This window comes from Siphateles boraxobius, unplaced genomic scaffold, assembly GCF_051911475.1.
Source record: "Siphateles boraxobius isolate OS27281-9 unplaced genomic scaffold, OSU_SipBor_1 8, whole genome shotgun sequence".
In the NCBI taxonomy this organism is placed as follows: Eukaryota; Metazoa; Chordata; class Actinopteri; order Cypriniformes; family Leuciscidae; genus Siphateles; species Siphateles boraxobius.
This window is the reverse complement of record NW_027509208.1, coordinates 10,003,249-10,147,427: the sequence shown is the minus strand read 5'-3', so window position 1 is coordinate 10,147,427 and position 144,179 is coordinate 10,003,249. Positions and strand designations below refer to the sequence as shown.

Sequence of the window (144,179 nt, the reverse complement as noted above, 5' to 3'; positions counted from 1 at the left end):
CTGCGTGACATTAGCAGGCACCAGCTCACCACGCAACTTGCCTACAGAGAGACAAGGGTCTCAGGAGCACGATGCGTCATTTTTGCGAATTTGCGTCAAAATCTGTTGCCTTGAAAGACACTTAGGGTGTATTCACACCTGCCTTGTTTGGTTCGATTGAATCGACCTCTAGTTCGTTTACCCCCTTGGTGCGGACGTTTTGGGCAGGTGTGAATACAGCAATCGAACTCGGGTGCGGACCAAACAACCGAACCGAGACCCAGCTGAAGAGGTGGTCTCGGTACGTTTCCAAACGAAGTCTGGTACGGTTTGTTTACGGTGTGAACTTGAACCGACCCAATTGCAAGAAAGCACTGCGCCTTTGAGTTAACAGGCTTCCGTAGTCGGAGTTGCATTATGGGAAAGTGATCTGTTGTAGCCTACTACATTCCATTCCGGCGCGCTGTCTGGCCACACGATACTGTTGCGCGTATTTCTGTGCGTCGTGTGTGCATCATTGGAATGGAATGAATGAATGAATGAGTGACAGGGCTCTCAAGTGTCACGCATTGAGCGTGACAGTCACTAATTTTGGTCTTTTGTCACGCTCTCCCGCCACACATTGTATTTCTCACGCTGAAAAACTATTTTTAATATATTTAATATGCCGCGGCGCCCAAAACTCTGGCCGCGCCGCTCTCACTGTGGAACCGGCAGGAATCAAGCGCGTCTCCTCTGGTGTTGTTAGCCAATCAGAAAATAGCGCTATTGTATCTGGGTAAGATTTAACGCAACAACCAATGACACCGCGTCGGCACGACACATGTGTGGTTTTGTTTACAAATTTTGGTTCACTTGAAAAAAGAGCAGTGTGAAAGCGAACCGTACCAAAAAAAAAAAACTAAAAAATTTTTTATTTGGTCCGGACCAAAGCAAGTGAACTATCAGACTTTCCTGGTGGTAATACACCCTTAATAAATGCGCTTTCTTTTACCCTATAAAAGTCAGTCTACAGTCATCTTTTCTGAGAATATTCCCAATGGATGCAAATGGGCTGCAAGATCATTCACAACACTGGACAAGAGGGAATATCCTCTAGTCTAGTAGCAAGAACGAAATGGTCAATTGGGACATAAGTACCACCTAATTAGGATTAATATCTCACTCCATGCGAGCTCACAATAAAAATATCAGCTCTCAGGGGATGTGAACCAAATCCAAAAGGACCAGAAGGCATTCCAGCTCTTCCATGTTGACCCAGAAGTATCAAGACAATTGCAGGGTTGTCATTTTTGCCCTACTGCATCACATCGAACTGCCGCTGGAGGTATAAGAAAGGACAGCTGCGCACACTATTAACTAACCTAATGAGTGATCTCAATGACCTCTTTGACAAACATCCATGCTTTATCTGCCTAGATCTTCACACACATGGGATGCGGCAGAAGTTTAGCACCAGCCCATCTCAATATGCCTTGTTTGAGCAGCCCATTCCCAGGGACTTTGCCATGAGCACTTGGCATGTTGTGCGAGGAGCTGGCAGGGACTCGACTGAGGGCAAATAGCACAGATGAGACAGGTTAGTCTTTATCGTCTGGCTAGATCTTCACACACATTTCCCTTACCATTTATACAGCTGGGTATTGACCTGGGGGCTTGTTGCTTCAGTGGTTGGTCCACAACCACAGGGAAAAGTGCCAGGGCTTGGAGACCAAGACCCACTGTTCTCATTTGACCCACTGGTGTGTCCCACACTTGTTCCTCATTGCCTTTTTGAGAAGCCCCAATAGCACAATAATTGAGTAGACGTAGTCAGACAGAGCTTTAAATCTTTCCTCTATTTCTTTAGCTGCCTATGCCACTTGCTTTGAAGGTGAGCTGTCACAAATGGAGCAAGGTTTCATTTTGACAAAGACAAACTGCCAAGAAAGGAGATGTGGGGACCATCATGCTGAGAAGGTCTAAAAAAACAGGAGGGAGGAACACCCGAAAAAAGTCTGTTAGATAAAAGCCCAAAGTTCTCCCCATAGGTTCTACCATGAGCAGTGTGTGAATGTTAGCGGAACTGTCATAAACACCATAGAGCATTAATTGCGAACCCATCACCAAGAAAATTAATTACAAGCACTCGGGACGAGTTGGTAGTTGAGCACACCCCTTTTCTCTAACTCTGAAGTGTCACCTCTCATTTCACTCTCCCAAACATTTAAATAGCACACCGCACTTGTTGTCTTTGCAGCTCTGCTTCAATGTCAACACGGTACGGCACAAACATTACAAGTGCTCGGCTTTCCCCCAACATTCAGCCCAGATCTGGCTGTGCATCACATCGCCGCAAATATAATTATGGTCTGTAATTACAAGGATCTAAGGGAGTTTGACTGAAAGTCAAATTACAAAGGCAATAAAACACAGGCTGAATTGCGGGAGTACTTGACAAGGGTCATTAAACCGCATTCACATTCAAATGTCTGAAGCGTTTCGATGTCGTTCTTTGGGTTTCGGCACTTCGTCTTCTTCTTGGGATGTTTGCTCAAGGCTTTTGTGCTGGGCATAAACAAATGCTTTGTGGCCTTTCTTTACAGGTCATGAGAAAAACAGAAGTTAGGCCAGATTTTCCCAACTCCTCCACCCACCTGCGAGGGCAATTGTCATATTGTTTTATTTGTGTAAGAGAACTGCATTTTAAATAGTATCAAACACGTTTTGGGAGGGTTGGCATAGACAGAACTAGCAAGATCCTTTCAAGAAAAAGACTGAAATGGTGCATTGATATACATCACAGGGCTCAACAATTAATTAAAGTCACCATGAAATCAAAACTAAATTGACCATTCTTATTTTTTACAGAAGGTTTTTTTTTTTTCTTTTTTAATTATTATTTTCTCTTTTTTATTACAAACTGGCATTCACATCTGCCACTGTTTAGTTGGCAACTTCCTACAATCAATTCCCGAAGGACAAAATCAAAACAAAAAAAATTCTGCCATTTCACGTGGATATATGCCGACTTTAAGGATGGGCAACTGTCATCTGGACCAGTGTGAGAGTATCAGACCAGGATCACTTGTTTTGTTTGTTTTTTCCCGACAGTTCTGCATTACCTCTTCAAAAATTTGCATTCATTGGTTGTATACATCCATTTTATAAATGCCTTGCAATGCTGGTTTTCTGCGGTTACAGTTGGTTAATACAGTTGTTCTGCTCATTATGTTATTTACTATAACTGGCTGACATAATTGAAAAATTGTGTTTGTTAAATTAACAGAAATTACTTGTGAAAATCTTGAAAGCATCTGTAAGACTGTTGAAAATTACGAACCAATCAGTAATGTTTTGCATCAATTTTCAGAGAAAAGTTTGTTTGAGTTTATGGGTTCATTGGACAAACTCATTTGAGTTAATTGATTTGGCCCAACTCAATATGGGTCACTTTGGTTCAATTGCATTGGCAATTACATTAATGGAACCAACTTAATATAATTGAGTTGGTCCAACTCAATTTAATTCACCAAAATTGAGTTGAGCCAACTTAAAACATTGCCCCAAATTGAGTATGATCAACTCAATAAACCAACTTAATCAAACTGAGATTGACCAACCTAATCAAATTGAGTTGGACCAACTCAATTTAATTGGCCTAAATTGAGTAGGATCAACTCAATACAATTGCCAATTTTATAAACAATTGAGTTAATTACATTGACCCAAATTGAGTTAGACCAACTAAAAAAAGGCAATATAATTGAGTTTGACCAACTTAATAAAATTAAGTTGGAAAAACGTAATTGAATTGAGCTGGACCTAGACTTTTACAACTCAATTTGTTCTCAGCTCTGCTCAACTCAACTAAAAATTGTATTGGACAACCTTAATTACATTGGCCCAAATTGCGTTGGACCAACTTAATGAAATTGGCCCAAATTGAGTTAAGTTGGACCAACTCGATTAAATTGCCCCATACTGAGTTAAACCTACTTAATAAAATGAGTTGGTCCAACTCAATTTCATTACGTTGGCCTAACTGAATTTTATTGAGTTCTAACTCAATTGTATTAGCTTGGTCCAACTCAATAAAATTTGGACTCAATAAAATGGAGTTGGATGAACTCAATTTGGGCCAATTTAATTTATCCAACTCAACTCAATTTGGGACAATTTAATTGAGATGATCCAACTCAATTTGGGCCAATGTAATAGTTGAGACCAAATTTAATTAATTAGTCCAACTCAGTTTAATTGAGTTGGGTTAAGTCATTCCAACTCAATTTAATTGCCAATGTGATTGAGTTGGTTGGTAATTGAGTTGGTCCAACTTAATTTTATTAGTTTGGTCCAACTCAATTTGGGACAGAGTAATTGATTTGTTCTTAATTTGTTCTTAATTTGTTCATCAAATATATATATATATATATATATATATATATATATATATATATATATATATATATCTTTCAATTATTTTCATGCTTAATTAAGCCTGCTAAAATGCATTGTATGAGCTTCTGTTACTGTACATACTATTGCTCTATCGTATTTTATCTTTCATTGAATAGCACAGCACATATTTAGACTAAAGCAGCTCCAGAAGGGTCAGTGCTGAGGATTGGGTCAGTGGTACAAATGTTTAGACACCAGTGAAATATCAATTATTTAATCCAATTTTGATACTACAACCAAAACTGCCAGCCTAATTAATGTGAATTTAAAACATTATTAAAGGTAAGCAGTCAGCAACAAAATAAGAATGAATAATCAACTTACAAATGAAATAAAGTGTTTTTAGAGTTTTTCGGGTATCTAACAGGTACAGAAATTTGATTAATACACACGCTGCCTGGTAGGCCTATCGGTTGTTGGTATCGGAGCATTTTTACGAGTACATGAGCTCGGTATCGGTCCCTCCCTATTTTTAATAATTCAAGCACTTTTCAAGTACCTCTTCAAAAATATGGCTGCTTTCAAGGGTTTTCCAGGACTTAAATAGTAAATAAACACTAAAACAACTTTTTTTAGATAATGATCTGTAAGAATGGAACTTCATAAATGCTGTTCATTGATTCAAGTTTTGACAATTGGGTTTAGAGTGTTTTAGTTCTATAATATATGGTGTAAAAACATCTGAGTGCTGCCCTCTTCAGGTTGAACGGTGGCAACTGCAGTTGAATTTTCCTATTGGAAGTTGTGGTACCCTCTGACGTCACGCTAACCACGGCCTTGCCTACAGAGAGATGCGTCTCAGGTGCACGCCCCCCCTCCGCTGGGCTCTGCCCACTTTTCCAGCATATTTCAAATTTTGCCAGTGGGTGGAGTCAGGCTCTGACCACGGGTTTAGTCACCCTTTAAATTTCAAAAAGTCAAATTCAAGTACTTCAAGCACTTTAAGCACCTTGTATGGACCCTGATTGAGAGTAGTTTTGACGGGTTAAATCAATATAACTGCTTATTGTTAATATCTTAAAACATATTGTAAATGAGTACCTTTATTATTAAGGTTGTTTCCCATTGTTTGTTTCTCAACTCTTTAGGCATTTTAACAGATACATCAAGCTTCAGCTGAACTGCATCTTGGGCAAGGGAGGACCAGCTTTGTGATGATTCAGCCTTTATGTCTTAATTGCAGGAATATTAATGTTGAAGAAACTCTAATTGCCTATAGGGACAAACTCTCAGAGGAATATCAGAAGATGTTCTGTTTTTTTTTTCCACACAGCAAAATTTTTGTTAGAAAATCTCAATCAATCCAACAATTTCGTTCCTGGGTTTATTACATCTCTCCCAATATTTGTGGCTTCCATTTATTTATTTAAAAAAAAAACTATAAGTCAAGATTTAAAAGAGCAGAGACATGCACATCTCTAAACAACTTGCATTTTAGTTACTGTGTTTAGGCATGTATCATTCTTAACAGTATTATTTTATAATCAATGTTAGGCTTTGCTAATTTATTTACTCAAAATAAAAGTACTGTTTTTACGGCAGAGAACAGAAATGCATAGCATAAAATCATCATCCATGTTTATTTTTTGTAATAATTGGCGCTAGAATTTATTTATACTATGAGTGTCATGGTGGGCTGACAGGCTGACGACTCTGGTCAAAGAAACATAAACCATGCAGAGTTTAGTAGTTTGGCATCTCTTGGATGTGGAGTGCAGCATTCCTCCAGAGGAACTGCACCCTTACACTTCAGTCTGTTCTTAAACTAACTAACAGCCCCACTTTGGGCTTTACAGCACACCACATCCTTCCCACTGCCAACCAGACAGAGGAATTTTGAGAAGCAGGGCTTGTGGTTAATTCATTATTTTTTTCGAAATATCTCTTAAATGGGAAAGAAAAAGTAAGTTTTTTTTTCTTGCCAGGTGCCACATTAAAAAATGACTGTAATCTTGGGAACCTATCAGATGTTTCTATCTGCACAGCTGTTGCTGCTCACTTGTAGTCCACCAGGGACCAGACGACTTATCACCTTGTGTTTTTTTACATATAATTTAGCTCTTTTCTGTGATAACAGCTTTTAATAAGAACACCTACAGGTGTTCCCTGGGGAGCGAAGTAAACCGATTTATATGCAGCTCACTGGGTCATTACCACATAACTAATTCCGCAGAACTTGACAGGAAGGGAGTTTCAGTGCATTGAGACATAACATGCAAAAATCTATCGATCTCTTTGCAGCCTGTCGACCATTTGTAAGAACTACTGCTGCTGCTGTTGCTGCTGCAGCAGTTTTTCTGCATCCTTTTTCAAAATACAGCAGTGTGGCAGTGGCGGCAGCTGGCTGACCTAGTTTTTCGACTCCGGCAGAGATTTGAAGTTTTCGCTCAGCACTTCTCAGGTGGCCGAGGGGCAGGGGAAGAATCCGAAGTCCTATGAGACTCATTCTTCTCTCCCTGATTCTGTGTCTTCCCTGCAATGTTATAGGAATTAAGGTATGGTCCTCATGACCAGAGCAGGAAATAAGTTTTGCATGGTGGTAGTCCTGCAGGGGCACTAGGCCTTGAGCACCATTGTTGCTCTGTGATTTTGTCATTTCCCTTTATAGTATGCAGTGTCCATTCCTCTGCTGTTATGTGCTTTGATTAATGAGAGTGAAATGAGTGTGAGGTGGATCTTTATGAATTTTATTTATTTTATATATTATTTTTTTAAGGGGCTTTCTTTATTTACTTATTAACACAAGTGCTTAATTGTGATTAATATAATTAATAGGCCTATCAGGCAATTACTTCAGCTGAGACCTAGTCGTTATTTTTATTTTTATTTTATTTTTAAAGCTATAGGGGATATTAATTATATTCCTTAATAGCGAAGTCAAGTTGTATCATTTATCTTAAGTTGTTTGCTTAGTTCCTTTAGTTCTTAGATGCAAAGAACTTATCTGGCTTTCTTGGCTCTTGAAAAATCCCCAGATGCTCCATTTTGAGCTTTCGGAGCCGAGCTAAATTGTGATTGAATAATGTCAGAGAAATAATCAAATGAAGTCATCTCAAGAATTACACAGGGGCATGTCTTTAAAACGAACCCTCCTCCCTCTCAAATCTATTGTAAAGTGGGGGGCCTCCACAGGGAAAAACAAGGCTGTGTAATTATGTCTCCTGCAGGCATGGCGAGTGTGCCTTTGACAAAGGGCCGATTCTCTAGGAGAGATGTGAGGAACTTTGGGGATCAGAGAAATCCTGGGCTAATTATCTCAGTTCTGCCTGGGCGTGGGGGCTTTGAAACGCCCTCTCTCATTGGTCAGCTCCATAGGCGTAGCTGAGGATTAGAGCGAGGTGAGAGTCACCCCTCTCACACCCTGCGGTGGGGAAGATCATAATTGAGGACATTCCAAAATTTCCAAGGAATCAGCGCCACACTGCCGGACAAAAGTTTAGGTGTTGACAATAAAGCTCTCGGTTTGGCTCCACGTACAGGTCCGGAATCTTCTGCGGCATTGTTACCCTTGCTTGAATTTAATTTCCCTGCTGTCCCTTTTAGGTCACAGTGTCTAAGTCTCTAGATGTGAGTCTGAAAAGGCTTTTGTGAGAGGTCCATGCTGGGAGTAGGGTCTTTGGGTCTTGTCTATGGTCAGCTATTATCCTCCCTTTTGTTGACAGCTTTAGCAAAGGAGGCAGTTTCGGAGTGGGCAGCGGTGGATTTTATATTTTAATATTCTTGGATATGGTTAATTTGAAATGGGCTTGGAATTTGTCAGTGTGCTTGATATCTTTATTCAAGTTCCTCAGCCAGACTTCCATCTCCAGCAGCCGACAGCAGCAGCCCTGGTGCTAACTTGCCGGCCTCGCTGACCCTGACCTGCTAAGCTCCGTAGCTGTAATGAGCAGGGAGCTCATGCTAGCAGGTTAATGTGCTTTTATTGTCATGGTGCACCTATTAGAGCTGTGATGTCTTACAACCTACCTCCCTCCATTTCTCTTCTAAATGGAGGAAGGGATGGAGGGAGAAAAGTCACAGTGAAATCTCCCAGAGGGGATGGAGGCTGTCTTTGGTCTAGAGTGCACCTGATGGATAAAACATTTTGACAAAGATGTATAGCTCTGGGACACCTATACAAATGATGAGAAGTTTAAAGTGAAATCTCTCTCTTTTCCTTTCCCATCAATCCAGTGTTGCTGATTTTGGGTTATTGGTGAATTTGACATCGCTCAAGGAGAGAATGGAAAAAATGACACCTCTATACATCCCCAGTCCCATTCCAAAACTCATATATTTATTGATTTTAGCCCAGTCTCGAGCTTGGAGACCAAACTGCCACTTATACAAGCACACTGAACTTTTGCTCTAATGCACTATTGATTTATCATAATGATTTGCATTAGCTGAATCACAAATATATGCTTCTCTCATGCCAGTTAATGGGATGTACGGGACAAACTGCAATAACTGATCAAATAAACAACTTTTAAAACGTTCCAGAGGCACATTTATTGGTTTAAATACAGTGACACTGATTTATGTTAGTTAGGATTTTGCTAAATAGCAGTTATAGAGTTACAACATAGTGTATGTAGGTTATTATGGAAATGCTGGATATTCAACCTATAGTCAAAATACAGGATTATTCAAGGTAGTAAATATAACATAACATTAGGCTATATATAAGCATAACCAGGGGTGCAGCAAATATAAAAATTATCTCAGATATGATAAGCTGATCATTATTTTGGTGTCATAGCTGATATCAATAAAGGGCGTATATAAAAAGTCTATACTATTTTGTGAAAAGAATGAATTAAAATAAATAAATTCTATAAGTAAAATACAAATATATGATGAATTGCTGATGTCATAATCAATAAATTAAATTAAATAAACATGTTTTTTAACGGACAATTTTCATAAAGTTAATTGTTAATCACCTGGTAAATAATTATGATTTTTGTAAATAAGAGACAAACTAAAATTTTCTTTTAAATAGAAAATAGTTGGGTTTGCGCTGAGACTACTTCAGACTTCAGACTTTTGACTATTTCAGGGCAGGTAGAGGCTAGTTCAACTGACTAAGATGCAGGAATTTGTGCTGCAATAGTTCCACAAAACGTCCTGGTTGCGTATGCAACCCACCGTTCCCTGAAGGAGGGAACGGAGGACGTAGTCGACGGTCGACTAAATTGGGATCACGCTAGGGAGCCTATCATCTTCGATTACTGTTGAACGATCAAATGGAATTTGGGGTGCGTGATTTGCATCACCCACGGCGCGAGGAATAAATACGGAAGTGGATGCACGCACTAGTTGCTTTTCGCTGTGGAGCCGAGAGTAACCCGGGGTCAGCGGTGGTCCAGCGGTAGTGGCAAGGGGACTACGTCCTCCGTTCCCTCCTTCAGGGAACGGTGGGTTGCATACGCAACCAGGACGTTCCCTTTCAGTCGATAACGTCAGACGTAGTCGACGGTCGACTGAATTGGGATCACCCTTTGAACACGCCACTAACGCTGCCACCTTCCAGTGCCTAAACCAAAGCCTCCTGATGCCCCCGCAAATTTAAGGCGGGGAAGGACAGGGCTTAGGCCAGGGAAGTCACTGCTGTTCCTACAGGACCACTGGGAAATCGTTCCCCGTACATTGGAAGGAAGGGACGCTGCGGAAGCCACATCCAACCCAGAGGGAGGTAACGTGGAAAATACACATATGAACTGGGCGGAAACCGGGCAGTCTAACATATGGAATGTCACTGGGGTGGCTCCATCCTAAGACGGGGGAGACACACCGGACAGTGACGGCAGAGAGACTCTGCCGAGGGAAGACACGGGCTCGCCACAGGGAGCCGTATCGTGGAAGAATACACATATGGGGTCGCCGTAGGGACCGCAACATATGGACCCAGCCTAACACAGGTTCCACACTGCTTACGAGTGGTAGGCCTAACACCAGACGTTCCGCACGTCCGACGTCGGAGGGGTGTGGAGGAACTCAACAGGGTTCAATTTTAAGGGAACTCAACTGGAGTAGAAAGGCGCACGTATCCAGTCCATAGGAGGGGAATGGCGCAGCAAGCCGACACTTGAACCGGGCTCACGGTGAAACTGGCTTCATGAGAAGGGAGCCCACGGGAAGCAGCGGTTCAACTAGGTGTCGTCCAGCCCCCAACTCTAGAATCTGTTTAGCAAAGAATATCGTCAACGCCCAGGCGGAGCACTTTACACTCATCATAGAGGAGCTCAACACCTAAGTGGACATGTTGCATCTCGGATTTTTACCGAAATGAAGGCAAGCACTAAGTGCAACTTTGCATGGAAACAGCCTTCCCTCTCTGCTGAATTCCAACAGATATTTGTAGAGCTGGTCTTAGGCCTATGGCTTGCGTTCTGTACACGTCCAAGCGAACGGACAGAGAAGCCAGGGCTGGATCTGGCTCCTCCAGGGCAGCGCTTACAGGCTCACCACCTGCTCCTATTACGGGAGAGGTAGGAACCTTGGGCACAATCCGAGCCGGGGTCTCAGCTTGTGAGAGTTAGCCGGCCCAGACTCCAGGCACAATACGTTGACCGAAAGCGAGCAAGTCCCTACCCTCTAGTAGAGACCACGCGAGCAGGAGAACTGATATAACAGAATTTTTAACTCACTGCCTGCAGTGGCTCAGGGGCGGTCTCTGCAGTGCAGTCGCACCAGGACAAGGCCCAAGAGGATAAAGAGGGACGCAAGGATTTACAAGACCTTGCTCCTCAGGAACCTGACGATCAGAACGTGCTTCTGCACACTTCTGCAACACGATGAGCGTCGTTTAAACATCGAGGCAACATCATTTTGAGGGTGAAGGAAAACAGCCTACTCCAACCCATTTTGCAGGAAAGAGAGCACTGAAGTGATCGAAAGCTTTCAGGATCTCCTCTGGAGAGAAGACGCACTCAACGACTAGGTTCCACTTCTAAAGGCGTAAGCACGCTACCCATTTCTAGGGGGTGCTCGCAGAAGTGATGGTAACCATCACATGCCCTGTGATAGCCACCTGAACCTCCGCGTTCAGATGTAAGACCGCCCGGAATCTCCGGGGGAAGAAGGCGGGTGCCCTCGTGCCCCGTCCCTGAAAGAGTTTTCAGGGGAAGTCAGGAAGGCTGTCGATGGGAACCAGGTCTAGTTGGGCCAATAAGGGGCAACTATGAAGACCTGTTCCTCCTGACTTAGCACGTAGGTGCAAGCGATGGGTGCAAAAAAAGACAGGAGCGTTGCTCAACACAACATGTGAAGATCAGTGGGCTTCAGGAGCATCTTCTGCTCAGCACTTGAGTGTGACAAGTTCACTGAGCTTCAGGAGCATTCCTGCTCAACACCTGAGTGTGATAAACTCACTGAGCTTCAGGAGCATTTCTGCTCAACACTTGAGTGCGAAGAACTTCACTGAGCACCAGGAGCATTTCTGCTCAGCACTTGGGTGTGACAAGTTCACTGAGCTTCAGGAGCATTCCTGCTCAACACCTGAGTGTGATGAACTCACTGAGCTTCAGGAGCATTTCTGCTCAACACCTGAGTGTGCGAAGAACTTCACTGAGCATCAGGAGCATTTCTGCTCAGCACTGCGTGTGACGAATTCACTGAGCTACAGGAGCATTTCTGCTCAACACCTGAGTGTGATGAACTCACTGAGCTACAGGAGCATTGCTGCTCAACACCTGAGTGCGATGAACTTCACTGAGTTTTAGGAGCAATTCTGCTCAACATGAAGTGATGATTTCACTGACTTGAGCAGGCGCAAGGCGACCATGAGTCGCAGTCACTTTTAGAAGGCTCACTGGGGTTAAACACATTTCTGCGGCCCCTGGGGCAGCTGAGACCCAGTGTTTGTCCAAGGGTAGTCCGCTCGGTTTACACAAACACTGGCGGAAAGATGGAACCGGGGGGGCAACTGAGCGGCCCCGGAATGGTCATGACCCAGCTGGACCCAGGGGATGGAGTCTCCAATTGCCCTGGCTATAACTGTCGTGAGGCTGGATGGCGGCACGATTGAGTAAAGCGGGAGGAGTGGAACAAAGCGCCCTCAGAAGCGTCTGACTCCAAGGAGGAGGTGACGGGTGAGTTGTGACATGCAGGGGAAGCTTGCGCAACGGTCGCAATGTCTAACAACTCGAGGCATGAATGCCCGTGTAGTCGGGGGTCGCCCAGGCCCCCGTTAAAACACGCCCTTTGTACATGGCCCCTCTGTTGAAGAGGGTTTGGCAGCAGACCGGGATGAACTATAGTCACACAGGGTGAGCTGCTCTGCCACGGTCACCTCGGGACTCGATCATGAAGCTAGCGCTGAAGCGGTCACATATGGGGGAAGCCAAAGGCTGCGACTACCATATACCCCAGGAGCCTCTGAAAGCTCTTTCAGTGGGACCCTTTCTCACTTCAACACCAGCTGAACACATTCTCATTGGAGAGACGTGTTAGACCGAGTCCCTCTCCAAAACTGAAAAAGAAATACTCAGCCCGTGGGCGAGATTACTCTCTTCCAGTTGACCTGAAGACCCAACGGGCTCTGGAGCACTCGAGGGGAAGGACACTGTACTGATACTGCACCCTTAGACGCAACAGACAGGATGGCCTGCGGTGCGGAAGGTAGAGATCTGAAGCACATGTCTTTCAGGTCGGAGCTGCAGACCAATCTTGGGCCAAGATGGTCACGACTCACCACCTAGTAGCACGAAGAACGAGTTTGCAAATGGCCTTCGTACCGGCTGGAGGAGCGGCTATATCAAATCCTTCGCCAGCAGGATAAGATAAGCACGCACAAGTCAGGAGCACTGCTCCACACTCGGTGTGATGAACATCACTGAATTTTCAGGAGCACGTCTGCTCAACACCTAATGTGATGATTATCACTGACTTGAGCGGGGTAGCCGAGCCTAAGGTGGGGCAGCAAAGTAGAGATAGTGGTGTTAATGTGCAGTGCAACACTTACCTGTCTCCACTAGCGGCAGGGGGACGTGAGAAGGCGGATGACCGGGTCCTCGAACGCCCCAAGCTGCCTGCTGGCGACCAAGGGAAGCTGGGGGATGTAAGGCTATTACAGGGTCACACCCGCCAGACTGGTCCACTTGGAACTCAGGAACAGAAAATTTGCTCTTTTTCTGAATATGTGGGTACCGCTGACCCGTTTTTATAGGGGCCAGCGGCGGAACAGACACACACATAACAAAAAACTCCAGCCGACCCTCCAACCAGCCAGAGGGAGTGGATCGGCGACCACTCCACGAGTAACTCCTCCATCCCTGAGAGCCCGTCCAGGTTCAGCGTTTTCTTTTGCGCTGATGCTTACCACCTGGCTTGGCAGCGCCTGGAGCAGGCTGGGCGCCCCTTCCGCGGTCGGCTCCACGCCGGAACCTGGGTGAAGGCTGCTGCGATGGTCCGGCGGGAGCTGAGGCGGCTGCAGGCGGACGCCCTCGGTGACGAACAGGCAGAGGATCTGACCTCGGCGGGCGAGTGAAGGCAGCAGCGTCCCTCCGAGGCAGGATGTGCCGGATGGCCTCCGTCTGTTTCTGAGCTGTAGAGAACGTCGCCGAATAACCCAACCTGGGAAATGGGAGAGTCCAGGAACCGAACCATGTCCGCTTCTCTCATATAGGCCAGGTTGAGCCAGAGATGGCGCTCCTGGACCACAAGTGTGGACATCGCCGAACCGACCGCGCGAGCTGCAACCTTCGCCGCCCGGAGGGCGAGGTCAGTTGCAGTGCGGAGCTCACCCATGAGCTCACGGTCCGAACTACCCTCGTGCATGTTCATGAGTGCCTGGGCCTGGTGCACCTGGAGCAACGCCATGGCATGCAAGGAGGAAGCGGCTTGCCCACAAGCTTTGTAAGCCTTGCCCGTAAGAGCGGACGAGAACTTACAGGCCTTAGAGGGGTGACGAGGATCACCTCTCCAGGAAGCGGCCGCCGTTGGGCATAACTGCATCGCAACGGCCCGCTCCACCGGAGGGATAGCCTCGTAACCCTTAACCGCTCCCCCATCAAGGGAAGTGAGGGGGGAGGAGCTACTCAGGCGGTTTCTGGCAGAGAAAGGTGCCATCCATGCCCTCGTAAGCTCCTCATGCACTTCAGGAAAGAAAGGAACCGGGGCGGCGTACTGAGAACCAGTACGGCCCGCCCCGATATACCAATCATCCAACCGAGACGGCTCGGGACACGGTGGAGGGTTCCACACGAGCCCTACCGCCTCGGCGGCCTTTTTCAGCATAGCTGACATTTCTGGATCTGGCTCGGGCAACACTGGTCTCCCGGAGGGAGGCAGTGCAGCCGAATCGTCATCTCCAGAGTTCAGCTCCCCCTCCGATGCTGGGATTGACATCGTATCCCCTGGAGGGGCCCCAAATGACACGGCTGGCCTGTCCATTACAGAGGGATCAGCGGGATCAATGGGGAGCTCCACCGGTTGCGGTGTGAAAGAGGAGTGAGGGACCCACGGGGCCTGGTCGGGCGGATTACCCCTCACTGTGATCCTCAGATCACCCAGCTTGGACGGCACCCCAGTCTTTCTCTGGGAAGGTAACCCAGAGGAAGAACAAGGGCGGGGCCCAGAGGTGGGGACTGCACCAACGCTTTTGACGAAGGCGAGTCTAGATCTCAACACCGAGATGGTCATGTTCCCGCAGTGAGAACATGACTCATCCACGAAAGCTGCCTCGGCATGCTGTAAGCCCAAACATGCGACACAGCTTTCGTGACCGTCAGAGGGGGATAGTGCCAGACCGCACCCAGAAACGCACGGATGGAATGGCATCTTGAAAAAGACGCACTCACACCCGTGTTGCTCTTTCAGGAAATGGGACCGTCACCAGTGCCGGAGCACACAGGGAATGACCGCGGCAAACACTGAATAGTCTTTCAACCAACAGTGAAGCACTCACTTCTCGCCCTATAACCAACCGTCAACACACAAACAAACAATAGAAATTTGATGCTGTTAAAACAGCAGTTGAGAGCTGAGAAGCTCGCGATCACCGCTGCACCACGCTGTAGAACACCAACACAGGAGAGGTCTTCCCGTAAGAACACCGACACACTCGCTCGTTGAATACAACAGCACTCTTCAGAGACATCAAAGACGAACGGCTCCGAAGCGAAAGGCAACTAGTGCGTGCATCCACTTCCGTATTTATACCCGCGCCGCGGGGGCGGAGTGTGTGATGCAAATCACGCACGCCAAATTCCATTTGCTCGTTCAATAGTAATCGAAGATGATAGGCTCCCTAGCGTGATCCCAATTCAGTCGACCGTCGACTACGTCTGACGTTATCGACTGAAAGGGAACTAGCTGTTGTGACTAGTGTAACTAGTGACTCATTATGTTCCACTTATCTTTACTTTTGGAACCCTTTAAGATGTCATTCTGAGGAAACACTTTGATCTGCTGTAGCTTAAGGTGTTATCTGAAAATTAACCTCTAACAAAACCATCTATTTTTAATCTGAGAAAAATGTGTGCATAGATTTTGAAGTAGTTAAGTCACCTTCATTTATATAGCACTTTTTACAAAACAGATTGTTTCAAACTTGAAAAACGTAAATCTGTGAAAACGGTGACGGCATGCACGTGCATATTACGTGTTAGTCTATAGGCATACGTGTTTGAATGCTTATGTGTAGTCTTTCTTTACAAAGTGACATTACCAATTACTTGTCTGGCATGCATAATACGGCGGTTTTAGTCATTTCCTTGGATCCGTGTGAACGGGAATCATTTTAATAATGTTTTCATCTGTACAGAGGAAAAACCTTTTTTCATGACAAAAACTTTTGTTGTGTCGATGAAGCCTTCGCAGGGGATAGTCTAGTTGATAAAATATTTCCTTAGCCAGTGTTTTTGTTGTTATTTTAATCAGATTGGAATGTATTTAATTTTGAGGCTCACAGGATGTTATAATTAAAGCAGCTCCTGCCGAGCAGGGCAGTGTTGTGCATTCCTCATCCAGCTGTCTTTCAATGTGTGTCCATAAAACCATGATTCTTTTGCACACTCATCTGCCCTAGAAATGCATGGAATATTTAATAGACATCGGTATTCCAAGCCATTCACCCACAGCAGAGTCTGAGCCCAGGAACATCCTATCCAAATCTAGCTATCAAAATCCCAAATCATATGATTTGTGTCCACACCAAGAGTAGTACGATTTTTTTTTCCTGTAGACTACTCAGATGATGTCGGCTAAGTCGGGGTGTTTTGACATTCAGACTGTGTACATAGAGAAGTGTTTACCCTGTCTGATGTAAGCCGTGTGAATGTTTAAGTCGAACAGACATTCTTGACTGTTTGTACTGTAACAATATTCTCCTAAAAGTAGGTCTACACGATACTGAAGAAAAAATGCGATAACTTGTTAAATAATGTGATGCGATTCAATCTTAAAGTGTGTAAAATCAATTTATATTATATTTAAATTAGGGCTGTCAATCGATTAAATTTTTTAATCTAATTAATTACATACTCTGTAATTAATTAATCTAAATTAATCGCATACACAATCTTACAATGTTTACATGGTACAATTTCTGGTAAGCTACGTTTTTATTATTATTGCTTGACACAAATTTCACAATTTCAATTTAATTTAATTATTGTGATTTGATGCAATATTGACTCATTTGGATAAATATTAGGAAGGCTACTACACAAGATAGGCAATCATTTTTCTCAAGAAAAAAAAATCTCACCCAATGCTGTAAAAATACAGAGAGCCATATCAGCCGGTAGTATTTAAGGTTAAAAATAGCTCAAATTAAATATAATGCGTGTTTATTACAAATAACAACTTTGATATAAGTAAAAATATAATCCATACGTAATATACTAGTAGGCTACATAAATTTTGAAAAATACTCTCTATAGCTCTTTTTTTATAGCCAACTATAACATGCTATGGTCATGAAATGGCTTTCCTGAGGTAACTTAGGGCTAAATGTTATGTGACATAATTGTTCTCCAGCTGTTTTATTGACCTCTTTTCGCGGTTGAAAAACACTGATTGATCGAGGAATATACATTTCGGTAAGTTTTAGGCTGCCCTACTGTATCTTTCAACATTGGTCATTCGTGTTTATTTACTATTAGCTAGAGATGATCGGTTCACGTGCCGCTATAGGGATCCGTCATTTCACATTTACAAGCGCCAAAACGGTATTGTTTGATTTTCGTAATAAAATTAACAGAATCTGAGAGCTGAGATTTTTTTAATATCATAAATAGCTTAACGTGCTCTGTCTTGTCTGTTTCCGTGTCCTCTCTTTGGTGCGCGATTTTTCTGTGCCTGAGAAAATGGTTGTGTGACGTGAGAGCGCGTGAAAAGTTACAACACACACACACAAGTGCGCTTTCTCTCAGACACACTCACCGACTCACGCACACACTCCTGGATGCTTTGGATTGATGTGGTACTTTAGAGTTTGACGAACTCCGTTTGTTATAAGTAAATGTTCCAAACAATGATCCAAGCAGCGCGTTCTTGTCTCCCTCTTTCTTTTTACACGAATTCTAGAACGGCTCCGCAAAGGTCAAAACGGAATGGATTAATCTGCGTTATTTTTTTTAACGCGTTATTTCTTCTCAGATTAATTAATCGAAATTAACGCGTTATTTTGACAGCCCTAATTTAAATATATTTAAAAACTGAAGATAATAACCAACATAAATGTTTCACATTCTTTCTGGGAAAAGCACCACAACTTCTGAAAGATGATCGCCTCGCATATGTCCACCCCAAGTAACAGTCGCATGCTCAGTTTATTCCCTGCTAGCTGTGCTGTCCTAAAACTTTCGCTTTTGTATCAAAGTATTAAAATCATGCAGTTATCGCAAGGATTTGCTATGTGCATGTCACCATTTTTACATTTGCGATATTTGAGTTATTTCAATGTATAACGCGGCCATACCCAGAAAGGACAAAACAATGTTTTTCAAAATGTCTTTTTTTAAGAAGAATGTAAGGTTTGAAATGACATGAGGGTGAGTATTATGTCAATTATGTCATAATTTTCATCTTGGCATGAACTATCTCTTTAAATTCATTTCTTAATGCTGTTTTTATTTTATGTCTCAAACCGGGTTTTATATCCACTTCGCATTCTGACACGTCGGCCTCTCTCTGCAGTGCCAGGGCTTCAGTCTACTGAGGAATTCTTCTGAACTGAAGTGCCACTGTGAGTAGTAATTGTAGAAAAAAAAGGATAAGAAAAACAATGTCTGCTTCCCTCATGTTTGCCAAGAGTCTCCGGCTCCCCTCCACGCACTCCTGTCCAGAAAAGTAGGATTACGTCTCCACCGAGGCCAGTAAATCTCTAAACCCCAATTACTGTGCTATTTGGTGATTTATGGGTTTATTTTAATGACACATTAAAATGCAATTAGTATTAGTATCCAGAACAAACTGTGTGCATCCAATGAAATTCCAGCACTGTAAATGACAGCCTCTCTTTCTTTACACATCACTGAGTGGCTGCTTGGCAGGGTGGATGGTGCTGTGTTTTGCCCGTTGGCTGCAATCAAACAACACTTAATGGCTGATCTTTTAAACCTACTGGGTAGTACTTCCATGGTGTTCCATGTAGGAAAATTTTGGTCTCTCTCTCCCTTTTTTTAGTAACTATTATTATTATTATTATTATTTTCATCATCATCATTATAATTACCATCATTATCGTAATTGTTTTTATAATTATTATTATTAATCTTGGATAAAGAAAAAATTAATTCCCCCCAAAATTATAATTCTGTCTTGATTTACTACTCTCATGTTGTTCCAAAAACCGTATAACATGTTTTCTTCTATGGAACACAAAAGGGAATATTTTTTTAAATAGTTACACCCATTAACAAGGACACAAACATATATATGTGGCGAGCAGGACGAGGCCGAGGGACGTGAGAGAACGGCGCGAGGCCAGTGGCATGAGTTATAATGAATGACATCTGTGAGACGCACCGGTCTCGCATAGCGGAAGCATAAAAGGAGGAGCGACGCCTGTGAAGATCGAGACCGTGCGCCTCAGGTGTCATTCATTATCACTCACGCCACAGGCCACGCGCCGTTCTCTCACGTCCCTCAGCCTCGTCCTGCTCGCCACAATACATGTAGAAATTGTATCATTCAGTTTCCAAGCCTAATTCTGATTTAGTTCTTTAGTTCAATTCACTGACTCGTTCTGGTCGTTGTGGTTAACAGCTCATTGGATAGGAACATTTTCAGTGAATAACAACATCTGGGCCATTTTTATAATACGTTCACAATGCTTTTATGTCCTTTTCGAAGCTTAACCCATTCACACGTAAGTTTAAAATATTCTAACTGACCCCCTAGTGTGAGTTTTTCAAGGCGACCGTTGTTTAGAACTTGTCACTTTAATGTTTCCATGGTGACGCATCATTGCTTGTCACGTGACACAGCGCAACCACAACACAGCGCTGAATGAATGATGATCTGCTTTTATGTAATAATGAACCGAGAGAAGAATAGGGTAAAATGTAAAGCTACTTACACAATGTGTATCTGATATGAATAAAACGTGTTGTCTTATTATAATGTAAAGGATTATTATTGCCACTTCCATAGACATCAGTGTGTATGTTACAAACTCAAAATCATTGTTTTGCTAGTACTTGTGTGTATTTAAATGTCTGAAACCTAAAATAAACATTATGTGGTTGAAAAATCGTACGTGTGAAAGGGTTAAAAACTTATGTGTTCCATTACAGGAAAAACTCATACAGGTTTGAAACAACATGAAGGTGAGTAAATCATGACAGGATTTTCATTTTTGGGGTGTACTATTCCTTTAAATGGGAAAGCTGGATAAATCAAAAGAAAACCCATTTCAAACTCCAACTGACACATTACTATTTGGTAGCTATACGCAGAGACGTCCTCCGGCATTGACCTCTGAAATGAAGGAATTAGCTCTGGTTATGTGTGAGGAAACATTTTCTGACAATATCTCCTGTGACCTACAGATGCCAAACCAAAGGATGTCTCCCCGCAGAATGATTGTCATCTTTACATGCGGCAACATACAGAAATAGCTCAGAGATCAGCCGATTGCATTGTGAGATGCCCCACAGCATACTGATTGCTATTCCCAAGATCCTCTCTGAGAAATGAGTTCCCTCAGTGTAAACACAAGGCTGCAAAATTAAAGCACTGTATGTCATGCAGAATGGCTGCTATAATATCTTTTCATCTCAGTCATCTCACGATGCGAGACACGCACGCACAAAAAGCATGTAAAAAGAGGCGGGAGGGACTCATGAACGTCACAATAAAATACTTCACTGAGATGCAACAATTGGTAAATACAAATTTAATCTAAAACACAGTGCACTTTCCTGTCATATTTGTAGTATACTTCTCTTGTCCTTGTTTTTTATTATAATTGTATAATAATTTTATATTATTTATAATAATATTTTTTAATTTATATACATATATATATATACAAGTCCTCAAAAAATTAGCACATTGTGATAAAGTTCATTATTTTCCATAATGTAATGATAAAAATTAAACTTTCATATATTTTAGATTAATTGCACACCAATGTAAATATTTCAGGTCTTTTATTGTTTTAATACTGATGATTTTGACATACAGCTCATGAAAATTAGCATATTTCATCCGACCAATAAAATAAGTGTTTTTAATACAAAAAAAGTCAACCTTCAAATAATTATGTTCAGTTATGCAATCAATACTTGGTCGGGAATCCTTTTGCAGAAATGACTGCTTCAATGCGGCGTGGCATGGAGGCAATCAGCCTGTGGCACTGCTGAGGTGTTATGGAGGCCCAGGATGCTTCGATAGCGGCCTTAAGCTCATCCAGAGTGTTGGGTCTTGCGTCTCTCAACTTTCTCTTCACAATATCCCACAGATTCTCTATGGGGTTCAGGTCAGGAGAGTTGGCAGGCCAAATGAGCACAGTAATACCATGGTCAGGAAACCATTTACCAGTGGTTTTGGCACTGTGAGCAGGTGCCAGGTCGTGCTGAAAAATGAAATCTTCATCTCCATAAAGCTTTTCAGCAGATGGAAGCATGAAGTGCTCCAAAATCTCCTGATAGCTAGCTGCATTGACCCTGCCCTTGATAAAACACAGTGGACCAACACCAGCAGCTGACATGGCACCCCAGACCATCACTGACTGTGGGTACTTGACACTGGACTTCAGGCATTTTGGTATTTCCTTCTCCTCAGTCTTCCTCCAGACTCTGGCACCTTGATTTACGAATGACATGCAAAATTTGCTTTCATCCGAAAAAAGTACTTTGGACCACTGAGCAACAGTCCAGTGCTGCTTCTCTGTAGCCCAGGTCAGGCGCTTCTGCCGCTGTTTCTGGTTCAAAAGTGGCTTGACCTGGGGAATGCGGCACCTGTAGCCAATTTCCTGCACATGTCTGTGCACGGTGGCTCTGGATGTTTCTACTTCAGACTCAGTCCACTGCTTCCGCAGGTCCCCCAAGGTCTGGAATCGGTCCTTCTCCACAATCTTCCTCAGGGTCCGGTCACCTCTTCTTGTTGTGCAGCGTTTTTTGCAACACTTTTTCCTTCCCACAGACTTCCCACTGAGGTGCCTTGATACAGCAGTCTGGGAACAGCCTATTTGTTCAGAAATTTCTTTCTGTGTCTTACCCTCTTGCTTGAGGGTGTCAATGATGGCCTTCTGGACGGCAGTCAGGTCGGCAGTCTTACCCATGATTGCGGCTTTGAGTGATGAAACATGCTGGGAGTTTTTAAAAGCCTCAGGAATCTTTTGCAGGTGTTTAGAGTTAATTAGTTGATTCAGATGATTAGGTTAATAGCTCGTTTAGAGACCCTTTTCATGATATGCTAATTTTTTGAGAGAGGAATTTTGGGTTTTCATGAGCTGTATGCCAAAATCATCAGTATTAAAACAATAAAAGACCTGAAATATTTAAGTTGGTGTGCAATGAATCTAAAATATATGAAAGTTAAATTTTTATCATTACCTTATGGAAAATAATGAACTTTATCACAATATGCTAATTTTTTGAGAAGGACTTGTATATATATATATATATATATATATATATATATATATATATATATACAACACAGATTATTTTTTTACAGCCATTTTTGATCATATTTACAGGAGTGCCATTAATTCTGACCAAAACTGTATATATATACTTTTGATCTTTCATTCAAAAAAAATAGCAAAAATCTAACCATTTCATTGAAGTAAAATAATTGAAAGTGGGGGGGAAATCACTTTATGATTTAAATGTTTTTCTCCAAAACATGTTGGACACAATTATTGGCACCCTTTTATTAAATACTTTTTACAATCTCCTTTTGCCAAGAAAACAGCTCTGAGTTTTCTCCTATAATGCCTGATGAGTTTGGAGAATAACTGACAAGAGATAAGAGACCATTCCTCCATACAGAATCTCTCCAGATCCTTCAGATTCCCAGATCCATGTTAGTGCCTCTTCTCTTCAGTTCACTCCACTCTTTTTCTATACGGTTCAGGTGAGGGGATTGGGACGGTCATGGCAGAATCTTCATTTTGTCCTCCGTAACACATTTTTGTGTTGATTTTGATGTTTGTTTTGGATTGTTGTCCTGATGGAAGATCAAACCATGGCCCATTATAAGATTTCTAGCAGAAGCCGTCAGGTTTTGATTTTTTATCTGTTGACATTTGATGGAATCCACGATGCCATATATCTGAACAAGATGTCCAGGACCTCCAGCGGAAAAATATCCCCACAACATTAAAGATCCAATTGGCCTATATTTAATTGTAGACATGGGGATTTTTTATCCTTGTGTGCACCAAACCCATCTAGCATGTTTGGTGCCAAAAAGCTTTTTTTGTTTGTTTCATCTGACCAAAGAACCCAGTCCCGTTTGAAGTTCCAGTCGTGTCTGACAACTGAATTTGCTGGAGTTGGTTTTTGGAGGAGCGAGGAGGATTTTTCTTGAAACCCTCCCAAATAATATTTGGGGTTGTTTGAATTTGGGTTGGTAGGCTTCTGACCCCAAGTCTCAACTAATCTCTGCAATTCTCAATATGTGATCCTTGAAGAGTCTTTGGCCACTCAAACTCTCCTCCTCACCATGCATTAAGACAATATATACAATATAGACACACGTCCTCTTCCAGGCAGATTCGCAACATCTTTAGTTGATTGGAACTTCTTAATTATTGCCCTGATGGTCAAAATTCAATTCTTCAGCTATTTTCTTACAGCCACTTTCTATTTTGTGATGCTCAATAATCTTTTGATGCACATCAAAACTGCGGATGGTTGATTAAGGGAATTTGGCCTTTGTGTGTTTCCTCATATTTAAACTTGTTTCTGTGAAACAAGAAGTCATAGCCAGACAATTTCATGTTCCTAGTCAGCCTGGTGTGCTAAAAAAAAAGGTAAATGGGAATATACCTCAGAGATATTTTACGCGTAAAAAATTCTAGGGGTGCCAATAATTGTAGCCTACGTGTTTTGAGTAAAAACATTTATTTTTTCATAATCATAATGTGATGCAACCCAACCGCAAACCCCCCCCCCCCCCCCCATCATGTGACACTGAAGAGCAGAGATATGGCTTTTCACAAATTTGATCTTGCTTCAAAATGTTTGTACTTTCTTCAGTCATTTCAGGGCTGCGTTTCCCAAAAGCATTGTAAGCTTAAGTTAATCGTAGAACAATTGCCAACAATGGTCTCTACGATCAAATTAGGCTTACCATGCTTTTGGGAATCGCAGCCCAGGTCAGTAATTCATGCAGTATGCCATTTGGCACAGCAGTCAGTGTGCCAGCCTGATTTGAAAAGTTGCTTAACCGAGGGTTAAACCGGTGGTTTAAAAATACATTAACACAGACTTAAGCATGCAGTGTGGAATGAATTCTGGTTCACACTGCCCTAACAGACACCAACACACACCAGCAGTTGTTGGGTCAAAATGTGTCGACAATGTTTGCATTTGTCAGGGCAGCGTGAAAATCACAGTTGTGTTCAAAAATTAAATGAGTATGCCAAATATCACTGGCTAGAAAAGCAAAGTTTCTACGGAACTGGTTATGGTTATGGCATACTAAATGCAGTCATGTCAAGGGTTTCTTTAGAGAAAGGTGAAATCAGAACAGATAATCATAGGACAACAGAGAGTCAACTACTCAGGGTGAAGGAAGCATCAGACACTGAGCACAAAGGTTCAGCTGAACTACAAAAAACAGTCTGGATGTGAGAAATGACCAGCAGCCAACAGCCCTGTCAGCACAACTGACCAGTCCAGGGGTAGAGTCTGAAAAATGGTCTCAATTCCATTAATAAAACCCCATACCTGCATGTTTATATCAGGATGGCTTCCTGGACAGCAAATGGCTCCCTTGTAACAATTCTCTCCCACTGTCTCTCTCTCTCTCTCATAAACTAATTAACGCACCTAGAACATATGGCTGCAAGCACAGGGAAGTAATCATATGCAAATCTCAGAGATGTATTTTAGGGTTTTCATTTTGCCTGGGACACATGCCATGAAGCCTGTCAGGACAATGCGACGAGGAAATATCCGACTCTGCGGTATTTGTGTCCATGGAGACTGCAAAAAATATCAAATTATGCTTCTCTCTTACATGGACGGTAAGTCTAGGCCATATTCTTTATTTATTGAGAATAGAATACTCCAACAGCAGCTGCACTTCAGCATCATTATATATAGTCTTGTGGAATAAAAAGTGCTTGGTTTATTTCAGAGAATAATGAATGTGACAGTAAGCGCGACGTTCGCGACTGTTCAATGATCTCACTGGTTTCTTTGATAGATGTGTGAGTTCTTGATAAATCTCTGCTATAAGTGCTGTGGATATGTCAAACTAACATTCCTCCCTTAAGAGCCGTCACTAAACCATTTGCATCATTTTCCAGAACATTCTTCCTTGCCATAACTCTGATGCACTTACCCAGCCTCGACAGATGTACAACACAGCTGACAGCTGCATTACTCACCAGAACAGAATTAACAGTCATAACCCAAATCAGGATTTCTCCTGAACAATTACTTCTGAATGGAGGCCAAGAGGTTAATTTACTAATCATGAAATCTGCATAAATGGGAGCTGTAATGAATTATGTTAACTGTTGCAGTTGCTCGCCACTCTGAGGGAGAAAAAAAACCCAGAATGTGTTTCAAGAGGGAATATTTATAGTTGTTGGCCCATAGGCATATACAGGCATAAATATGTCACCAAAAAAGATTAAATGAGGTAGAGTTGAGTTCCTTTAAACAGCGCCTGTTATGCTTTGTTTGATTTTACTTTTCCTTTTGTGTGTAATATAGCTTTTTGTTCATCTAAATGTCTGTAAAGTTATGATGCACAAAGTCAACACCAAAGGGAGTTAATGTCATGAGGGTGAAGGAGAGAACCCAAACGCAGACGATATGCGGACACACAGGATTTATTGAGGCACAAAACGGTCAACAAAAACCCAAAAGGGGGCAAAACAGGACAGAAGGGCAGTACACCTAGACTATGACAGGAAATAAACTAGGACTAGAAACTGACTGATAATGATGAATAAGATAAATAAAGATGAAGAAAACAAACAGCTACACAAACTCACAATTCTTAATACGGGATTCAGACAAAGTACTCACAGGACTCTCACAAAGAGTAACCCGCATTGGTTGACAATGTACCGACACTGGACAGCAAACACAAGGGGATTAAATAGGGAGAAACTAATGAGGGGAAAAGTTGACACAGACTAGGTAATGACAAGACGAGGATAACAAGGGGGTGGGGTATCTAACGAGACAACACAAGCACATGGCCCAAACAACAGGCCATGCGCTAGTACACAATACATGGTTCTGTCATGATCCTGCCACAAGACTAGGAAAATCAAGAACATGAAGGCAGAATCATTACAGAACCCCCACCTTAAGGAGCGGCTTCCAAACGCTCCCCAAAGGGACACTAAGCACAAGACAGGACAGAACGAGAGATCGACAAAAACCAACAAAACATAGCGAACATCAAAAATGGCATACATGAATAAACTATAACAGGGTTCGGGTGAAACATAAAAAAAATATACAAGGCAGAGGGGGTGGAGGAAACACAAAGTCCATAGAGGGTCTGCCAGAGTTCGTGAGGGGAAGTTCCGGGAGGGTCGACAGGCAAGGGATCCTGGGTCCATGGGAGGAGAACTGGGGACGAGGACTCTGGGCTGGCTTGGACGGAGACACACAAGGAGAAGACTTAGAAGTCCGGGGTCTTGCGGAGACAGGGACAAACGGGGAAACAGTCCGGGGCTTAGTAATGACAGGGGTGGCCGAGGAAACACACTGGGATGCTGCATTAGTAGCAGCAGCAACAGTCTCAGACAAAGAGGAGACAGGGGAAGACAATATGGGACTCCTGACGGGGAATAAGGCAGGTGAAGGCATAGGACACAAGACAGGGGGTGAAACAAACGGTTGAGGAGCAGGAACAGGCGCCAGGCTCATAGCATCAGACCCGGAAACTGAGCACCCTGAAGGAGAATTGGACTCGAAACTCTTCATTTCCAACTCAGTAGTGGCGCCGACTGTAGCAGACTCCGAAACAGAGCTCTCGGTTGCTGGCCTGGCATCAGCCCTACCCTTAGCAGGGGTGGGATCAGTATTCTCTGCTGTTGACCTAGAAACTGTGCTCTCTGACGTAGACAGGGGAACAGCGCTAACTGACGGAGTGGAGTCGGGACAAAACATTGCTCGGAAATTGCGCAGACCGGGACAGGCATGGGTGCTGCGCCCACAGGGACAGGCTCGGGAGCTGAGGACAAGGCAGGACAGACAGGGTGTTCAAGGATCGCGACAAGGCGAGACAGATAGTCCGAAAGGGTCTTGGCCGCAATGACGGGCATCTCCTGACGACCCGAAACCGCTTGCAGAACCTCCTTAGCGGCTAGATCGCCCGCAACTCTCTCAGCAGATACTGGGACAGCGCTTGCAGTAGAGGGATCTGGGACAGAGCTTGCAGTAGAGGGCTCTGGGACAGCGCTTGCAGTAGAGGGCTCTGGGACAGCGCTTGCAGTAGAGGGCTCTGGGACAGCGCTTGCAGTAGAGGGCTCTGGGACAGCGCTTGCAGTGGCGGGCTTTGGGACAGCGCCTGCAGTGGCGGGCTCTGGGACAGGCAGAGACGAAGAACGAGAAGATCCCCTCCTTCTCTTTCTCCTAGGTCGTGGGGCAGAAGTCCTAGCTGGACTAGCTTCCGGTTGGAGAAGCTCCGCGGGAACTGTAACTGCTGCTGGAAGGGCAGTCTCAGGCAGCGTTGACTCCGTAGAGGATGATTCCGATGGAGAATCCCATGAAATCCGTCTCCCTCGTTTGCCACGGAGATCTGCGGGTGAGGAAGAAACCTCAGGAGAAGGACGGAGGAAGTCTGAGTGACAGTAGCTACGACTCGACCCTCAGGGACCACTGGAAGCGAAGGAGATGAAAACCTTGTGGGACCCATTGGCTCTCTCCGAGATAAGCAGTCCACCACAGCTTGAAATGGGCAAAGAATAAGCTCCTCCCGTTCCGACAGAGGAGGTGGAGAGTTGAGACCAGCGATGAAGTAACGAGAAACCAGGACCTCAGGCAGGAATAATCTCCTCTCTTCTAATCGACGATGGCCGACTGCCACCATAGTTCTTGGTCAGTCGGTTGTGGTCTAGCGGGGGAAGACATACAGTCTGCTGGGTTCTTCTTTGGTCGGTACATTCTGTCATGAGGGTACAGACACAAACATGGTTCTGTCATGATCCTGCCACAAGACTAGGAAAATCAAGAACATGATGGCAGAATCATGACAGTTAATTTCTTCAACAGAAAATGCTTGCCTGAAACGCCTTGTTTGTAGTCCCGCCATTATTTCTGTGACATGATCATTATTTCTGGTACAATCTAACCACAAAAGGACGATAACCACACCAAGAATGATAACTATGTCCACACCAACAGAAGATTACATTGTGCTTATTATACACTGAACAAAATTATAAACGCAACACTTTTGTTTTTGCCCCCATTTTTCATGAGCTGAACTCAAAGTTCTAAGACCTTTTCTATGTACACAAAAGGCCTATTTCTCTCCAATATTGTTCACAAATCTGTCTAAATCTGTGTTAGTGAGCACTTCTCCTTTGCCGAGATAATCCATCCACCTCACAGGTGTGGCATATTAAGATGTTAATTAGAGAGCATGATTATTGCACAGGTGTGCCTTAGGCTGGCCACAATAAAAGGCCACTCTAAAATGTGCAGTTTTATCACACAGCACAATGCCACAGATATCGCAAGTTTTGAGGGAGCGTGCAATTGGCATGCTGACTGCAGGAATGTCCGCTCTAGTGGCCATGAATTGAATGTTCATTTCTCTAACATAAGCCGTCTCCAAAGGCGTTTCAGAGAATTTGGCAGTACATCCGACCGGCCTCACAACCGCAGACCACGTGTAGCCACACCAGCCCAGGACCTCCACATCCAGCATCTTCACCTCCAAGATCGTCTGAGACCAGCCACCTGGACAGCTGCTGCAACAATCAGTTTGTATAACCAAAGAATGTCTGCACAAACTGTCAGAAACCATCGTAACATTCGCCGTCGTAACCGACTTGAGTGGGCAAATGCTCACATTCAATGGCGTCTGACACTTTGGAGAGGTGTTCTCTTCACAGATGAATCCTGGTTTTCACTGTTCAGGGCAGATGGCAGACAGTGTGTATGGCGTTGTGTGGGTGAGCGGTTTGCTGATGTCTAAGTTGTGGATCGAGTGGCCCATGCTGGCGGTGGGGTTATGGTATGGGCAGGCGTATGTTATGGACAAAGATCACAGGTGCATTTTATTGATAACATTTCGAATGCACAGAGATACCGTGATGAGATTATGAGGCCCATTGTTGTGCCATTCATCCACAGCCATCACCTCATTTTGCAGCATGATAATGCAAGGCCCCATGTTGCAAGGATCTGTACACAATTCCTGGAGGCTGAAAACATCCCAGTTCTTGCCGGACATGTCACCCATTGAGCATGTTTGGGACGCTCTGGATCGGCGTAAACGACAGCGTGTTCCAGGTCCTACCAATATCCAGCAACTTCGCACAGCCATCGAAGACGAGTGGACCAACATTCCACAGGCCACAATCAACAACCTGATCAACTCAGAGATGTGTTGCACTGCGTGAGGCAAATGGTGGTCACACCAGATATTGGTGACTACCTGATTAAAACATTCTGAAAGTGATTCCAACGACTTTATTGTTATAACTATACTGTAGTTATTGTCCTTGGTGTGAATGGGCCTTGCGAGTTTGGGAGTGTGTACTGCATTGCTTGAGAATTTATTATCTCGCATAGGTACGAGTAGTTGGTGTATTCTCTGATCTGTTGTAACTGTGTTGCTTAGGTTTTAATGCTAGACCCAGAACATCGTGAGCTCTGGTCAAGGGGGACGTGGTTTCCCATGATCCTTATTACGATGCACAATGCTCCACAGGTAAAGGTGGCAGTAAGCTAACCCAGTTTACAATAAACACACTACATGAGGTCAGGAGGAGACATGTACCCCATAAATCATCAAGGCAGTTTTTCAAACGAGGACAATACACCTGAGGTCGACTGAGCACAATAGAGGAATACAAGCTTTTATGTTGTTGTGGAAGTGTATAAACATTTCAAGGCAAAAGGATTATATTTTAATTCAATTCACATTTATTTGTATAGTGCTTTTCACAATACATATTGTTTCAAAGCGGCTTTACAGAAAATGCATGTGCACATTACAATTTAGAGTGATCTGTTATAGAATGATCTGTTATTTCATCTGCTATTTTAGTTTTCTCAGTCGATAATTTGCAGCATCCTTAATTTGCAGCATCCTTTTGAAAACAAACCCAAGAAATGTCATAGCCTAACTGCAATGCTTGCAGTAACAGAAATAATGCACACTCACATTGTCATTAGTTTGGATTTCAATCATTGAGCATAAAATGTTTTATTTGCACCTACTGCTGCTGCTTATCAATTAGCCGAAGCGCTTACATACTGTATCTATTAATCATGAAAACATTCATCATTGATAACAATGAGAGCTGAATTTGTAGAATGATACGCCAGCGGTGAAAGTCATAATAGTCCTCCTTGATCTTGAAGATAGCTCAATTTAGAAGAATTTTCTGGCAAATTCCCTGTTGCTGTGGTGGGATTACACTGCCTCATACCCCTGGGAGTAATCAATACTGAATGTCTGTTGTTGCCTCTCAGAACTCCGCTTCCCTTCTTAAAGTTCAGCTGTTTTCCCATTTAAACACATCAGTAACACACTGGGACCCAATCAATGGCGTCAGTATCACCACCCCCTACAGAGGAATCAGGGCATCGACCCACTCCGCTCACCATGGTGCACGGCTCCAGTCGCATGTTCTTTTTTCTTTTCTTTTTCCTTTCCTTTTGTTGTCTTTTATTAGATGGATGGATGGATGGCAGATCGTGAGCTTCAGCATCCAAGGATTTTAAAGGAATTGTGAACACACAGTTAAAGGGTTAGTTCACCCAAAAATGAAATTTATGTCATTAATGACTCACCACCATGTCGTTCCAAGCCCGTAAGACCTCCGTTCATCTTCGGGACACAGTTTAAGATATTTTAGATTCAGTCCGAGAGCTTTTTGTCCCTCCATTGAAAATCTATGTACGGTATACTGTCCTTGTCCAGAAAGGCAATAAAGACATCATCAAAGTAGTCCATGTGACCTCAGTGGGTTGGTTAGAATTTTTTGAAGCATCGAAAATACATCTGGTGCGCGGGAGCTTGATTTACAGTCTGAGGGATACGCGCGCTGTAAACAAAACAATCTTTGCAAGCATGTCTAAGGATTTCGACACAGGGGAAGACTTGCATTTTTTTTTAACCAGACATATTTATTTGAACCCGAATACACGGACGCACCAGATAACACGTCAGCAGCGTCTTACGTCAGCAGCGTCACTGGTCTCGTGAACGCGGATTGACAACTGAACCGGAAGAGAATACAATGCTGAATAAAGTCATCGTTTTTGTTATTTTTGGAACAAAATGTATTTTCGATGCTTCAAAAAATTCTAACTAACCCACTGAGGTCACGTGGACTACTTTGATGATGTCTTTATTGCCTTTCTGGACAAGGACAGTATACCGTACATAGATTTTCAATGGAGGGACAGAAAACTCTCGGACTAAATCTAAAATATCTTAAACTGTGTTCCGAAGTCGAACGGAGGTGTTACGGGCTTGGAACGACATGAGGGTGAGTCATTAATGACATAATTTTCATTTTTGGGTGAACTAACCCTTTAATAATGTAATCGGTATTATCACATCAATTCCAGCCAAAGTCAGATTCTGAAAATACAGATGATCAAGCCAATCAATCGGAGCCAATTTAGTAACTCTACAATTCACTGAAGCCTTGTCTTCTTTCTTTGCGTATGCTTTTAGGCAGCCATTTTGCTAATGTCACATTGTGACGCAGATGTTTGATGAAGTAATATCTGGACTTTGATCAAGTGTTCAGAATAAATTGCTTTGTGGGAGGCCTTGAGCTTTGCAACTTTGTAGATGTTATACATGTACAAACAGATAAATTCACAAAAAAGGGAAAACATTAAAAAGCATCATACGACTCCAAATGTGTTTTTTAATAAATGTGATGCGATCTGGGAAAACCCATCACATGGTCAAATTTTACCTATAACAGATTTTCTATACCATATTAAAGCTGAGTTCAAGCCCTTTCCAAATCGGTTTTTATTTCTTTCATCGTTTGTCGGTAACAAAAGTTATGGTTATCTGAATTCGGCTGATCGCATGATTTTCAGAAACGGAATTTTGAGAAAAACAGGTTTAATTAACTGTCACGTCCTGCTAGCGGGATGATTGACGCTCTTTTTTATTGCCTTTTTTTCATATCACATACTTTAGTAGTTATCATAGATTAGGTATCATTTGAATGCTCAAAAACTCAAAATTCATCCTGTGAAAGCCGTTTTGAAATTGGACGATTGAGAGGCAAGCAAGATCTTTTAAGCGAGCAGCTACTTCAGACTCCGTTGTTCTCTTGAGCCCCGCTCCACATCTCACGATGATGTTCTGGATACATTTTTTTTTTTAAACTTGCGTGCCGTTGTAGTTTACACAGTACTGGCGGGAAATGTGCATTGATATATCTTTATTCTAGATGTTATGTGGTTTATTTTGATAGGTGAACTGTCTTTGAAGTGTTAAGAGAAGGAGAGCTTTGGGCGATTCTTTCTTTTTTTTGCACCTCCGCCGTGCGTGTTCTTAAAGAGAAAGACACAGTCTTTTCAGCTTGCCACTATAAATCGCTATTTTTCTGCACTTAAACTAGTGAATTTTGCCAAGATATATTCAGAGATGATAGACAAGATGTTATAGAATAATCATTTAATGAAAACCCAATTTTGACCAAAAAAACTGACATTCGACTTATTTTTAGACCTTACTGAAAACCTGCCAGCGTGACATCTGAAGGGTTTTCCCAGATCGCATCACAAATATTTAGATTTATTCATTGATAAGACAAACATTATTCTTCCTTTCTTCCTTAATTTCTGTCCAAGCACTTTCCAATCATCTCGTTTTAATGTGTAGCTCTTCTTTATATGAGTGGGTGACTGTAATGTTGGTCTGTGATTATTTGCTGCAGTTGAGTTGTTATCAGCTTGTTTTTTCTCCGAACCTGCCATACTAAAAGAGCATCAGCCAAACATCTGTTACCACCTCTGCTATGCTACTGCCGTGCAGATAAATCATTACACATTCACGACTTCCAACTTATGTCTGTCTTATTTCCTCCATGTTACTCACTCAGGCTGATTGTGGTGTGGTTTTTCAAGCAATGTGTAATTACTGAGATGAATTAAACAAGGCAAATTGCATAGGGATAGGAATAGCAATACGAAATAGTCAAACAGTTCAGCGTCGGTGTACCAGATGTCTTTCTTAGCGCTATTCAGAGAATTGAAGCTCATCAATTTGGGCTTTTGTCCATAGCTGAACTTTGTTAAATTCAAGAAGTTTGCCAAGCCAACTATTAGATCAAAGAATTTATTCCAAGGAAATGTGCTTTGTGCATAATTGGCATCGTGACTCGTGATTGGTCAAGTTGTTGGGGTCAAGTACTGAATATGTTAACCATTACAGCTTAAATGCATCAGAATGCAGGATTACTTGACAGTTATGTTCTTTGGTTATAGTAATTTTTTATTTATTGTTTGTTTGTCTGTCTTAATTTCTCGGTCTGTCTGTCTACCTTCATCAAGGTATCAACTGCATCCTGCAGTCATTTATTTCAATGGTGTTCTTCTGTGATCAGAATGGCGGATATTCTTTATTCATCTAGTATCCCAGATCATCAAAGCCTCTGGGATTCTCTGTTCTACCCATTATAATGAATAATATCCCACATCTTTTGCGAGATGAACTGATAATGGTGTCACAATGCTGTCACACATCTCTCCCTGAGCTTCATCCACAATGGGCTATTCTCCCATCTGTTGAGTATTTCGTGCTTTGCATGACTGTCTGGTGTCGTCTGAGGCTGAGCAGACACTCTCATGGCCTCTATCTCTGACCCTAATTAAACATTTATTACAATGTAATGAAACATTTTTCACAATGTAATAATATGTTTATTACAGTATAATTATACATTGTTACAGTGTAATATACATTCGCTACAGTGTAGTTATAATTTTTTTGATTATAAAATTTTATTGTAATAATACATTTGTTACAGTGTAATATAGTTGTTGCAGTGTAATTATACATTTTAATGTAATTATAAATTTATTAGTGTTATTATACATTTGTATTTATACATTTGTTAGAGTGTAATAATATGCTCATTACACTATAATAAAACATTTGTTAAAGTGTAATTATACATTTTATTGTGCGTATACATTTGTTAGTTTAATTATGTTTTATTGTAATTATACATTTTTATTGTAATAATACATTTGTTATAGTGTAATTTTACATTTATAATAGTGTAATAGTACCTTTGTCACAGTGTTTTCGTTCGTTTATTACAGTGTAATATAAAATAAATTAAGGCATGATTATACATTTATTTATCTGTAATAATACATTTGATAGTTTAATTATACGTTTATTACAGTGTAATACATTTACTGTATGTGGTGTTTAATTTTAACTAATTAAATTAAATTTAAATTCCATAAATTGTTATTTCAAAATAGTATAGAAAACATATTTAACATTATTAATACTAATACATTTTATTTATTTATATATGTATTTATTTGTGAAAAGCTTTTATTCTTTTATATATTTTTATGTATTTTTTCTTCTTTTTGCAAAACGTCATCTCAGGAGTGTGGTGCCTACTGTATATGATTTCCACCTCTGCAGCTCATTTATAATTGCTTAAACTGATGGAGTGACTGCCTCCCTTACTCTAGTTTTCTATCACAATGTGGTACAATTTGAAGGAGAGGGTGAAAATGCAATATTTTCAAATTAAAAGCAGTCTAAAATTCATAAGGGTCTGTTTTGTCCCTTGGTTCTGGAAATACAATGCTAATTCATTTATCTCGCTGACCTTTGAAATCTCTTCTGGCCTCAGATAATGTAAACGCCGTGGCAGCTCCATCCACACCTGCAGTCATTTCACCATCATAAATGAAATCTCTGTCCTTCCAAATATGAGATGTCCGTGCCACAGGCCGGCTAATGGCGGCACCCCTATTACTCATCCCAGTCCCGTGTGCCTTTGAGGAAACCATCATATCTGCCAGATCCATCAGAGGAGGCATCAGCCAGCCTGTGAAATTGATCATCTGCTCAGGAGATGGGAGAGGATGGCAGAGAGGGGACACATATTTTACTGGCTCCTTTAAATACTTAATGCCATAAGGTGCCACGAGCCCGGCCGTAAAAAAGAAAAAAGAAAAAAAAAAGGAAATGTGCAGATCCATGGCAGTGAAAGCGCTCGGACTGAAATTGCCTTTAGGTGTAGCAGCGATTCGATAAGAGCATTTAAAAGGCTTTTAATAAACAATACAATATCCCTGAGTCCAGTCACGCTATCGCTCTCCATTCACCACTAAACGTGATATATAAAAGAGCAAAAGCCATAATATTGACTTTGAATTCCACAACACATTTGCATCGGAAATGGAGATGCCTGTGATCTTGAGCCGTGTGGCAACGGTCATCGAGTGACCGAGAGGAAAAGATGTCTCCTTTTCACCATGTTGATATGAATGGCTGATTATTAATGTTATTATAACAGGCACGCTGGATCCCCTGGCAAAGAAAGCACTCGGCTATCATTATTGCATCACAGTGCATGGGGATCGTAATTACTACCCAGAAACTTTTCTGCACCTTTCCAATTATACAGTACATCACGTTCTCATGGGTATTGTATAACCAGCAAGGAATGAGTATATTAAAAAGGGAAAAAATAATAAAAGGAAGAACAGACAAAACACACACACATATGCACAATACATACACACATATATCAGACTGTATGAGTGTAGCTGGATGTGGTTACACTAGCATTGCATTAAAATAATATTCTAAGTTCAATACAAGTTAAGATCAATTGAAATAATCAATTGGATTATACTATTGATTATAATATTGATTGATTTTGTGACTATATCAATGTAATTGAAGTATCATTGACATACAGTATCTCACAAAAGTGAGTACACCCCTCACATTTCAGCAAACATTTTAGTATATCTTCTCAAGGGACAATACTATAGAAATGAAACTTGGATAGATTTTAGAGTAGTCAATGTGCTGCTTGTATAGCAGTATATATTTTCTGTCCTCTGAAAATAACTCAAAATACAGCAGTTGTCAAAATAGCTGGCAAACAAAAGTGAGCATATATATATATATATATATATATATATATAAAAATTATTTATTTATTTATTTTAATTAAACTTTAGTTTTTATGGTTTTAGTTAACCATGGGCTATACTATTGAAACAGTGAGTATTTTAACTAGTGCGGTCAAATCGATTCATCTGACATTAAAGTTTATGTGTCATAGTTCACCCAAAAATGAAAATTAGCCCATGATTTACTCACCCTCAAGTCAGCCTAGGTGTACATGACATTCTTCTTTCAGCCGAATACAATCAGAGTTATATTAAAAAATGTCCTGGCTCTTCCAAGCTTTATAATGGCAGTGAATAGCCATTTATGTTTTAAAGTCCATTAAAGTACCCATCATAAAAGTGCTCCACGCCGCTCCGGGGGGTTAATAAAGGCCTTCTGAAGCGAAGCGATGGGTTTGTGTAAGAAAAAAATATCAATTTTTAAAACTTAAAAGTAAAATAACTAGCTTCTGTCTAAAGAAGAAGTCTAAAGCACTACTTATGCGAGTAATGCGACTGTTACGTACTGCTCTGAGACACTCATAGACAAATTTGAATATTTTTCTTACACAAACTCATCGCTTTGCTTCAGAAGGCATTTATTAACCCCCCGGAGCCGTGTGGAGTACGTTTATGATGGATAGATGCACTTTTATGGACTGCAAACCAGTATAAAGCTTGGAAGAGCCAGGACATTTTTAATATAATTCCAATTCCGAAATTATAATTTAATATTAATAGTATTCGCCTGAAAGAAGAATGTCATATACACCAAGGATGACTTGAGGGTGAGTAAATTATGGGCTAATGTTTATTTTTGGGTGAACTATCCCTTTAAAATACCGGCTATGTCTATGACTGGATCATTGCTGTGTTTCTAGCATGTTATATGTTTGGCTACAGTTCTTCTAACCCTAATTTATGGAGTGTGTAGCTTTTAATTTCTTAAACAAGCATGTAGGAAGATATATCAAGGCCATATTCCAGGATGACAATGTCAAGATTCTTCAGGCTCAAATTGTGAAAGAATGATTGGAAGGGAGCATGAAGAATCATTTTCACACATGAATTGGCCAGACCCTAAATTCATTGAAAGTATTTGGGATGTGCTGGAGGACACTTTATAGAGTGTTTGACTCTTGCATTGTCAATACAAGATCTTGACCAAAAATGTATGCACCTCTTGATGGAAATAACATCACAATATTTATTTCCATCAAAAGGTACATTACCGTTAATCAGCTGCCTTGCAGTATATCCTAACTTTCAATGTCTTAGTGTAGTGTTGTAGAGAGAGTTGGATTGAATCTCTTGGGAAACTTTGAGCAGGTTTCACGCTGAGCTGTTTTCATTAGTGAAAGGTGACACCTGAATGCGTTCAAGTCATGTAGCGCTTGTACACCTGTCAGAATGAACGCTTTACGACAGCTCCCTCGTTCATTAATGTCAAACACACACATGTCTGCGCTCCAACACAGTAAGCAGTGTCTAATGTTTCTCCTCTTTTTCTCACCGTTAGATGCCAGGCCACTTAAATATTGCATATAGACAGAAACCCACAGAACAATCCGTGGAAGGCACAGACTGTGGTGTTCGATGTTTGTGAGGGAATATGGCACGGATGAGTGTTCAGTCCCTGGTAAAGTGCATCAGTTAGGCACCTGGGAAATTTTTCCATCATCCTGAAAAAGGCAGGAGCAAAAGAATACAGGAACTAAACTCATAGGTCCAAAATTCACGCATTGAAAACTAGTGCTGGAAAAATGTGGACGGGGTTATTTCTGCGGCTGACCTTATTGCGTATGCATTTGTCTGAGTTTTCCTTTCAGACGCTACATTTATGGGAGGAGAGTATTTAAATGAATCATGCAAGCTGTTTTAGGGTTTGTGCTAGTCAATTTACTCTCACTTGAGCCATTATTTACTACCCCCAAAAGGCATGTCTTAAACCAGACGCTGATTTGTGCTTCTTTTGGTAGATTGTGTTGGTCTGTGTTCTTTAATTTGTGCATTGTCAGAAGATCACACATAGAACTTTTTTGGAATTGCGTTCTCACGCTAATTTGCCCTGTTTAGTCAATCTGGCCCTTATAAATATTAAGGAAAAAGGTAAATTCAATTATTCAGTTAGTATATGTATTTAGAAGTCAAATCTAATTCTATATATATCATTATATATAATTTATTATATGAAGACCTCAGATGCAAAAGCCTCTAAAAGCCACCTCTTAAAGTTTTGAGTTGGTAAGATTATTTGGAAGAAGTCTCACATGCTCCCCAGAGCTGCATTTATTTGATGAAAAATACAGTAAAAACTGTAATATTGTGGAATTTTATATTTTCAGCAGCCATTACACCAGTCTCAAACATATGATCAATGTTGAAAACGTCACGGTTACGTGTGTAACCCTCGTTCCCTGAGTACAGGGAAACGGAGACGTGTCGTCGACACGTCGGAGTTCCTAGGACGAAAGGGAACAGTGGTACTACTTAATATTTTTGATTAAAAAAAAAAGATACAGGATTCTTTGATTAATAGAAAGTTTAAAATAACAGCTTTTACTTAAAAAATAAATATTTTGTAACAATATACATATCTTTACTGTCAATTTTAAACATTTTAATGTGTCTGCAGAATAAAGTTATTAATTGCTTTAAAAAAAACAAAAAAAAACGTTCTTTTCATTATTTCAAATTCTGGCTGACTTTACAGAGCTTCATTAATTAAAAAACAAACAAAAAACAAACAGTGCAAGCATAGTCGATTAGTGTACAGGACAAATAAACTTGAGACAAACTATAGTGCACTGAGAACGTGAAATTAGACAGAACACACAAACAACATCCGGCTTAAAACAACAGCTGGGCAACATCTTGATTTGGCTCTCACTCAACTTGCTATCAAAAATATTCTATCACGTCTCTCTCTTGGGGCAAATGCATTTTTTCATTATGTGAAGATTTATAGAGTTCCTGGAATAACCTAATAAACAGAGTGATGTCAACATTAGTTATCTAAATTAGCGGGTCATAATCAGTCAGAGAGAGAAAAGGATGGATAACTTTTTTACCAGGCTATTCTATCTTGTGGAATTATACTGTATGATAATCAAGGGTTTTAATGTAAATTGCAAGATAATGATTCAATTATTGAAGCTTGAGTTTATCGTGCAACTGTTTTTCCAATTTTTCCTTAATGTTCTGCTGTGTTACTCGCGAAAAGCTTGTCATTCGCTGAATCTTGATCCCTTTTCATTTTGTTCTTTGAAAGCAGAATCTCAAATGAACTCTAAAACGTCTCAGGTTACGACTGTAACCTATGTTCCCTGAGAACAGGGAACGAGACAATACGTCAACGACGTTATGGGGAACGCCTCAGGCGTGACAGGTGTCTGAAATCACTATCAAATCACGTCAATCATATTGACCGGCAACAGCCCGTGAATCATTAGCGTGAATGATTAACGTGCGACCTGGAAGTATAAAAGGGCGCCTTGCAAACATGACAAATCACCTTATCGTCTGAAGGGACTGTACGGTAGGCAAGCCCCGAGGCATGGCAGGGAGACGTATTGTCTCGTTCCCTGTTCTCAGGGAACATAGGTTACAGTCGTAACCTGAGACGTTCCCTTTCGAAGGGAACTCAACAATACGTCAACGACGTTATGGGGAACGATATACCAACGCCGCCATGCTAAGGGGAGTGCATGCCAAGTGGCAGTGACAACTGTCAGAACCAGCAACTTCAAATGAAACGCTAGAACCACTCACCCTCAGGTCACACTGGGCTGTCAGTGACAGCATTCCCTACGGTCATAGCCCAAGCTACAGCCTCACAGAAAAACCTTCATAAACATGGTTAAATGAAAGGTCTACCAGGGCCGGCTCCGGGCCTGAAACCTCAGCTTCCAATTAGAAGGGATCCCTTCTAGGGAATGTGGCTAGGGAACCCAAGGGAACCCCAGCCAGTCACTATTCAGGGGAACGTACTCACCCCGAAATGCCACCAGGACGGCCTGACCTGGCGCCAGTACATAGACACTTAGTCTGGCCAAATCCTGTCTGTCTGAAGACAGACCCTCTGGACAAATGCCTTAAGTAAGGCATCCAACCCGAGGGACTGCGAAGCTGGCAGAGAACCACTCGGCCCGGATCTCAGAGACGGGATATCCCGGAGAGTATGACTCAGCATAGTGCTTTTCAACCCTTGCTAGCGAGGGGAGTTCTCTACTCGATCCATGGATCAACCCAGTGTCTGTGTTTCAAAACACTGAGGAGGCCTGTGAAGGCCTAAGGGCTGATCTAACTGGGAGGCCTCACGAGAGGCCTACGACCGTCTGACCAGACTCAGGAAGCCGCATGCTCATAGAGACCCTCGGTGAGGGGAGCACAAGGTCTGCCTGGTAGGCAAACCAGGCTGTAGGCAGAAAAGGTTCCGGGAGGGAACCAATAGCAGAGAATGAACACTTTAGCGAGCCAGGGCGCAAGCTCGCCTTCAGCAGCTGCCTATTAAGGCTAGCTGAAACTGATAGCAAGTGACCACTAGCTTCATAAACCCAGCACCACTAGGGAACGTTACAGGGAGGCCCGGAGAGGCCTACTACCTGATAGCCAACGTAAGTGGGAATTCACCTTCAGGGAGGCCCGTGAGGCCTACTACCTGATAACCACAGTATGTGGGGTGCTCACCTTCAGGGAGGCCCAGAGAGGCCTACTACCTGATAACCACAGTATGTGAGATGCTCACCTTCAGAGAGGCCAAGAGAGGCCTACTACCTGATAACCACAGTACGTCGGAACTCACCTTCAGGGAGGCCCGGTGAGGCCTGCTACCTTACAACCACAGTATGTGGGGAGCTCACCTTCAGGGAGGCCTGGTGAGGCCTACTACCTGGTAACCACTATCTGTGGGAACTCACCTTCAGGGAGGCCTGGTGAGGCCTACTACCTGACCGTTCTCATTCAAGGAGGCCTGGAGGAGCCTACTACCTGATAATCACAGCATGTGGGAACTCACCTTCAGGGAGGCCTGGTGAGGCCTACTACCTGACAGCCACAATATTTGGGAGCTCACATTCAGGGAGGCCCAGAGAGGCCTACTACCTGATAACCACAGTATGTGAGATGCTCACCTTCAGAGAGGCCAAGAGAGGCCTACTACCTGATAACCACAGTACATGGGAACTCACCTTAAGGGAGGCCCGGTGAGGCCTGCTACCCTACAACCACAGTATGTGGGGAGCTCACCTTCAGGGAGGCCTGGTGAGGCCTACTACCTGGTAACCACTATCTGTGGGAACTCGCCTTCAGGGAGGCCTGGTGAGGCCTACTACCTGACCGTTCTCATTCAAGGAGGCCTGGAGGAGCCTACTACCTGATAATCACAGCATGTGGGAACTCACCTTCAGGGAGGCCTGGTGAGGCCTACTACCTGACAGCCACAATATGTGGGAGCTCACATTCAGGGAGGCCCAGAGAGGCCTACTACCTGATAGCCAACGTAAGTGGGAATTCGCCTTCAGGGTGGCCGGGTGAGGCCTACTAACTGATAACCATCTTAAGTGGGAATTCACCTTCAGGGAGGCCTGAGTGGCCTACTACCTGATAACCACTGGTAGCTCTGAGCCCTGAGTCAGGGTGATAGTATAAGGTGGCCTGCTAAGGCCAGTCAGCTGGGGACTCGCCTATCAGGGAGGCCTGGTCGGGCCTACTAGCTAATAGCAAGTCATATTCTGCCATAAAGTACACTGTTGGAAACCATACTACACAGCATAATTTACTAATGGGCTTCCAGTAGCGCTATAAGGTATGTCCCATAATGTTGGGACTCACCTCCGAGGAGGCCTGTTTAAGGCCTACTACCCATCAGTGAGTCAACTGCCCGAACCACCAAGGCCAACCACGTAAAGTGAGCTGGCCTACAGTGCCCTCTGGGGGGCTGTTCAATCAAGGAGGCCTGCTGAGGCCTACTACCTAATGGCGCAGCCTTCGTTGGCAGAAAAACTGTTTACACAGCGCCTACAGCATCCTGGTGCCTAATCACATTGCCTATGGCAGTGTACTCCGCAAGAAAGCTAGCACCCTTAAAACAAGGGGAGTACAACATACGCCACTCTGCCTCAACGGAGGCCCCAGTTAGTCAGGGGCCTACCATCTATGCATGGGCGTCAGCTCAGGGCAATGCTCTGGCTTCAGGGGAGCGTACTTCGACCAAAGAAGAAGTGAAGCTTACTTCATACTCGACCCGAGCCATAGTGGTGCGTGGTAGGATAAAACAGAACTGGGAGTGAAGTGCTCAGACCTACCCTGTATCACAGGGGAATACTCACACCTCACCCTGAGGTTACCAGGGTGCGGGCCTGCCAGCGGCTCTAGGGGTGACAGAAATGTATCTGTGCCCAACCTAGGGGAGTGGGGCTTGAATGAAAGCCAACCACCTACAACCTAGCGCTCGAGCAGTAGCTCAGCGAGGTGAGTGAAGCCTAAACTGGCGGCCTAAATCCGTAGGCCAGTTCTGCATGGCAGGGTCGGGCAGGAAACCCAGTCTTCCTCGTGAAGCGAAAGACGGCCTAACCCTGCTCAATAAAGACATATATACCACGGAGGCCTATTTGAGGCCTACCATGTCCTAACAAACCATCCTCTGCACCACGCTGCATTACTCTAGTCACCCCAGAATGCAGAGAAGGGGGCGGGCCTTGGCCTAACGACTCCCACGGGAGGAGGCTGTTTATACAGGGATGCTAGAAACCAACATTCACAAAGTGAAGGGTCAGAGGAAGAAATGCTAAATTTTTTAGCAGAGCGCCTCTATTATCCCTGGCACAGCCTAGGCCAGCTACAGAGGTGGCCCTGGTGAGGGCCAGCCTGCAAGCATCGATCAATCTGAGGGCTCGGAGGAGCCACAGCCTTACTAAAGAATATAGTCTGTATTATTCCATACAAAGGGCTGCAGAATCGCTCAGCCTAATGAAACCCAAACAGAGCTCAAGGGGCGAAATACTCAGGAAGAAGTCAACGGACCCGTGGGCCGGACATAAGATCTATCTGAAGCTCTAGCGTCAGTCAACACTCTAAGTAAAAAATTCTAAGAGAGAGACCAACTACTCTACCCTGAGGTGGCTAACAGCCCGAAGGCTAACATAGTTATCGTTCTGGCCACCTAACGGGGAACTTCAGGGCCCTAATGATCCAAGAAACTTCTCTTACCTTATTACCTTGACATGACCCCATAGCTCTATACAGGGAACGAGGTCTGTAGAGAGATACATCTCGGAATTTTAATTCACAAAAAATTACTCTTAAAAGACCAGTCAGCTCACCTGCGGCGTGCGGAGTGAAGACTCGCCAGATAGTTCTTTATGACCCTGGGGTCCACCACTTTACATGCCTGAAAGAGGCGTTTCTACCAGCCAAGCCTAGGCGGGCCATTGGAACATCGTTCTTATCATAGGCCCAGCCCCAGGCCTGATGTAATGAACGTCTGGGGAGTCAGAAGAGAGGAGAGGGCTGGATTTCTTTTTAATGAAGCCCTCCGGGGAGATTATCCATCAGCGACACTGTGTGCGCTTGTGCTGGATAACCTCCCTCAGATCCCTCTTCTTGCGGGAGTCACGCCTCTTCTGCGCCCTGTTCCTCCACGGAGGGGGCGCACGAGAGGCGACACTGGCTCTCTGGCCCTGTCTACGGTCCTCGGACCGTGAAGGGCCAGGCCCTCCCGCCTGCCTGGGTGTGGAACCGGATCTCAGCGGTATGCAGGATCCTGCAGCAGGTCGGCCTGGTATGCCTGCAGCACCGCCATAGTGTGCAGGGAAGCACCAGCCTGAACCGCTGTTGTGTATGCTCTGCCATTCAAACGTGCTGTTGACTTTAGCGGTTTGGATGGCAGGGTTGGAGCTCTCAGTGTCGACGCCTGCCCAGACACGAGATAGTTCGCAAACGACTCGTCAAATGGGCGGCATCGACACATACCCATGCTCTGCGATCCCCTCAACATCAGCGAAATTAACCCGCTGATGTCGGTGAGTATGGGCTCTTCCATGCCCTCTCGATGTCCATGTGAAGATCAGGAAGGAATGGAAGGCTCACCTGAGCTGGTGGTGTATGGCAGGGGAGAAACCGATCGCCAAGCCTACCGCGAGCGGTCTCTCCTCTAGCGCGTCGCCATGGCAGCTACAGCCTGTTGGCGGCGCGCTCCACAACATCCACCAGGTCTGCATACACGGGGCAGGGTGGCTGAGAGGGTTCAGGATCTACCTGATTATAAACCTCCTCAGCCATCTCCTGCTCGTCCTGAAGAGCAGCAACTGCAGGAAACCATTGGTGCCTGCAGTTCGCCCTCGTCAGCCGTCGAATCATTTGAGAGGTTTACAGGACTCTCAAGATGATCGATGAGCTCTATCTGGAACCCATGATGCAAGTCGCCGCTCTGCCTCGGCACGAGCGGGCCCACGCGGACCAGACGTTGAACCCCCTTCACTCGAGAAGAGGGCCAGACGAGAGCGGAGCGTTTTAAGAGAAAAACGCTCACAGTTCACACAGAGGATTCCCTCGAGAACCTCTCGTGCGCGCTCTTCTCCCAGGCAGGAAAAAACACACTCGTGTGCTGTACATTTCATTTTCTTACCGTTTCATTGAGTATCGTTTTCAAACAGACAGTCCCTGAAGACGATGAGATGATTTGTCATGTTTGCAAGGCGCCCTTTTATACTTCCAGGTCGCACGTTAATCATTCACGCTAATGATTCACGGGCTGTCGCCGGTCAATAGGATTGACGTGATTTGATAGTGATTTCAGACACCTGTCACGCCTGAGGCGTTCCCCATAACGTCGTTGACGTGTTGTTGAGTTCCCTTCGAAAGGGAACTGGAAATGTCATGGAATCAGTTGCACTTGTTGTGTTTACATCAAAAGACCAACACAGCCTGGTAATTCTTGATGGAAGCAAGATTAGCAGGGATTAGGAATGTGTTGTCATCAGAGAAACAGCTCCGTTCGTCCTCCCTCTGCTGAGAGCCTATGAACTTCTGCCAGAGTCTTTTAGTAATCATTTATACATCTTTAGAGACACAATTAAGGTTAAGATCCCCCCTGAGTTAATAAAATAAATATCAGAGTATATGCAGAGATATAATCTTTATAAATCCATTAGGGCCTCTTTGTTTAACTCCCAAAGGGGCTGTGGCTTAATTTTCCCATGTCGGAGGCTTTGGGTAATGTCTTTTTAATGACACTATCCAGGATCCTGTCATGAGCAGGGTCATCAAACAAATCTCCCACCCTCTCTTCCTCTCGCTCTTTGTCTTGTCAATAGCTACATAATGTTAATATTCAAGTCAAAGAGCTTTAGCAGGGAACCATACAACTCCCAAGGGTCATAGCTCATGTACTTCCCGTGTGTACGCTGAATCACAAAAGTAGCCGGTTGGAAAGCAAAAGTTACAGAATCACCCGGGCTGTGCCAAAATCTCCATTTCAAGTGTGAATTTGACTTTGAATTGGCCATTTTATTTTTAAAATAAAAATTCAAATTAAACATTTCAAATCACATTCAAATTCAAATTGCAATTAGGTATCTGGTTTGCTAACTTAATCAAAGATTGTATGTACAGTATACCAAGATGGTTTACTCATAGTGCTATGAATGGGAGAAAGTGCAAGGTGCATTACGGATGAATAAGTCCCGCCTTCCAAATATAAGAGCCAATCGGCAATTGGTAAAGTTTTCACATCATTGCAGCTGCTGTTAAAAGCTCCGGTTCTCATAGAAACAATCAGTGTCCTAAGATGCTTGGAACTACACAGGTAAGAAATGTATGTGTCATTTCATGCTGATTTAAAATGTTTGTATGTTATTCAAATAATAATAATAATAATAATGTGGAAATATGTTAAATAAATTTGAGTTTGGCATTTCCCCATTCAAGTAGATAGGAACCGGTCTTGCATGCCTGAAATAGTTGCCAAATATTGTCGCTGACAGTACGTATTTTCCTTGAAAGGTACTTTGCTTCAATTCAAGTTGAATTAATGTATTTAAAGGCAAAGGCATTCTCAATTCAATTCAGAATGGCGCATAATTGAGAAAAACAGAAATCGAAGGCACAGACACCAGTAAAGAGATTGCATTATATTTCCAAAAATATATGTACAGTCTATTACAAAGATTACAAAGCAAAAAAAAAAAAAAAAAAAAAAAAAAAAGACATAAATGGTCTATAACAAGAAAATGTCTAGGTTAATTACCATACAGTTTTTCAGCTAGGGAAAATACTTATTTTTTTGACCAATGAATACTCCATACTCTTGTCACAAAAAATAAATAATAAATCAACAATTCATTTGTACTATACATTTTTCCAACCTAGAAGAGAAAAGAAAAAAATATCTTTCAAAATGGAAACCTATTAGCTCTCTTTGGTCCTAAATGAGAAATGATGTACAACTAAAAGAGTGAGGGTGAGGATAATCAGCTGCATGTGAGATAGAAAAATATAGTGCATTTTCAATGAGCTCACTACAGAGTACGTAAGTGAAAAATGGAAAAAGGAAACAGAAAAACAATTATAAATAAAATATACAAGTTTTACAGCTGGAACATATGCAAATTGCTCTCTGGCTTGTGATTACTCTGACACAATCAACAGTGCTGAACTCTTTGGAATATTCCACTTCACTTTTGTCTAGATGGGCTCTTGACCGTCTTTTTAGAAGTCTTTAATACCCTGCTGCACCGTGAACTCAATCAATCCACAGCACAAACTGTCTTGACCGAAAACTCCGCTACTATCAAACCAGAAAAGTTAGAAATGGCACAAAGCAGAAAAATTGACAGATTTGTCATTGACCCGTACGGTGGCCTCAATGTGGGATTGATTGAATCCAGGCGTTAATCTCAAATTGGCTCAAATTGCTGTCTCTACAGGGGCCCCGGATCCGAACGGAGAGGGTAAGGGACTGCGAGGGGCCCCGGGAGGCCGGAGTGTGAGATCAGAGTGCTCGGGGAGGCTGATCTGAGTGACTGCAGCTACTGCCGAAGCTCAGGAGGTTTGTGCTGACCGAGAGCCTTTCCGCTCGCATTCAATTCAAAGGCCTGGCGTGGGCTCAATGCTGAGGTTAGCGAGATGGAAGGATAGCGGATCGGAGTTGGGCCTCAAACCAGGGCACAATATGATCCATGAGAGATGCACACACAAACCATCTGGGTTCACAATGGAGACGCACAGTTGATGCCTTTTTTGAAGCGTCAAACGTTAGGCTAAATCCTCCAGTGATGCTGCGCTCCAACGGCTCCGTCTTCGCTTTCTTTCTAATCAAGAAAAATGCCACATGTTGGCACGGCTTTTGTGGTTAAAATGGCATTGGCTTCCGAAAATAATGTTTTTTTTTATGTTTGAAATGTGTCACATTAAGGTTTTACAGCAAAAAAAAAACATACTTCAGCTCAGCTGAATAAAATGGTAGAATTCTAAGGCAGCCCAACAAATCAAGCCTAAAAATTTACAAAGTACTCCTTAAAGTATTTAACACTATTACGCGTAACATTTAATTGTCAACGAAACATTCAGTTGAGAGTGGAAGGCTGTTTATGGCACGAAAACTTTACCGTAAGCATCAACTTTGAGCACAGAATAACAAAAGAGTGGAAGAAACAAACCGAAACTTGCAGTCTAGGTGATGAGATCCTAGTATATAAATTCAACAACTCTCTTTGATCAAATTTTACAGAACTGCTTCTGATTTCCAAGCAGTATATGAGTAAAAGTCTATACAGCACCTCAAATTATTGCTCATATTTGTCAGTCTCTCCCCAACACAACTGTGATCTCACCAATAATCTAAAAACCTAAAATTAAGAGCAATAGTTGACTTGTTTTAAGGCAGTATTACTCCTTTACACCACAACATTGTATGATTTTAAACTCAGTCACCTGCTAGGAAACTGACCCTAAACACAAATGAAACTGTTGCTGAAAATTAAAAAAGCCTCATTTTGTTTTTTCTTCATTTTTGTGTTTCTTTATGGAAACATGTATTTATGGTAAATAATATCAATATTAAAAAGGACACATTCAACAACAGCACTGATAAATCCATTCATGTGGTAAATATAAACTTATAAAGAATATTGCCACCGAAGTAGTTGTTCTTACATTAAAAAACTCCATCACCAATTCTCTTTGTACTAATTCACATCTGAATTGTCACGTAGGATCATAAAATATACCTAACTGTCTGTTCGGGCTGGTATAAAACACAACCAGCCATCCTCAGGAGCTTCATGTATCCAAGTGGTGGGATATTTCTGCTTGATATAAAAGGGCAGGTCGGCCCGAGTCTCTGCCAATGCTTCAGTCTGCTGAGAGCTTCATGTAATAGTGCTGGCTGGAGAAGACAAACCTCCTCTTGTCTACTTTCAGCCTCTGAATCGGTCTCTTTCCCTCCAGATGAGACGTTTTACCCTGTTGTCAGTTCTGTAACACAATCCGAGAAAACAAGCTAACACAAATCAATTGAGTAGAAGAGTAACGTACCACATTGTCTTAATGTGGATATTACAAACCAAAGAAAAATAAATCTCTCCAAATTCACTCCTTATGAGCTGGATTTGCTTATTTTTATATTCACCCTTGATTTAAAAAAAAAGAAAGCAGTGAAATCTATAGCAACTATGAGCAAATCAACCTTTTGTGACGATAAAGTCCGTACAAAGCATAAAGAGCCTCTCAAACGATCCAACTCAATGACGTGAGGAGTTCTTTAGAGCATCCAGAGGAGCGTCCATGTAGCGTCCTCTCTCTCTCTCTCTCTCTCTCTCTCTCACATGTTTGCTTTTTCATTGTCTCTCCGTCTCTTGGTTTCCAGCACCTGCACCAAAATCCTTCGCCAATAACAAAGGAATGATTCTGTTCTGCCAGTTCTGGAAGGTTAATCTCACCGGAAGGGTGTGGAACGTTTTTTTTTTTATTTGTTGTTGATTTATTTTTTCATATTTTTTGCCGTGTCACACACTTTACGGTGATTCCTGGAGAGTTCTGGTTCATCCGACCGGGAAGGACTTTGGACCTCCATCACACTTGAATACCCGTCCCGTGAAGATGCAGCATCTGGGCTCTCATAGTCTGTATACTGCTCATGATCTTCTTCTGATGGCCCACCAAGGAGATTCCCAAACTCATTACATCCCTAAAGCAGAAACACAACGTTCATAAATCACAGCAATGGAGCATGAATTGCCTGAGAGGTATTTCATTACCAAAGCAAAAGGAAACTGAGAAAAGGCCATATTAACTACAACACGATGTGTCAGAGTATGAGTCAAAGAGGTCTGATTAAAATTCAGTGCAATGTCAGGATCGTATTGTGAATGAGAGCTGAGGGTTGAAATTACTCCTAGAAAGATCATGCATTTCTATAGAGCGTGACAGTGTGTAGGAAAGATCACAGCAAAGCGCTCTTACTCGATAGTCATTCTAGCGACAGATTCGAGCGAACTGTAGCCGGCAGCTGTGAAGTTGTCCACGTATCTCTCCATCTTGATAGCTTCCAACCACTCACTGACCAATCGGAAAGAGGTGAAATCTGGAGTGTTCTGGTCAAGCAGTGGGCTTATGGGTCTGAGGAAAAGGAAGAGATATATATGAGTGTTATAATGGCACAGTAACATTATTTCTTAGTACTGGTATATCCTACTGTTGAGAGAAAGAGAGAGAGGGGGTTGGGGGGAAATTGGATATTTGACTGTACATGAAGTTTCCGACTATTTGTACATTTAGATTGCAATTGCTGTAATCTAACATCCGCAACAAGAAATTGATTGTAAGTAGTATTTTTTTTTTTGGTATTGAGAATAATGAAATCTCAATGATATTCAGCCGTCAGCTCTCATTCACAATAAAATATTGTGCCAATCCTAACTAACATGGATTTTTGTATTCACATTGTACTGATTTAGAGAACTTGCTTTGCATTGCTTTGTAACAGGAATGATAAAGGACAGTTACGTGGGTTTCTTCCCAAAGTTTTAAAGGTCATATCTTCAATGTGAGACACAGATCCTGTTGTGATTGTAAACACACTTCCTCAGACTAATACCACACTGAAGGCTGGAGTTCCCACAAGGCTTTAAAGTTTCAAACACTCATTATGACAATTGATTTAAAGTCCTTGTTATCGAACATAAAAACATGGAGGCTGTTTTGCTTTATTGATTCCCCGGGATTTATCTTTCATCAGTAAGCCCTAGCGGATAAATCAAATGCTGGACAGATGGAATTGTTCGCAAATTTACTCGCAAACCTATAAAAGGGATGAAAGACATTGCAGTGAGGTGCAGGAGTATAAAACATAACAAGCAACTTCCACGCATCGTAAAAACAAAGCTGGTCTGTGAATGGCATCACTTTCTTTGAGCAGAGATAGATAAAGCCGGGCAGTAAGGAAAAAAGAAAATTTGAATGGGCGTCCTCACCGCGTACACGTTCCCATCGGCGTTTTTAAGGTGTTAGGGTTGCGGATCATTTTGTCCAAGATGCCGACGATCTGGTCGAATTTGGGTCGGTCTGCTCGGTCTTTCTGCCAGCAGTCCAACATGAGCTGATGGAGGCCAGGAGGGCAGTCCATGGGGGCGGGAAGACGATAACCCTCCTCTATAGCCTTTATGACCTGCAAGATCAAAATGAGGGATGGAAGATTAGAAAAGGTGAAAGAAAACCAAGCGGTTGAGAGACAGAGGTCAAAACGAGTAGCTTAGCCATTAGCATCCAGAACAGAAAGTACACAACGCCCTGCCTGCACCTCCAGCTCTCTACTTGTATCCCTCTCTCCACTTGCTCATCCTTTAATCAGGACTCTGTAAACAGCTGCTTTGCTGGATAAATCTGTTGTGGTTTACCTCCAGCATTACAAACTACAACAGAGGAAAAGCAGGCTAACCAGATGTGATTATTCTTGCACTGGTTATTGGAGGGTGCCTGAACGCAAAGAAAGGGTACCACAAGACCTGGATGTGAATGAAGCAAGCGCACTGAAAGCTGTTTGTCCAACAGCTGCTTGTGGCAATCATACTATCATACTATCACATGGTTACAGTTTAAACCAAGGATGAACACATTGTTGCCTGGGTGTCTGTGCACGTCATGGTGTATGAATGCTAAGAAATTATAATAATAAGACATTTTTCTTGAGCACCAAATCAGCAATGATTTCAGACGGATCAAGTGATACTGAAAACTGGCTGCTGAAAGTTTAGCTTTGCCATCACGGGAATAAATGGCATTTTAAAATATATTATTACAATTTAAAATAACTCTTCTTATATTTGAATATATCACAATATTATTGTTTTTACTTTTTGCTGTAAATTAGGCTTCTTTCAAAAACATTTAAATAATAGTACCAACCCTACACTTTTGAACATTAGTGTGTCTGTATGTTTCAGTAAAAAAATGTGGAAATACGATTATTGTACAGAACATGGGCTCACAACTAGCACCTAAATTGATAGAATTATTTAAATCGAGTCGACTAAACTAAACATAGATTTGGCTTGTCCAGATCTATGTTTTTCCTCCTTGTCTACTCCCAAGGAATAGTAAAAGCAGACTGTATATTTTCCCCAAATCCTCATCTGCCATCTCGTCGTGTCTCTCCAAACCAGGCTTGAGCTACGGAAAGAAAAGTGTCAAAACAGAAAGAGTTGAAGAAATGTAAATATTTCCTTCTTTTTTAGCAGCCCTCAAGGAGTTGTTCGCCTCCTTCTCAAAAGGGTATAAAAACATCTGACGTTGAGGCCTGACAAGTATCAAGACTCCACTGAGGCGAATGTTTGAATGCACAAAATAATAACATTAAAGACTGATACTAGCTATTCACTTCCATGAAGAGCTAACGTTTGCTAGGGAGCAGAGAATTTTAAGTCATCATTAGTTTCACTGATACAGAGCATTGTACACACGACAAGTGCCTACATACAGTGTCGGATTAACAAAACTTTCCCTCACACATATCATTAGCCGTGACCATATCTGAATTTCCATCCGGTTCAACTTGAAAACCCTGCACGAATGTGATCAGAATGATGAACGGCACTTTGCTGTCCCAATTTCTTTGAGACAAAAGCTCAGCACGCAGATCGTTCTGAAGGTTTTGCATGGCTAAGCAGATATCTTTGAATTGATTGAACTCTACTAATGATGAATTTGGCACGCATTATCATTTCTCATTATAAAGGTTGAAAGTGTAGCAGAATACAAAAAGGAATTCTACAAGCAAAACACTCCATTCCTTTCCGCAGATCCATTAAACCTTTTTATCCTCAAAATGTATCATTAAAACAAGGTCACTCCTGACACCTGTGTTGATATCCAGCTAGAAAATTCAAAGTGTCAGGCGTGCTTAACTGTCCTGATACTTGAATACCTTTAGATTATGTTCACGTTGTAACTAAGGACTTTTAATGCAAGCCGTGGTTTTACAAGACCATAAAGTAAGCTTACACTAACAAGAGACTTCTATTTTCTGCTAAAAAGTGCCTTGATGAAGTACAAAGGACATTGAAAAACTTGTAGTTTTCCAACAGCATGAAAGACGCTTGAAGGTTATCAAATGTGTATAATGGTGGCATTTAGGGATGTGATGGTGCAGAAATTTTCTCACCGGTGTGACAACACCTGTAATATCGGTATCACCAAGGTGTGGGGGAGTTTTCTCTCTTTACCACCTCACTTTTAAAATCGCTTATGAACGCCTGTGCGGAAGTGCGCATTTTACTTTCGCCTTCGATTTAGGGCCTATTCAGAGGCAGCATTTGCATGAATGGTGGGTTCATTATTTTTCTTAATGAAAAACACAACAACTACAAAATCACAACTAACCCTATGCAGGGTCCCTATTAGCATTGGGTTTAAATCCAAAATACATTTGTTTTACATTGCTTTTACATTTCGCGTTGAAACCAAATCTTCCACCATCGCCTTGTCAGTCAACTCGCCTCACTTTCGTCACATGATAAATTAAATCTGACTCCTGTTGCTTATCTGTGCTGTGACTCTCATTTGGCTAGTTTAACCTATAGTGTCCATTCTCTAACTGAGCTAAATTATTTTTATTACTATAAAAAATCGAAACGACGGTGGGGTGCGTGCCATGGTGAGCAAGTGATGTAACCGCTGTGTGGTTGAACTAGGGGTTGCACGACACTGATTTCTGCTAGTCGGTTTCTTATCAAAACAATACTCGAGTTACTCGACTACCAGTGGTTCATGCTACTGTAAATGAAAAGACATGAAATAGTTCTTATCAATAAACATTTATTAATTCATTGCCTAATGCAACAATTAGACAGGGAAACTCTCAAAACATAATAAGGACATTACATATTTTAATTTTCATGTAACCGAGTAAAGCCAAATAAATAGTCGTTCTTGCCTTTCATTTCAGACGCAGTGTCCGCTTTTAGGGGCCGTTTACATGCGCCTCAAGTTTGTTATTTCAAATGTAGGCTCGCGGCAAGGGTGCTCATGATGGAGGCGACGCGCATGTGGTGCGGTGCGCTTGTTTTTCCAGACGCACCGATGCATCGGCGAAATGAAAACATCTCAACTTTTCAGAATGCCGCAAGCGCACCGCAGGTTATGTGACAAAAACCAGCCGATCACCTTCGGCCTTTCCGTAACATCATCCACAGCTCAGCTTATGCAAGGGCTAGAAATCAGTAAATCCTTTGCTGATACAACTTCGTCATCATGGAGAGCGCAGTTCATGGTTGCATAGCAACAAAAGACGCCATGGGAGCGCACACACTTGTGGAAAGAATGAGACAGCGCGCTTTCCACGCATTTATAGACGCAATATGTGAACAGCCCCTTACAGAGAACGGCCCCTTACAAATTATACGATATTTTTGTCATCCTTAATGAAATACTTCCACACATCTGATCTGTGGTGTCTGTTGGTGATGTTCGCCATTTTTCATTTATGGTAAACGCACGCTTGAGTAGTCGATTGTTTCCGACAGCGCCGACTAGTGGTTGAAGTAGGTCGATCTCTCGACTACTCGACTAGTCTATGAAAGGCCTAGGTTGAACACTGTGTAACGCCGGTAAAACCGACTGTTGCGGCATTAATAAATACGAATCATTGTAGCAGGAATTTAAATCATGATGATGACAGAACCTACATATGCCTTCAGTGCAGTGATGACTCGTGAATTGATATTGTGATGATGACTGGCTAATTGACTGATCATCTGTTCAACTTATATAGGCATGATTTGAATGAATAAAACTAAACAGGTTTAGCATGAATAAGTAAACTTTTGTACAGTATATAATACAGTTTATTATTGCAGTATATTGTTATATAAAATATAATACAAATTGTATATAATACTATAATAAAAGTTGTACTCATTTTATCATTTTGTGTGTAATCATTTTATATGTATTTTTTATTATATTATATTATATTATAGTATACTGTATTATGTTACATTATATTCCCATTTCCAGAACCATTTGGTTTAATGTATCTGTACAAAAACTGTAACTTACATCTTGATTGGACATGTCCCAGTAAGGTCGTTCCCCGTAGGACATGACCTCCCACATGACAATCCCGTAGCTCCACACATCACTAGCTGATGTGAATTTACGGTACTGGATGGCTTCCATTGCTGTCCACCGAACTGGGATCTTGCCACCCTGTTTAGTAATGTGTAGATTTTTAAGAATAAAAATAAAAATCACTTTCAGTACACTCTGCATCAACCAGACAAGAGTTAGAAAATATTGTATTGATGTTCTGTAAGATTCAACCATCACAATGCACCACAAACAGTATCTATATTTATACAGCAAGGATTGATTTGTTTATTCTGAGAGCGCCTTGGGCTTCCAAGGCAGGTACAATGAGACAGCAGCTTAATTGACTCACCGTTGTTGTGTAGACAGCTTCGGGATCGTCGTCAATCACTCTGGACAGGCCGAAGTCGGACACTTTACATACTAGATTGCTGTTGACAAGAATGTTTCGCGCCGCCAGATCGCGATGGACGTAGCCCATGTCTGAGAGGTATCTCATCCCGGCTGCGATACCACGCAGCATTCCCACCAACTGAATCACAGTGAACTGCCCATCATGTTTCTGTGCAAACACAAACAGAGAAACGTTGTCTATCCATCACCACCACACAACAGACACATGCTCCATCCACCACGTGGTGTGGGGGGGGGGGGGTCCTGACAGTAACACGGCCTGAGAATGAGCAATGGAATGGTAAATCGCAGTGGGTGTAATGAACAGAACAGAAAAGATATTGTATTCACTGACCAGATTGTCTAGGGTTGGTTTATACGTACCCTGAGGAATGCATCTAATGAGCCATTTTCCATGTATTCAATTACTATCATGACTGGTTTTCCTGAAAGAGCAAAGAACAGACTCCATTAAAGTGAAGTGCGGCCAACGCACACTGTACAAAAGCAGTAATGAGAAACAATTCGCAGACAATTCTACAACACCGGATTCACTTTAGTCTGACGACAGAGCTTTTCATAAACACTTTTGGAATGTACACCCGCCAAAAATAATAATAAACGACCCTGAGCCACAAATAATTTTATCCAAAATTACAAGATCAAATCATAACAATATGACTTCACAACTGAGCTTACGGTAAGTCATAACTCTTCAGAATTTAGAAGATTAATAGTGCACCATTAAAGTTCAATTTCTGTCAGACCAAGCAATACTTTGTCTTGTTTAAATGTCATGTAACTGCTTTAGTCTAACTGATTTTGCAAAGTCGGACTAACAGACCTACATAATGGGATTGTAGCTTTGCTTCATCGGACTACAATTGGCCTTGTCATTTTGTTTGATGTGTATTTACGATTTAAAAATATATAAAATGTCAAATATATCGAATAACATGCACTACAGTTCAAATTATGATCAAATACTTTGCATGCACTTCAGTATGTTAGTCAGCACATCAAAATAAGGGCTTCTTTAAAAAAAAATTCAAATCATTATGATTTAATAATCTTGTCATGCTTTAAAGTGAAACTTTTAATTTGATATTACTACAAAGTGCACTTTTTAAAAGTGTATTTAAGGATATTTAGAAACAGTCATGAAAGTGTACTCTCTTTAAGTACACTTCTTTTTTACAAGGTAAGGACGTCTTGCTAGTTAAGAAACCACATCCAGTATTCAAAGCATATGCACGTGATGAACTTCCCACCTCTTGTGACGACACCCTCCAGATGGACCACATTCGGGTGATCAAACTGGCCCATTATGCTGGCCTCGCACAGGAAATCCCGCCTTTGTTTTTCAGTGTAGCCTACTTTCAGCGTTTTTATGGCCACCGACACGTCCCTCTTTCCCGGCAGCTTCAGTCGTCCACTGCACACCTCTCCAAACTCTCCTGTGAAACACGCAACCACCCGCAAGCTGAGTTCAAGAGATCCGGGTCAAATTTAACACCGTTACCTGTTCCGATGGTGCTTAATACATATCAGTCATGCAGGCAGCAGGATTCAACATTATATGATGCTATGCATCGGTACACAGAGGAGTGCAACCAAGAGAGCAGATAATTGGATATGCTATATAGAGGACACGCTAACACACTTATACGGTTTGTAAGTAAAAGGGATGCGGCAGCAATTCATCAATGGTGATGCATTTATGTGCATCCTGGCCTTAAGAGAAGACATATTAATTATAAACCAATCCTACAGCAGCGCTATCAATAACATGAGGCCAGAGAGATGCTCTGGCCGCTATCGAGAGTGTAAATATTTGGTTGTCATTGTGATAAATGAGAGAGGTGAGTGACTAAAGCGAGGCAGCGGAGAAGACAAGAGAAGAGCTCACCTGCGCCGATAACCCTCTCAATCTTAATGCAAGAGGCATCCAGCTCCTTCGCAAACTGATGGACAGCCCTGTTCGGGTCCTCATAGGTTTCAGGGTCAATGTATGTTTTGGTGCCTGGAAATTTAACTGTAGAAGGGTAAGAGGATTACTGTTACGATTAAATATGCATGCCACACACACACACACACAGAACCCTTGATGGACGGATGCGATTACTGGAGGGTAGAGACACGGGGCTGTGGGCTAAACAGCACACTGTGATGGAAGATAGCATGTCAAAAGGTCTCTTTCATCAAATAATAAAACCTATGCTTTTATTTTTCCACACATATTTAATAAAAAACGCTATTACATTTTCTTGTTAACCTTCTCACAATGGAGCCGAAAGGGTATTAGCCATATAGCATGGCAGCAGCATACATAGCTGTCACTCATTGGATAATGGGTTTCATAAGACCGAGCTATTGTTGGAATTTCGAGAAAGAATGTTCCACTGCATTATGAAACAAACATTAGAGATTTATTATTATTATTATTATTATTAATAATAAATATTTAAATATATATATAAAAGATAATATCTAAAAAACACATATAATAATTATGTTTTATTGATAATATTAATAATAAAACAATATTAATATTAATTCGTTTATTAATACCATGGATGGAATTAATTATTAATTGTAACAATTATTAAAACATTATATGTTAATAATATTTTGTATAAAGCACTAATTATATAAAAAAATTATAATGCCCAATTGGCAATATTTGACTTTATTTTATCCATATGCAACACTTTTTATTTAAAGGCCAATTAATGTGTTCGCCCAGTCTTACTATCAAATCAAATGCTATAATTACATTGCTACCTGTCAACTTCAACATTAAGCTCCACTTAATGAGATGCAAAAACTAATAGGCTACATCATGCTGGGATGAAAACGACTAAACTGGACTGTTGTTAACGAGTAATTAAATTACTAATTTGCAACAAAAGCAATGCTGAGGAACAGGGAGAGAGCTTTTTCCTGATATCCCCCAGTTCCTTCAAGGCAGTGTCGGCCTACACGTAACATAAGCAAACGGCATTGTGCTCCAGTCATATGCAACGGCAGCAGATATTTCACATCTTGTCGCCTGCTATAATTGCTTCGTCCATCTAAGTTGTCAGTAAATCTGATAGAATGTGTTTATCACTGCTGCCCGCACAACACAAGCAACAAATTGGGCGTACGAGTACAATGCTTGCCTTATCTGCCTTTTGTCAAACCAGCTAGCATCTTGTGGTTTTGCGTAGCTGAGCAGGTTCTCTTTATAAGCAGATGTTGTCTGTAGTGTCTGGTGCTGTTTTTGGTAGGGTTGCACGACGGCGAGAATATGGCAAGCTGTAAACCTCAGCGTGTGGGCAAGAACGCTAGTGAGATTGAGCTGTCCCTGAACAAGCAAGCTGTGCCACCTTGAACCTTTGTTTCCAAATCAGCAGTTTGCCTACAGCACTGATCATTAGCAGAGCAAGTCTAGGGAGGCCGTTGCCAGCGTTATCTCCAGGGGCTTCATTAGGGACTGCTGAGAGAAAACATCTCATTGGCCGAGAGGCCTGGGCGCAGGGGTTCAGAATCCAGAAGTCAAACACCTAGAGGAACATCTTAATGCTAAGAGGTCTTAAAGTTCTCTTTAGATGAAGATCTGGTGATGTTGTGATCATGTGATCATGTTTCTGTAGGGTTATGGCCTAGCTTTACACCATAGGCAATGCTAGACATGTAATCTGTGATCATAGAGCATTGACTGTAGCTCTATACAGTTATTGGCAGAATTTGATTTTGCACACATTTGAATTCTGTGGAATAGTTTTAAACATGGCAATGTGCATAATAATCTGATCATATCTGGATGTTAAACTGTTTAAACATCTCAAAAGCCCATAATATTCTCTCCCATTCTGATTAATGAAACTTGTTCATGCATTTTTTTTTTTACATCTGGACTTGACTACTGCAATAGCGTTTTTTGCTGGGCTACCAAAGAGCTCTATTAAACACTATACAAAGAGTTCAGAATGCAGCTTAAACACTCAGACCCCTTCCTTGCCTGTAAGATTCAGAATTGAATTCAAGATCCTCTAATTAGTTTTTTAAATGGTAATGCCTCAATATACCTTTCTAATTGGTTGAATAAAAATACTCCTGTAAGATTGCTCCGAACATCCAATGGTAATTTTCTGGTTGTACTAAAACACAGCTAAAAATTGGTGAGTCAGCCTTTAGTCATTTTGGTCCCAAGCTATGAAACTAACTTCCTGACAACCTACGCGCAATTGACTCACTATGCCCTTTTTAAAAGTATCTCATAACACATTTGTTCACTAGGGCCTTCCTTGATTTTTCTGCAATACATTTTTGTTGCAGTTTTATTATCTTATTTCTATTATGTGAGTACATGTGTTTTTCTCTTCTGTGAATGCACACATGCATTTATCTTCTGTAAAGCACTTTGTAAACACTGTTTTTAAAAAGTTCTAAAATAAATAAAGCTTTACTTACATTTAGTTGTTTAGATCATCAACTAGCATTAATTTAAAGAGATGGCCACAGATTAGTATTACAAAGTTAGTACTACAAAGTAGCATAGATCAGGGTTATTATCACTAAAGAAGTAATTCATCACTGGATAGTTGGGCTTTTAATAAAACCTATTCAATAAAAAGTCATTAATTAGTAAATGACTAGAGAAAACAGAAAAGGAGCTGTGGCGTTTCTGATTGCCAAAAACTTCAACACAAAATGCACTTTTGATTTTGGCATTGATCTGACTCTCCATAATTGGAAATTTGATCTGTAGTTTTAATGTAAGCCCTAGAGCTGTCAAAATTTAGCCGTATGACACGAAACATGTAATTTTTTGCCATCCAGCAAACGTTTGACTACTCTAAAAGAATACTCTAAAACTACTATAAAACTACTATAAAACTAAAATAATATAAAACAACTATACAAATGGTTTACCATCATTTTAATTTCTCTTTTTGCTAGCTAAAAGCATTAAACTAAAATTATCTCTGTATTTGAGTATTTAAAGGAAAAGTTCTAGATATTTCATAAAAACTGGAGCATATGAGAGGGTACAGCTGTTATGGTTGACCAGAACATGATCAATGATGTACAGCATGGCTCAGTCTTGCTCCTCTCCTCCTGCAAAGTTTAGTTCCCATCCTGCTTTAACACACCTGCCTATAATTTTCAAGCATGAGCCCAAAGACCTTGATTAGCTGGTTCAGGTGTTTGATGAGAGTTGGAACGAAACTCTGCAGGATGGTTCTCCAGGAGCGCGGCTGAGCACCACTGATGAGCATGTGTATAATGAGCTGGTGAAAGCCGCCACTCACATTGAAAGTAGAGCTCCTCGTCCCCTTCCTGATCGGCCTTACTGTAGCCACAGTGTCTATACAGGGGAAAAAAGAAACTAATTAATGGCCTGCAGTCACCAGACATATAATTTCAAACATAACAGGGCTATGGAATGTTAATCGAAATGTTTTTCTGGACACAGCATGGAACAGGAATAAATGGCATTTCTATTCCATGAGCTTCGACTTTAAAATTTAAAAAATATATATATACAAATAAATTATCTGCAATTTCTAGAAATTATATTTCCAGTTGATGATTGAGAATAACTAATGCATTTTTAATTGAATACCAAATCATTCAGAGCATTCAGTAACGATGGACATGCAGGAGAGCAATGCGTGTTTGTGAAGGGTTGGGAGGACATGGGTATCAGTGACAAACATCATGAGTGAAGTTTTCAGATGGAAAAATACTGGCATTCTTGGTTCAACAATGACAAACAGGTACAAAAGTGAGAAGGGAGGATTCGCAGCTGTGAATCCCATCCTGGGTGTATGCTAACAGCATGAGCTAGTGAGGGGGAAATGCATCAGAGGTCACATTTCCACAGTGTACAACATGATGGTGGGTGGGTGGGTGTGATCACACGCTAGTGGGCGAGGGTGTGAACTCCACAGCTATGGTGGCCTTTGAGGGAAAGAAAGGCAAACTGAGAGAGCTTACGAGACTCACAGTAGCGGAGAGTCAATGGGGGCCGCGAGAGCGTACCTTCTCCCTATGATGAAACCAAACACCATGAAGACCAGGATGATGGTACCGGCTACTGCCACCACCGCAATGATTATGACTGGATTCTGCTCACTCGATATGACTGTAGCTGCAATTGAAACACAAACAATAAAAGATTTTAACTGCAGTGCTATAAGCTTAGTTTATAAAATATAGGGATTCAAAATATATCTGTACCATATTACAATTTGTTTTTAACATTTATTTATTGAATTAATTGTTTATGCTCATTTCTCCTATTTTTACACTCAGGTTACATTTTCTATCATCTAACTCACACTTAACAACACTGTTAAATGAAATCTTTATCAAATCTCAAAATGAGTATCCATTTTCATTCTGTACATTATTATGTTGTAATGCCTACATTTACTTGTAGCATTTAAAATTACTGGTTTTAGTGTTTCATTTTAAATTTATTTGAACACAATTGTTTAAAATTTTAAATATAAGTAATTTACAGCTTATTGGAATTGGCCAGAATTTTAATTTTGGCAAAAGGAGAAAGCAGGATAGCTTAAAGCAAAGCTTCATTGAAAAATCATGGGACGGTTGTAACCCCCTTTCCGTCCTCTCTCTGCTGCAGGGAGGGGCTGGCTCTATTTTAGGGTCTCGCTGAGTGCACGGTTCTACTGTTTCTGAAAGTGGGCTTAATAGTCCCAGATGGTAATACAGTGGCCTGCATTTGAAACAATGACACATTCAGGTTGGATTGTTTCACGTTAGGTTTGTTTCTCCGAATCGAAAACACTGTGCTCATTGACAAACTGCAGAGGGAACCGAAACATCTTATCGAAAATACACAATGTCTTAGGAACAGTCTGGGTCAGAGATTTTATCTGGAAGAAGCTGGACCTTGCTTTCAGGTGTAATCGGATAGATCATAATGCCAAACCTTGGTAAACTAGAGCTAAACTAGGAGGCCAATTAGCAAAGGTAGATAACAATCACATACTGTTTTGCTCACCAGATCCAGTGGATTCTTCCTTGGTGGTGACCTCTAGTCTTGGTCCGAAGGTGCCGTATCCCGCAGCGGTGAATGCTCGAATCTGAAAGACGTACGCTGTGCTTGGCTTCAGATTATTGACTGTAGCTGAAGTGGACTTTGACTTCACGGTGGAGTAAATGCGATCCTTCTGGTCCTTCAGGTTCAAAAGAAGAAAACAAAATAACAATCTTGTCACAGGGTATCAAAAGCACAAAATTGTACAAATTCTTTATAGAGGGGGGTTACGCTGAAGTGTTTGGCAGCGAATACTGGAGCATTTGGCCCTTTTCACATGTAAAGAGTTCAAGCAGAAGCAATATCACAGTTTTTCATCCGTAACCTAGGTAACCAGAAGCAAGCTGTTTGCGAGGAGCTGGTGCTTCATTTACAATTGGAATGTCAAAGAGAGCTTGAGGAAACACACCCACACAGACTACAGCTATATCCCAATTGACATGCTATCTGTACTTCTATGTAGTAGGCTAGTTTAAGATTAGAGTGTCACAGTGTGTTGACAATGGTATGCAAAAGATGTATGAAGGTGTTCTATTTTTAGTATATATATAAAAAAAGAAAATTCACTTTTTTTTATTGTCAACTTGTACAACAAAAATGAAGCAGTTTGTACTGGTTCTACTACCACAGTAATATTCAAATGTTTGAAATTAATTCTAACGAAATTAATTTAGCTATATGCTTTCATAATAATCATCTACCTGCATGTCCAATTCAACTTCATAATAAAACAGATAAAATAAAAATACATTTAGAGTTAAATAAAGTTGGAATTGTGGCAGTTAATATTGTGAGATAAATACACAATTACAAGATAATGTCACATTGAGATAAAGTCACAATAGTGATATGTATATGACAAAAAAAGGAATTACAAGACAAAAGTTGCATTTACATGAAGTACAGTCACAATTATGAGATATAAACTCACAATCACAAGGAAAAAAGTCACTAGTGTTAAAAATGTTGGGGTCAGCAAGGTTTTTTTTTAAAGAAAGAAAGAAAAGAAAGAAAGAAAGAAAGAAAGAAAGAAAGAAAGAAAGAAAGAAAGAAAGAAAGAAAGAAAGAAAGAAAGAGGTATTTTAAATTGTAATATTACACAATGTTTTTACTGTATTTTTAAAAAAATAGTCGGGAGCATAATAGACACAAAAAACATATATATATTTTTAAATCTATATATATATATATATTTTTTTTTTTAAATATCTCTATAAAAAGTATATATTTATGTTAAGGTGGAAATGTTTTTCAATACATGAAACTGATTCAAACCTGCATCACCTGTGTGAACGCCATTATGGAAGCTTATGTGTAGCAATATTCAATTTGAAATGTAATATGCAAAATTATTATGAAATATGTAAAATGACAATGCAATATGTAAAATGGCAATATATTTCTGTATTTAAATTAACATTTTCCATTACATTTGTGCAACGTTTGGTGCAAAATGAAAATGATAATTCAATTATATAATTTACATTTGCCATTTCATACATATGTTTTAATATGTAAATTGAATACATATTTTAACGCTTTCTAAGTTGCAAAATTAAAATGAAAATGTATTAAAGGAATTTTTAGATCTGTTTAAAATGTTCAGGCAAAAACTGTAGCAAAATGATCATTTAAATTTTATTTTTCTTAATTGCATTTACACTCACAGTTAAGACACTTGCGATTGCATTTTCATTAAATGTCCCGCAATGAATGTAGCAAAATTCAATGTGCAAATTGAAAATGCATTCCGAGCCGATCACGCCCCTGCCCCGCTCCGCCCCGCCCCCTCCCGCTCTTGTCAATCACTGCATCAAGGCGGGGCTCGGCAACATTTTGAGGTGTTGGAAGGAAACATGGCGGCGGCAGAGCTGATACCTTTCTTTTACTGTCTATGGCTGATACGAGCGTAAATTTACTGGCAGATGAAGGGAAGCGTGAACAGAGAATTTGTAGTGTTTCCGAGGATTATTACACGTTTGCAGGTGATAGAACGTCTCAGGTTACTACTGTAACCATAGTTCCCTGAGAAAGGGAACGAGACGATGCGTCACTTGACGCTTTGGGAACGCCCCCAGCGTGCATGCGTCTGAGCATCAATGTCAACTAGTCCAATGGAAAGAATGAGCGTCACGGGCGGGTGACGTCATGACCAGGAAGGGATAAAGGCTCACCCGGTGAAACGCGGCATTAGCTTCAAAAAGTCGAAGCAAGCCGATCACAGGGAAGCAGGAAGTATGGCAGGGTGACGCATCGTCTCGTTCCCTTTCTCAGGGAACTATGGTTACAGTAGTAACCTGAGACGTTCCCTTTCGAGGGAACTCGCGATGCGTCACTTGACGCTTTGGGAACGAGAATACCCAAAACGCCAGAATTCCAAGTACCTGAGTGTCAGTCTGTTGGAACTAAGCACTAAGCACCTGAGAACCTGGGGCAGCATCCAGGTCCAAACTGTAAAACCTGACGAATGTGAGCGGTGAGGACCAGCCTGCCGCATCACAAACGTCTTGGAGGGAAACCCCAAATAACAAGGCTTTAGAGGCCGCCATACCCCTCGTTGAGTGAGCTCTGACCACCAAGGGACACGGATGGTCAGAGTACTCGTATGCAAGTGAAATAGCCTCGACTATCCACTTGCTAACCGTCTGTTTAGAAGCAGGAAGACCCTTCTTAGGTGATCCAAAGCAAATAAATAACTGGTCGGACTTCCTCATAGAAGATGTCCGATGAACATAAGTATCCAGTGCTCGCACTGGACACAAGAGGTTCAGCCTTTCCTGGTCCGCAGATGTAAAAGGAGGAGGACAGAAAGCCTGCAGCACGATAGGCCTCGGAATCAAGGTCGGCACCTTAGGGACGTATCCCTGTTTTGGATATAAGAATGCCTTGACCATCCCCGGTGCAAACTCAAGGCAAGTGGGGGAAACCGAAAGGGCCTGAAGGTCTCCAACTCTCTTAAGGGACGAAATAGCTAGCAGAAAGATAGTCTTAAGGGTAAGAAATTTCTCTGAAACCGAATCTAAGGGCTCGAATGGAGCCCTAGACAGGCCTTCTAGTACTAATGCCAAATCCCAAGCTGGCACCCTAGTGCGAGTTGCAGGCCTCAGCCTCAGTGTGCCACGAAGGAAACGTGTAATCAGGGGGTCTCGACCCAACGATGTACCCCCAACCAGGGCGTGGTAAGCCGCAATGGCCGCCACGTAAACCTTAAGTGTGGAAGGACATAAACCTGACGTAAAGCGCTCCTGCAAGAACTCGAGTACTGTGTTCACAGAACAGTTAACCGGATCCCACTGATGTCGGTGACACCATACAGAAAAAACTTTCCATTTCAGCGCATATAGTTTCCTAGTAGCTGGAGCTCTGGAGCTTAGGATGGTCTCAGCAGCCTCAGCTGAGAGACCACTCTCTATGAGTTGGGCCCCCTCAGAGGCCAAACCCACAGGTTCCAAATCTCTGGCCGAGGGTGAAATATTGTGCCCCCGGCCTGAGACAGAAGGTCTCTCCTGATCGGGATCTCCAAGGGAGGACCGTCTAAGAGATGGATCAGGTCCGCAAACCAGATCCGACTCGGCCAGCGTGGTGCTACAAGCAGTAGGCTTATTCCGTACTGGCGGACTCGTTCCAGAACTCCTGGGAGCAGAGCAACAGGGGGAAATGCGTACAGACGTAGCCTCGGCCACGTCTGCACCATAGCATCCAGCCCCAGGGGGGCTGGGTGAGTAAGGGAGAACCAAAGTGGACAGTGCGTCGTGTGCTGAGACGCAAACAGATCCACCTCTGCTTGGCCGTAAAACTCCCAAATTTTCTCCACCGCCTCGGGGTGGAGTCTCCAGTCCCCTGGCCTCAGCTCCTGCCTCGACAGGATGTCTGCCCCCACATTCTGGTCCCCAGGAATATACACTGCCCTCAGGGAGAGTACCTTCCCCAGAGACCACAGGAGGATCTGGTGCGCCAGTTTGCAGAGCGGACGCGACCGCAGACCCCCCTGACGGTTCAGATAAGAGACCACTGATGTGTTGTCTGTTCGTACAAGCACATGATGGCCCCTCAGGTCTGGGAGAAACTGTCTCAACGCATTGAAGACAGCCATCATCTCCAGGCAATTGATGTGCCACGAAAGATGATGACTTTTCCACAGACCCTGAACCGAGCGGCCTTCCATTACCGCTCCCCAGCCGGTGAGGGAAGCATCTGTCGAGATCGTAACACGATGGCAAAGAGCTCCCAATACCGGACCCTGGGTTAAGAACCAATGTTTCCTCCATATAATTAAGGCACGAAGGCACCGCCGCGTGACCTTGATCATACGAAGTGGGTTTCCCCTCGGGGAGAACCCTCTGGTCCTTAGCCACCACTGTAAAGGTCTCATGTACAGCAGGCCAAAAGGAATCACGTTGGACGCTGCCGCCAAGAGACCCAACAGTCTCTCGAACTGTTTCACAGTGCGTGACTGGCCTAGCTTTAGCTCTTTGGTGGCTGTCAGGATAGCAGCTACACGAACGGGCGATAGAGTGGCCCGCATCGTCACTGAATCCCATACCACACCAAGGAAAGTGGTTCTCTGTACTGGAGAAAGAACACTCTTCTTGGCGTTGAGCCTCAACCCCAACATCTGCATATGAGCGAGAACGACACCTCGGTGCCGAACCGCCGACTGCTCTGATTCCGCCAGAACCAGCCAGTCGTCGATGTAGTTCAGAATACGTATGCCCTGAAGCCTGAGAGGGGCTAGAGCTGCATCCACGCATTTCGTGAACGTGCGGGGTGATAAAGCTAGACCGAAAGGAAGAACCCGATATTGGTATTCTTTGCCCCCGAAAGAAAACCTTAGGAACTTCCTGTGCTGAGGGAGGATGGAGATATGGAAGTAGGCGTCCTTCAGATCTATCGTGACAAACCAGTCCTCGGATCTGATTTGAGTCGCGATCTGTTTGAGTGTCAGCATCTTGAACTTGAGTTTCTGTACTGAACGATTCAACAGACGAAGATCTAAAATGGGACGCAACCCCCCATCCTTTTTTGGAACAATGAAATAACGGCTGTAAAAACCCGACTCTCTGTCGGGTGAGTACACCTGTTCTATAGCTTCCTTTGCTAACAGGGCCTTTACCTCTTGCTCCATTACCAGAGCCTGCTCGGGATGCACCACTGTGGGCAGCACCCCGTTGTAACGAGGAGGACGAGAACCAAACTGGATTCTGTATCCTTTCTCTACAATCTGCAGGACCCAATGAGAAATATTCGGCAGAAGCTTCCACGCTGCCAGAAAATTTACTAAGGGAACCAGCCTCTCGAGGCTGGTCTCTGGTGTTATCGAGACAGCCAATTCCGGAGCCTGAAACATAATGGCAGGAACTACCTGAACTGGCCGCTCTAAGGCCCCCCTCAGAGGGCGCGAAACCGATGCTGTGCCGCAGCATAGCATCAGCGACTCGCTGGAGACCGCTGCGCCCTGAAGCACCGAGGGTGGCAGGGTTGGCAGAACGGTCTCGTGAGGACCCCGAAATGGAACGGGCACCGTAAAATGAGGTGTACACCGCTCCACTTCGGTCGGGGCTGTCCTCACAGGCCTGATGCGTGAACATCAGGACCTTTTTTTTTTTTTGAACCGAAGTCTTCTTCGCCTGAAGAACGGTCCTCAGATCCGGCTTCGACTTAGAAGACTTCGGTTGAGAGGGTTGCGTCTGTCTCCAGTCTCTACGTGGAGGTGCACGAGACGCAACACTCTCTTTCTGATGCACACGATATGATGAGCTTGACGGCTGGGGCTGCTCACGCCCAGCAGCCCCAGGGGGCTGGACCCGGCGAGGGATAAACTTTTTAAAAACGTCCGCTTGTTTTTTTGACTCCTGAAATCTCTCGACGACCGCGTGGACTGCGTCGCCGAAGAGACCAGAAGGTTCAAGCGGAGCATCTAATAAAAAAGCTCGATCTTTTTCTTTGATTTCAGACAGATTCAACCATAAATGTCTCTCAGTAGCTACCAAGGCTGCCATAGACCGCCCAATTGCTCTGGCGGTCTCCTTAGTAGCCCTGAGAGAAAGATCGGTAGCCCGACGAAGTTCACGAATCTCGTCATGACTGACTCCCTCACTACTATCCAGATCCCCCAGCAGGTCAGCTTGATAAGCCTGGAGCACTGCCATAGTATGCAGACATGCTCCAGCTTGACCTGCTGCCGTATAAGCTTTGCCCACTAACACCGAAGTGGCTTTAAGCGGTCTAGTGGGCAAAGCCGAGGCTTTCAGAGACGATGCGGGACCAGGGGAAAGATAACTGGCTAAATTCTCTTCCGCCTGGGGCATCGCCTCATAACCATACTCTTTCAGCCCTCTTATTCTCGAATAAGTGTTAACATGAGGGCTGAAAAGACGTGATGAGTATGGTTTATTCCACGATTTTGAAATCTCATTGTGTAAATCGGGAAAAAATGGAAGCCCTCGTGGTGGAGATAATGTGGTTGAAGATAAAAAGCGCTCATCTAATTTGCTTTTAGGACGAGCGCCCTTATTCTCAGATGGCCATTCAATATTTAATTTCTCTACAGCCCGCGACATAACATCCACCAGCTCATCATATGCTGGGGAAATAAATTGTGAATCCCTTTCCCCCATGTGTGTGCTTACACTCTCCACACTCATCACATCAACCTCCTCGGAGGAAGAGCAACAAAGTAGTGGAGGGCTCTCTCCCCGGGCGAAAGAAACCGCAGAGCGTGCTTCCGACACCGGGGAGAGAGCACTGGATCTCTCGGGTAAGGAAGGAGAAAGAGCCCTCGGACCCGTCTCCAACCCCTCCGAAAGATCCTTTTGCGATCCCCAGGAATGCATTCTCCGCGCCGCCTCAGCAGACGCGGGTCCTGATCCCTGTGGATCGCGAGCCTGCCCACTCACTTTATCAAAGAGTGACAGGCGAGAGCGGAGCATGCGAAGCGGTAACATCTCACAGTGCTGGCACTCAGCCCCCTCGAAGGCTGAGACCGCATGCTCCACTCCCAAACAAACGACACAAAGCTCGTGTGTGTCCCCACCCGTTAAATAACGCGGGCAGGGAGAAACACACAGTTTGTACACTTGCTTAGTTTCCATCCTTTTCCGCAACAGACAACAGTAAATAGACAGAGACAAAATGACACAGATCGCTTGCTGAGACACAGAAGCTAATGCCGCGTTTCACCGGGTGAGCCTTTATCCCTTCCTGGTCATGACGTCACCCGCCCGTGACGCTCATTCTTTCCATTGGACTAGTTGACATTGATGCTCAGACGCATGCACGCTGGGGGCGTTCCCAAAGCGTCAAGTGACGCATCGCGAGTTCCCTCGAAAGGGAACCAGTGCGTTGTTAGACCGTCTGGGAGAATGTTCTGCTTTATCACCCGTTTGATGTCAACATTATGCTGCGCTGTTGTTGTCTGATGCAGGACTGTGTTAATGATTGTTTCGTTTTGTATTAAATATGTCATTGTCTGATACACATATGCTTAACTTTATTCTTATTACTATTAACTATAATTACCCAATAATGTTGGAGATCCTACAGGTTTTCTTTACAAATGCACCTACTCTGAGATCACAGAATATGATGGGTCAAATTCATAGCTACCAAAAAATTTGACCGCTCTTTATTTCTTCATAACTGACTGTAATGTTCAATAAAGTGACTCATGTGATGTTTAACCATCTCCCTTTTCTATTTTATAAAGCATATTGATCAGATATTTATAAATATATAGGGTCATCACGGAATCTGACGGGTTTTGATACTATCGTCTATAATTGGTCTAATATTTTAAAAACCGAAGCCGCACAAACAAAACGTCTCAGGTTACTATTGTAACCATAGTTCCCTGAGAACAGGGAACGAGACGATGCGTCCATCGACGCCATGGGAACGCCCCCAGCGTGACTGCGTCTGAAGCATCTATGTCAACTAGTCCAATGGAAAGAATGAGCGTCACGGGCGGGTGACGTCATGACCAGGAATTGATAAAAGCACATCCGGTGCAAACCGGCATTAGCTTCGAAAATTGCCGAAGCAAGCCGATCACAGGGATGCAGGAAGTATGGCAGGGTGACGCATCGTCTCGTTCCCTGTTCTCAGGGAACTATGGTTACAATAGTAACCTGAGACGTTCCCTTACGAAGGGAACTCAACGATGCGTCCATCGACGCCATGGGAACGAGAATACCCAAAGCGCCAGAATTCCAAGTACCTGAGTGTCAGTCTGTTGTAACTAAGCACTAAGCACCTGAGAACCTGGGGCAGCATCCAGGTCCAAACTGTAAAACCTGACGAATGTGAGCGGTGAGGACCAGCCTGCCGCATCACAAACGTCTTGGAGGGAAACCCCAAATAACAAGGCTTTAGAGGCCGCCATACCCCTCGTTGAGTGAGCTCTGACCACCAAGGGACACGGATGGTCAGAGTACTCGTATGCAAGTGAAATAGCCTCGACTATCCACTTGCTAACCGTCTGTTTAGAAGCAGGAAGACCCTTCTTAGGTGATCCAAAGCAAATAAATAACTGGTCGGACTTCCTCATAGAAGATGTCCGATGAACATAAGTATCCAGTGCTCGCACTGGACACAAGAGGTTCAGCCTTTCCTGGTCCGCCGATGTAAAAGGAAGAGGACAGAAAGCCTGCAGCACGATAGGCCTCGGAATCAAGGTCGGCACCTTAGGGACGTATCCCTGTTTTGGATATAAGAATGCCTTGACCATCCCCGGTGCAAACTCAAGGCAAGTGGGGGAAACCGAAAGGGCCTGAAGGTCTCCAACTCTCTTAAGGGACGAAATAGCTAGCAGAAAGATAGTCTTAAGGGTAAGAAATTTCTCTGAAACCGAATCTAAGGGCTCGAATGGAGCCCTAGACAGGCCTTCTAGTACTAATGCCAAATCCCAAGCTGGCACCCTAGTGCGAGTTGCAGGCCTCAGCCTCAGTGTGCCACGAAGGAAACGTGTAATCAGGGGGTCTCGACCCAACGATGTACCCCCAACCAGGGCGTGGTAAGCCGCAATGGACGCCACGTAAACCTTAAGTGTGGAAGGACATAAACCTGACGTAAAGCGCTCCTGCAAGAACTCGAGTACTGTGCTCACAGAACAGTTAACCGGATCCCACTGATGTCGGTGACACCATACAGAAAAAACTTTCCATTTCAGCGCATATAGTTTCCTAGTAGCTGGAGCTCTGGAGCTTAGGATGGTCTCAGCAGCCTCAGCTGAGAGACCACTCTCTATGAGTTGGGCCCCCTCAGAGGCCAAACCCACAGGTTCCAAATCTCTGGCCGAGGGTGAAATATTGTGCCCCCGGCCTGAGACAGAAGGTCTCTCCTGATCGGGATCTCCAAGGGAGGACCGTCTAAGAGATGGATCAGGTCCGCAAACCAGATCCGACTCGGCCAGCGTGGTGCTACAAGCAGTAGGCTTATTCCGTACTGGCGGACTCGTTCCAGAACTCCTGGGAGCAGAGCAACAGGGAGAAATGCGTACAGACGTAGCCTCGGCCACGTCTGCACCATAGCATCCAGCCCCAGGGGGGCTGGGTGAGTAAGGGAGAACCAAAGTGGACAGTGCGTCGTGTGCTGAGACGCAAACAGATCCACCTCTGCTTGGCCGTAAAACTCCCAAATTTTCTCCACCGCCTCGGGGTGGAGTCTCCAATCCCCTGGCCTCAGCTCCTGCCTCGACAGGATGTCTGCCCCCACATTCTGGTCCCCAGGAATATACACTGCCCTCAGGGAGAGTACCTTCCCCAGAGACCACAGGAGGATCTGGTGCGCCAGTTTGCAGAGCGGACGCGACCGCAGACCCCCCTGACGGTTCAGATAAGAGACCACTGATGTGTTGTCTGTTCGTACAAGCACATGATGGCCCCTCAGGTCTGGGAGAAACTGTCTCAACGCATTGAAGACAGCCATCATCTCCAGGCAATTGATGTGCCACGAAAGATGATGACTTTTCCACAGACCCTGAACCGAGCGGCCTTCCATTACCGCTCCCCAGCCGGTGAGGGAAGCATCTGTCGAGATCGTAACACGATGGCAAAGAGCTCCCAATACCGGACCCTGGGTTAAGAACCAATGTTTCCTCCATATAATTAAGGCACGAAGGCACCGCCGCGTGACCTTGATCATACGAAGTGGGTTTCCCCTCGGGGAGAACCCTCTGGTCCTTAGCCACCACTGTAAAGGTCTCATGTACAGCAGGCCAAAAGGAATCAACGTTGGACGCTGCCACCAAGAGACCCAACAGTCTCTCGAACTGTTTCACAGTGCGTGACTGGCCTAGCTTTAGCTCTTTGGTGGCTGTCAGGATAGCAGCTACACGAACGGGCGATAGAGTGGCCCGCATCGTCACTGAATCCCATACCACACCAAGGAAAGTGGTTCTCTGTACTGGAGAAAGAACACTCTTCTTGGCGTTGAGCCTCAACCCCAACATCTGCATATGAGCGAGAACGACACCTCGGTGCCGAACCGCCGACTGCTCTGATTCCGCCAGAACCAGCCAGTCGTCGATGTAGTTCAGAATACGTATGCCCTGAAGCCTGAGAGGGGCTAGAGCTGCATCCACGCATTTCGTGAACGTGCGGGGTGATAAAGCTAGACCGAAAGGAAGAACCCGATATTGGTATTCTTTGCCCCCGAAAGAAAACCTTAGGAACTTCCTGTGCTGAGGGAGGATGGAGATATGGAAGTAGGCGTCCTTCAGATCTATCGTGACAAACCAGTCCTCGGATCTGATTTGAGTCGCGATCTGTTTGAGTGTCAGCATCTTGAACTTGAGTTTCTGTACTGAACGATTCAACAGACGAAGATCTAAAATGGGACGCAACCCCCCATCCTTTTTTGGAACAATGAAATAACGGCTGTAAAAACCCGACTCTCTGTCGGGTGAGTACACCTGTTCTATAGCTTCCTTTGCTAACAGGGCCTTTACCTCTTGCTCCATTACCAGAGCCTGCTCGGTATGCACCACTGTGGGCAGCACCCCGTTGTAACGAGGAGGACGAGAACCAAACTGGATTCTGTATCCTTTCTCTACAATCTGCAGGTCCCAATGAGAAATATTCGGCAGAAGCTTCCACGCTGCCAGAAAATTTACTAAGGGAACCAGCCTCTCGAGGCTGGTCTCTGGTGTTATCGAGACAGCCAATTCCGGAGCCTGAAACATAATGGCAGGAACTACCTGAACTGGCCGCTCTAAGGCCCCCCTCAGAGGGCGCGAAACCGATGCTGTGCCGCAGCATAGCATCAGCGACTCGCTGGAGACCGCTGCACCCTGAAGCACCGAGGGTGGCAGGGTTGGCAGAACGGTCTCGTGAGGACCCCGAAATGGAACGGGCACCGTAAAATGAGGTGTACACCGCTCCACTTCGGTCGGGGCTGTCCTCACAGGCCTGATGCGTGAACATCAGGACCTTTTTTTTTTAACCGAAGTCTTCTTCGCCTGAAGAACGGTCCTCAGATCCGGCTTCGACTTAGAAGACTTCGGTTGAGAGGGTTGCGTCTGTCTCCAGTCTCTACGTGGAGGTGCACGAGATGCAACACTCTCTTTCTGATGCACACGATATGATGAGCTCGACGGCTGGGGCTGCTCACGCCCAGCAGCCCCAGGGGGCTGGACACGGCGAGGGATAAACTTTTTAAAAGCGTCAGCTTGTTTTTTAGACTCCTGAAATCTCTCGACGACCGCGTGGACTGCGTCGCCGAAGAGACCAGAAGGTTCAAGCGGAGCATCTAATAAAAAAGCTCGATCTTTTTCTTTAATCTCTGACAGATTTAACCATAAATGTCTCTCAGTAGCTACCAAGGCTGCCATAGACCGCCCAATTGCTCTGGCGGTCTCCTTAGTAGCCCTGAGAGAAAGATCGGTAGCCCGACAAAGTTCTCGAATATCGTCATGAGAAATTCCCTCACTACTATCCAGATCCCCCAGCAGGTCAGCTTGATAAGCCTGAAGCACTGTCATTGTGTGCAGACATGCTCCAGCTTGACCTGCTGCCGTATAAGCTTTGCCGACTAAAACCGAGGTGGCTTTAAGCGGTCTAGTGGGCAAAGCCGAGGCTTTCAGGGACGATGCGGGACCAGGCGAAAGATAGCTGGCTAAATTCTGTTCCGCCTGGGGCATCGCCTCATAACCATACTCTTTTAGGCCTCTTATTCTCGAATAAGTGTTAACTTGAGGGCTAAAAAGTCGTGAAGAGTAAGGTTTATTCCACGATTTCGATATTTCATTATGAAGATCGGGAAAAAAGGGAAGCCCTCGTGGTGGAGATAATGTCGTGGAAGATAAAAAGCGCTCATCTAATTTACTTTTAGGACGAGCGCCTTTATTCTCAGATGGCCATTCAATATTTAATTTCTCTACAGCCCGTGACATAACATCCACCAGCTCATCATATGCTGGGGAAATAAATTGTGAATCTCTTTCCCCCATGTGTGTGCTTTCACTCTCCATACTCATAACATCGACCTCCTCGGAGGAAGAGCATTGAAGTAATGGAGGGCTCTCTCCCCGGGCGGAAGAAACCGCAGTGCGTGCTTCCGACACCGGGGGGAGAGCGCTGGATCTTCCGGGTAAGGAAGGAGAAAAGGCCCGCGGACCCGTCTCCAACCCCTCCGAAAGATCCTTTTGCGATCCCCAGGAATGCATTCTCCGCGCCGCCTCGGCAGACGCGGGTCCTGATCCCTGAGGATCACGAGCCTGCCCACTCTTTACATCAAAGAGTGACAGGCGAGAGCGGAGCATGCGGAGCGGTAGCATTTCACAGTGTTGACACTCAGCCCCCTCGAAGGCTGAGACCGCCTGCTCCACTCCCAAATAAATGACACAAAGCTCGTGTGTGTCCCCACCCGTTAAATAACGCGGGCAGGGAGGAACACACTGCTTGTACACTTGTTTCGCCATAACGTTTCCGAATAAATTGCAACAGACAACAATAAATAGACAGAGACAGTATAACACAGATCGCTTGCTGAGGCAACAGAAGCTAATGCCGGTTTGCACCGGATGTGCTTTTATCAATTCCTGGTCATGACGTCACCCGCCCGTGACGCTCATTCTTTCCATTGGACTAGTTGACATAGATGCTTCAGACGCAGTCACGCTGGGGGCGTTCCCATGGCGTCGATGGACGCATCGTTGAGTTCCCTTCGTAAGGGAACTTTAACGGCACAAACGAACGAGACTATTTTATTTGGAGGATGTGGGGGGCTGGGTGACGTCAGAATGACCTATAAATATTCTTTGAATATCTAAAAAATCGAAGCAGCACAAACAATAAAGCAAAGTAACAGCACAAATGAAGTAAAAGTGATTGAGCCTATTTTGCCGACGTTTTGCATTGGGTGGGGGCGGGGCCAACTTCACGCAGTGATTGACAAGAGCGGGAGGGAGGGGGCGGGGCAGGGGCGTGATCGGCTTGGAATGCATTTTCAATTTGCACATTGAATTTTGCTACATTCATTGCGGGACATTTAATGAAAATGCAATCGCAAGTGTCTTAACTGTGAATGTAAATGCAATTAAGAAAAATAACATTTAAATGATCATTTTGCTACAGTTTTTGCTTGAACATTTTAAACAGATCTAATAATTTCTTTAATACATTTTCATTTTAATTTTGCAACTTATAAAGCGTTAAAATATGTATTCAATTTACATATTAAAATATATGTATGAAATGGAAAATGTAAATTATATAATTGAATTATCATTTTCATTTTGCACCAAACGTTGCACAAATGTAATGGAAAATGTTAATTTAAATACAGAAATGCATTGTCATTTTACATATTGTATTGTCTATTTACATATTGCATTATCATTTTGCATATTACATTTCAAATTGAATATTGCTACACACAAGCTTCCATACGCCATAGCTGCAACATATGAAAAGCATGTGCACTAGTGCTATACATAGTATTTTCTGCTGATCTTTAACCTCTCTCCTGGACTTCAGCAGACCAAAAAAAAAAAAAAAAAGGGGGGAAAAACCTTACATGGAATGCCACAGGCTGTTAGGAGTGAAGTCAAGCTTGCTTCTAATTTTCAAACCGAACGGACAACAGCCAGAGAGCGCTGCTCAGGAGGCTGGCTCTGCTTTCACATTGCCTAAGGGACCGGAACCCTACAGGCTGAGCACCGAGCGAACGTGCTGGAACTTTCTGCTAATGCTTGACTAGCTTACATATGAGTTTGATGGTAGACACTATGAAGCATTGCTTTATAATGGATGTTAGGAGGGATTGAGCAGAAGAGTGAGCTGAGGTGAAAGAAATTAAGTGTGGTATGTGTTTGTGTTCATGTTTTTTGGGACAACAGTACTGATTAATGTTTTAGTGGCAGCCTGAGCAAACCTGCAAGGAGTTGTGGGTTGTTTTTCATAGAACAGATGCTCAGGTACAATTCCAGACATCACGAGGTATGTGTGCTGCTCTTGTGTGTGCATTTCTGAAGTGGTCTTAGAAGTGCACGAGAGTGGCTGTGGTAAACTGAGATGGTCTCGTGTATGTTTGTGTGGGATTGGTGAAGGACCTTGGTTTAATTAAAATCTTATGAGTGTCTCATTCATTATAGCAATTAGATGGGAAGGATCCGAGCATTTGACTACGAGCTAAGTACACAGAGAATTCAAATCATGAAAAAAATGAAAATATGCAGGATAGGACAGGTTGCATGGCAATTGGGATGCTGACGGACAGGTAGACACACAGTCATTGTCTCTCTCTGTCTGTTATTTTCTGAAACAAATACATATATTCATTAATAGCTTGGTGGTGTGGACTCACTTTCTCATAGTACTTGATCTCGTATTCGGTGATGACGCCATTGGGCTGCTCTGGTTCCTGCCAGGAGAGCTGAACGCTGTGCTGCTGAACTCGCTCCTTTATCACCTCACTCACCTGAGATGGGGCTGAAAGAAAGAAAAAAAAAATGGAAAGATTTTTGAGTTTTAGTAATTCAGTACATGTTAAAATGTTACAGTAAAACATATACATGCCTTATGACAAAATGAACAAAACACAGTAGTTTAATCTAAAGTTGTTTGATTGACATATCACACAATTCATGTTTTTGTATCTCTGTAAAGCTTTACAATTATTTGCAAAATTTTTATTTTAATGTAACGTACATAAACAATTCCAAGATATAAAGTACAGACAGACAGACAGATAGATTGATCATGTATTGTTTCCTGTGTAGACAGATTTGTTAACAAAAACATAAATAATAGGGAAACATATGGCTTATTATTTGAGATATGTTTGCACGAAAGAACATACTGAGACAACAGCACCTTAATATATTCACATACGCATTAAAAAAACTATTCCCTTGCTTTAATGCAAATTCAGTCCCTGGTTGGCACAAATACACAGAGACAGAATCTTGTGTCACTACTGCTGCTCTGATGAATATTCACTTGGTGGCTGCTAAATGTTTACACCTCATAATGGAAATTTCAATTACTGAGCAAACAGCAGAAGACAGCCTTATCCCAGTCAGAGTAAAACTGCAACGTTTGGCTTATGAATGTCAATTAAGTCAAATTAATTCTGCCGACAAATGCGGAAGTGCCCTTAAGAGAAATGCACCCAACCCCGTTGGGCATCTCATTTATTCCCTCCCTTTAGCGCCACTTCCAGACCCGTGTGTGCCTCCTATACTCTTTCTTCGCCAGTGTGCTATAATTGTCTTTAAATTACAAAGTTATTGCACACTTTGTACGTCGACTCAGTATACTATTCCCGAATGCTGTGTGAATTTAAAACGAGAAGCTTGTGGGTAACCCAAATGAAATTCCTTGTTTTTAATAACCTCAGAAGTAAGATCCGTTCAAATCTCAAAAGGTAACCTTAGGATGAGGACGTTCTGGAAGAAATGCATGGAAAAATAGCACTCATGCACACAGCATTAATGAGTGTCCACTCTCAACGGACATCTGTTAAAGTAAGAAAAGACAGAATTACCTCAAGTAGAGGGGAAGGAAAAAGAGAATTAGGCTTCGAGAGGAATTGAACTGATCTGTGTGTGCAGTGAGACAGAGTGAGAGAAGTAGTGACATCTCCATATCGGTGCTCGGTGATCCGTCGAGGGCAAGGATCCAGGGTCACGACCTCATTTGACCCGGGATTTTTTTTTCTTGCTGATCTCGTGGTAATGAGCGATTTAGGATTAAAACCTCATTACGGTCTATCTGGTACCACGGATAGCAGCGCAGATATAAAACCGCAGCAGTCAGATTGTGTTTTGACATATGTAGTATAATCCAACTAAAACAATCTAATTTCCCATCCAGATCTGAAGGTTGGCCAGACTAACTCACACAGACAGACACTCACACTACGTTGTGCCAGCCTGAATGGTAGTTCGTAACACCAGCCAAATGCCTTGTTCTCCTTAAGAGGCTATTCAGTCTAAACCAAAGAGCTTTCATTTAACACCACAGCAATCGTACTGATGCATTTAGGGATGTAGTTACATACTCAAGGTGTTTTTAACTCCCTCAGTTGGAAACAGTGCTGATGAAGAGGACTTAAACAAGACTGATTTCCTACTTTTTTTTTAGCTTAGTCAAAGCAGTCCGAGCATCTCAGAATCTGTGTTTGTTTTTCGCCTCTGTCCACACTCATTGTATGCAGAGAGTGTCAATTACCCATGAGGAGTGGGGCGATGGCAGGCAGGACACGCCAATTTAAAGAGCACACTTGTACAGCACAGAACCAGTTGTACTGGAGTAATTGGATCTTTTGCCCCTTTCAACTGACTGCTCCTTCAGTGGTGTTTCGTATGAGGTGCTCGACTGTCTTTCGGAGTAATAGCATTAGTCCTTTTAACCTGATCTGGGAAATAAAAGTTGTTACTATTTCTCTGGAGTTACTTCTCCCACATGAAGTGTTTTATTTTTATTCTTGTATATGAATTTCCATATCCAGCACACCCTCTGACTTCTGAATCTAGTTACACTATGCAAACATGTGTACGCTGCTCTTGGGATCTCTGAGGACAATTTTCCATTGACAGGTCAATCTGTTAGACTTCTATTTACTTGTAAAAGCACTAAACTTTGGCCCTAAGGCAACACATGTTTGCTAGTTTTGACAAGCCACTTATCAAGATAGTAATACAACCAAAAAATATTAAGTAAATGTAACCTAAAATGTGTTAAAGTGTAAACGGATGTCTAAGTTTTTTTTTTTAAAGTGAAAAAGAGTTTTGAGAATTTTAGTTCAAGTCTGTTAGATTCGAGACCATATATACAGTTATGCTGTATAGGGATGCACTGATATTAAAATTCTGGCCAATAATGATAATAATATTAATGTTATGTCTGATAACCGCCCTCGTAAAGCCATTTCACTGGGTCTGAAACATCTACAATAAGAACTTCCATAAGAAACCTTTCCACTACCTTCAAAAACTTAAATGTGGAAAAACCTATTTGATATACCCACAGATATATTTATTTGCTCCACAACTTTCACTACGTTATGAATGCTAAAACACAACTATCTAACTCCTGTTCAAACTTTTTTATATATATTTGGCATCATTTAAGGCAGGGCTCAAACTTTCATCATAAACAGCAGCCTCCTGTTCCAGTAATGCAGGACAGGCCGCCATCCCCTCTCCGCTGAGAACCAGCCGGGTAATTGAGAATCGAGCGTGATGACAGCCCTCATATCGACTCAAATCTGTGAGCTGGAAGAGAGACCCTGAGTTCAGTGTTAATATGGAGGAAATGTGTCCCTCACTCCCTCTCCGTGGCACTTTCCCCATGGTATGTTTAACCACTGCCCTATAACAACCATTAATGACATGCTTACCTCAGAGCGAGTCAACCCACTCCCACTTTTATCACACGTAAGGGGCCTAGCGCAGTAGAAAATCGGATAATTGTTCTGTCTGTCCTAAAGAGGCAGTGCGAGGGGGGGACGTTTTGTGTGCAGTGGCTGGGTGACATAAAAGCAGATATTAGTGACCTTCTCAAGCCTCCTAATGCATAAGTTAATTCAAGCAGAAGCAAGCGTCTATCATGCTCTGCATTAGAATACATTAGGGATACATTATGCATGGATGTTTTTATATACTCTCAGCTTCTTCCTCTCTCTCCCTCTGTTGTGGAGAAGCACTAGAATGCCATTATTTTACAGAAATAATTTTCTCTTTCTGCTTTGTTTGTGCAGTATTACATTTTAAGTATTTTAATTATCCAGCCACTTAAGTCAAGGCTGACACTCTCACTTCTATGAATTCTTTTCATCCACCTAAAAACTATTGAATAACTCTGAGCGCTTACCAAGAGATGCCAAATGAAACGGCACCAACAAACACATTCTTAAGTGCTGCATTGCAGCTCCTATTCTTTGACAAAGGCCAGGAGTCGGAAGAATAGAGGTTTTGCTTTAACCAAGGGCGTAGGAATGATCTGAGAAGCATGTTAAAAAACCTTATCAGCCTGGCTGATAAGTAAATAGTAATGAGGCAATGTCAATGTCCGCCCAGTAGTTCTAACAGGTTTGCTGAAAAGCAGGTGGGTTTGTTTGATCGACTGTTGATACTATCATCCGGCAGAGGTTTCTTCTTGGTTGTAAGCTGTTGTTTTATGGGGCCAGCTACATTATTTCCTGTAAAAACACTAAATAAAATTACTACTGCAAAAAAAAAAAAAAAGTGTTACAAGAGTCAATACAGCTTTAAGTGTGGGGCAGTTTGATGCATCACTAAATAAATCCTGCATACACGGCTGGGGGGGGGGGGGGGGGGTTAGGCGGGTACGTGGGATGTCCTCTCTACAGATTTCTGTCATTTGCTGGATATTATTTATATTTATGGTCGTCCCTCGGCTGGAGCACAGGACTTTAATAGAGCTGGGCCTCACACAGACGGCTTTTCCAGAGCCCTATGAAAACATCGAGATCGGCGACAGCGCTCTCGTCGGACGGACACTAACGAGGGCTGACGCAATCAACATTACTTAGCTTGACATTTTGACTCTAAGCAGGAAAAGAAAAAAGTCCCGTGAAAGAGACGGAGCAACATAACAAAAAAAAAAAAACTCAAGGAGAGGCTGCACCGGTGTGTGAGAGTGTGTAAATGAATATGAGACCGGAGAAAGCGTGGGTGTTAGATCTGCCTCATTATTGCCCCTGGCTACCGCAAAATGTGTGTGAGTGTGCGAAGGAGCATGTCCTCTTGTTCCTCCAGTGTGCCGCTGCTTCACAAGCCCAGGGAGATGGCGTGTGTATGTGTGAGTGTGTGAATACTTATTTAGACTAACCTGCATAATGAGTTGAGACATGAGATTTTGTATGTGTGATTAATGGTGCTTCATGACCCAAAAATGATGAACAACAAAGGGAAAAAAACAATGCTCAATGTACAGTAAATAATAAAATGCTACTAATAAATGTATAAATTAAATAGGATCAACAACTTTTTTTAAATGTTTCCTATTCAGAATATTGTTGGGCCTATGCATTTTGTAGTCATAATCAAATCAAGTTTATTTATTTAGCACATTTTAAAGTCACAGAAGTTGACCCAAAGTGCAGCACAATTTTAAATAAATAAGCAAAAATATGATATGTTTATTCTTATAAAACTATTAAATTATATTATACTATAATATAATAAATCAAAACAAATAATACATTATAATACTTCATTTTCTTTGTGCTCACTTTTGTAAAAACTGAGAACAGCTAATGTACATCATCATCATTCGCTCCTGGCTGTGTATGCTTGGACCGGTCTCACAGCGAAGGTTATTCACTCAGGCAGTTGATAGTGCACATAGTTGAGTGCAAACATTAGAAAGACTGAGTGAGAAAAAGAAAGAGAGGACAAAACCCAGAGAAATAAATAGACAGAAGCCAGAAAGGTAGAGAAAGCAAGGAGAGGAGAATTCACTCAGGCTCAGTGATTCAGAAAATAAAGTAGGTAGAAGATGATGGCCCCCCGTTTTGATGAATGTTGAGGGAACCGGCAGAATTGCAGTGACAAGGTTTTCTCTTTTGCTGTCTTGTGCTGTCTCTCCCTCTCTCGCTTGGTGTCTGTCCCTCGACCCCCAGCCCCGGCGTCCTCCCGCTGCACACTACCAAACAGAAATGTGCTTTCCCAACCTTTCCCAACCAAGAGCTTTGTCACTTTCAGTTAGAGCGGGGCCAGGGGGACGCTCCGATTTGGCGCTGCACACAGGAACCGCTCAAGCTGCTAAGTAACGCTTTCATTTCTCTCAGGGATCAAAGCCCGAGCTTTTCGGCAAACCGTGAGACGCTTTAGAAGTGAAAAGGCCATTGAAACTCACACTTGCAGCTGAATCTGAAAGTAAAAAAGTACAGTTATGGTCTAGTCACGTCTAGTTTGCTTGGTGTTTCTTTAAATGATGTAAATGTAAGTAAGCTAAACGAAACATATCACAACCTGTACTATTTTGCCTTAATATTTGAGAAGCTAAAAGCTTTTTCCCACGTCTCCATCCTCACTATCAGTCTTTTTTGAATAGTAATGGTAAGAATTTGATATGAGAGTTCTTGATGACACACCCTGTGCTTTAGAGGGGTGCTATTACGATAGCGGTCTCTCACAATTCGGAACTATCCTATTAGGCTGTAGAGAGAAGTGGAATCCAATTCAAAAGCAGATCCAGGCAGCAAAGGCTGTTCTTTCCTGAGTCTGTCATTGGTAGAGCTAATTGAAAAAGATGACTATTTGAAAACACAGATTTGGAAAAGCTTTTAAACATACAAATTACAGCTTCACACTGTGAAAAATAATGTTTATCCAGAACCAAACAAATGTTATGTAAAAAAAAAATAAAAAAAATATTGGAGGTTGTATCTGCCTCAGAGGAAAAAGGTAGGAAGGAAGGAAGAAAGGAAGGAAAGAAGGAAGGAAGTCTTAAGGTGCTTCTCATTTATTATTTGTGGTTTCTCGCTTCCTTTCCTCGCATCTTAGCTCCACCCCCTTAGGATGCGAGGGAAGGAGACACCCTGTGTATCCTCGCTCATTACTCTAAAGAAAGTTTCCTCGCTCCTCGTTCCTCACCTTCTAGCGGTGCAATTAGAGAATTGAGATGTCCTTCAAGATGGCTGAATTCAATCAGTTTCTGGGCCACAGGCTGGAGGAGGTAGGAGGAAATGAGGAAGCATCAATTTGAGTATTGAGAAGCACCCATAATCACGCAGTCATTTTGTTTTTGTTACATAACATTTCTTTGAAGGAAGGAAGGAAGGAAGGAAGGAAGGAAGGAAGGAAGGAAGGAAGGAAGGAAGGAAGGAAGGAATTGAAATTATGAAATTATGAGAAAAAAGACCAAATGAAACAGCAAAAAAACAAAACGGCAACAAAACAAAACAGCAACAAATCAGAGCCACTAATATTTCTGAAGAATGTTTGATCTGAAAATCTATCTTCCTTCAATATTATGAGCCCCTTGATCACACGTCACCAGCCATGGATTCTAGCTCTTACTCTAACAGCCCAGCTGTATGCGACGAGCATGCCATGAGTTTGGAATGGCATTTAATCGTGTAGCGGACGCCGGAATGCCTGATACCTAAAGCGGAGCTGGTGAAGTTCGTCCCCACACTTCCTCTCACAAAAGTCCAGCGGTGGCAGCCTATTATCAGCCATCACTAACCCACTGCACCATCTGACCCCCAGACAGAGTCACCTTACCTGCATTAGAAACTCATTTACAGACGTATAATTATACAGTAATCATGTAATCTCAGTGACCCAAGGTTGCCACTGTCCACATACTGTCAGGTTCAATCAATGCTTCTATCATGCATTATAGTATTATGAGCATAGCAATTTGACTGAAGAGTTTAGGCTAATTGAAAAATGAAAATATATTTCAAAATACCCTAGTATTAAGTTTGTCCTCCTTTTGTTTTAATTACAGCAGCACACAATGTGTGTCGAATCTGATCACCATATTCTCCAGCATGATTTAGGTGATCCAAAGAGCATTTTGTGCCTCAGTGGAAACAACAACACCCGAAAGTCCTTACAAAGTGTCACATGATAAATGTCCCAAATTATTTCTTTGGTTAGTCACCTAGAAATAGAGCAGAATCTGAAATATTTCTTATTCGTTTTAAATGATGTTTTGTTTCCAAAATGTTGAATGTCAGATTTTAAAAGTATTCTAAAAGTTTTGGGCCTAAATGTATCATTAAAATGGTTTCGTACAGCACAGCAAAAAAAAAAAAAAAAAACATTCATCTAGTTTTAAATTTTGGTCTTTGTGATGCATTTCTGTTATTTCTTATTTCCATAACACCCATATATCGGACCAATAAGACCTAATAAGAAAGCAAAAAAGATTTGAAAGGTAACATACATAAACAAAATGAGAAATCTTTATCAACACAGCACAGAGACGTTACTAAACAAGCAATAGGAGAATTATGTTGTAATTTCCAAAGATGAGTAATAGTTAAGGGAGAGAATGAGAGACATCCATGTGCATCTCTGAGTCTCTGCTGTGGGTGAAGAGAGAAGAATTAGAAATCATGTGATTATGACTTGACTCCCATGTGCTAGAAAAGACAGCACTCTGGATTTTATCAGGGTACCCAGCATCCCCTCCACTCAAGCGTGATGGACTCAGCCATAAGCACCTCATCATCTCCGCAATACACACATCAGCACTCCATGTTCAATTCCCAACTCCACCACAGCTTCCGTAGGAGAAACCGTCTGACCGCTCCTGACATTACACACTCCATCTGCTGCCACGAGCCGCCCATGTGAATTAGCAGCAAATCACCAAATCATAATCAAACGGCTGAGGTTGCATAAATTAGCTCTAGATTTTATCTTGAATTCTGTGGAAATGACAAATTTGAAAATATGCAATTGAGTTTGGAAGATTTTCTTTTTCTTTTTCATATACTTCTTTTTGCCTTCACTGGAAGTTCACTCATGCTGAGACTGGCCTCTGGTTTAAGTGTGCACACACACACACACACACACACCAACACACAGTAACAAACAAACAAACATGCTTCAATCTAATTACAGACTTTTTAGGAACACAGACTGCAGGGTTGGGGTGAAAGGTTGCCATGTATTCATAAAAATATGCCACAGACCCTTCTCTCACTGGGCGTTTAAAACAGTGATCTTGACCACACAGACCATCTGAGCAAATACCCGATCCTGAAAGCGCCGCAATTCAAATGAGGGATGAACGTCCTGGGACAGAGGCCAATTTTGGCCCACTCTTCCAGTTTATCTGCTGCCAGCCTGACCTTTGGCTATACAAGCAGCTACACGACTACAAGACATTTCAGAGTGTTAACACGCGTCATACTTTTTATAGTTTGTCTTAATAAAACAGAGGCTGCATAACGATTCGCATTTGAAGGGCTCACTAAACAGACAGAAGGACCTCAACCTTCTCATCTCAGCGAAATGTCAAAGTAATGCCTCAGGCTTGCGCAACACATTCACACAAGCACGCACACGCACACACACTGATTGCATATCTGAGCTCCGGCGGAACCGAAAAGCTAAGATTATTCACCAAACAAGCTGTGCTTTAAACTGATGGGTTTTTCAGGGTCAGAGGCACATAGCAAAAGCTATTATTTTAGATTTTGCATGCATTCAAGGCCACTTATCTTAGTTTTACCATCAGTTCAGTACCTCTGACTATCTTTTAAAGGAACAGTTCACCCATAAATGAAAATCTTTTCATTTACCTACTCACTCTTGTGTCATTTCAAATCTGTATGAATTTCTTTCTTCACATATGGAGGCTTTGGATGAGAAACAGACCACTTTTATGAGACTTTTATGGTGCTTGCGTCCTTTATGAAGCTTGGAAGCTTTCCACATTAATTGATATTGAATGGAAAAGAGGGACCAGGACCATACTGTTTGGAATCTAGGGCTGGAACGACGTCGATTACGTAAAATAGTCGGCACGCTGAAAATCAGCCGTTATTAGAAAAATATTGAGCCCGATCTAAAGTGTGGAAATATTTTTAACAGAGACTGAATAAAATGGTGCTCTGCACACTCTATGCAAACCACAGCAGGGCAACTTCTATACAGGACCATAGAAAGTTTTACACAGCTCTAGAATATGGTTGTCGGTCTCATATTGCATGCTTAATACGGCTGCATTCATACAGTATTCTATTTTTTTTTTACCCTGGGTGCGAGGCTTAGAGACGTACTGCTCAAACATACTCTCTGCAACCAGTTACAAAGCATTTAACGCTATTGTTGGTTATTTAAATTTTTCATGGGTGTACTCACGCCTTGATCGGACTCATTTATTTAATAACTCACTGTCAATAGTGGTAAAACTTCATGGTTTTATGGACACCGTCATGTTTGATACTCTCGCTATTACCACTATGGTTGGTTAGTTAGTTACCACTGTAGAATGTTTTTTCCATACAACTGAATGAATATATTCAAGCAGCTATTTTAATCTCCTGAATGAACAAAACATTTCAGGATTCACACTTGTAAGCAGCTGCTGCTGTAAATCCCCAAAACACTTACAAAACCTAATTAGGCCTACACTGCATAAACCTTATCTTTTGTGATAACCCCCTCTGTCGCCAGACCCCTGACAGAACAGGCCCCCGTGGAACGCTGGTCCTTCCCTGGCATCCTCTGTCAGGGTGCGGTTTTGACCTTGCCCCCACACCGGGCCGCTATGCCGTCCACGTCTGGGCCGGTCATTCCGCTTCGCTGCACCACCGGGGGGACGTCTGTGGTTCTTGACGCCGCTGGCACAGTTGGGAGCCTGCCTAGAGCTTCCCTATCTGTTCCGCACGGCCTCCTCCCCGCTTCAGGGGAGTCCGCTCCACTTTGGTCGATGGCTACGCCCCTATCATGAAAGCGGAGGTTGCTACCCTACTGGCGAAGGGTGCGATTGAGACTGTCCCTCCAGCCGAAATGAGGTCCGGGTTTACAGCCCCTACCTCATTGTCCCGGAGAAGTCTGGTGGGTTACGACCAATCCTGGACCTACGCATCTGAACCGCTCCCTTCACAGGCTGCCGTTCAAGATGCTCCTGGCCAAACGCATTTCTGGATGTGTGCGGCCACAGGATTGGTTTGCAGTGATCGACCTGAAGGACGCCTACTTTTATGTCTCCGTTCTCCTTCGACTCAGACCATACCTACGGTTTGCTGTCAGGGCGCGCGCATATCAGTACGCTGTTCTCCCATTCGGGCTAGCCCTGTCTCCTCGCGTCTTCACAAGGTTGTTGAGGCAGCCCTTGTTCCTCCATGGGAACACATCGGTGACTGGGTGTCTTAAGCTCACTCCTGAGACCAGGTTTGCGAATACAGGGACCCAGTGTTCTGGCACCTAGCTCGTCTGGGCCTTCGGGTCAACTGGGAAAGGAGTAAACTTTGCCCCGTGCAGAGGAGCTCTTTTCTTGGTATGGACTTGGTCGCCTTCTCCAGCCATTGCTGACTTGCCTGAGACTATCAAGCGCAAGAGTGCGGTTCCACTGAAGTTTTTTCACAGGCTCCTGGGGAATTTGGCATCTGCAGCCGCGGTACGCCGCTCAGATTGCTTCATATGAGACCGCTTCAGCTTTTGCTTCGCAACCGAATCCCGAGGTGGGCATGGCAACACGGCACCCTCCGAGTACCAGTTACTCCGACCTGCCGTCAGTACTCACCCCGTGGTCGAACCTCAGTTTTCAACGGGTCCGAGTGCCCCTGGAACGAGCTTCCCGGCATGTTGTTGTCTCAACAGATGCCTCCACGGGCTGGGGCGCCATGCGCAATGGACATGCTGTCACACTCTCATGTGAGCAGAAATGCTCCTGAAAAATTCAGTGAGATTTATCACACCAGGTGTTGAGCAGAAATGCTCCTGAAGTTCAGTGAATTTCTTCACACTTAGGTGTTGAGCAAGGTTGCTCCTGAAGCTCAGTGATTCTCGCATGTAGTGTTGAGCAGTATGGCATGTCTATTGCCTCGAGTTGCTGGCAGTACGCCTTGCCCTGCACCGCTTCCGGGCGTTGCTCAGGGGTCAACACGTACTAGTCCGATCAGACAATACCGCCACAGTAGCGTACATCAACCGTCAAGGTGGTCTACGCTCACGCCGTATGTCGCAACTCGCCCGCCACCTCCTCTTATGGAGTCAGAAGCATCTGAGGTCGCTTCGAGCCATTTTCATTCCCTGAGTCCTGAACTGTGCAGCAGACGAGCTCTCTCGGCTTCAGCCCCTCCCTGGAGAACGGCGACTCCATCCCCAGTCGGTTCAGCTGATTTGGGACCAGTTCGGGGACGCACAGATAGATCTGTTTGCCTCTCACGACTCGACCCATTGCGCCCAGTTTTATTCCCTGACCGAGGGCACGCTCGACACGGATGCTCTGGCGCACAGCTGGCCTCAGGGCCGCAAGTATGCGTTTCCCCCAGTGAGCCTTCTTGCGCAGACCTTGCGCAAGGTCAGGGAGGACGAGGAGCAGGTCATTCTGGTTGCCCCTTACTGGCCCAACCGGACCTGGTTCCCCGAACTAGTACTCCTCGCGACAGCACTTCCCTGGCCGATCCCTCTGAGGAAGAACCTTCTTTCTCAGGGACGGGGCACCCTATGGCACCCTCGTCCCGATCTCTGGAACCTCCACGTGTGGCTCCTGGATATGACGAGGCAGGTTTGAGTACCCTACCACGAGCGGTGGTGGCTACCATCACTTCCGCTAGGGCGTCGTCCACGAGACACGTCTATGCGTTGAAGTGGAATCTCTTCGTCAGCTGGTGCTCTTCTCACCGAGAAGACCCCCGGAGATGCTTGATCAGCGTTGTGCTTTCCTTCCTTCAACAGGGGTTGGAGCGAAGGCTGTCTCCCTCCACCCCGAAGGTCTATGTTGCCGCTATTGCCGCACACCATGACCTCATCGAAGGTAAGTCGGTGGGGAAGCACGACCTGGTCATCAGGTTCCTGAGAGGAGCGAGGAGACTAAATCCGCCTCGCCCTCCTCTCGTTCCCTCTTGGAACCTCTCAGTGGTTCTAACTGCCCTGAAGAGTGCTCCATTTGAGCCCCTGAAATCAGTCGAGCTTAAATTCCTGTCTATGAAGACAGCGCTCCTGGTTGCACTGGCCTCCATCAAGAGGGTAGGGGACCTGCACGCATTCTCTGTCGACGAAGCGTGCCTGGAATTCGGGCCGGCTTACTCTCACGTGATTCTGAGACCCCGGCCTGGATATGTGCCCAAGGTTCCTACCACTCCCTTTCGGGACCAGGTGGTGAACCTGCAAGCGCTGCCCCTGGAGGAGGAAGACCCAGCCTTGGCACTGCTCTGTCCAGTACGTGCTCTCCGCGCCTATGTAGACAGGACGCAGTGTTTCAGGACCTCAGACGAGCTCTTTGTCTGTTATGGTGGGAAGCTGAAGGGAAAGGCTCTCTCCAAGCAAAGGTTGTCTCACTGGATAGTGGACGCCATTGCTTTGGCATACCAGCAGCAAGGTCGACCGTGCCCCCTTGGTGTGACTGCCCACTCCACCCGGAGTGTGGCGTCCTCTTGGGCTCTAGCGCATGGCGCCTCGCTAACAGACATCTGCAGAGCTGCAGGCTGGGCGACACATAACACATTCGCCAGATTCTACAATCTCCGAGTGGAGCCGAGTGGAGCCGAGTGGAGCCGAGTGGTGCTCCCCCCCCCCCCCCCCCCCCCCCCCCTGGGTTGGCAATAATTGCATATTTCCTCTAAGCTATGGGATATGCTCCCCAGTGTACCTTGGTATTCCTGTGCTAATTAGGAGTCCTTCGTCCGTGCCAGTCTCACGACAAGGATCTCAGATTTACGCAGGGCACTGGAAGACAGCCGAGAAGGTGGCGTGATTAGACTGGTAACCCCATTCGTCGTCATCCGACGTAACTCGGAGTGACAACGAAAGGGAATGTCTCGGTTACGTATGTAACCCTCGTTCCCTGAGTAGGGAACGGAGACGTTACGTCTGCCTGCCACTTTCCGCTGTACCGCGGGGATCGCCTGAGCTCAGTCTTGGCTCCTCAGCGAAGAAACATATGCGTAACTGAGACGTTATTGTTCATTGGTAAAATTAACCAAAGGATTAATCAACTATTCGGAAAATAATCAATAGATTAACAGGGAGGGGAAAAATCATTAGATTGATCGATTAATTGAAAAAATAAAATAATCGATAGATTAATCCATTGCAAAAATAATAGTTATTTCCACCTCAAGACACAAGTAAATGATTTTTAGGTGAACTCTTCCTTTTTTCTTTACTGAATAAATCTTTCATTTAGCACCTGATTGATGAATTTTAAAATCTCAAATTAAATTAAAATTGCACGAGCGCTTTGAAAAATGATGCCATCGTAAATATCCATTTATTATCCCAAAGCCTCTGTCATCAGCAATATTATTGTATTAATCAGACCTCATATGCTATTTAATCACAGGTTTGGATGCAGTCCACATGGGTGGAACCAAATCCAGTACCGCTCCGTTTTTCCTATTTTCACTGGTTAAATGCATGGCTCTGATTAAAGCTTGTGTGAGTGCCAAAAGGCTTAGTCCTTCACCAAGAGCTGGCTAAACTGAAAATCAGAGTCATTGATCTTTCTTAAAAGAACATACAGAAAGACATGAGTCACATGAGAAAAGCTCTAAATCACACCCACCCATATGATCATGTTAGACCCACATACATAGATGCTCAAACCCTAAAAAAAAAACTATATATATATATATACAGTATATAGCGTATGTATTCAGTGTTGCATTTTAAGAGAGAGAGAGAGAGAGAGAGAGAGAGAGAGAGAGAGAGAGAGAGAGAGAGAGAGAGAGAGAGAGAGAGAGAGAGAGAGAGAGAGTGTGAGAGAGAGAGAGAGAGAGGCATGTATGTGATGTTTTATTTGGCCTGAACGCTGCAATCAGAGGCAGGGAGAGGGACACATCTGCAAAAGCCTGGACATGCTCCGCTCCAGCTAAATTGGCATCAAAGCGAGAGAGAGAGGTAGAGAAAATGAGAGAGAAACAGATGAGAGATTGAAGGGTAAGAGAGAACTGCTCTTGTTCAACAAACACTCCAATTCCGCTTGTAGCCAGAGAAAATATGAAATGAAAAACAGAGGAGGCTGCCTGGGCCTAAAAACCAAACAAAGAAAATATTTTTTCCTTTTACAAAGAAGCCAAATTTATTTTCCAGCCTAGAGTGTCGACCCACACTTGCCCCTCTCTCTCTCTTTTTAATGACCTCTTGTTATACTGCTAGTGATGGAGAGAACATTTGCTCAGGTTGTTGTCAACGTTACTCCACAGATATGCGGTGACACCCGCTCATGTTTCGTGTTTAACATATCTGCACACTGACATGCCATATAGGCACTCGTTCAGCCAAACGCACCTGGCAACAAACAGATAAATAACATACAATGTGTACGCACATGTGCATGCTTCCGCTTAGTGTGGGTGTGTGCTCAGCTGGATTCGAACAAATCTGCAATAGCCATAAATAAACCTTGTTAATATTATTTAACCCTTTAAAGAGAGGGGTACATCTTCAACAAAGTCTACCTGGTGTTTTTTTTTTTCTTTGTCACAGAAACATATTTAACATACTAACATTTAAATTACAGAAACATTAAAAGAATTTGATAGCAAAATAGGATTTTTATTTTAAGCGGATGGCATGAAGAAAGAGACATTAGATAACAAATGCATCAAATTCCACAGGGAAAGCCATAAAAAGCATCCTGTCTGGTGTGTGTTCTTCAGTTGTGTGAGACAGATCAAAAAGCGAGAAGAGAACTGTTCTGATCGGCTATGTTTTGTGATTGACGGTGTAGTGGCACGCCTACTTTCATGTTCGGTGTGAACAGACAAATTGCTTGCGACTGCAATCCTTGTTATTACAGTCGGACAAAACGAATGACTCAACGTTACAATTGGCCTGTTTTGAGATGCGTCTGGTTTGGTTCATCTGCGCTGCAGTGAACAGACTTTGATGGAGGTCATCTTAACTAACACTAAACTAATTCCAGACACGCTCGCACACCAGCACCAGCTGTTCGTCTGCCACTGCAGCGAACGTTGCGCAAGACTTCTGAGTCATGCCATTGCAGATCGTGTTTGTTTGCATGTATCTGTCATCACAGGTGAGCAGCCCTATCATTTTAATGTCTCATCTGGACTTGACGTCTTCTTTACAGACGTACAGAACCCTAGCGTGAAGGAATCCCTTCTATGGCACGCAGATGCGTATGAATAGCCGCAACATCTTTCTTTTTTAGCATGTTTAGACAAAGCCCTTGTCGCTATTTACAGATGTACTGCCTCACAAAATTTATTTCAAGTGGTCTTGCTTCTGTTGGCCTGCAATATTACTGTGCGGTGACGTCCATCGGATTACAAATAATGAGGCCCAGAAAGACCCACTGCTCTGTTCTCTTAGCGAACAGAAACTTGTGTTGATTGTGATTAATGTCGAGTTGAAATGGAACCAGAAACAAACATATTTGTTAATGAGACTTTTGTATTAGAAAAAAATGACTGTGAGTTTCCAGTGGTTGGTCAGTAGATTTGTTTTGATCACATTTGTAATGATGATTTTTTTTTTTTTCAATTACCAGGATGTTTACATTAGTCTCAATGAGATGATTCATTGCCCAATTAACTCTGGCTCTGGGAAACAGACGTTTGGTTTGAGGGAACCGGACTATGCAACAGGGGCTGAAAGTTCAAGCTGATTTCAGTGCTTTTATTCTTCTCTTTGGTTTTGTTCTCTCGGGCCTGAGAATAGGGTGATCAGAGTGAGAAAGAGCTGATTATTCTCTCTGTCTAAAGAGAAGAGGATTCTAGTATCATCTGGCTCGCTTTAGTGTGAGAACCTGAGCGCTGCTGACGGATCCTCTACAAGCTACAACAAAGCTCTCTCTTACTCAGCCCTGGTTTACCAAAGCTCTCCTCTTACACACTTTCCCACTAAATGAGTCAAATCGAAAATACATGAGAGCCAAACGTTTTTGTTTTTAACTCACATGCAACCTTAAAAATACAAAGAGTACAAAAGTCTAAGATCACTAGTGCAAATAATTTTTCATTTATATTTATATGTTAAGTACAATATTATAAGAATAGACATGTTAGCGCAGTAAAGCTTATTTATATCCAATATTCAATTTGAACAACTATTCATTTAAAAAAAAACAGGCCATCTTGAATGTAAAATTGATTGATGAATGCAGTCCAAAAGTCTATGACTATTAGTGAAAATGATTTTACTTTTTTTATTTGATTCTACTCTTATTTAATAAAGAAAGTAAAAATAAGATAAATAAATAGCACACACATAGGATTATAATATATATTAATAAATTAAATATAATAATATAATTAATTAAATAATTAATACTTGGTCAATATAATATTCTAATTATAGTTTTGATCCTATTTAATTAATGACAAAAAAAGCGTACAAAAGCTTAAATATTTCTTATTTAATCTCCAAATGTTGTTTTAAAATACACTTTGAATGTCATCTTTTCAATTTATTGTCAGACTTTTTCGACCCCATTATATAAACCTAGGTCTTTTATCCCTCTGTCTTTATTCTTGGCTTTCTAGGCCAAAACGTTACGCTAGGAAACTCAAACATGGCTTTTAGGTGACAGACGGCAAAGCATATTCCCCTGTCTCTTCCCTGTGTCCCTTCATATCTCCATATCTCGCTCTGTGCATTGCAGATTCAGCCGACTTAATCGCTCAAATTGAAAGTGCCTGTGAGCAGTCCAAGCTCCCAACGCACAGTGCAGAGATAAAAGAGAGGGCCAGTTGACTCTCATCCCCCAGGATAGCTGGCCCCTAATCCTATTTTCTGTACTTTTATGAAATGAGAATAACAATATTCTGATGGATAAAGCGGTGGCGACATTCATCTCGTTGCTGGAAGCGGTCTCTTTTAAGCCTGGGCCCGTCCGGGTGGGTTGAACTTTGACCTGTGTGTGGAAGAAAGCTATTCCTGAGGAAAACATGTCGGCTATCACTGCTATACATTATTACATTGTGTGCATGTTATCGCTATCGTTTCTGGTTACACAACATTTTGATATGATGCTTCCAGGAGTTTGCAAATGAAAGCCTTATCTTTACACCCATCTTCAACTCGCAAATCTGTATTTTCCCCATGCTGATGTTTTTAGCACAGTCGTCGTACCAGTTTTTCGTAAAGCAGTGGCACGCATTCAACAGTTTTAATAGGTCTAGGACGTGAAAGCCTTTAGTGTCAAATTTCAATAGCGTCATTATTCCATGATATCTCAGCGTCATATTAGCATAGTAGTCAGAGTCAGTGAAGACAATACAAGTGAGCTTTTAAAGCCTGTCACCCCTAATGGACTAGATACTGACTCCACGTTTTAAGTACATTTATGTTATTCATTATTTTTAGTAGTAGTTTTTATGAGAAACACAGCAATAAGCTTCTATTAAACAGATTTCACAAGACACATACAATGACGTATAATCAACTGCAGTATCAATATATATTTAGGCCTGTATTTTAAGATTTTTGAATTTAAACTACATACTGTATACAATTTCCATCCATTTGGATTAAACAGTTTTAACATAAATTTATAAACTTAATGTGATGCATACTAATAATACAAAATAGTTAAGAAACAGGTTAATATTCTGTAATAGTGCTAATAAACCGAATGTGTCTCAAATGCACGCTAACCAGGTTAATACATTTATCACCAATATATTTCAGTACACTTCAGTCTCATACATTTTAACTAGGCCTAACTGAATATTGCTTGTCCCACAGCTAGTAATATATGAACCCTTTCTGTACTTTGTAAATGTAATTGTTTTACAAATAAACAGATTTATGCAGATTCTAAGCAATTTCATAAAAAAATGTTCATAATAAACTAGGCCTAAATATTATTATTATTTATTTTATTTTATTTTGTAATGTACTGTGAAAAACAACAACAATAGAAAGCCGTTAAAAAGTTAGCAAAAATATCAGATCAGGAAAATACTTCCATCTTATGCACAAAGTGCAGCTCAGGTCGGCTTAGAGCTACTTCACTTTAAGAACTCCACAAATAGTCCTATAAATATGATGGTCTCTAGATAACAGACCTTTTGTCATTGAGTAATTATTGAGGGTACTTGCTGAAATTGCTCCATTAAACGGATAATGTTTTCTAATTCAGGATCAAAGCCAGACTCTTTTACCAACCGACAGAGGACGTTATTGCGGGTTCCTTAAAATGACAAAACTGTAGAAGATTCAAATAAAATGCTGCTCACCGTGCAAGATAAAACACTACCCCTCTCGCTCTGTTGTTTCCCTCTGTAGATCTATAAGTTGGAAAGAACAGCAAATGGAAAGTATTGAGAATGTGAGGGGGGGAATAGAGAGGTCTTGCGGATCCTTTGAAGTCTGATTAAAGTTTGGAGAAGAGCCAGATTCAAAACCTCCAGCTTAGATTAAAAATGCACCCTTTTCTCCTGGAAAAGATGGACAATACATAAAAACGCAGAAGCGCAGAACAACACACACATAACAAAGATGTCTCCACATTTCCGGTCAACTGAACTTTCCATCCATATGGAACTAATCAGTATCCGATGCAGTGAATCACTCTTAATGGCACTGTCTCTAAAAGTGGTCCGCCTAACACAAGCATCATTAATCAAAGTACAAATCTTTTAAAAAGAAGCTGCTCTTGTCTAGTCTTTGTTTATTGGCTTGAATTACTGTAATCCTTCACTATTAAACTAGACCAATAGCCTTTCAAATCTATAATCCCTCCCCCTGTGTCAGACTGGGCCAATCAGGACATGAAGACCACCATCAATGTAGCTCCTGTGGCTTTTGAACATACAGGATCCTCGTAACAATGAACACAGCCTAGATAAAGGACCAAGAGAAAAATAGACCTGACAAGCCATAGATCAGGCCACTCTACTGGGTAACAACTTAACAGGTGCTACTATTTTCTCTGCGACTATGTGGGGACTGAATAGCTTTACTGTAATTGGTGATTTTGCATGAGCCTGGTTATAAGTGGGAGACCAGGACCAGAGTTTGCTGAATAAATTGTGACCAAGCCTGCCCCCAACTTTTCAGAGCACAATGATGGTTAGAACGAGGCTTTGGCCTTTCTTTGTGCTCTCGACTTGTTTTCTTAAGGGAATTAAATGCACTTTGTCAGCAGTTAATTGGAGGATGCTGTTTTTCTTTTATGCAAATGGAAAGTTTTTCCTTCATTTAAACAAGAGCTACCTCTTCTGTTATTTAGGTGTAAACGAGTAAGAAAAGCCCTTCAATACCCCTTCTCTGTTCCCACACCTGCCCAAAGAGGCAATGTGGCAGATATTACTAACAATGTTATTCAGACTGGGTGGTCATAATGTACTGTCAGGTTCTTGAAAACATGGAATCAGAATAATGAGAGGTTGATAATCTCCCCGTACTGTTGATTTTCAATGGAATGGAGGATGTTTATGACATTTTGGGAGCCTGAGAGACACTTCCCAGATTGTAGTCCTGTTTTTGGAGTGCCATTTAAAATAAATATTTTGAAAAAATTATAGTCAAATTATTGTATGCAAAACTTTAATTAAATGTATAATTGATAATGTACCATATATTTAAATAAACATTAATGAAAATATTTGTTCATTAACTAGTTAATATATCTTATATTCATGTATTTCACCAATGATTGGGGTAAGAGGCTTAACCTGATTACAGTCTGTGATCTTTCTGAAAGAGGAAACACACCTGTCTAGACCACACTGAATCCCCTGTTCTTTCTTTATCGAGAGGAAAGGTCAGCAAAAACAGACAAAGCAACACAAAGGCGGCGGTTTGTGTTTTGTTTTGTTTCAACAGCACGTGAAAAGTGGGCCCCCACTCTTCTCTAACGCAGGGAGGGGGATGCTCTACATTTTCGCAATTTCTGTTTTTTCCTCTGTTCTGTCAGGGAAGAAAAATCACATTCCTCTCCGCAAAGGAAAGTATAAAAGGGAAGAGTTCTATAAATAAATCAGAAGAAAACGTAGGAAAGCAACAAAAGAGCAAACAACTGTGCATTCCCTTGAGTCTTAAATCTGCACAGGTACATTCCACATGGTTGTTAGCACAATATGGTTATGTCAAATGCCCTTGTTTGGTACCATTTACAAATTCAAGCATGAGACTAAATATTTAACTACATGAAAACCAAGAGTTCAACAATAAGGGATTTTGTATCTGACGTAGTTCAGATTGTACTTGCCCTGACAGTATTTTCACAGGTTCGCTGCATTAATAAATAAATAAATACATATTCATTTATTTATTTACATTTTGCTTGTTTTTGGTATTTTTAAATTAAAGGTTTAAATTTTTTTTTATCAAAAACAAGAAATGAATGAATGAATGATCTATATCAAAACATTAAATAAATTAATATGAATTTGTCTCTTTATTTAATTTGCTTATTTATGTAGAACATTTTAATATATAAGCAATAAATAAATAAACAAAATGTATACATTTTTGGAGGGATGCGTGACAATCTCATCAACTTGCCCAAAACACTCTGACACTGGCTCCGGGCTATCAGGCCTTCCTTTCAGCTGACCCATGATAACTAATCCAAAAGGACGCAAATGGACACAAAAAGATAAAGAAAAGCCTTCTGGCCCATATCATATGTGACAGAGATGGTTTTAATTGTGGCAACACAAAGCTTGTCCTAAACAAAAAGCAGCAAGCCGCTCCTGTCCACTGCAATGACAGTACACCTGCTGTTGGATAAGACAGAAATACGTTTTTCAAAGCTGATGGTCACTATCTGACATCCCAGAATCCTCTCTGCCTCCTGTTACCCTTTTTTATGGTGTCCATTCCAGCTGTGTTCCCCATCTGTCTGCTGAATAGATCCCTCTCACTTGGTCTGTGGATGCTGTAATCTTTTTATTGTTGTTTTATACTATAAACATTAAATGCCTGGAGAGCAGATGGCCCTCATATCGTCCTGCAGCTTTGATGAAAAGGCACCAGAGCAATATGACCGAGAAGCAGAGTGTGTGTGTGTCTGTGTGTGTTAGCGTCACATATAGCTTACAGAAACCAGCAGGTGTGAGAGATGAATAAAATCAAGTTACGCTTAGGAAACAGCTCAAAGTTGTCAAAGAGTTGACAATTCTGTGCCGGTGCCATTGTGGAACAAATGTTTTTTTTTTTGTTTCTTTCATTCTAGTGAACGTTTACTCTCATGCACTTATTCCGATGCCAAAAGTAGCAAGACTAAAACAAATTAGAATTTCTTTGGCTAATGGAGAGAATAGGAGGAGGTGTGAACAGGAAGGGATGAAGACATAATTAGTTTCCTTCTCCACAGGAGACGGTGCGTTGATGAGACAATGAACAATAGAATAATGAGGAAAAGGAGAACTTTTCCATCATATTCTGGCCTTTAACCATGTAAAAAAAAAAAAGACCAGTCCCTAAAAAAGAGATGTTACGATATTTCATAACATTATGATGAGTCTGCTTTAAATCAATTAGCAAAAAACAGCTCGACTACATAAAAATGGAACATTTTCATACTGTACATTATAATGTATCATCTAAAAGAGCATTGACTTTTCATTTATTTAGACCGAATTGTATCGAATCGCCATAACATGAAAATAATTATCAGTCATTATTAATACATTTCGGTACAAGACAGATTTTTAATATTGGTGCATCCCCACAATAAGTAAAGAAACTTGTATAAAAAAGTGATTTAAGCTAAATTTAATTTGTTACGTGGGAACAAAGAAACACAGAGTGATTCAAGAGATGTGAAACTAGCACACTCAATGTTGCCAGTGGTCAAAAATGGTAAAACAGAAAAAGAAAGTAGCTTCTTCCGAATGCTGTAGAATCAAGATTTACAGACAACATAATAATATAAGAATCTTTTTCTTACTTTACCACCATAATGTGTGTATATGTCTGATTCCTTTACTTTGAGTGTTTGACAAGCTTGACAAGGCTGCTATGAAGAAGTAAAATCAGATGTGCCAGTCCTCTGTTCATTTTGGCACATAGATTTGTTCTTGTCACACAGGTAACAGACAGGGTAAAAGGATTTGGTGCTCTTACAGCTGTATTTCACATCCAAACACACGCAAAACTGCACATGCACGTGATTTCTCTCTCACACATTTTAAGTGTGAGTTGTTAAGGCGATTAGTTCACTCTGGAGTGTGGTAGGTTGTGGCAGCTGGTCTCGGACACATATCTCAATTCAGTCGCACACTACCACAGTACCTCCCCTCTGTTTCAGCCCTTCTGCAGCAGGAAATGAAACACTCTAACCCCAGAACAGCATGTAGAAACACATGTTGCATGTAAACATTAGGACAGAGAGCCAAAGGTGCATTGGTTTGTATGCATGACTGTGCGTGTGTGTGAACATTTTCAGAAATGTTTGGCTAAATAATGTCTCAGGTTGGAGCTGTGTCTGCATAAAAAAAAAAAATATATATATTTATATATTTCTTTTTTTTTAAGGCAGACACATCTCCAATAATATATATAATATATTTTCTCTGAAATGTCGGGTTGTATCCAAAAGCATAATAAATAACTAATTGAAAAAAGCAGAAATCTAATACACTGGCCTTATGCAATTGACTGGGTTTAACATATCCTCATAACCTCTATTTCAGACTCATTGTGAGCTGAAACAGTTTCCTCAAAGCCTCTATGAATTATCCAGTCAGAATGTTCAATTAACAGCTGTCAGTTAGAACTGCCAGTTAAGAAGCACCCGCAGTGATGGCCACCAGCATTATGTGACGCTTCCATTTTTGTTCCAATTTATGGAAACGGTTGCTCTGCTGACGGCACATCTGAGGACATTCAGGTGAAAAGCCTCAGAGAGTTCAGAAGGCAGTGACAATTACAAGGAGACTAAAGCATCCGACTTTAATGCATGGTAAGCATTTGGAGCTGGAAAAAGATTGATGGTAATTTGGAAAGCATCTAATACTCGTTTGCTGAGAAAAGACAATGCATTTGATGGCAAAAGCAGGGGAGAGAAGAGGTGAAGGAGAACTTTGTCTGAAAACTTTGTTGCTGCCTCACAGGAATCTAAATAATTGAGCGAGTTGGTATCCGCTCTTCTGACAGAGAGAAAAGATTTTTAGAGCAAGGGGTGGTGGAAGGGGTTGAATAAGAGACAGAATGGAATGAACCTGAATACATATACAAGTGAGACATTTCATCTGTTGAGTTTGACATCATTATTACAACAGTTACTCCTTTCTGCAATAGATCTGACAGCAATATACCATATTACAGTATTTTCCTAATACACTTTAAAATCTCAAAATGGCTGGGAAATGCCAAAAATACAAAAATACACATTTTCTGTGTAATTATTTAATACTTAACTATAAAAGGGGTACAACAAAAATATATTTACCTCATTTTTAAAATATCTAATTAATTTATTCCTCTGACCCTAAAATGTAATTTGAGGCCATAATAATAAAATATGTGATTAAAAAAAAAATGTAATTGATCAAATTCATCTAAATAATTAATTTAATTAAAAAATAATACAATTATTTATTTAAATTGAATTGAAATGGCTTTAAAGCCCTAATTAAAGATGATGCATTTTAAAGTAGAAGTACTTCAGAAGGTTCATCTGGCAAATCTCTGAACAGCCAACTGTGCTCGATTCCACTTGCTGGACACTGAAAGTCCAGCTCACTCTCAATCCAACAGGTCCCTTTAAGGTGGTTGGCAAACTTCCTCTCCATCCCCTCGCTCATGCTGAGAGACAAGTGTAGATCTCTCTTTCTTTTTCTCTGTGTCTGTCTCTCTCGCTTCCGTGACACAACGGCCAGTTCAGAAGGACACACTGGAGCAGTGGCTGCTGGGAGTCTGCAGTCAGTCAAGCAGAGAAGATTCTGGGGGATTTGGGGGGCTTCGTTTGCCAGCAATAAAAGGCTTGCAACAGGATCCTCACTAAGATTAATGACCTAGATAGGCCACTGCAATGCCATTTAAATGGGAAAGTAATTAAAGTGCACCTTCCATGAAAATTATTCATTGCTGACGGATTGGGTGACGGACGAATCGCGAGGCATTCCACACAATGCCACAGGTTAAGTGCCCAGAGTAAGGCCGTCGAGGCCAGTGTGAGCCAGACCACCAGCAATTTAACCACAGCTGTTGAATTGTAGCGACTGGTCCAGCTCTTATCAAATTACCACAGATGGAATTACCAAAAGAGGGAAGACAGAAAGAGAGAGAGTGGCAAGGGAGAGAGAGAGAAAGGCCTCTCAGGTAACATAAAACGGCATACAAATGCTACAAAAGAGGCTTGAGGGATCCGCTTAACTAGAAAATTACACCACCTAGCACTGGCCGACTGGGAATCCCGGGAATCAATCAATCCATTATGTTTAACGTCCCTGCCACAGATTAGGATTTTGCAGAGATCAATCAATGGCCTTATTGTTCCCCAAAGTGTGATTCTTCTCAGGGGTATTGAACGAGATCCATTTTGTAGTGATAACATGTCGAAAAAGTGGCCGTATTAATTACAGGAGAAATGCCGCGAGGATTGTCTTTCAGTCTGGGGCATGAGAATGCTTTTTCGCACTTTATAATGCTTGGCACAACACATTTAGACATTGCTTGAAACATTTTGCAGAACAAAAGAGGAGCATTAGGATCCTCTGAGCTCAGCTTCATTTGAAGTCACCATGAAATTTGATGGAATATTGCAGTGTTATTATTTATCTGTGCGCATCGTTATTCGCAATTTCCATTTCATGCCACCTTAAAAAAAAAGGGGTGACAAAACAGCTCCAGGTAATGCGACCAGACTGCCCTGAACATGAGAGCTCATTTCTTGTCTCGCAGCTGAAAACAAAGGCTCTTTAGATCAAAGTATGCCGCTCATTCTGCAGAGCGATTCTCCTCGAGAATGAGGAGATGAGAGATGAAATGAGATGAGAAGAAATAGCACAAGTAGAATCTCGTAGCATTGGAAAAACTAGGCTATGTACGGAATCCATGAACCTCAAAGAATACAATTTCTTATTTAAGCCATTTCCTCTCGGAAGCAGAAGATAAGAGCAGTGTGGCGGAGTACAGGGTTAATGTGCTTCCCTATCAAACACTTAAACAACTTTGCAACATCCTAGACAGAGTGGGCCGCAGTCAGAGGCAGCTATCAGCGGGCAACATGCACATCGTGCTCCTCTGACATGTAACCTAAGCATTAAAAATCCATTTCCACAGCTTCTTGCCCTCCCTCGCTTTGATTCTGTTTACTGCACATGCTGTTTGCATCTAAAATGTGCGTCTCACATCTGGTTGCTGAATTCTACGGCGTGGAAAAGGCTGTTCGGTGCCTGATTCCACACTGTTCTCCTCAGAAGGACTCTCCTGAATAAATATTAATGGTTATTCTTTGAGCTATTTCCGCTCAAGAGCATTGGGAAGAACAATGGGTGTTGTTTAGACAGACACAGAGAGAGATGGAGCGAAAGAGGGAAAGAGCGAGAGAGAAAGAGAGAGACGCATCCGAGGGCATCTCTACTGAGATGTCAAGTGACAATAGAATGCTGATTGAAATGCTCTTCACCAAACTTCCCATGCAGTCCTCTAGGAAGAGGGAAAACAAGAATTGCCATTAAAGAGAGAGAGAATTCACAATTGTCTGCAGGGGGGATGGCAAGAGGCATCAATGGAGGAAAAAAGAAAGAAAAAGAGGGAAATGATGATGATGAACCTGCCGATACAGAAGCAATCGCTATTTAAACCCATTTCATGGAGAGCAGGGAAGTAATTAGGTTTTGGAGGAACAATGAGTACTTTGAGTAGCCCCTCACACATCCCTTCTTTTGCTCTCTTTTTGTCACTTATTGTGTCACTCAGTAGTGGAAGGATAATTAAAGAGAGGATTCCTGAATTCCTCATCAGATGTGTAGCCATCTGGGTTTGGGCTCCGCACCTTTGCTTTCTGCTCTCCTTACAGTTTCTACTCCTACGCTTGGTGCCTGAAGCGCCGACTTATTCTAGTGCAGATGAGAGTCTAATTCCCCCTCACCCAAAAAGGTGCTGTCATCATTTACTCACCCTGATGTTGTTACAAATTCGTATGACTTTCTTGAAAACAGTTAGACGGTGAGTATGGTCTGTAAAGCTAAAAAAAAAAAAAAAAAAAAAAAAGCTGAAGTTGACATATGTTGAAATATGACTGATATATGATTGATATGATGTATGTACTATTAAAAAGTTCAGGGTCTGTAAAATTTTTAAAATTATTTTGAAAGATGTCTGTCCGCTCACCAAGGCTGCATTTATTTGATCAAAATACTGTAATTATAAACAGTAATTATTAATACGATTAAAAACATTAAAATCATTGCAATTTAAAATAACTTTTTTAGTTTAATGCATTTAAAATGCATGTTAATAAAAATGTTGAAAACACTTTGCAGCAACTTTTTTTTGGAAACTGTGATGAATAGACAGTTAAGAAAGAAAGACATTTATAAGAAATAGAAATGTTTTGTAAAATTAAAAATACTACAAATACTGTAACTTTATATCAATTTAATGTGTCCTTGCTGAATAGAAGAGTATTCATTTCTTTAGAAAAATTGTACGGACCCCAAACTTTTAAAAAGAGTGTAATATATTATATTTTAATTATATTCATCAAAAAAATAAGAAGAAATTTCAGAGGTGGGAAGGCTGATTATATTTTGACGGTTTTGATATGCACTGATGAATCTTGAACAAAGAAATTTATTTAAATTTAGGTAACATTAGATCAATTTTAAATATTGCTCTCTTCTTATACTCTTGCAGGTATCCCCACCAGGTTAACAAGTCTTGGCTTGCCAAAATGCCATTTTTTCTACTCTAAAGGCCTAGATAAAGTCATCAGTGTTAATGAGTGTACTGCTCTCTCTGACTGGCCGGCAGCTTATTGTTTCAGGAAGCTCCATTCTCACCCATTATGAGGTAGCCATCCATTGCCGTGGTAACCCAGGGGTAAAATTGCGCCTTTAAGGCTCTGGCGAGCAGAGAATTGAGCATGCTCAGATAGGGTTTATTTTTTTTCATCTTGGTCCTAAACAAGGGGCTGATTGTCCAGGGGTCCCATCAGTTTGCCATCACAGAGAGCCTGTTGTATTCAAATTGAGCTTAAGCTTAATTATCAAAGGTGAATCATTAAATCTATTAGTAATTGAGTGAGCAACCATTTCATTTGAATTCAGACGTAGATATCTCCAAAGTTATAATCAAGGATGTGCAGTCCTGTGTAATTAGGCAGGTGTAAGATCCACCTGACAACAAGATGCATTTCTTAGAGATAACTTATAGAAGATGGGCAAAAACAAAACAGCTAGTTCAAAAACAGCTGGACAGAGCACAAAAAGATATTTTAAAAATGCTGATTTAAATTTGGTTGCTAAAAAGAAAAACTAAAAGAAAAAAGGAGAACATCTAAAACCAGTCAACCTCACTAAACGACTACCTGTCATTGAAAGACAAGTAGAATTGACGACAGAGACTCCTTTCCTATCTAGAATCTATTCATACTCAGATTTATTCTGTTTTTTTCAGTCTCCATAGCCCACTCGGTAATTTGAAAGACATGAAAAATGAAACCGGTAATACTGGCACTACAGAAAACAGGGCTTTACTAATATATTTTCTCAATCTGACAATAACTAATGACTAAATATTGCCCAGGGTGGCTGGTGTAATTGTCTGTTGTCAGTATGCCAGACATAATTACGCACGGCTCTCACTTTGAGACAAGGGTCTTTTCCCTCTCTCTCTGTCCCTTCTCTCTCTCTCTCTCTCTCTCTCTCTCTCTCTCTCTCTCTCTCTCTCTCTCTCTCTCTCTCTCTCTCTCTCTCTCTCTCTCTCTCTCTCTCTCTCTCTCTCTCTCTCTCTCTCTCTCTCTCTCTCTCTCTACCTACCTACCAAGGTGTCTGTGTGTCCTTGTGGCTCCTAACTCCAGCGAGTGTCTCTGTCACGATCCCTGTCATGAAACATACATCATCCCCTCTCCCCTTCCTCCTCGCCTCTGTTCCTCCCTCATTTTACTGCCTGCCGGTCATTATCGCCTCTCCCTCTGTGTCTCTTTCATCATCTCTCTGTGAACACGTGCATGCGTGAGCTGCTCGTATCATCCTGTCACTGACCTTGTTTTGTTTGCAAACCTTAAAAACAACAAAAATGCAAATGAGAACTTGAGTTTTGAATGCAGGTGGGAAAACACTAGGGATGTACAAAACTACACAGTCTGTGAGTTGCCTGAACGACTACTTGACTAATTGGTCTAGATTAAAAGGAACTTTTTTGCATTTCTTAGACCGTGTTTACATAAAACACATTCTTGCATTCGAAAACAGCTAAACTAAGTGAAACAGAATGGAAGAAGAAGCAGGAGTCTTGAGACGTAATGCAACAGCCAAAAATGTCTGTTAGTTGTGGTGCTTTACTAAGTAATGTGTCTAGATAAAGATAAGAAAATGAAGAGAAAAATAGACAACATACAGTATGTATAAAATAAACCTTAAAGGGGACATATCATGCTTTTAAATCATTCCTTTTTACATATAAATCATACATTTGTGGTTTATATAAAGCGGAACTGCAATGCTTGGGTCTGAATTCCTCATTATTATAGCTCCACAGGCCCCTTTTCTACCCCTTTTCTGATGTACGTCTGAGAGCAACTCGTTTTGGTGCGGTCTCTTTAAATGCAAATGAGACACTTCATACCCCGCCCCCTCTCCAGGTTGCAGAGGTGACACTCGTTTCAACTCCACCCCGTTCGGCCATTTTTGTAGTTTGATAGCATAGATACGATTATCTAGCGGCACAGAAACTTTTTATTCATACGTTATTAACAAAATGTCAGCAATGGAAGACTTGTCCATCGAGCCTTACATGTTCGAGCCAGAGCCAGACCCGGAACGATATAAAAATGAAGACGACGAACCTGCAGAACAACGTCTTCATTATGGATGTATTGCAATGGTATGTTACTGTATTTACAGTAACTTCTCCATCCATGCCCACTACTACAATACTGCATGTTTTACAACGACTATTTAACACTCACAAAACAAAATATAAGTTATATTGTAAACAATTAAAGAAAAGCACGTTATTATTGCACGTAAAAACGTTATTTACAGCTTACCGAAGTGCTCTGTTCGTCGTCTCCAAAGATAGAAGGAATTGACCGCTCAATCAGACAAAGTCTATCGGCAAATCCTTCTTTATACTGGCGGAGGTTGCTGAAGTAGTTATCCTTGAAGTGCTTCGTTCGTGCGCACAAAAATGACTTTACCCACAGATGTGGGTACATTTCCATGAAAAATAAAACTCAACCAGGCACTTCGAAGAGGTTCTGATGCTGGGAGACGGTGTAATGAAGCGTGTGGGTTACTACATCCAACAACCTAACATTTTGACTTACCCTCTCGTAACTTCTGCATCCTTGAGCTTGTACTACAAAATCGCAGCGAGAAATAAAAATGGCGGATTGCTCGAAGTGTTGGGTCAGTAGTCGATGTCCTTATTTGGCAGTTCCGCTGCAAATACTGTGATGTAATTGTTCAAAAAACGTCATAGAGAATAGAAAAATCGGAACAGGTTGCAAAATATGACCAAAACAGAATATAAAGATATCAACGAAGCACCTGAAGAGACTAATACCAACTTCTCTGTACTTATAAACACTCCAAATATACAACAAAATGCTAAAATTTTGGCTAAAAAAGTGGATTTAGCATGATATGTCCCCTTTAATAATATAATATTTTACAGATATTATCTAGATAAATTCTAGATCAACTAATCAACATTCATGTCTATTGCCTTATTTTCTAAATATTGGATAACCTGTTCAACATACTGTATGTCTAGAAAAATATATATATATTAGCAAGAGAAGAAAACTAGATCAACTAGATTTTGTATGAAGATAATATATGTTGTAGACATGCACATTAACAAGATTTTTTTTTTAAATCTAGATAAAATAAACATTAATGATAGATAAAAATAGATACAAAATATGATATATTATTTTACAATGTCAGCTTCAATAACAGACTAGTCAGTTATGGGATTACTAGTCGATTAGTCAACCATTGTGACCACAGGTGACACATCCGATGTAGTGGAATCTCTTTTCCAAAGAACAGACACTCAAATAGTGAATGTGTGTTTTTGTGTGGGCACACGTGCAACAACACTGCAGTCTATGTGCTAGTTGCTGAAGCATGGTGCTAAGCTATCACTCTCTACTAACCTATTATTAATGACCAGAACCACTATGCATTTGAAGGCAAATTGTATTTCATGGATGCTTGGGCATGAAAGAGAAATCTTGTTTTGCAGACCCATGAAAAATAGTTCATTAAAAACATGCATTTCTCTAGTATGTGTAGTCTCAGAAACAGCTCTTAAATTATGGCCAACTCCTGAGAGAGAGAGCGTGAGAGAGAGAGAGACAGAGGGAGAGCCAAAGACAGGCAACCACTCGTCGAGCTAATAATGTTTGCGGCCATGACTTCAGCACCAATGCAAGCATTTGCCACCCATTTAATTTCAGGGGATAAAGTGAAAGCTCATATCATTTATCAGGAATTCAACAAAGACTCTTGTGGAAATGTCAACCATGGCGACTGTAAGTGATATTTAAAGGTGGCGGTTCTCCTGGCAGACAATAAAAAGCAAAGGGGAAATGAGAGAGGTATTCTTGTGCGTGACTTCTATTATTTATCATCTTTTGCTGTTCACCGCTATATCGCCACCACAAAACCACAAATTATGAATTGCAGGAAAATGGTTGGCAGGTAGTTTGTTAAATTATCCCAACGGCGGTAAGTACAATAACGTGTATGCGCGCATTAGAAACTATACAGGCTTGAGATGAGAGTCCACCCAAGCAACACAAAAAAACACCAGAACCGCCTTGTATCTTAAAATACACATCATGCTGCAAATATACATATTTAAAATGCAGATTTGGTAGTATACTTCTAGAACCTGTAAGATCTGCGGTCAAATAGCCATTGAAATCCAAACCTCTTACCTGCTTGGCTGGTTGCGATGCTGACGGCTGCAAACAGTCGCTGGGTACGGCTGAGGTCGGAAACGCCATTCACGGCCTCAACCTCAAAGGTGTAGTTCGCGTGAGCCAACAGGTCGGTGATGGTGACATAGGTGTCAGTTAATCCACTCTGCTGTGGCGAGAAGCCAACGTTGCTCCCGCAAGGAAAGCACTCTTCTGGCTCCCAGGTGCAGCGGCGGCATATAATCCGGTACGTCACGTCGTTACGCCCGCCCGTGTCAGCCGGCGGGGTCCATTCCAGGCTGACGGTGGTGTGGTTGATGTTGTAAAGCAGGTTCTGAGGAGCTGATGGTGGCCCTGTAGTAAGAGAAGATTCGTAGATAAACATAAGACTCCAGATTTTTCTTTACTCAAGAAAAAACAAAAAAACACCCCGGAAAAACGAGGAATCCGTGCCCTTGGCAAATCCTGGCATGCAATTATACTGTAACCTAGATACATAGAGATGTTATGCTCAAGAATGCTGGGGAGTTGAACTTGAGCGCTGCCAAGGTCGATGTAGACCAGGGATGTGATGGAAAAACAATAAAATGGAGAACAACGGGATACCGTTTTGAGGTAAAAAAACTTAAAAGATAAGACCGTCTTCCTCCTACTTGGTATCTTTACAGAGCCAGGAAGTTATGAGATTCCTGTGATAAGAGGCGATACAATTGGCAAAACCCTTTGTTTCTTGACTGCCAGGGTGACAAGGAGTCTAAGCCATGGAAGACAGGGAGTCTGAGTCACTTCCAGAATTTAAGAGTCAGATCATGAGCGAGTTATCACCCCGACAATAGCAGCAGTGCAGGATTCCACTCAGCCTACAATAACCAGCTCACAGACGGATGACCACAGTGGAAAACAACCAATCATCCCCTAATCCCCGCCAGTGCCAAGGAATCTGGCGTGTCTCATAAAGCAATGATTTATACTTTGCTACTTTTATCCAACCACCAAGCCCTTGCTTTTATCACCCTAATGTTTTCATAACGGCACCACTGTCTGTTCAATATCTCTTTTATCAGAACTTGTCTTTGTGGTGGTCTTGCATCATGGGTTTGTCGTTTTGGAGAAGTTCGATTTTTGCGCCTCAAAATGAAACAGTGACCTGTATGTGTCCACTGGTGTGGAGCTAAATGGGCGTTTTCAATCCATTCTCTAGGGGAGCTGTACGATAGGCTCATAAAAGCTATTGCAGGACTGACAGCGGAGCAGGTTGGTAAACTTAATGGAATGTAAAAAATTTGGAAATGAGCATAAACAATTAAATATCAGGATTTTTTCATTTATTGGTATTGGAAAATATTGTATATGTATTATTATGCATTCCTTGTATACCTTAGGCATACTAAAATAAAGTTTGCATTTTCACATGAGTAATGTCTGGTCGCTTTGTAGCTACAAAACACTGTCAGTGTGAAAGCCCCCTTTGGGTCGTGTGGCACCAGGTCCGCCCGTCTGCAAAACTGGGGACATTTAGTAAAAAAAACACTTGTTTCATATGCATGCGGGGAAAGAGCAGGCATTAGAATTGTGCGAATGGTTAATATGACACTTAAATTTTGCTCCTCATTAAAGCTAATGGCACACACATCCATCCATATTCATCAAAGTAGGAGGGGAAAGAGTGAACGGAGGAGATGAAAGGGCCACCTGTGGCAGGTGAAGAGATGTGGTCTGTCTCTCCATCTCTATCTTCTCTATATCTCTCTCTCTCAAGTTCGAAGCACAACTTCACCTACAGATGCTAATGATGTCCCTCCTACTCTATTCCCTTTGGGGAGAGCCACTCACACACTCTCATCCTCCTGGGGCTTTAGCATTTTATTTCTATGGTTACATGTAAGAATAAGAATAATACCACTAATGGCTCCATTTGGCAGGGCCTTCTCATTCTGCTCTTGAGTGGTAGAGATCAAGGGATTGTTTATCTTTAAATGGCCAGCTGAGACAGGAAGGGGCTCAAGTCAAGCTGTCATTGAGCATATCTATTCGAACGAAAAGGTAGCAATGAATCACCTACTGATTTAATCATTTAAAACATTAAATAAAAGCATGTAGCCTATATAATAGCAATCCATGATTTTGTTCTGATTTGACAATTTGAGGGCTTAACGAACGTGAATCACTTAACGAACAGCATTTTTGTATGAAGGTATGGCACCTTCGAGGGAAAATGGATTAAAGTGAGTTTTCGACATATCCAAGAAAATATTTAATGAATGCAATAGACACTTCCATATTGCAAATGCAAATGGCAAATCCATAAATGTAAATGTAATTTTTTTTTTGTTACATTTAAAATAGTAAAATTTATAAATGGGATCATTTGAATAAAAAGGAATATGTGACAATTATAAAAGTTGTATTCCATATATTTCTTTCTTTTTTTTTTTTCTTTTTTTTAAACACTGAAATTGACTAAAACAAGACTTTCCTGTCAAGCGTGCATCTGGTGTCTGGAGAGACCCGTAGTCGTCTTTCATTTTAATGCACTGTTGTGAGCGTCATCGTCTGCTGGTTAACAACAAAATGCCCTCTGAGTTTACCGTTCTCATTTGCTCTTTCACACACGAGTGCATGTGTTTCTATATATGTAATCTGTCACCTCCTCTGCAGTCTGCTTTGAGACGGATTCTGCAGGGACGCTGAAGGAAGTCTGGGGGAAACTGGGACAAATATCTGCCACAGACAGCTTCATTCTCTACACCACAAACCAAACTATTCTTTTAATGGATATGGAGTTTGCTTAAAGCCCGGGCACACTCTTTCACACTCGATATTTTTTGCTTTCCTTTTCAACCTTCTTATAAAACAGTTTTTTTTTTTTTTTTTACCCACACTTTATAGATTGTATAGCCTCAATCCGCCCACACTCTGTTCAGAGTCTCTGATGGAGATTGCACTTTTAAAACGGCAAACATTCCTGCTATGTTTCTATGTTTTCTGAACAGACGTTCACAGCAAGGGCTGTGACATCTGAATTATTTTTCCCACAACGATCTATAGTTGTGGTATAATCTATTTCAGATAACCCCACCCTTAAATATAAAAGCAAAAAATGTGATTGATTGTTTTATATGCCAGCTTTTCCTTGTCTTAAGTGGGCAGTTCTAGACCAGAATGACTTGCATTGTGGACCAAATTTAAGCCTTTAGTCAAAAGTCTGGCTACGTGAGCTACACATGACATATTTTCTAACAGCGATTTTCAAGTGATTGAGCTGAATATCCTTCTAAACCAAAGAGTGAGTTAAAGCATGTGAAAAAAAGATATTAAAATCATCTTTGAAATCATTAAAAATGTGGTCACGATTCTTACCATTGCAGTTTTCCTGTGAGAAAACATTAATTAGGTCAACCTGCTGATCGTGTGTGTGTGTGTGTGTGTGTGTGTGTGTGTGTGTGTGTGTGTGTGTGTGTGTGTGTGTGTGTGTGTGTGTGTGTGTGTGTGTGTGTGTGTGTGTGTGTGTGTGTGTGTGTGTGTGTGTGTGTGCGCGCGTGCGTGTGTGTGTGTGTGTGAGAGAGAGAGAGAGAGAGAGAGAGAGAGAGAGAAGCCTGAAGTCTCAGGCCAAGCAGTACAGGGCTTAACTCAGGAATCCAGTTGTTATCTGCACTTTGAGCAGCTCTTGACTGTCTTAGTGCTACTCCTCCTAGTAAAGGATAATTCACGCTAAAAATCTTGCCATTTACTTACCCTTAAGTCATTCCAATCCTGTATGATTTTATTTTATTTTATGTGAAACACAAAAGGGGAATTTTTGAAATAGCCTATTTTCAATTTGATGAAAGTTAATGGGACTTTGTAGTTAATTTCGTAGTGACTAATGACTTTAATTTTGGCACGCTTGTCACACAATAGCTAAAATAAAAGCTAACATTACAACATATGTAATGCTTTGAAAGACGTCAATAATGCTCACCAAGAATGAATTTATTTGATCAAAAATACAGAAAACTGTAATATTGTAAAACATTATTTCAATTTAAAATATCTGTTTTCTATTGGAATATATTATAAAATGTAATTTATTCCTGTGATGTAAAGCTGAACTGTCAGCATCATTACTCCAGTCTTCAGTGTCACATGATCCTTCAGAAATCATTATTAAATGCTGATTTGATGCTCAAGAAACATTTCCTATTATTATCATCAATGCTGAAAATAGTTGTGCTGCTTCATTTTTTAGTGGATTCTATGATTAATAGAAAGTTTAAAAGAACAAAAAAAATGTATATCTTTTTTTTTGTAACAATGTAAAACTTTGCACTTCTGATCAATTTAATTCTTCCTTACAGAATAAAAGTATTAATTTCTTTGCCACAGAAGAAAGTAAGTCATAGAGTTTTGGCATGGCATGAGGGTGAGTAAAGGAGAATTTTCATTTTTGGGTGATTATCCCTTTAAGACTCACAACAATAATGAGCTCGCTACTTGTGAACCGTGTTTAAACAGTCCAGCCACTAATCCTTAAACTACAAACATGGTACCTGAACCTTGACCTCACTTGTACTATATGGCAATTATAGATAGAGGGCCGGAGCCAGAGAGGTGCGCGAGATAGGCTGGTTTACTACTGTACATCTGTGCCTTAGCAACTGTGGGAAAAAAGGAAAGTCTCACCCTCAGGGGGACACGTCAATGAACGGAGGTGATGATTCCAGGGAGTTGAAGGGAGCTGAAAAGATACTATGTAGGTTATGCGCTCTCACTCTCTCTCTTTCTATTTCTCTTACTTTCTTTCTCGCTTTTTCAATGTCTCACGCTCTCGCTTTTCCTTTTTTTTCTCTCTGTCACAAAGTACCATCCTCCTCCCGCCCCTTCCAGACCTTCGCTAGTGCTGACACCATGTGCAGCTGTCGAATGATCGATGCCATCTCTGAAAGATGTCAAGAACTCCCTACCTTCATTCTATCTAAAAAGAAAAAGAAAATGCGAAGTAGGCTTTTGCCTAAGTATTGCCTATTTATCTTGGCACCTCACAGGTAAACCGGGAGAATTTATGCCATGCAATTGGGATTAATAAATAAGTGAATATTTCTGTACAACTTTGTGCTACATTTCTTTTTTCTCTCTGAAAGTGAATATTAATTCCTTTCACTCTGGAAATCTGAATTTCATTAAGGCCGCTCTTAATCCGTGTTCTGAGGAGCTGAGTGCGTATTGACAGAGCTTAAGATTCAGTAGGTTTACACCTCGCTCATTTAAAAAGCTGTCCATCAGGGTGTTTATTCAGCGAATGTAAATTCACCCCCAATTACCATTCAGTTCCACACTGCTTTAATTCCTCCCCCCTATAAAAAGAAATCTTGATCCCAGACAATTCAGATGGTAACAATGACTTAATCCCGAGATAATTAAGACAAGTCTGGTGAGAAGAGTATTTTGAATGCACAACACTTCAAAAGGGGCATGATTTATGTTTGTTAAAAGTTTTTTGTTTTACCCCCTTGATTTGCATTTTTTTCCCTCTTGTCACATCCTTATTATCCCAAACTCCAGCCACATCCTCTGTGACTCACAGTGATTTAGTACAACTCCCCTCCCCCCACCAATTATTTGTGTATCTGACTTGTATAACATATTTAGCTATGTATGGTGTTGGTACTGTTGTTCAACAATAACGTAGTTACTGTATCTTATGCTCAAAAATGCTGCATTTGATTAAAAAAAATACAGTAAACTCAAAATTTGAGAAATAACATTATTACAATTTAAAATGTATTCTATTTTAAGTCAAGTCAAGACACCTTTATTTATATAGCGCTTTTTACAATACAGATTGTATCAAAGCAGCTTCACAGTGATAACATGAAAATAATATAACAGAGTTTGTTTCTAAAAGAAAATTGCGTCAACGTCCACCTTAAGTAAGGCAGATCAATAATATTATTGAATATTAAATGTCCCCAACTAAGCAAGCCAAAAGACAAGGCAACATTTTAAAGTGTAATTTACTCCTGTGATGGTAAAGCTGAATATTCAGCTGTCATAACTTCAGTCTTCAGTGTCACATGATCCTTCAGAAGTCATTCTAATATGCTGATTTGGTGCTCAAGATGAATATAAAAGTTCAAAGTACAGCTTTTATTTTAAATATAACTTTTGAAACATTATAAAATGTTAATTTTGATCAATCTAATGTTTTCTTTATTCAGGGCCTTTAAGGGCCTGTGTCATCTTCATAAATCATTATATTTATTATGATTTACCTTTGTTTCCACATTTTCCAACTCGCATACTCCCATTTATTTGCACTATGGATGCCATAGATGACTCTTAATCCCTATATTCTGGGTGCATTTTGTAGTAAAGTAAACGTTTTTATGCCCAGACAGAGTAACAACAGCCAAACTGTGGTCAGGGTAGAAAAAGATCTGAAGTACTTGGAGGGAAAGAGAAAGAAGGCAGAGGAGACCAGAGTAATTGTGTGGTGAATTTCAGGCCTGTTTCTCCTTTGTTCTCTTATTGGGGGGCAAGGGCAACAATTAGACTAAATCACTTCTTGTGTGATCATCTCTTTTGTAAGGTAGTGGTGAGACAAATTTGGGGGAGTTACTGTAATGGAATAAAGAACAAAGCTGGATTGAGGGTGGGAAAGGTAAATCGTAGTGAATGATTAATGCATGACATATCTGTCATCATTGGATAGGCTGCACATTTGGCCTGTTCCACAACAGCACAGCTAGAGTCTAATATGTTTTTCTCATCTACTCAAATTCATTTGTCATTCTCTGTTGTCTATTGCAGCATCATAGCTGCACAAATAACCAAATTAAAATCCTCGCCATATGGCCTTGTGCACATCTTAAAACAAAAAAGGCTGTGATTTAATTCAGCACTCTGTTTTGTCATCTACTACATACACTGAGCATGGATGTGACTCAGGATCAGGGTCGGCGAGGGGGCAAAAGGGGGCATTGCCCTTTCAGATCTGATTTGTGCCCCCTCCGTTTTAATTTGTCCCCACTCCACTCCTGAACACATACGATCACACTGGTGCGATTAGAAAGCTCAGTGCGTCACTAATAAAACACAAAATAAATTCACTTACACATATTTGACAATTGGATTATATCATATAGTTCATGATACAATTTTAAAAAATGTGTATATATATTATTTTGCACTATTATTACAGAATTTAATTGTAATATAGTTACTATTACTACTACAACTAATATTAATTATAATATTAAATTGAAACGTTTATTTAATTTAGTAGTAATAATAATAATAATAACACAATATTAAAAGACATTTCTATGGGCAGAGAGCATGGGCAACACATAACTTAACTCTGCGTCAAAGGCTCCCGTTAGTTTGTCATTTTTATTTTAATGTGATTTTTTCAGTGTGAATGAGATGTCTATTTGCTCTATTGTTAAAATAAATTGCAATTTTTAAAAAACAAAATTTAACCAAATTGTTCAGCCTTAATCCTTACTTTAATGCGCTCTCTCCACCTCTTTGTCTTCAGGAAGTTGAGCACATCCTGGGATTCTACCTGATTGAACCTGTCCTTGAGCATATTTCCAAGTACACTGACTCGCCCTGAACTCCCTCCCCGCCTCTTTTCACCCTTGTCTGGCCTCTGTAAATAAGTCATCAATGGCTGAGGAATCGCTGTGCTATTCATAAAGAGAGATGGCCGAGGAGAAGAAAGGAGAGGACAGGTGGTTTTTAGAAGGGAGGGGAGGAAAACATAAAAAAGAGACAGAGAGGAAAGAACTGCTGAGACCTGCTTACATTACTTCTGACTGTAATTACCAGAAATGTTATACCTATTCAAACCAAACTGAATCCAAACACATGCCCACTCAGCCCCATCCATGAAAAAAAAAAAGATATATATATAAAATAAATAAATTATATATATATATACACACACACACACACACACACACTCGGGCACCAAATGAGCCAGGACTACCACAGTTCCCCCTCAAAAAACAAAGGTGCCTGACGCCCCTGGTAATTATGATCTCACCTGACAGGAAGCAGACAATTGCTTGTCTGATCATAACCTGCTAGTGAGTGGGAATGAGATGTGCCAGTTTGTAGTCATAAAGACATAAAGAAGGGAGAGAACAAAAAGGAAGAAGACCAGATTTTTACAAAGAGATCACTCACTGGTGCAGGCGACAGAAGGGGGATCGGATAGGGCTCTGTAGTAGCCATCCTCGCAGTCACATCTCCACGAGCCCTCTCTGTCGTTATAACTGTGTGCAGGACAACGGGAACACTGAAGATCCTGAGATGAAGACTTGTAGAATCCACGACCGCAGGCTGGTGATCGAGAGAAAAAGAGAAAGAAATAGGATGTGTTCACATTTTGCATCATCGTGTTTGGATCAGACTGCCCCTTTAGCACCATCATAAGAAAGAGAAGAAAAAAAAAAAAGACAAAATATGCCTAAATTGATATCTCAATTGTTTCTCATAGACATAAATCAGATTAAATTGAGTACTAATGAAGATTTTTTTTAGCCTCTCAGATGTTCAGACCATGTTCAACTTATATGTATTCTTCAGGGTTTCAGAATACATCTCAAAGTATCACACTGTGCTTAAACTCAAAATTTAAATATGAGATATGCTAACAATAAGAATTTCAAAGTATTTATAGCTAGTGTTGTTATATTATCAGTTGAAAAAAATCTTAAATAAAATAAACTATAAATATTAGATAAAAAGCTTAAACTTAAAAATAAGTTTTAGTACTAAAATTAGTCAAACTAAAACTGAAATAAAATTAAAGCTATTGAAATATTTTTTTAAATAATAATAAAACTAAACTAATAATAAAAAAACAGACAACAACACTTTAAAATAAAAATGACAACACTTTAACATCTAAATTAATTACAAAATATTAATTTACAAAATATTAATTTACAAAACTGTGAAGTAAAAATAAGCTAATTTAAATTATGAATATATACTATATATTAATAAATACTATAATAGTATATAAACATACTAAAATAACACTGTTTATAGCAAGAATGTTGTCAACAATTGGCTCAGTAGACATTTTGAGACACAAATCAATGCATAAAATAAGTGAGAACTATGAAAAGATCGGCCTCTGAGCAATAACATTTCCTGCTGGGTCATTACAACACACACTTAGTCAGTCATATGATGCATCAACCAGAGGCCTTATATTCCCGATCACCCCAAAAGCTCTAGCATGCCTGCCTTTGCACCACCTCTAGCAGTCAGAAATGTCCTAGAGGCAAGGTTACTTTGGAAAATAGAAAACTTAAATGGATTATTTCAGTATTTCACCTTTTATGAGGGGAAAAAAGGACATCCCACAGGCAGCCAGGGATCAGAGACAAAGCAGAAATTAGGGCCAGAACGCTTTAGGCTATGCACAAGAATCACCCTCCCACGTTCCAATGACAATGAGTCATTTACTCCCATACTTTATTTCATATGCCCATATGTGCTGAATTTCCAATGAAGCATCATCATCATATATTACTATTTTCATTATAATTAGACAACATTAAATATCTAATAAAATGACCCCTCCCCTCCCTTGTATTCAGTTTTTTCTGACTCATATATCATCACTAGTAAATTTTGTGTTAATTAACCATGTGAAAAGAGAAGAAAAAACTGCAGAGAGAACAACTCTGGGGTGATTCCACAGGCTGGGGTATTTTCCTGGTTCACATCAGTAAGCAAAAAGAAATAAGCTATTTTCGGTTTGGCCTTTAGGTCGGCACTGCTGAGAGACGCTAATCCACACTTAGCAGCTGTTTGTTTAAAACCCCCTTCAGCCTAAAGAGGGAATCAGGCCCACATGATTTTTCTTAAACCCCAACCACGCCCGCATCAACAGGATAAATATTACTTTGTTTACAGTTTACAGTATTTTAATGTTTATTACCAGTATCAACACTACTGATTTTTCAATTCCAACCCCAGTTTTTATATCTCAAGTAGTTGCATTACTGTTTCAGGGCCTTCCATAAGGGGGGAAAATACTGCAGCTTTCCGTGACAAGACTAAAATGGTGATCGCACAGGAGGTCGGCTGATTTCCTCATTTTAAAAACCACCTTGTTGAGATGGGGGGTGTTTGAGGGATACGGTATCCCCATTTCAGCTACATGAAAGCCTTGTCACTGTATATTTTGCTCAGAACCATAGCATGGTGTGGCCGTGCAACATAAAGAACAAGGGCCTTCAGAGGCTGAGAAGAGGAGGAAAGGGATGTGATTTTATCTGGAATCTTTCTCGACTTGTAATTGAAAGCAGCAAATTTACTTCTTGGTTGTAAGGAGGTGGTGCTAGCAAAGTGTACCGTGAAATAGTCATGGTTAAAAGAAAAGGTATTAAGGGTTGTTGTTTTTTAGGATTCCTTAAAAAAAAAAATTCATTGTGTAAATTAGGTAATTACACCAAAAAAAGGGATTTTAAACTATTTAAAAGGAGAGGAAAGAAGAAGGAAAAGCAAAAAAAAATAGGGGGAAAAGGGAAAGAAAATGACTAGGGAAAATTACAAAACAGAAATGAGAAAGGGAAAAGGAACTGGAAAGGCCAGCAAAAGAAACAAGAAAGTAACAGAAAAAGGTAACAGAGAAAGGAAAGGAAAGGAAAGGAAAGGAAAGGAAAGGAAAGGAAAGGAAAGGAAAGGAAAGGAAAGGAACGGAAGGGGAAAAAGGAAAAGGGAAAAGGGAAAAGGGAAAAGGGAAAAGGAAAGGAAATGCATGCAAAAGGAACTCAAGGAAATGGAACACAAGGAAAATGAAAGGAAAAGAAGATAAACAGTAGAAAGGACAGGAAAAGGAAGGAAAATGACAAAACAGAAAAGAAAAAGCACAGGAAAGATAAGGCAAGGAAAGGGAAAAGGAAAAGAAAAGGAAGGAATGAAAACAAGAATCAGAAAGTAGCAGGCCAGAAAACCATTTCCCTTGTAAGGTGGTGTGTCTGTTAGTTTTAGTTTTCAGCTCTGAGCCGAAAAGATTCCGTCTGAGCCCGAGAGCTCAAGACCGGGCCACGGGCACTCAACGGCTCTCTTGTGAACACACTAAGATTAGCACCATCACAAATCACCAAAACAGGAGGACTCTTGACTGCCTTTGTACGTCTCTGAAGCGGGGATGGTTTATTTTTACATCCGTGCGATCAGGATTTGTTTATCACGCCGTCTGAGATGCCCAAGTATCCCTGAGTTGTTTACACAAGCAACCAACCAGCAAATTAGGCCTCAAATCAAATGTAGCACTGACACGGGGGCCCGCCTGAGAACCTGTCTCCACTCCACCTCTCTGGTTTTACTATGAGTGACATACACAAACACAGCATTTCTGAGGCCCAAATTCCTGCCCTCCCAACACAGACGTGCAAATAGTGGCACTGAACTAGTCGAAAAACATGCTATTGTATAACTCAGTAACCCGCCACCGCAGAGATAAATGATAGCTTTGTTTTCCCCTTCCTGACAGCTTTATTTATGTGGAAGAAAAAGATGAGGCTTGCCCAATTATGCCTCCTTCTGCCATGCTGCATAATGTCTGCTAGCATGTAATCATGACTGAATTAGCACTACATGACCCCGTGTGCCATGGACTCTTGAGAGCATGGTAAGCAATCTCTGAAACTGACATTGAGACGATATCCTCCACTTAACTGCCCATTTCTGCTCTGAATTGAAATCATGTCCTGCCAACATAACCACTTGGCTGCTAAATTGCATAACGGAAAGGAAAAACACTAGCTTAGGCGTGTTTAAAAAGTTAGCAGAAGAACTTGGTGAGCATGAGCTTTATTCGAGCTGCCACGAGCATGAAGGCGAGCTAATGGGATGTGCTTGTTGACATGGGTACGCAGAGCAGGCAACAGCAACCTCATTTACTGCACAAAGAAATTAGTCGGCCCCTTAGAAACACAGGTTGAGGTTAAACAGAACAAGAGAGAAAGAGATTAAAACAGCCTGACATTCCTCTCAGAGTCTTTAGTAGGCGGCGGGTGCCAGGGCCAGTAATTTACCTTTCAGTGGTCAAGCTGAAGGGGGAAAAAATGGTCTCTCCACATTTCTTACACTGTACTGATAATGCAGAAAGATTTTGTCACTAAAATACCTAAATGTCTAATATGTATTCTGCATAAGCCAATCGTACACAAAGCATACGTATAGACGATGACAACAAGACAGCAGAATCTTTCATAGGGTTTGGATAATGGCTAAGTAAAATTTCTTCAAAATCAGCTTTAACGCTGTTTTTGCCTTTGCAACAGTGAGCCCCTTCTTATTTTTAAAGACTTATAAGAGCGATTTAACAACAACCCAGAGGTAAAATTCAAGACAATGTCCAGTTGAACTTCACAGACTGCTGACATGTCTAAAATTAGCGTATTGACTACAAAATTCTCTAACAGTCCTCCCTCTAGGGAGAGTGAGGAAATGTCCTAATCACAGGCTTTCCTAAAGCAAGTGCTGTTTTTTCTCTTGGTCTTGTGCTGTCAGTTGTTTTCTCTTGCTGGCTTTCTTTCAATGAATTTCCTATAAACTTCTGGGCTGCCCTTTTTAGAACTTTGTATATTATTTTCTGATCTCAGGCTAGGTTCAGAATGGAATAGTTCTTTTCTACTTATGGAATACTGCACAGACACACTTATACTCCCTTGTGAAGTGTACATAATTGTATTGAATGTGCGGTTGTAGTGTACTTAAAAAAAAAAATGTACTTGCAGATAATATGAATGAAATAAAAGGCCACTTAAGTGTACTTAAAGAGACTGTTTCTTAACACACTTTTTTAAATCAAGTTTTATATTAAATTCATATTATTTTGTTTTAATAATATTTTGTCATGATTTAAAGCAATTAACATGCAATTAAATTCAGTTTGCACTTAAGTATATTTAAGTCCTTTAAAAGTAAATTGCTTTTATTTTTTTCCCAAAAGTTGCCTAGAATTATTTTTTTATAGTAAATAAAATAGTACCCGTTATTTCACTATAAATGTTTCAAACTGTATTATTCCACTTTATTTTCACATTAGCTCATAGTATTGCATGTGAGTGACATCCTTGAAATGCAACGAGCATTATTAACATAACAAAATAACATAAAAATAAAATTTAATTTTGAGTAAACTAATCTAAACATTTGACATCCAAATCAAATAATGAGTTAAGTAAATACTAATTAAATCATTTAATTGTGGGATACAGTATCGCATGCAGTGTGCTCTGTTGTATACTGCACATTTTGGCATGTATAGTAGATAATCTGCATTTTACATACAGTACATTTTCATACTGTGAACAGTACATATTTATATCAATGATATTATATCATTCAATTTACTTTTAAATTAAATTACACTGTGAGGGAGAGAAAACTATATAAACACGATTAGCATTAGATATTTACTCTTGAATTACACATATTACATTTTCTAGCTATAATAAGAAGTAGATATCAATAGACACCATTATTTCCACCCCTGATGAAAGCAGTCTGAGAAAACCTAAAACCTTTCAAACTCACAGAAAGCCTGTGTCCATGCTGTTAGCCCTTGTGTGGCAAGCATTTTAATCTTTCTTACTAAGAGGGCGAGAAATCTACCCAACTCCAGGAAACAGACCGAGGGTACAAAGGAAAGGGGAAGAATCAAAAGGCATCAAGAAAGCAACACACCAGGATGGGGTCCAATTTTGGCCCTGTACCCTTTGCATTTATCCCACAACTGCTAGACTGAGACGAAGAGACCAACGGTTACAGCAAAAAGAAATAAAGTTGGATTAGAGGGTTGTGAAAATGTCAGATTAAAATGTTAAAAGATGGATCTTATTCCGAGCTATTCGCGCAGTGCCCCACGCATTACTCAGAGCGAACAGGTTGGATTAGGGGTGTGTTCCTGATGCAGACAAGAATCTCATTCATGGCAGCTACCTGTGTGGAGGAGAGATAAGTAGCTTTCCGTCAGAAACAAAGAGAAGATTAGCATTCTCTTACACTGTGCTGAAGGACACACCAGGATGCCCTCTGAAGCCCTCAGAGAGGAACAAGAAAGACTTGTGAAGAAAGAACAGATCAAAGCCCATCAGAGCCCTCTTCTAAATATAGTTAAAATGTTAACATCATGAATTGTGCCAAAAAAACAGCTGTTCACTTGAAATAGTCTCTTAGGTGCCAGTTATACTCATTTTATAAAAATAGGTTACATTTTTTGTGGAAGATTAGGTCTTTAAATGAAGAAAAAAAATCTAATCTGTGGCACAAACCTTCACGAAAAGCAGCTGTTAAATTCATCTGCATGCCACAAAGCTAAATACATTTTACAGTAAATTCAGCAAATACGTAATGGCCTTTTTTGTGTATATAATGGTACAACAATTCTTCTCTTTTGCATGTACATTTTAAACAGAAGAGGATACTAAGGATATATCTCTGCAATTACTGCTGAATGTGTTATGCTTTGACAGTCACATTTGTGTTGGCTGGAAGTGGTCATCGTCGTGCCAAGAACAGATCTTTCAACTTGCTCCTTATTTCTTATGTGAGGCAGACTGCAAATAAATGCGATTACACTCAAAATACTCTCTGGATGGTCATGAAATTGTGGCAAAATACTGAAAGGATCTGTAAAATGTTATTGCTGTTAAACAGACCACAAAAGAAAAAGAAAAAAAGATCCATTACAGTTTAATACAACAGCTCAACTCATCCTCATAGCATCTGCCCAGATGGCTTTCCTGGCATGATATGTTCTGTGATAGCGGAAAAGAAGGAAACATAAAATGTCACTTTTACAGTGAAAAGGCACAATTTTAGAACAAAGCAGCCTTTTAGGAAAATAGAATTTGGGCTTTCACCAGAATTTAAAATGCCTTTGAAATGCTTCCTTCCAAGTGTAAATGCTGGTCTTGTTTGCAGCTGATTGCAAAACAGAAAATATAAGCATATATCCCGAGACACCCGCACTTCCTCTTCCACGTCATTTACATTGATTTGCAAATGAGAAACGAAGATTTTAACATTAAAGAAATTAAACCACAAATTAAAAGCTACATGTACATTCACTCAAATATTCAGTTACTAATCAGATTGATGGCTCTCCAGTTCTGAAAATTTGAATTGGATTCAACGGTTTAAGTTTCATTTAAACAGAGCTTTCAGAATCTGAAATCAGCTTGGATTCATTCAGAATACGTAAATGAATCCATGTAAACATACTTAAAGCATTACTTTGCTTCCAATAATTATACTGACATCTCGAGTTAGCTCCTTCCCCTTAAACATGTCTTTTTTACCCATCTTTTTTCTTTCAACACAAAGTTTGTGTGCATGTGTGTTACGAAGTCCTGAAGTGAAGCACAGCTTTTAGAAAACAACAGATTTGGTCATTTATTGGAAGAAAAAAGTGAAGGATCTCCTTAAGAACACTATAACCACAGCTAATCAGATCTAAATCAAAACTCCACCATCAGCAAGTTATACCTCACACACACACACACACACACACACACACACACACACACACACGTGAGACACACAGTCTGGATGACTTTGCAGCTTTGACAGAAGAGACTAAATGAACGCACAATGGCGAACCGGCAGAGGTCCCACATTATAAAGCCAAACAGTCGTGACCTGTCCAAACGTGCACGGACGCACACCTATTTGGACAGACGCACATCCACGCACACCCAAAGCCACCCACACACACTCTAATACCGGTCTATATCCCTGCCTAGAAATTAAATGATACAGCACTCCATCAAATCCCAGCATCACCGCTGGTGATCCATGAAAAACGAACATGTGGCACACATTTCTATCTTCCAATAATCATCTCCTCAGACAAATGATCGTTTCATATAGTCTTGATTACTGTGCCGCTCATAGCTGTCCCCACAAAAGCGGAGAACGGTATTACTTTCTAATTTTATTGATTCTTTTTTGGCACAATGTGTTCACTTCGAGTTACATTCAGTAATAGCTTGGCTGAGAGACAGTGCTCTGTGTGTGTGACATTTCTTCCCCTTAATCTCATTTTATGAGCAGAGAGAATTTAGTCTGCATCTCATTAGCAAACAGCATCTCGCCCCAGCAGAGCACCGCAAATGTGGAAAGATTTTGAATGTGAATTTGGTAAGCTTCAAAAAGCATTCAATTCGTTTAAACGTGGGATCTCAGAGGATTCGATTGTAAAAGTACACTGTGACTTCCGAAAAACATAAAAATTAGTAATGCCTTATACGCAAAACTGCCTATTATGCAAACACAGTTTATGTTCGTTTTCATATTTCTCATTAATTTGATCTGTTTCCATGAGGGGTCCTGTTGATCACATTGCAATCATATCCTGAAATTAGGGGTGTAACGATACACGTATTCGTATTGAACCGTTCGGTACGAGGCTTTCGGTTCGGTTTTCGGTACGCATTTTTGAACCGAACGGTTCGTTGGACCATTTTTCCTGCCGACCAAAATTTCGTTATTTCAAATGTAGGCGCGTCGCGCGTGGCAAGCGCGCTCATAATGTGAGAGACGCTGGCGTGACCACAACATTGCTCAACATCAAATGGCAAATGTAATGTAAGCGGAACGAAACTGAGCTACTCGTTTATTGTGTGGTTGACGGACCGTTTATCAGTCTGGACCAATGCAGCGCGAGCCGATCTTATTCAAGCAGCACTGTTACTACACAGCGCTGAGACATCCAGTAAAGAAAGCATTTGACTTCGCCACTGAAGTAATAACATCGCTGCGAGATCTAGTGAGAAACATTCGCATTTCTCCGTTATTAACGGATCAAACAGCGCTGACGTGGAAACCAGGAAGAAACATTGTGCCATGAATGAACTATCCAGTGTCCACAGATCAGCAATATTCACCATGGATTTACTTTAGTAACACTACTAACTGTAACCATGGAAGTTTGGCAGGAATAGTAGGCTATAATGCTTTCAAGTAACATCACGTCGGTTTTATTTTGACATTATGAATACAATTGCTGCCCTCAAATGTTAATCTGAACTAAAATAAACCTACTACAATATTACATTTAATTTTGTCCAAGGAGCTGTTTTGTTTTAAATGCTCCTAAGAAAAGTCAAGTATAGCTCCAACACTGCTCAAAGTTAAAAAATATCATACTTTATGATGTTAGTTTTAATAAAAATATAATAAAAAAAATTAAATCAAGGAAATTTCTCTGGCATTTCTTTCTTTTTGCTGTATCGGAAACGTACCGAACCGTACCGAACCGAACCGTGACACAAGTGTATCGTATCGAACCGAACCGTGAATTTTGTGAACCGTTACACCCCTACCTGAAATATATAATTATATGACTACAAATAAAAATAAAAATGTCTGATTATTTGCAATATATATAAACAATTTCTTCTGCCATACAAACATTATTTTCATAGGATTCATCCAAAATCTTTAAAATGCTATAATGTACTCTTATAATCACAAAACATTTGATAACAAATAACCAGCCACTTACTGGTTTAAGACACACAAACTCTACTTTGCTATGGATTGCTAATGGAAAAGTGCAAAACATGAGCTTCTTCAATCCAACAGCATTCAAAGCATGTTATTTCTGTCATGTGTAATGCAAATCTAAAGTTCAGCAATCTACTAAAACACAATGAAGCTGAACATGACTCAGCAGAGAAATGTGTCGTTCCATCAAACGCAGATATTTTGACAGCGCGAACAAAAACACTGCCACGATGTGAAATAAATAGCCCAAGTGAATAGCCAGGAATCTTTGTCGTTTCGCTAGCAACGTTGTGATTTTGGTGGTGTCACCAGGGTCGCTCACGGGCTGGGCACGGGGTCAGTGAATATTAACTTCATTTACACATGGTTGCAAACAGAGCAGCTTGCACAATGCAGGCCTGCCTGCTCTGCTTAGTAACGTGAGCAGCCGAGCTGACAGGTCACTGCCAGGCTGGAAGATGGATGAGCGGAGCAGTTGACCCTTGGCTTGCCTGAGGAGCCAGCTCTATGGCTTCTTTCCCCTCCAAACAAAGACCCCCTACTAGCAACCGCCCTGCTCACAACTCCAGCAGCACTAACAGGTCCCGACATCTCCATCAACCCTTGCATGCACACAAACACGAAGCAGATTTTGATAGGCTTAGCCTTTTTTAGCCCGACACACCCGGCGAAACACTCTGTTATGCATGCATTCACACACATGCGGCCCACACTATGGGCAGCTTACCCCCTTCAGCTGCCTAAACGCTGGCACACACACTTCTCTTTTCGAATTGCTCTCTGCTCATCCGTACTAATGGATGCAATTGGACAAGCGGACACTGTGTTAAAAGCAACAAAGCAGCCGTGTGTGTGTGTGTTCGGAGCAGCTCTGGCCCGAGGCGACCGGGTGAAAGTGATATGTGACCAGGTTGAAGGCCAGGTTGAAGGCTCAGTGAGCATCAGGGAGGGTCTGTTGTCAGAGGGACTCTCCTCTGGGAGAGCGGCAGAGCTGGAGACTCAGCAGCTCAATCTCTACCTAAGAGCAAAATCAATAACTTATTACATAACTGCACACTTTTCCCCTTTACAGAGTGAGAGAGAAGGAAGGAAGAAGTCTTAGGAGGCTTGTGCTAGTATGAAAATGTCTTGCTAAGATCACAACCAGGACTTGATAAGATCAAAAAAAAATGACATGGGAGCCATTTGCGCTTTAATGAATCATTTAAGAGCCATATAACTTTTAGTTGACAAATTACAGAATGACTCAGTTGTTCAGAAGCGCTGATGTTCATTTTTGTCAACTGCTAGGGTGTAGATCCACTGGGATGTGTATTAAACATTATGGATGAGAGTCACAACTGTTAGAAGAAGATCAGTTAGTGTGTGGAAAAAGGAAAACTCTTTTGTGAAAATGTATCTTTAAAAACAATCAGTAATTAGACAGAGAATGTATACGATTCTCTGCACATTTGTAATCAGATATATCTGAAGTATGACTTTAGTCAGTGAACCCCAATAGCTGCTCTGAACGATTCACTGTGTGAGTGAGCGATTCTAACTGCCAAGTTGCCTGTGAGCTCAAGACTGATTTATTAAAAATGACCAGTTCAAACGGGACATTTGTACATGAATTAAAATTCACAACAGAGCGATTCTTTCTTTATTTAATTATGAATGACAGTATGTTAACCATTTGTCATTTAACCTAAGAACTTTTTTTTTGATCCAGTGAAACAACAGGAAATGTGATTGTGAACATGAAGCAACTACAACACATCAATAACTGGACTACAGCCAACTGACAGCCTTGACAACACAGCACAATGACAGCTCCCCTCGTGTTCAAAGCCACTTTCCATCTGACAAAACCGAGTGGGAAAAACAAACAGTGTTCCGAGAGCATGCCGCAGTTCTTGAAGACCCTGACTGACCGAGAAGGCTATTATCCATCAGCAGATGATTCTAACCCTGACAGTTTCGGACCCAACGGGCTTCCCTGAGGAACTCGCCTCTGTTTGAATAATTAAGCCGATTTACAGTTCTCTAACGGATGACCGTTTGTAGCCTTTACTTTCACACCTTATCAATCACTTGCATGTCAAGCCTTTATACAATCCTCCGACCCCCAACTCCTGGTGGCATCATTTGAAATGCAAAACACGGCCTTCACTGAGCCTGGGTCTTGCTCTTGCGTCCCTCCACCTCGGCTACTTCTGCAGCTTGTCTCCACAGCTATTGCCCTCCTTCTGTGTTCTGGCAATCCATCAGGCTTTGACTAACTTCTGTCCAACTATTTGACATCTGGGAGATGGATGGTGTCAGCGCCTGCCGTTGCCAGTACCTCCTCCTGTTAGCATGTTAGCCAACGCTAGCTTGTTTTTCCCCTTAGAATAATAAACAGAGGCTTGCCTTGTAAATATCACAAACTGGAAGAGCAAGCGGGTCAACTATCGGTTAATATTAGGCATTTCGTTAGACAAGATACAGTTATTAATGTGATGTGATTGAGCAACATACATTCCACGGATTGTTCGCAAAAGCTTAACGGAAACAAAGAGATCAATGTCTGTCTACAAGGACTCCTTTTTTTGCCTCCAAAGGACTTAGTGTCTCCATTTTCTCTGAGTAGACACTGTTGAACAGAGCTTCGCAAATGAATAGCCGCTATTTTTACATGAGCTCAATGCAAATAAACTCTGGCATGCTGCTGAACACTTCAGATTCCTTTTTTTCCCCAACACCCATAACACTGATTCTTGTAACTGCAATGAGCAGATCTCTAGAAAAGCAGGAAGGAGTGAAGCCTCGCATTGAGACTTGCATAAGTACCATGAAATGATTTGACCATGAAATGAAGCATGTATGACTTTTTCTTCTGTGAGATGATATTTTGAAGGTTTTTGGCCATAAAATAGAAGTTAATATGGTCCAAAACAATATTGGAGCCCATTCACTTTCGTTATGTAAAAAATAACTTATTTTAGGTTACACAGAAGAAAGAACCACATAAATTATTTGACATATTTTTTGGGGGGGTTAACTATTCCTATTGAAGGACGGTTTTAGGGTTAGACATTTTATAAGTTTGTTACATCGCGAACACGTCACAACAGCTAAAGTCATCCGCCTAGTGCATGTATGTAGAAAAGCAATTAAAATACTGTGCCAACGGATGTGTGACCTGTGCAGCCGGCTGTTTAGAGGAAGGGGGGGGGGGGGATGGAGGAAGAAATGAAAGACACACAATCCTCCATCAGGCATCTGATGAATGAGATGGTCAAAACATGCATTTTCGTGGCCCTCCTTAAGTTTCCCCACTCAATTTTTAATGCAAGACATTTTAGACTTTGTTCCGTATGCATGAGCGTCTGCTTGTTCTTATAAAAATAGTGTGGATTTTATAACAGAACACTGTGAGATGGTGTAAAAAAACAGGAGCTTTCGAAGGCTTCAGGGTCACAGTGCCTTGGCCGAGACCCTGAGGGGAGTAAGAGAAAGAGAAGATAAAGAAAAAGAGAGAGCTGCAACATGAGCTGTATACTCCTGGAAAGATCAGTCCTCCCATATTAAAAAGACCCCTGTCACTCACAGGCCTTCAGCCCCAGATACCGTGCAATGCATTACTGTTTCCCTGACAGAGAGGGAAAACACACCAGTATTTTTCAGTCCAGTTGCTGCTCGGGGGGGAACTCTGAACAGGCAATTTAATATCGGGATGATCGCTAAGAGGAAGTGCTGATGCGGCAGTTTCATGCTCATTTTATTTAGATTAACTACAGTGGTAATATCACAGCCACTCATGCCAGGAGCGACGCACAACTCATAAAGTGACAATGGAATGGGGCAGGAATCTAAATGGGTGACAGGGTTTGTTTGTCGCCAGCTCTGAGAGAAACACGCGACATTGTTTTTGAGGAATGCAAGATGGCTTCGTAAACAGCGATTAATTCACAGGAAAAGCAATCGAGATTTTCTGAGAGTCCGGCCTTGCTTCACTATTTAATTTTTTATTTAATTTCTTTTTTCTTTTGCTTTGAGTGAGTAAAAATTCCAGAATGTTTAATAGGTTAAAAAGGGTGGAATTGTAAAAAAAGACATAAAACGCATCCTTTTATTATGCTTAATGTGTGCCAAATAGCCCATATTACATAGAAGCACCATCAACTTTCTCCTTTGCTCCCTTTCTGGCTTTTGAAATAGCTTTCAGCTTTGCAGCAACCTCTCAGCGTGAAACAGCCTTGCCCATTTTAGTTTTTGATAACATAATAGTGTTCTGAAGCACCCTTTACGTGATAACTTAATGATGTAGACGTGTATGTGCACCGCATAAAAGCTATCCATGCCTTCCGGAGATATCGGATTAATCATTACTGGTCTGCACACTTGATAATCTATAGGTGGAGGAGGTGACCCAGATTGGCAGAAAAAAGGCTGGATGGCCACTTAAACCACACAAAACCAAGAGGTCCTTTCCCGCAGATCCAAATCATATGTCATGTGACTGCCAAAAAAACAACGCTTAGCACCATTAGTGACAGTGATGGCACTGGGAGTGTTTTAGTCTTAATTGCATGTAAGTATATCAGAGTATATCAGAGGCAACTGTAATTGTGTTTCCTGTACGGACACTTCTTAAATAACCCCGTGTCTCGGCAGTTTATTTTCTCTTTCTGTCAGGGTCATTTCAAAGGTCCGGAGAAGGACCCAGCGTCAGGGCTGAACCTCCTCCGTCCGGACGCGGTGTCATTTGCGAGCGATTGGTTTGGCTCGGTGCCAAATGGAAAGAGAAGAAAAGAAACGAAGAAAGAGAGCATGGCTGTTTCTGAGAGCTAAGCTGGAGTGCTAGTTATCATTTAATTCCAGTGTCAATGTGCATAAGGCTATAAATTAAGAGCCCACAAATCAAACTACTAACAGGGATTCCAATTATTCTTCCAAGGATTTTGCACCCACATTTAATCCATCATTATTATTATATCTGCCCAATAAGCATGTTCTTTTTTTCTATCCTATTTTTTTTTATTAATCGTTCTTCTTTTTCAACATGTTTTGCTTTGTTATTGCATTGCTTTGCTGTAATTCGGATGAATTACCTCACATTGGGATAATTCTATGCTTGGGCGCTCAGTAAACCAATTAGAACAAGGATTTTCTTGGTAAATGGACACATAAGCAAGTCTTGCACATAATAATAACTTATTAATTGCTCCATTGTCCTGTCTTCTGTTGCATGCAAGGTTAATCAGTGTCACTCTAAAGCATGCCAACAGATGTGTGCAAATGAAAATAAAGTACTCACGTTCACACGCATCTCCCTTCTGGTGAAATCCAGCTTTGCATATACATTTCCCAATGGGAACCAGCCATTCTCCTTCTGCGCTGCAGTGCATTTTGGGAGAGTTGTCGGCCTCCTCCTCTGCGTCGTTGACGCACATACCCTCCACTTCCACCAGCGACGAAAACTCTGACCCTGTCACCGTATCTGGGAACGTGGCCAGGTTCTCAATAATCGACCAACACTTCTTGTAATACACTTTGACGGAGACCAAAGCGATGCAGGCACCTACATCCTGGAAGGCCAGGTAGAAGCCTCTGCGGGAGAGGGGCCCGATTATACGCACCTCCGTGTTGAGCTTCATCTTTCTTTCCCCCAGGTCACCCTGAGTGAAACTCTCGTCCGCAGCTATAGTGTCAATTTTCACATACTGACTCTCCCTTATATTCCTGCCCACCTCCACGTCGGTTTCCTGGTAGTACAAGTTGAACGTCTCCTTGCAAGAGCCAACCACCCCTGGAAGGCTGTTACAATCCCTCAAGGTAAACTTCAGCTCCACAAAAATCCTCTGGGCATCGCCCTTCTCAATCCAGTTAGTCCGTAGCCAATTGTTCTGATTTGGCTCCATGACCTGGCAGACCTGATATGTGCGAATGGGTGTGTAGTTTTCATCCAAGCCGCTGATCTCTTCCCACTGAGAAAAAGGAAAACGCAGTTAATCATCATTATACCGTGAGCTGTACTAAAATGTTCAGGAATAACCTCAAGGGAGAATGTTTCAGCGTGTTAAAACTGGCCTCTGTGTGAACAAATGTAAACTCCTTGATATAAAATGATCTGCATGAATTCATCTACAGCCAGGTACTATGTTTTTGTTTTTTAAATCCTTTGCATACACTGAGAATTTAAAATATCTGTATTGTATGAATATGAAATATTTATTTTTAGTGTCTGTGATTATATGCCCATTCCTGATAATTGTTGGTATCAGTCAATCAATGCAAACACTAATAAGCACATTAGAATGATTCAAAATTTATTTTTAATAATATTATAAATGTTTTGTTGCAAAAAAAAAATTATACAATAGTAATATTGTACACTACCATTCAAAATGTTTTCACATTTTAGAATAATAGTGAAGTCAAAAAATCCCACTACAAAGTTTCGTCAACTATCTGAACGTTTGCTTCTTGTGTTAACATCAAAAATAAACTGGTTGTAATGTCTAAGAATTACAAAATATATGACTCAACCCGAACCATTTTCTGGGTTTCTCTCGAACAACTTCCACCTGGAAGGCTTAAACTCTATGTACGATGGACACTTGTTGGCTGTGTTTCTTTCACTATTTGGTTTAACTAAAATAAAAAAAATTACAATGCTGTAATTTTTTAAAACTCTAAATAAGATATGTTGCAATCAAACCACCTGATAAACAATCTAATAACACCTGGATCCCAAACGTTTAAATTGCTGTTACTTTTTTAGTTGAGTTTTCAGGATGATTTTGGGTTAAAAGCAATTGTTAAAAACCTAAAAGGCTTTTAAAAACACCAACAGCAGCATAATAAAAAAATATATCAAGTTAATTTACAAAGTTCAGCAAAAGATCACGTATGGCCCTAGTTGCACGACTCTAAAACAAATGCGTTTGTATTTTACACGCCTTTTGTAAACCTTTATAAACTAGTTGAGGATCAACAACGACAAAAAAACTTTTAAAAGTAACAAACCACCTATAAAGTAAAACCAAATTACCATTGTTTAGCGTTTTAGAAACATTGTGATGTGGTGCAAAGACTCACAATAGGGGGAAAAAAACACCACATAATTCTAGGTTGCACTTAAAATACTACAAGCAGTAAGCGCATTACGGAGGTGAAAATCAAAAATGTTTGTGTATAAGACAAAGTTGTAAAGTTTCCAGCTTACCCCGCTTGGAGGAGACGATATCCATTCCAGCTCTGTCTGCTGCGCCTTTGAATCCAGCAGGATCACTGCCGACAATACATAAAGCGCACACTTAGGCTACAATAATGCATCGTTAATTGTGATAAATGTTTGGCACACATCTCGCGCATATTCCAGAAGCATTTTACATCGCGATCGAGCGGAGAGACAGACTAAAAGTGAGAGAGTGCGCGAGTTTGACCCATTTTCAGCAGACAGCGGTGGGTATTTATGACAATAAGCACCTTACACCTCTGAAACCTGTGCGACACCTGTTCGTGTGTCAGTATAACCGACGGACATGCTTTCTCCCTTGGTGTGCGATACAGAAATCGGTAAAGTTCCTTCGTTTGAACCGTTGAGGAGATTACGCGGATACGGGCGCACAGGGTTAAGAACGCGTCGAAATTAGCCGCTATTTTGTTATTTAAATACATTTAATTGAGGCGATGCCTGTTTTTTTTTGTGTGAATATATGATTAAATAAATCTGATTAAATAATAAAATAATTAATCCAACGAAATATTGTCATTAAAAACTCTCGAAAGGGCATTAGCTGAGATCAGAAACTTAATTAAAAATAATAATAATTTAATAAATAAATTCGTCACTGAGTATGTTGAGTAACCAATACACATCTTATTGAACAACAGCAAACAGCCATAAGCTCAACTGGACGTATTTATAGCCTACCATAGCTATTGAGTGATCCTTTAATTTCATATTTCGGTAAGGAGCAACGAACCTTCGGCTTATGCTATATGTAGGCTGTACTCGATGTTTATGTGTGATATAGCCTACTTATTTGCAGTACAGACATGTAGCCTGTGTTAGATACCAGCTAAATCTGCCTACTCGATAACTTGGTAATACAGAAGCCGTTCGATTGCTAGATGATTGCAGGAGGTTTCCATCTCAGACAATTCCTTTACTCTAACTGAAGATGATCACATGAGTGTTTTAAAATAATAACGTGGTATGTTGCAGTCCAGTTGCAGAATTAACTGTATAGGCTACTGCCCGGTTGGTTAACATTAAGGCACATCAAGCAGATCTTTTCAAGTTTGTTATCGCTTTTGTTTGCAGTAAATGGAAAGCACGTAGTGTTTCCCGATTAAATGAGACCGTGATAACCAGGCGATACAGAGCTGTAATGTTTCATTTTAACCAGATAAGTATATTTTTTCTATCACGTTTTTATGTCAAGTTGCGAGGTGCAGTTGTAAATTACACGTCTTCGTGTTTGATTAGCGAAAGTCTGTGCGTCAAGGAAATACATAGACTAGGCAACTCATGATACCAGACACAGCCATGCGTATATCGTTGTCTAGTGTGTGATAAAATAAAACTGTTGTCTGTCAGACTGTCGATACTGTATCTGTTGTAACTGCTGGTTTGCTGCTTGCGCTGTCAGGATGCAATAAAGGAAACTTTAGCACTCACCCTCTCTTGTGTTCTGTGCTATTCCAGTGTTCACATAAAAACAAAAATGAAGGCAAAATATAGTCCACAAACACGAAACTGAGGTGCAAACCATGGTGCAATTGAAAGTTGGCTAAACAGTGTGCGCTTTTTCCAACGCGGCGTTCCCTTCCCATTGACGACGCTCCAGCACCAGCTCTGGGTGAATAAACCAGCCGTCTCTCACTCAAATAGCATCGGCAGCTGAGGGGCGGGGCTTAGAACATTCAGCGTGTCACTCACTATGACTGACAGAGAGCACACCCACATTAGGCGCGCGAAAAGCTTTCGGTGTAAAAATCGGACGAATCAGTTTAAAGCGAAGGCGGATCCTCAATTTTAGTCTAAAACAGACTAGTGTGGATTCACAAACTTTAAGATTAGTCGGGCAATGTAAGTCGTTGTTACATTAAGAAGAACATTTTAATATTATAATGGTCAGTTTGAAATGCTGTAGGCTACTTGAAGTTGAAGCTAATACTTGAAACGCTGTTTTTAAAGGAAAAGTAAATACAGTAGATAGGCCTATATCAAATCAAACTTTGAGAGAGAGAGAGAGAGAGAGAGAGAGAGAGAGAGCTTTCGCGGCTCAGAATCCTATTCTATCAAGATAAGACTTGAACCTTGGGTAGGGCACTCAAGCATGTCACGACATCAGAGGAAACGTTTATATTTTTCCCAGTCATTGAAGAGCATTACATCATAGGTAATCCCTTAGCAAATCTCATCATGGTGGCTGTCTTGTCTGAGAGCGTTTTTTGAAAAGCATAGCCTACTCATAGTTTGCAATGTCAAAACATTATGTTGTCAATAATCTGTCATCATACTGTTTGAGTTACAATAGCTTAGCTATCTGTCTGTCTGTCTGTTCAATTTTCCAGTGACATTTTTCCAGATTTTTATATTCTATTTTTGCACCTGAGAATAGATTATTTGCTTTTATGTTTGCTTGTAGCCTATCTCTAGACACTAGAGAGATATTAAGAGCTATTCTAGGACACTCTAGAACTATTAAGAATGTTTCTTTAGTTGGTAGATTACAACAACCGGGCCTGTTGTAGCCTACACATACTCCAAAGGGACAAATATTAAGTTAAACATGATGAAAACTTTTACAAATTTAGCACAATTTTAAACTTGTTTTACATATATCTGTGTATTCCATTATGGAGTCCCATGCCTGCAGAAATTGGTCCTCCATATCCCATGACACTTGGGATTTCTAGACAACAAGGATTTTTCACATGTTATTTCGTTGAAAAATATACATAGATGTTTACTGGCAGAAGCCCTTGTTGACTGCTAGTGAAGGGCAGAAAGTCTGTTTTGTAGGTAAAAACAGAGACAGACAAACACAGATAAACATTGACTGCTATGTTTTTTAGAAGGTCACCTAATGAGGAAAGTGCCCTGCTGATTCTGGGCAATGGGTGTGGATGCATCGATTCATTATATGCGTTACCACTCAAGAAACGTTAGAAGATTGAGCTGCTGGGGTTTTAAGCGGCGCCAATGAATTGAGATAAACACAAAACACAATTAAAAAGTGTAAAGTTAATTTCCTGCTGCTCAGATGACTTGCCAAATCACTGATAAATGAAAGCATGAAAGGGACCTCATTACCCCACAAATGTAATGTATTTGTTACAGGTCACTTATGAATCTCCATTTCCTAGAATGAGTAAAACAACTGTAATTATGCACCATAAATATTGATTAATAAACTCTGTGCATCACAAATGGATGGAGGTAGACAAGGACTCATTTCAAGGTTTATTTACCTCTTTTCTTATTTGCTTTTTGTTGTTTGGCCTGTTTATGCAAATTATTTCTAATCCTCTTTACCCTTGATGCACGCACCTGTGTTGCATATTTCCATTTTGGTGTATTAAACTAGCTTCAATGTAAAAGTAATGTTTTGGATGGACATATTTTAGTAGTCAATATCTTAAACTAGTTTCCGATCAACTGGCACAGGTGTGAAAACGTCAAAATATTCAGTATTTGTTTTGCACATGTGAATAGCATTGTCTGAGCTGGATTAAACACAGCTATGTAAGCATGTATGAATTCATGTTTGAATATTTATAATCAACAAAATGTTCATTAACATTCTCATTCAGGTGAGTCTCGTGTGATCGTGCCAGGCTTTCCAGGTTTCCTCTTGTGGTTGTTAACATAGTAATTGCAGATTTCTTCTTGGTAACTCAAGAAAAATAAAATCCCCAAATCTTCATATTGAAAGTCAGAATACACATTTAGCAGCCAAATTAGTGAGTCCTCATCAGCTTAATGTTGCCATGGCATCAGTTAATTGAATTCCTTTGTTTGAATTGGGATTATACCATAGTAGTCATGTGGAGATGACAGTTTGTGTATGCGACGTTATACCTGACTCCACATAGAGCTCTGAGCTGAGCCCTCACAAAAAGCTAATCATTTTAGAGGATACTTCATTCTGAGTAGGTCTTTAGTGTGTCTTCCCTGAGTAGAATTACCATCCTTCAGTAAAAACACTAACCGTTATTGTCATTTGACCAAAATTGATTTGAAATGAAATGGCAGAATTTGAGTGAAGTGTACTAGATTACTAAAGCAATATTTTAGAAATTAGCTAGTTTGTTGAAGTGCTGATCCTGCACTAAAGGTCATACAAATGTTTATTTTGGACTTAAAAGCAATAGTTTTATTCCAAAAAAAAAAAACGTGGCAAACACTGTGGCCCTCAAGGGAAACCACTTCAAGTGAGCGAATTGACCACATTTATAAATGTCTGCCTACACTCAAGTGCTAGTAACTAACAAAGAAGGCATGAAAAAACTAGGACATGACTTGTTCAAGGTGTTCTTATTATGTCTGATCTTTTTGGCAGTTATTTGCGGCATGCTTCACAGCACAAAGTGACTAGATCTCTTCATCAGCAGGCAATAACATGCTGTTCTATTCTGATGTTATTTTCCTTCAGGACTGCTTGTTTTTTTCATACTACGTAAAAATTTTTTAGCTGAAATGAATAGAGGGCTAGGCCAAAATTACTATTAAATACATCAATATATATTTTCCACTTTCACCCGAGCTTGTTGGAGTGGAACACCTTCACAACAGCAGGCTTTCGGCCTGATCCCTTCGCTGAGGCTGGGTGGAGCACAGCCGGGCTGTCTGGATTCTTTGAGGGCTTGAAGGAAAAACCACCCAGAGATTTAATATCCAGAGGGACTGAAAGCCTGGTGGACGGCTGGGCTTGAGCACCCGTGGGCAAGTTTTACTACTTTTTATAGGTTAGTAATATAATGTACCAATAGACCCAGGCAAAATCGGGAGTGTTCAAAATTACTCGGGAATTGTTGTGGGCTGACTAACATTTACCTGACGCTGTGTGTAGGTGTAATAACAGATCTAGACCTGCACTGGTTATGTGTTGTAAGACATGTTCTAAATTGCAAAATGATTATTTTTGCAATTATCTTTATGATATCTTTGATTAAATAAATGCAGCCTTGTTGAGCTTAAGAGACTTCTTCCAAAAACATTATAAAATCTTGCTCAATCCAAAGTTAAACACTAATGTATATTTATAAATGTTTCTTTATTAAAAAATATGCACATATAAATTGTATATGTATATATTTTATACTCATTCATAAATAAATTAATAAAAGAAAATAGTGTCAATAAATCAATTATAAGTTGTGAGATTTTTTGAGCTTACAACCACAAATGGCCTACCAACTTTTGCAATTATGGTTTGGCCTTTAGACTGAACACATTTTCAAAAAGCAGCCATTACTTCTCAGGCAGAAGTGAACTGGAGGGATTTATTCATATCTCCTTTTACCCTTTTCAAAAACAACAATTAATGAAACTTAGCATGTGCATCAATTTCAAACGTCTATTGTGACAGGTCACTCCCACTCGTGTTTGTTTAGAGGAAAGACAAAGACACCTCATTTGTGTCGGTGAAAGCATGTTGCAGTGATCTGTCAGTTTAGACAGCAAGGCTGTTTAACTCCACTAATTGTCAGAGTAACATGAAAAACAAAGCTCTTTTATCTATAATTGAATTATGTACTGAGCAACAGTCGCCATGCAGTACAAATCAGAGACAGAAGAGGGACTGCCTGAACCTTGAGCTATGTGAGTCTGTCACCAGAGGCGGCAATAAACTCCATGCATTGATTGATCTGCGCTCATTAAAGTGAAGAACCAAAGCCCGCTCATGTCTCTTATGTGAGCATTATTATTAGTCAAACAAAACCGATTTAAGCTTTTAACCACAGCTTGTATTCTACTCAAAATGTGTGTGAAAGTGTGAAATCTACAGTTTTTATACAACATGGGGAGGATATCTGTCATTTCGAAAGTAAAACATACTCTATTTGACTTTAAATACTTATATTTGTCAGACGAAGCTTCCCTAGATGACTCTAAGACTCATGTCCTGCCTCAGCGTTACTGTGAATTCACGTCACAGGCATGTATAAGTGCTATGTATAACTGTGTCTTTAAATAAGCTCTTTATGGGGAGCTGTTCAGTTTACCCTGAACTGAAATATGTGTTTATGAAAAGATTAAAAATGAAGAGAAAAAAAAAATCAGTCTGAGTTATATAATTCCACAGGCACCACTCTCATGATTATCATGTCAACAACATGACTATCTCTATTTCCCTATGTGTCAGTTTCCTGGTCTGTACGGACTACAGGGACACTTGTGTAGTTGTACACCGATTTTGTAGTTGACAGATGAAGACATCCAGATGGCCGCGTGGAGTTAGTCATACTAGCTTGCTACGCTAGCCCAGCATGTAGACCTAAGCAGGGTTATGGCCATTTGATGATGTCTGTTTTGGCCTTTCATGTCATTCTACAAGCTTAGCGAGCTACGTTACCACTTAGTCCCAGGATAAATAGACAAATCACATCTTGAAACGCAAGTGTGGAGGCGCCTGACACGCACATCTGGAGATGAATAGTGCTCAGGCTTTCAAAATCACTAACAGAAATCTGGACTTTCATCAAGGTGACTGTACCAAAAGACTTTACTCCCACCCATGTGTCTTGTCTTGCTCCCTTCACGATCGATGGAGATGAAAGCGAGGAATGAAAAGTAAAATTGCTTGAGTGATTTACAGTTGATCAGATATGAGACCTCTTTCTCATTTATCACTCCATGTAGATCTACACAAATTCCTTTTAGGTTAAAGGTAACACCTAGCGCTGATGCTAAAGGAAGATTGTACCCAAAGACTGTATATATACCAAGACGGTCCATTCATATTACTCTGAATGGGAGAAAGTGCAATGCACAATATGGCGGAATAAATCCTGCCCTCTAAGTAAAAGAGCCAATTTGTAAAGTCATCACATCACTGAAAAAAACAATCAGTGTCCTGAGACGCATTTGGGACTGTACATCCATATTGGCTGGACTAACCTAAAAAATACACTTTCCTAACTCTAATTGAGTGTAAGAAATGCCATTTATGGGACAGTTCATGACCAATTATATTGGTTATTTGAAATTGTATTTAAATGTGAGTTTGGCAAGCAGATTTACAGATTTCGGCATTCAAATAGGAGTTGGTCTTACATGCCAAAAATAGCTGCCCAGAGGCGTTGCAAATATGGCTGCCGCTTGAACTGACTTTCCTTGAAAGGGACTTTGATGTAGCTGCATGTTTACATGCACTCTGAAAGTTCAATTTCAGTTGCCATAATTTGTTTTCTTTAAAATGTCCCATAGTCCAAAAGAAATAACAGTCTGGTTTTTTGCAAACTCGAACTATCCAGCCTGGTCTTGTAGTTTATATGTGGCTATTATAATTTACAGGTACAATAATATACTTTTTTGTACATTTGAATTGATATGCAAATGCAAAAATATGGATATATAGATAAAATGTAAATATTATTACATATTTACAGCTATAGAAACGCTTAAAATACCCCCCCCCCCCCCCCCCCCCCGCATCCCGACATCGTCTAGCATGTACCCATGTTTATTGGACTACAGTTGGCCTCTGCATTGTGCGCGTGAATTTATTTAATCCTTCAAAAACTTGACTACGCATTTTGTTATGTATACTCAGACAGACCAATGAAGACTGTAGTTTATAGTTTTCTCTTAGAATGGTAAACCACTCCATGACAAGACGTTTCAAAAGGTGATGTATTATGTTTTGTTAAGCATCAAAATAGCATCACAACTGTTGAAGTTACATTAGCATGAATTACACAATTAAATGCTGTCACAAAGGTCCATTTGCATAAATTCAATCTTCAATTGATGTTCTTCAGATCTTTAACATGGCGCAGCTGTTCTGCCAAAAAAAAAATATGGCTCTTATCTTACCTTTCAAATAAACCTCCTGCCCAGGTACAGCAGACAGGCATGGACCAAATGTAGCAACGGTCTAACATTACTCAGCCGACTCTTATAAATCAACCAGCCGTGAGAGAAAGAGAGAGAGAAAACAGCCCGTGTGGGTTTTCCATGGTGTGAAATAGTAGACGGTGGCCCCTGTTGAAATGTGAAGGATGGCTAGCAGAAAGGTGTATAATTTCAGTGTTACCCCAGCTGCCTCAGGCAGCCCTTAAATGCTGACGGTACTCAATTTGCTGATCCGTGACCCACCAACCACGTTGCATCACCTCGCTATGCTACCATCCGCATGCGTGTGTTATCCAGACATCACTCCCTTGGAATTAATGTTCATTTGTATGTGCAAATTTGCTGCATGATAAGATGTTAAAGGCTTTGTATAATCTCCCCCGTGACTTACAAACCAGCACAATGTTTCACTTTATGACTACAACTATTATCTAAATGTATTATGTATTAACATAATAACTTAAAATCATGCAATAACAACAGCTGTCATTATCAGGCTGAGCGGGAAAATATAGGTGTGAATTTGCTGTCCTTGAGGCGTATAACAAATATGGAGCATATTGATTTTTAATTTCACAAAAGCACAACCAATAGTGATCCAGAAACCTTCAGCAATTATTGTTCAATCAAGAGGCTAATGACATAAAACACAGGCCCAAATGCGCTCACTTTAGGGAAAGTCATTGAACACACAGACACACACACACACACACAAACATCATTTAATGACATGCACTCAAGCATCTGTGGTGATGAAAGCAAACAAAATTGGTTCCCAGCAATCTAGATTTTCAAGTCTGTTGTTATGTTCGCATGGGCTCTTCAATGCATTGCTTTGGTCATATCTAGAGTAATAGTAGATATTTCACTCATATAAAAAAAAATAAAAAATTAATGGGAGAAGTCGAAACACTCAATATGGAGCCTATAATTCCATAGTTAAGAGCCAATCTGAAGTAAGTTAGCATTGGCAAACAGGATTGAAGATTTCAGTCTTTCTTCATTCATATAGGAGACTATCTGGAAATGCTGCCCAGCGCTTTTACTAAGATGGCTGCCGAGTGAGCTGACTTTGTGTACATTGGCACACAGGTGATTGAAGCTCACACAGAATTTAACACTAGTGCTGTGGTGATGACAAATCATGAAGGCTTGATGATATACAAACCTTGAGATGTCAGTTTGCCTGAGAAGCACCATCAGTTGAATGTTCAGCTGGAAGGGAAAAAAGACCATTTATAGTTGTCCATAATAAATGGATCCCACTGGCAGTTATGGCAATTATATGTGACATATAATCGTAAAAATGTCGATTTGTGGCGTGTCTTCAGATTTTATCTCAGTAAGGAGGACAGGCACTAATAAACATTCTACATTTATTAATATATTATTTCACAATTCTATTGTATTATAAAAATGTATTATGATTAAGTTTGCCTGATACTAATTTATTAAATTTTCCCATAAACATTGTAGGTATCTTCTTTTCTGTTTTGCAGAGCTGAATGTATAATATAACTAAACTGTAATATGATGTATTTCTTTATTTAAATTGTAATTTCATCAGAATATTGAGTGTAAGTTAAAAAGAGAAGTAAATTGATATTTGATAAGATCAAGTCATTAACATTAACATCAAGTCATTAACATATGCACCTGAAATGTATTCACTGAGTACTTGTGTCACAATTTGGGCTGTTAAAATATGCCAAAAAGTAAACAAGCCAATACACAAGTGATTTAAAAAATACCCAAGGAGTATTGGCTTAAAGTGTCAGATCCTTGGTACATGCCACTCATTGGTTTCAATTTCAGATTTTGTAGCTGCGTTAAAAGAAAATCCAGGATATGACAGGAACGAATGTTTCTACAGCTTTTGTGCATCTGAGGTTTTGGGGCACCGCTCTTGATGCAAGATGTAATGTCCAAAGAACAAGAAATAATATATAGCAAGATCTAAATCAGCATTCTCAAATTCTCAACAAAAAAAAAAGAGACGACAATTTACTACAACTAGTATAGAATCGAACATCAAAGCTGCCATGAGATGTTCAGAAGGCCCTGCTAGGGCTTTGTTTATTTCACACTGTGCCAACCTCATTAACTTCACATTGGGCCAATCTAAGCTTGAGGGCCCTAACAGTCATTTGCCCTGGGGCAATGGCCATCATTGGCCGGTGTCTGTAATCCTTCTTTGCGTATAGTTTAATCTGCATTGTTTTTGTTTTTTAAATTAATTGTTTTTCATAGAAAACATTTGAGCAAAACTCTCATAAGCCCCTTTCACACAGAGATTCCGGAAAATACACGGATAAAGTGACCCGAGATTTGACCAGGGTTCGTTTGATTTTGGTTCATTCACACTGCCAGTGATTTTCCGGAATCAGAGAGTGCGTTCACACACAACCCGTAAAAATCCCGTAAAGACACGTGACATCGATGTGACATGTAATGTCACATCCACGCTTGTGCATTTTTTCCTCTGACTCGATCATAAACTAGCGCATTACGTACCATTTCACTAGCCTGCTTTCACTTCACTTCAGCCTCATCATTACGACACGGCATTGATTACGGCTTCTGTTCACACAGCGCGCGTTCCGGGACTGATTCGGGCAATGTTACTAGGTCCCCAACCCGGCATCGATCCCGGGATCAATCCCGGGTCGTGTTTGCGTTCACAAAGAAGGCGTTCTGGCAATTTCCCAGGATCAACGCGCTGTGTGAAAGGGGCTTTAGTTACAACATGGCTAAAATTCCATTTGTTGCTTTTCTTCTTACCACTGTAGAAAGGAAGCAGTGACATTTTTTTCTTCTAAAAATGAACACATAAGAAGGCAGGAAGGCAAGGGAAAGGGGAGGAGAACTGCCTTCGTCCTTATTGATAGTCTGAGTACCCGTAATGAGATGCAAGCAGCTCTCAGCAAAGTTTGGAGTCATCTCCATCATTAAGGCGCCCACATGGACTTTTGACTTTAAGCATAGGTAAAATTTCCTTGAGGGAAAGAATAGAGGGATTATGTAAGCTTTGAGGGGATTGGAGCACGTACATCCCAGTT

General features: G+C 41.4%; 1 protein-coding gene across 8 annotated transcripts; it reads right to left on the bottom strand.

The window, feature by feature from the left end:
• Nucleotides 1-46,488: 46,488 nt before the first annotated feature.
• epha7 (eph receptor A7) lies at nucleotides 46,489-134,919 on the bottom strand. 8 transcript variants are annotated; one of them, XM_077220265.1, is made up of 17 exons: nucleotides 134,713-134,919; nucleotides 133,252-133,316; nucleotides 131,341-132,010; nucleotides 116,703-116,858; nucleotides 108,549-108,884; nucleotides 77,206-77,330; nucleotides 62,356-62,542; nucleotides 61,380-61,488; nucleotides 60,647-60,702; nucleotides 57,256-57,381; nucleotides 56,618-56,803; nucleotides 55,731-55,792; nucleotides 55,306-55,515; nucleotides 54,924-55,073; nucleotides 50,843-51,036; nucleotides 49,833-49,988; nucleotides 46,489-49,557 (listed from the first exon to the last, which is right to left on the bottom strand). In XM_077220265.1, exons 1-17 carry the CDS (start codon nucleotides 134,804-134,806, stop codon nucleotides 49,443-49,445), a joined length of 2,997 nt encoding a protein of 998 aa, XP_077076380.1. In that variant the 5' UTR covers nucleotides 134,807-134,919; the 3' UTR covers nucleotides 46,489-49,442. The 8 variants fall into 8 exon arrangements, with proteins under 8 accessions (XP_077076380.1, XP_077076381.1, XP_077076376.1 ...); XM_077220266.1 differs by having other exon boundaries at nucleotides 62,368-62,542; nucleotides 134,713-134,900; XM_077220261.1 differs by having other exon boundaries at nucleotides 61,344-61,488; nucleotides 134,713-134,895.
• Between the last annotated feature and the right edge of the window lie 9,260 nt (nucleotides 134,920-144,179).

Excerpts from the sequence above, each read along its gene's own strand:
- epha7 (XM_077220261.1), bottom strand. The coding sequence starts at position 134,806 with ATGGTTTGCACCTCAGTTTCGTGTTTGTGGACTATATTTTGCCTTCAT. Across the intron at positions 61,489-62,355 it reads TGGATCTGGTGAGCAAAACA|CTACAGTCATATCGAGTGAG; the intron begins GTATGTGATTGT and ends TTTCAATTGCAG. Across the intron at positions 55,516-55,730 it reads CATTAGATGCATTCCTCAGG|AAACATGATGGGCAGTTCAC; the intron begins GTACGTATAAAC and ends GTGTTTGCACAG.